The sequence below is a fragment of the Callorhinus ursinus genome, unplaced genomic scaffold (assembly GCF_003265705.2).
Source record: "Callorhinus ursinus isolate GAN/ISIS: 27379988/994484 unplaced genomic scaffold, GSC_fseal_2.0 scaffold12, whole genome shotgun sequence".
NCBI classification, from domain to species: Eukaryota; Metazoa; Chordata; class Mammalia; order Carnivora; family Otariidae; genus Callorhinus; species Callorhinus ursinus.
This window is the reverse complement of record NW_027397074.1, coordinates 37173799-37317977: the sequence shown is the minus strand read 5'-3', so window position 1 is coordinate 37317977 and position 144179 is coordinate 37173799. Positions and strand designations below refer to the sequence as shown.

Sequence of the window (144179 nt, the reverse complement as noted above, 5' to 3'; positions counted from 1 at the left end):
TACATTTTGCTCAATTTTTCATATGAATAGCCTCAAAGAGGGGTTAATTTGATACAGGTATTTTGAATAAACTGGGGTTTTTATATTCCTGCTGTTTTTTGCTGCTTCTGTCCAGACAGGCATCATTATTTCTCCCAGCACCCGTAAGAAAAACTCAGGTATGATCAACGCTTTCTTTTCTTTCTTTCTTTTTTTTAAATATGATTTCCGCAGTTGCCTGCCTTTCTTTCTTTAAAATATAGCCCAGCAGATGAATTCTATCACTGTATCTAGAAAAAAAGAAAATCGTGTTAAGTAAGGAATCAAAAGCAGTGAGGTGTGGAGTAATGGTGTACTCATTTTTAAGTTAGGACTGTCTCTGGGTGGCATCTTTTGAGGACTTTGCTTGTTATACAATTGTTGCTGTTGTTTAAAAATAAGATTCAGAATTTGCTTGCGCCCTATTTATTCCCTGCTTCCGGATTAAAGGAAGGCCGGTAATTCCTTGCTATCCCGGCCTTCAGCCGCTGCGGCTTAAGGGGATGCGCGTCAGTGGCCATCTCTTTAGGTTCGCTGCATTCCCGGTGCGCACAAGTGTTGATTTGCTGTAGCGTGGGGGAGGGGGGAAATCTATTTTCTTTGGTCCCTGGGCGCGTGTTTAATTTAATTTAATTTTCTGCGGAGTCTCCTGGAGGTGAGGAAGCAGCCTTATACATTTAGCTTTGGTTCCTAAGGACTGTCGGGGCTTCCAGAGCTCTAGGGACCGCGAGGAGAGCCTGGGGTGATTGAGAGCCAGGAATAAAGCTCCCGCTCAAAGCTGCCGCTTTTCACTGCTGTTCTAAAGCCATTCTTTCAAGCCCATCTAGGGGGCTTCCTTTAAGCCCACTCCCTAACTTTGCTTCTCAGGCAAGCAAGCACTTCTTGCTGCGCGGGAGGGAACGGCGGAGGCGCCCTCTGCTTCCCAGGCAGGAGCTCTTAGCTGAGGTCTGGACTACCCAGTTTCCCTCATTCTCTTTTTCTATGAATTCGGGGGGAGGTTTTGAACCCGGGAGAATTTTCCCAGCCTTTCTAAACGCTACCTCCTCTTTCCTCCCCGCTCCTTGACGGGCCGGCTGACCTCAGAAAGATCCTCTGAGACCGCCCCCCCCCCGGAAGAGCTCCGATCGGGCGAGCCACATCGTCCACTCGGGGGTTAGAGCGAAGGGTCGGGCCGCAGTCTGGGAATCTCCCCGCGAGCCCCAGCCCCCGCCCGCTGTCCCCAAGGTGCCGCGGGTCGCAGCTGCCCGCGTAGCGTCCTTGCACACAAAGGCGTAGCGGGCGCCTCCGCTGGCTGCACGGACAACGAGCGCCACCATGCGCCCCGCGTTCGCTCTGCAGCGCGCCGAGCGCCTGCCTTGCCCGCCCGACCCCGGCCAGAGCTTCCCAGAGCCTCTGGCCTCGCGCGAACCGACCGTGGGAATCGCGGCGGTGAGACTCCCCGGAGCTCACCTCCCCGCTCTCTAAAGACGCTCGGGTCGGAGTGGGTGGGGAATTGCCTTTCCTTTCCTTGCTCTCCAAATTCTCAGCATCCGCGAGCGCCTGGACCTCGCGGCCTTTCTGTCCCACCCTATCTCGGGGTGGCACGCCCTGCGCTGCGTCCTGCCAGTGCCACCAGGGCCTTCCGCGGCAAGGACGGGCCTAGGTCGTTCTTCTCAAACTTGCTTGGATTTCTCTTCGCGACGACTGCCTGCCCTTCTTCACCTTCAGTGTTCTTTTCTTGGCCAAACTGCTGAATTCACTCGCACCCGCCCCCATCCCTCGCGGCGTTCTACAAAGTGCAGCGTCCTCCTTCCGCGGGAAGTTTTAGTCTTGTCACTTTATTATTGGTTTGCCAAACTCAAATCAAGGAACTTCCGCACCTTTACCCACACTGTTATCATACAGGAAGCAAAACCAAGTCTGATTGGCTGTGAAAAAAAACTGCCCTTTTTGATTTCGGGAATCAAACAACAGTACAGCCATCTCATTGACTACTTAGGAGAACATTAGATAGATAGATAGATAGATAGATAGATAGATAGATAGATAGATAGATAAAGAAATAGCTATAGTTATAGATTTAAAAATAGATCTATTGAGGGGAGAGAGAGAGAGAAAATCATTGTACCTGTTGAACAATACTCAACTTTTCTTTACCGCGTTGCACCCTAAAACCCAGCAACTTCCCTCGGGCTTTCTTCTCCCTCTTTGCCTCTTGACCCTTTGGGCAGCTAGATATTTGGGGAGTGCTAGCAACATTCTCCAGGCCCCATATTTTGGTGATAACTGAAGGAAAGGAAGGACGAAAGCGCCCTTTAAAGGGCTTTACTTGGAGCATGTCCTGCAGCTCTACGAGCGGCCTGAGGAAAGGAGCCGGCTCCTTTCTTAGGCGCCTCTAGGACTTAGACCCTCTTGTCTTGGAAGTTCATTGTACATGTTTGGATCCATGGGTTATACTTTGTATGGTGGAGGTATGCCAAGGATTAAAATTGGCACTAATTGATGGTTATGCACGCACCATCTATATGCATTTAAGGCACCCTGTGATGCTGCTGCACCGTAAACATTTCCTCACCGCTTATATCCACGGAGTTCTCAGAGCAGTACACCTGCGCATGATGTGGCGCCAGCCTCCTAGCGCCTGTGGTTAAATCCACGAACTCAGCTGGCGCGTATCTCCGTAGCGGGTAAGTCAGGGGAATGACCTATCAGGTCTGCAGTGAGGGCCTCGAGTGCCAAGCCCCTGCAGCCGCCGATATAGAAACATTCTGGCCGCCAGAAGCTCTAGGATATACTTGACGCGACCACCTCTGGAGCCGCCACCACCCTCCTCCCTCCAAGTAGCCGATGACTCGAGCGCATGTTCCCACCCCTCTCTCCGGGGTCCGGAAAGCCAGGAAGCGCTGGAATGCCTCGTTCTCTCACCCTATTGTGCCTAGGTGTTGCAAACCACTGGAGGACAGAGCTTTGCGCTTTGATCTCATGTCCCAGTCATTCTTTAGCACAGAGGGGTGAGTTTAAATTAAATTTCTTTCTTTACTGATAAGTTCTAATGGGCCTCAGAAGGTGAATAATTATGCAGTAACATTTCATGGGTTGTTGGAATGGGAATTCCCACTGAGCTGTCACCAGGAACAGAATTTCCCGGTAGGCTCAATGCTAAATGAAGCTTCTCAAGGAAGCTACAAGTGTCTTTCAGATCTCAGTGCAAATGATAGTCCTTCCCTGCTCTCACCTTTCTTGCCCCTGCAAAACAGTTTGTCGTCACATTTTTCCATTTAAATTTACCTGTGGCTTAAAAATACTTAAAAAAAAACCCTCTACTAAAGATCTTATATTTTAAGGTTAGAAAATATTTGCTTTGATTATTAAATATGCGTACCTATTAAGACAAAGTACACACTGATGAAAGCTGGGACCACATTTTCCTAGAAAGAGGGCAGGTGAGCCACCTGGGACCTGTCTCCGAATATCTGAATTTAGTCTTGCCATTTCTTGTCACTTATTTTAGTGAATTAGGCTTTTTTGCTTGAATCCTGAGAAAAAGGGTCAAACTGGGAGCTGCCGCAATCGGTGTTCTGAACCTATCCAGTTTGCAAGTTCAGAAATGGACTTTTCCTTGGGCGGGGGGGTAGATTAAAAGAAAAAACACCTTTGCTACTTTATTCAAAAAATAGTCATCTACCTGTTAGAAAATGTGAAGTTAATTTTTAAGATGTTTGTTTTTAATTCCCCCCAAGATATTGAGAAACAACATCAACTCTATGAATATTTAAATGGATGATGACATTTTGATACTCAAAAGGAAATCAGACTCAAACTAAATCAAAGAAATCTAAATTTGTAATTTAAAAACACAATGGAACTCTTTATTGTTTTGTTTCTTAAAGAAAATCCTTTCTACCCCATTCACATCAGTGTTTCATTGCATAGCATTTTCCTTGTTTACTTTTCTCCCCTTTAAATTTCTTTCTTTAAGTGAATTAAGCTCCCACCAGCTTTAAGATTTCTAAATCAGCACATAGAAATTGGAGCCCGCTTATCAAGTTTTCACTTTTCTTTTGGCAACTAATTTGAAAGGGCCCAAACAATGAGTTGATTTACATTATGTTCATTTCACTCTGTACTCTATGTGAATGTTGAAAAAAAAAAAAAACAACTCAATAATTCACCTAGGGTTATCTTTGCGTCTTTGAGGGAACTGATCCTTCCAGCTTTAAGTTTTAGCCACTCCATTTTAAGCAGTGAAATAGAAGAAAGAAAGTAGATGTTTTCCCCCCCTAGAGTTCAGATGATTGTGTAGTTCAACTGAAAGTAAAGGATTTGTACTGTGCAATTTTGCACCCAATTTAATGTCCCTAATTATGCAGGTACCCTATCATCAGGTTTCCTATCATTTCAGGAAGTTTTGTGCTCATTCTTCTACACTGATCAATGCTTCATTTCTCTCCTACATACCTATCCCTTATTTTGGCTTTTTTTTTTTTTTTCCATAAGCAGTTTCTTTCCCCTTTCAATTTAACAAACAACGGCCTTTGTAAGGGAGGGGGAACCTGGTGGCAGGTGGAAATGTATTTAAAAGATATTCACATTGGTTTAGTAATGTTTTAAAAATATTAAGTTGTAAAAATGCTCTTTAACAGAATTTGTCTATAGATATATAAAGTTTCTATTTAAAAAATAAAGTTTCTATTTAGGGGGAAATAATCATTTTAATAACATTAAGTTATATTTCTTCCAACTTTAATAAGGTTCTTGTAGGTAACAATTCAGTAGCTTTTGTTCTGTGAGGCAAATTAAATTTTGCTCTTTCTTCTAATAAATATTTGGCTTAAAGCTGCAGTAAAGTTTGAGTAAGGTACACGTATATTTTATTTCCTATGCCTTCAATAGTGACATATTTTAGTTCATTATCACAATTGAATGTTGTAATAGTAATGAACAGAGAGCAGTAAAATAACCTTGTAAATATTTTGTCAACAGAACATCATATATTCTTCAGTTGCATATACTTTATAGAAAGCATATAATTTATTTAGTGTATGGTATAATTTTTAAATGTGAACATACTTTGCTTAGTGGTATGTTTACTTGAGTGTTTTACTATGTATATTCACGAAAATCAGAAGCAGTGAGGTGTTCCGCTCTTAAAATTCCACCTGTTGTTTTGCAGAGAAAATTTTAGTTTCATAAGAGGAGTGTAATAGTGTCCCCTGTTGCAAAGAAATGGTATTTATATCAGTGAAGTTGTTTGGGAACTCCTTATTTTATAGTTCAAAAGCAGTGGCATGGTTCTTTTTACTTCATTTTTTAAAGTAAACTTTCCATTTTGAAATAATTTTAGATTTATAGAAAAATTATAAAAATAGTACTGTGAATTCTGGTAGTTTTCCCTATTATCATTTTACCTTACTATGGTATATTTGTCAAACCTAAGAAATCAATATTGGTATATAATTTTTTAAAAATAAAGAATAAAAGTGAACGATGTTGCATGGCATATCAGTCAGTGGCAGACTGTAGTTTAGAAAAATGCTGACCTCTTTTTGGTCAGCTTGCCTATGCAGACACTACATAAGAGTAAGTTACATGGAAACCTATTCCTCAGGGATGTGCCTTAAAAGTATAGTTTTTTAGAATGAAAGTTTTTATTTCTTTCATAGTTAATTAAAATACAAGAAAACATAACAGCTCAGTTTTTCTTATTTATGGAAGCATCAGATTAAATTTTGAATGTTTGACAGTTTCACTTCAAATTATCAAATATTTGTTCTTAGCAATGTTTTATTTGTAGCCTAGACCTATTTTTTATTCTACAATTTAGAATGGTTTATTTACTCATTATTATTGTCCTTAATGTAGTAACTACAAAATACAAGTAATCTAGTGATTCTATTTATTCCCTCCATATTTTTCAAGTTAAATTTTGGGGTTATTTTTGCTAAGGAACTAGTTTGTCAGAGTACAGAAAGCGTTAAAACCTAATTGTTGTCTTTTTCTCTTTTTAAGCACAGATAAATATATCTCCTATAGGAGCAATACATTTGCATGGGTTTTTGTCCTAAGTAAGATTATAAAGAATTTCATTAAAAAAAAAGGAAAGTATTCTTTATTTGGAATGTGTTTTTACTATACCTAGGGTTGCCAGATGAAATACAGGATATACAGTGAGATGTGAATTTTAGATAAACAACAAATAATTTTTTAGTAGTAGTATGCCCCATGCAATATTTGCAACATACTTATACTAAACATGATTTGTTGTTTTTTTGAAATTCAAATTTCAGAATTGGATGTCCTGATTTTTCATTTCTTCATCTTTTCAAATGAAATTTATGTATCCATAAAGACAAAGCTAAAAAAAAAAAAGACAATATAAAAACAAAATAACTTGTGCCTATTCATGGAAATGCTAAGAACATAATGAAATTAGGATTTACTTGTTACCTGCAGGGTGGAATTATAAAATTGATTTTCCTATTACTCTTTTGTGTTTCTTATTTTTCAGCTCATTTGGCTTCATTCTGAGTTATCCTTATACATTTAGACTACTAGTACTATCTTGCGTTCTAAGATACTCTATTTAGCTAGCTTTCAAGAAAGTATTATTATGCTGATGTTTGCTGTTCATTATCTCCACACTTCTTTGTAGTATTAATGCTATAAAAAGGGAGGTATCTTTAAAAAATCCTAATTTCTACTATTTAGATCCTTGTAGTTGAGACCCTATACTGAAGTTTTGCTCATGTAAATTCTATTCCTTAGGTACTTTACACCCATGTCCTGGATTAACTGATTTAGTTAAACTGCACAAACATGGACACCTATTATTTCCAGAAGCCATGTATAAGCCGTAGCAGCAGTACTGCGTATCAAATTCCCTTGCTCGGTATTCCATAAAGTATAACTAAAGAATCAGAAGTTAAAGTTCTCTATCCCGGGAGAGTTTGTTTTTCCTTCTGCGGAAGCATTGCTATAGGAAATAGAGGTAATATCCACAAATTTGTTCATGACATTTTCTCTTAATATAATAGTTTTCTTTCTTGTGGTTCATTTTGCTGTTAATTTTCCTAATCATTTCTTGTCTTTTGATAATTACTGTTTGTGATTATCCCCAGAAATGATAGGTAAAATTCTGTCTAGCTTACATACAGTACAGGCTAGTAAAGGGTGAGGAAGAGAACGAAACTGGCACCTAAGGTTTATCCATCTTGCCTTCACACAGCTCAGAAAGTGAAAACAATATTAACAGCCATGTATACCAATCAGATAAATCATTAAAAACAATATATGTAGTTTTTTATCTATAAACAGGAAATTTATCAAGGACCCAAAGCTGCTGCTTTCACTAGGCAACACATTTAATTACTGTGAGGTTTCAGAGAAACTGGTAAGTGGGAAGTTTAGGAAAACTTATTTTGGATGGTGGCTTAATGATCATTCCTTGGAAAATTAAATTGTTAGTAGGTTCCCACAAACCATTCTACTTTTTTTCTTCTTCATTTTGTTTTATAAAACCAATTCATTTTTTAAAATATGAAATATTTAAAAAAATATTTTTAGAAAGATAATTACCCCTCTGAATTTTAAGAGAGGCATTCACAAACAAGTGCAAATTTGTCAAATCATATTACCTGCATTCTAATCCAAATACTTTCCATTTCAATAAAAGTTTTAAAATTCATTTCTTTGGAGACAATTAGATGCTCACTGAAGATATTCTAGAAAGCACAAGAAATTGTGAAGCAGAGGAAACAAATTACCTTAACCCTACTTCTGAGATGTAACAATTGTCTTTATTTATAATCCTTTTTAATTTTTTCTTGCATATATGTACAAGAGTGTAACTTGCTTTTTTCCCACTAATATTAAAATAAATTTCCCTCACTATTAAAAATTATGTGCAAACATAATTTAATTTTATTTTTAAAATTTTTTTTCTTTTATTTACTTATTTATTTATATTTATTTATTTATTTTTATTATTCTGTTATGTTAATCACCATACATTATATCATTAGTTTTTGATGTAGTGTTCCATGATTCGTTGTTTGCGTATAACACCCAGTGCTCCATGCAGAATGTGCCCTCTTTAATACCCATCACCAGGCTAACCCATCCCCCCACCCCCCTCCCCTCTAAAACCCTCAAACTGAGGGTTTTTAATTTTTTTTAAAATGACTTTATTTATTTATTTGACAGAGAGAGACACAGCAAGAGAGGGAACACAAGCAGGGGGAGTGAGAGAGGGAGAAGCAGGCTTCCCGTGGAGCAGGGAGCCCCATGCGGGGCTCAATCCCAGGACCCTGGGAGCATGACTGAGCCGAAGGCAGACACCAACAACTGAGCCACCTAGACGCCCCGCAAACATAATTTTAAAAGGTTGTAAAATACTGTATGGGCTGCATGTATCAAAATTTTACCTGCTTCCCTAATACTGGGCATTTAGTTGTTTCCAAATGATTGAACATCCTCATGCACATTTTGTTCTAATTTCTGATTATTTCCTTAGGATACTAGAGGAGAAAGGAATTCTTGAGGAATAAGAACATTTTAAAGGCTTTGGATAGAGGGGTGCCTGGCTAGCTCAGTCGGAAAAATGAACAACTCTTGATCTGGAAGTTGTGAGTTCAAGCCCCACCTGAATGTAGCAATTACATACATACATACATAAAAAAATAAAGGCTCTAGATAGATTACCAGATTACTGTCCTGGAAGTATGTAGCAGTTTATACTCCAGGAAACAGGAGTTGAAAGAACCAGCTTTAAACGCACTGAATTCTTAATCTTTGTCCAATTAATAAGGAAGAAATAAATTTCATTATCGCTTTAAGTTGCAAATTTTAGATTCCTAAATTTTTTCCATATGTTTATTTGCTATTTTAATTCCCTTTGTTGTGAATTGTCCTTCTATCATTTTACCCTTTTTTGTTTGAAAGATTTTTATTTATTTGAGAGAGAGCAAGCACAAGTGGGGGAAGAGGCAGAGGGAGAGGGAGAGGGACAAGCAGACTCCCCACTGAGCATGGAGCCCCACCTGGGGCTCAATCCCAGGACCTCGAGGTTGTGCAAAAGTTAGTCGCTCAACCTACTGAGCCACCCATGCACCCCCTATGGTTATACCCTTTTTTGAATGAGAGTCCACTTGATTGCAAAATGAGACAGATGGTCTGGGCCAATGGAGAACATTCTGGGGGAAGAATTGCTGGCTCTGGAAGCAGAAAATCTCTTTAAGACTTCATACCATACAGTTTCCTTAAACTGAGATTTGAAAATTGGTTTCCTTTTATTAGTACTAGAATAACAACAGGAAGTGGCAGAATGGAACCTTATTTATGCTATCATTTTACAGAAGAATTTTGGGGAAACAACCAGTTCTATTTCCTAACTACAAATAGACATTGTTTTGCACTGTCACATGCTACAAAAATATAGATTCAGTTGAACATGTTAGCTTTAACTGGTTGAAAAGTAAAAATAGATTCAGTCAATAAGTTTATAGGATAGGGGCACCTGGGTGGCTCAGTTGCTTAAGTGCCTGACTCTTGATTTCAGCATAGGTCATGATCTCAGAATGGCAAGATGGAGCCCTGCTTCAGCTGGGCTCCATGCCCAGTGGGGAGTCTGCTAGAGATTTTCTCTCCCTCTGCCCCTTCCCCCTGCTTGTGTGCACTCTCTCTCTCTCTCTAAAAAAATAAAATCTTCAAAAAAATAAGTTTATAGGGTAATCAAAAAAATAACTTTAAGATTTTTAGAGTTTATTAACTGAATTGGCCAGATGTTTTGGCTCCTGGATGCATGAAGCCACAGAACTGACCTTTGAAGAGAGTTCATTCATTCATGGTCATCATAGAGAACTCTGATTTGAATGAGCTCTGATAGCTGGACAAAAAGATCTATTTCAAAATTTTAATGTTTTTTTGGACATTGGAGAAATAGTGTCCAAGAATAAAGTCTGTTCTACTCAATTACTAATTAATTCTGTTTTTTAAGTTTCTTACAAAATTCTAAATGAGGTATTGTATTGTATTGTATTGTATTGTATTGTATTGTATTGTAATACATAGGTGACATGTACATTCGCACTTCAAAGAAACGCTTAAATATAACCACTAACGAGTCTTAAACTCTTGAGGCACCTGGCTGGCTCAGTTGGTAGAGCACATGACTCTTGATCTCTGGGATGTGAGTTCGAGGCTTACGTTGGGTGTAGAGATTACTTAGAAATAAAATCTTAAAAAAAATAGTCTTAAACTCTTGAGTTGTTGGATGACGAAAGGAAGAAGAGGGTGAGTAGATTGGACATACATCATATCTAATATAGCTTCAACTTATAGTATAGACAACAGTATTTTATAGTGATATTTTATTTTATTTTTTTAAAGATTTTATTTATTTGAGAGAGAGAATGAGAGGGAGAGAGAGCACACGAGAGGGGGGAGGGTCAGAGGGAGAAGCAGACTCCCTGCTGAGCAGGGAGCCCAATGCGGGACTCGATCCTGGGACTCCAGGATCATGACCTGAGCCGAAGGCAGTCGCTTAACCAACTGAGCCACCCAGGCACCCCTTATAGTGATATTTTAAATGATATATTTGCTTTTGTTCAGAAATTTTAAAAAATCAAATCAAATACTAAATGCCTACTTTGTGTTCTACTAGTACTTTGGGTTAAAAATAAGCCTTGAGGGCGCCTGGGTGGCTCAGATGGTTAAGCGTCTGCCTTCGGCTCAGGTCATGATCCCAGGGTCCTGGGATCGAGTCCCGCGTCGGGCTCCCTGCTCAGCGGGAAGCCTGCTTCTCCCTCTGCCTCTCTCTCTCTCTCTCTCTCTCTCTCTCTCTGTCTTTCATGAATAAATAAATAAATAAAGTCTTTAAAAAAAATAAGCCTTGAGCATGATCATGAATCACAGTCATAATTTGAGAACTTACTTATAATTATAAAACAAAAGTAAAATATTCCTTGAGTTCCTTCTCTGAGGGAAAAATTATGATTTGAAAAAAATAATCACCCCATCATCCTGCCCTTATGACTCTAAAGTTAACTATTTAAAAATTTAACAATATGTAGGCATTGTAGAAAATGCTCAAAGTTTGTTAAAATAACTTAAACCTTGGTGTGTGAGTATATATGTATTTACCAGGAACTAAACCCAATGTATTTGGATCTCAAATTGTTATGTGGGGACAGAGATTAATTTAGTTTGTCCTCCAAATACAGTTACTTAATTATTAAGTAAATTTAAATACTCTGCTGTGTTTAACAAACTAAGAGAGCTCACTGATGATGCTGAATCTATTTAGAAAAGTAATAGCTCTTTCTTTTAACTATATACAGAAATTTCCAAACGCACTAAAAAGAGACCAAAACAATGAGGACAAGAGTGTGTGCCTTTTTAAAACTGGCATGCAACAGAGAAAATAAGTTAACACTTACTGGACTTACTTGTTCTATCCATGCTCAAGCTTATAATTTTTATTCATGAATTCTATATATAAAAAGACTGGGTTTTTTTTGGTCTAGAACAATGTTTTTCAACTTTTTTGGGTTGTTGTTTTTTGGTTAACAAACTCCTTTGAGACTCTGATGCAGGCTATGGATCTTATCTTAAAAAATATGCTCATCTCAACACTTCTCTGATGCCTACAAATGGACCTTACATTTAGAGTTAGAGGTGTACTCTTGAGTCCTTAGTTTGTATGCTCTACTAAAATGTTACACGTTTAGGAGGAATTTCACTTGAGTAAATTCAAGAAAGTGTCTTTTATCTTTGGTTCTGTCATCTAGATTGATAAAAATTAACATGAAGAAAGGAGAAGGGTTGGGGCGCCTGGGTGGCTCTGTTGGTGAAGCATCTGCCTTTGGCTCAGGTCATGGTCCGTGGCCCTGGGATTGAGTCCCGGGTGGGGCTCCCTGCTCAGCAAGGAGCCTGCTTCTCCCTCTTCCTCTGCCCCTCCCCACTGCTCATGCATGTGCGGCTCGCACGCTCTCTCTCTCCCTCTCATGTGCTCTCTCAAATAAATAAAATCTAAAAAAAAAAAAAAGGGTTAACTCTTGCCTATCAGAATGTGGAGTTTCCATTTTACAATGTGAAGATTCCAATTTTACTTAAGGAGCAACTTGAAATACGTAAGAAGTGGGGTGCGGTGTTGTCCCTCACATTTCAGAAGTATATGATCAAAATTTTGTGACGTTTGTACTTCTCATGCTTGTTCTGTATCTGCTGGGGTTGTGATATAATTTAGTAGTGGTTTCGCCAAATGTTTTAATTTTCTCTAAGTTAATGTCCTAAAGCCTGCCAATATGGAAATATATAGAATTTTATAGTTCATCATTAAATTTAAATTTCAAAACCCCAGTTTTAAAACAATTGCGTTTCTTGATGCGGTAATTATTTTAGAGTATTTGGAAAGTCATTTGTATGAATAGTAGTCTGAGTATGGTTAAGCAAACCTAAACCACTTTTGATGACTCTACCTTAGCCATTACTTTACTCAATGCAGAGGTTATTACTTTTTTCAGTTACATTTGTAAATCTGTCTTGGTTTCTGCATGATACAGCTGTCAAGATCTTTTTTTATCTTAACCAAAGAAAGGAATGATGCATTAGCAAGTGGGTTGCAAGTGGAACAAAAGAGTTATGATGAACACCCTGAAAATAAAGATAGCAGGGATGATTCAACAATGAGAGACAATGTATGTAGATACCAGGGTCTAATCTTCCCATATACTCTGTGTGTGTGTGTGTGTGTTTGTGTGTGTGTATGGTGTGTGCAGGGGAAGACTGAAGGGTTGTGGGGAAAATATGCTATTGCTGGAGCAGCTGTATTTCTAACTCTTCCAAATTGTAATTGGGTTGTGTACAAGAATTTTTCAGAGTGTGGGTGAGCAGAAAAAAATCCAGCTTCACATCAGAATGTTAACCAAAGAGGAACCATGTACCTTTGTATTTTTGTAGTGTAAGGAGGAGGCCAATAGCAAGTTGTTTCCTATGTGAATAGCTCAAAAGTACCTTACCATTTCCAATTCCATCTTTGCGGGATAACAGGTTAGCTGAGTGTGTGGAATCCTCATTCTGTCACTTCATTGGTGTTTGACCTTGGAAAGGTTCCTAAATTACTCTGTGCCTCACCTTCCTCACTTAGTAAAATTTGAATAATAATAGAATGTAGCCTATTGTCAGTAAGCTAATACTTACAAGGCTCAACCACAGTGCTCAGTGAATGTGAACTTCTTTTTAGTACTTCTACCTTACTTTATATTATTGATCTATTATTGTTACTACTACTAACAGGAGCATTCCATTTTATAAAGGAAGACATTTACCTTCTCTTTGTTATTTTGGAGGTTTTCTCCTTTCTCTATACTTGGGAATCCTGCTGACCTTGCTGTTATTCTTGATGACTCCACTCTTGCTCCTGCCTTCCTTTGGTGTCCTTGTACAAACCATCTGTGAGAGCCAGGCCTTTTCTTTTTGGCTAATATGTCACTTATTAACCCTTCTCTTCTCAGGGCACTTAGCTCAGGAAGTCAGGGACTAAAGGAATTTATGAAACTAATGTAGGCAAAGGTGTAATTCTGCCTGAACTGGGGCTGTGGAACTAGGAATTTAATTGAAATTTGTACCACTTTTTTAAGTTTTCTGAGGATATGATGGCGGAATGTTTTTCCCTTCCATTCCTTAGCAATCAGCTTTTTTTCCATTTTTTAACATTTGAGTGTTTTCAAATACTTTTTCTTCTTTCTTTGGGTTTTTTTTTTTCTTTCTGACTTTTTTTTTTTCATTTTTGCTTCACAATTGTCCAGAATGTTTTGGTAATTTAACAACTTCAATCCTTTTCTGAGAATCTTTTCTTGACTTTCTACTGGGCAGAAAATATTTTAGCCATGTATTATATTACTGTGATGTAGTAAAGTTGATCAAACAAAATACCTCCATTCAATAACAAACTTTACTTGCCTTATAAAGAATAGCATTCCATCATTTATACCTACAAAAACACAGATCAGTTTACTAGACTATTCTTTCCCTCAGTTTAATAATGTAACAGTAATTGCATTATTTACGCCTAATTGTCTAACTTTTGCTTTTGTGTAATTTCAATAAACTTCTTTAAATAGATCCTCAAGTAGTTAAAAAGAAAAACATTTTATTATGATTAAACTGAACCTTGATAATTGAGTATAAGTCATTAAGAAAACATGCCCAACAAATTCAGTTACATTGGTGATGCTTTTTAGCATATTTCCACAGACATTATAGTCAAAGATACTATGATTTTGTCCAAGAAGTGTGTCTCTTTAAATTTTTTTTTTTTGGCTTGGAATTCTAGTATTTCCGCAATTTTTCCCATGTAAAAAGCATCCAAATCCACAATACTTAGACATGTAAGTAAACACTAAAGGAAAAACAGATCTCATACCTTGGGTTGAATTCAGTGTTCTTCCAGTGGTGTGGACGTACAGAGTATTTTTAGGGTGTGGCTAGTTAATTTTATTAGACCATGTAACTACTGCCCTAACTTTGGTTGGATCCTCACAATGACCCAGTGTACTTCTGTGAGCAATGACTGCGCACTCCATTCAGCTAGCCATCTTCCCAAATTCACTGTAGACAAAAGTCCTTGGGGCTGTGATTGAGACTGTGGGCTCTGGAGTTAGACAAGGGTATGAATCGTAGAGTCCAAGACTCAACAAGTTATACTTTCTTTAAGCTTCAGTTTTCTTCTCTTTAAAGAGAGATAATATTAATAATAAATGCCATTATAAAGTTGATATGAGGACTAATAATTAGTGCTTCTCCCATACCTATGTGAAAAATTTCAAAAAATGTTAGCTCATTAGAAGCAGAAGTTTAAAATGGTTTTAGGAAAATTCAAAAATGCACTGGGCCAGAAGTGTGTGAAAGCTCATATATTTGCAGTATGAAGGATGCTGTTTTTATTTGCTAGCACGTAAAGTTATTTAGTGGAAAGAGAATAAGGTTAAGAAAGTCGAACTTAGTATAAAGTTCCATTTAATAAATCTAGTCTTAGGGTAAGAGGAAATAGCAGCAATAGCAGAATCCAGCAGCAAAAGTAAAGGGAGGAGGATAAACACTTCTAAATCCTGGACTAGCAGTGGGTATAGGTAGCATGTTGTGACAGAAAAGCACAGTACTTGGAGGTAAGGTATGTGAGTTTCTGCTCTCTTATCAACATATGATGATGATGTTGGACTAGATGTTTTCAGGGTTTTCTTCGAGCTGTTAATATAAATCTGAAAAATTTTCTTATATGTGGAATAAATGTTTAAATAGGCTATTTAAATGTTTAAATAGATAGCTTCCCAAAGGTGTCCACATACTCATTCCTGGAACCTGTGAATGTCACAGGAGCTACCTTACATGTCAAAAGGGACTCTGCAGATGTGATTAAGAATCTTGAGATGGGAACATTATCGTGGATTTTCTATGTGAGCCCAACAAAATCACAAAGGACCTTATAAGAGAGGAAGGTCAGAGATAGATGTGACAAAGGAAGCCAGAGATCAGAGAGATGTAGGCCAAAGAACATGGGAAGCTTCTAGAAGTTAGAAAAGAACAAGGGACAGATTTGTCCCCAGAGCCCAGAGACTGATTTTAGACTTTTGACTCCAGAACTATAAGACAGTAAATCCATGTTGTTTTAACAATAAGTTTATGGTAGTTTGTTATAGCAGCAATAGGAAACAAGCAATGGAAAAGCAATACAAGCTTTATCAATGTGGTTTTGCTAAAAGGAGGCAAATTGTGTTACTTGAGATACTATGTAGAGACATCTGGTGAACCATGCTTTTTCTATATGTATATAATTATGGCTTTTAAATGAACTTGTTGGTTTAATTTTTTTAATGTTGAAATAATTTGGTATTTTTTGGTTTTGTTTTATTTTTAAGATTTTATTTATTTGAGAGAGAAAGAGAGAGAGGTATCATGAACAGGGGGGAGGGGCAGAGGGAGAGGGTAAAGCAGACTTCGCTGAGCAGGGAGCTGGATGTGGGGCTCGATCCCAGGACTCCGAGATCATGACCTGAGCCGAAGGCAGACACTTAACTGACTGAGCCACCCAGGCACCCCAGGAATTTGGTACTTGAGTGTACAATTCCAAGTTCCTTTTCCTTGTGGGCCAAATTTCCCATAAGATTTTTATCTATATTACAACACATTCCCTAGTCTTGAGGACTTCCTGGTCTTAGGAAAAGACTGATTTCTGCCAGCCATGATTCATAGCCTAAACTTATTCAGACTGACCTCAATCCAAACCTGGCTAAGCATCCTTGCCCTCTGCTTGTCTTTTACCTTTGGGTTTGGATATAGTTACAAGAGACAAGAATGAAGCACTAGTCTTGAAAGGGGTGGGGGGAGTACCTTTAAATACCTGGCCTAGAAAGTCCTAAATGCAGTGAAGGCAGCTGACCAGAGGTCAGGATCCATCAGAGTCATCCTCTAAATGTTAGTATGTTATAGTAGCCCTCAGACCTCACCACATTTTATACTTTGTACCACCCTTCCTTCCTAGGAGAGAGAGCTAGCTATTTAGTGAGTCTTACAAAAAACTGAAACACTGAAGAGGGTACCATGGAAGAAGGTACCCATGAAATACAAACAATTTAGCAAGGGTAAGGTATGGCACAGATGTTAGTGAGAAGAAAAAACACCATGTCACATCTGTTCTATAACTAACCCAACTGATCCACTTTATATCTTGCCACTCCTTAAAATAAGCTGTAGTGTCTTTTTATGTTAAGTCAACTTAGTATTATGTTAAGTCAAATTAGGTCATAGCTAATAACTTGGTTTTTAGCTTACTCAATATGTTAGTTTAATAGTATACACAGAGTGCTTTGGATATGACCTACTGTATGAAAATATTTCCCATTCGTGTCCACCTATGTGGACATTCATTGTTTTAATCCTGAACTATTATTCCAAAAGGTTTGTGAGGTGGAATCATTGGTTGATTAGAAAGTTCACTCATAAGAACAAGTCAAGGGAAGAGACTGGGAGAGATGAAAGTGAAAGAATGAAGATAGAGGCATTGGGAGACATGGTTTTCAAGCCCTTACTATTTCTTCTACCATTAATAATAATTAACAGATTATTTCAAAATTAAATAAATTAAGCCAACTCATGTACTATAATAAAATTCTAAAATGAATTAAATTAAAATTAAAATTGTCATATGAATGGAAATAAAATTTTTTATGGACTTACACTAGCTTAGGATAGAAGTAAACTATCCAGTGGGTCACCGATGACTAGAAATACTCATAACTAAATGGCATGATGTGGTTGTTAAAGAAAAACAATGTGCAGCCCACCAGGTCATCTTTTCAGTAAATGTGTGTGCCTCATTTTGACAGCTGTCTTCAAAAACTGAATCACCTAGCATTTATTGTATCTAAGGCACTGTAAGAAGATAATGCATCTTGAATTTGCTGATTTGGTACCCTGAATAATGTGGCATTCATTACTCAAAGCCCTTAAATAAATATCAAGTTGTGAACTATAAACCTAAACATATTATTATTTAATAATTAATTTATAAGAACTTTAATGAGTGATTTAAAATTTAAAAATTAGATTTGAATCTGAAGTACCTTTTCATTTCTTTTTTTTAAAAGATAAAATTCTCAATCCCTAATTTAGCTTCTTTTTCAGTTATAGAACACCTGCTTTAAGAAAAAGTATGGGAATTAAATAGAATTATAAAATTGATAATGTATGTGTACATGATGGTTCATTTTTTTTTTTTAAGATTTATTTATTTTGACAGAGAGACAGAGAGAGAGGGAACACAAGCAGGGGGAGTGGGAGAGGGAGAAGCAGGTTTCCCGCTGAGCAGAGAGCCCAATGCGGGGCTCGATCCCAGGACCCTGGGATCATGACCTGAGCCGAAGGCAGTTGCTTAACAACTGAGACACCCAGGCACCCCATGACTGTTCATTTTGAAAAAATTATCACAAGTGTCCCCAAAATCCTGAGCTCTTCAAAGTACAAAATTCCATAGCTGATTGGAATAATTTGGGGGACAAGGTGCTAAACTAGTGTTTTAATTAAAATGATATATTTAAAAACCATTTAAAGAACAGTACAGCAATTTTATACTTTTGAATTGTGTCAGTCCCAAAAGCAGCTGGTCTTTACTTACTTTCCACCTTTATTCGCTGATTACCCCCACAGATTCTTATGAACTGTTGGGGACACCAATTCTCAGTATGGCTGCTTGTTCTGGTGAGAGAAGTGACTTTAAGAGAATGCTGCCTATGGAGCATCCTTTAAAATCTTTTGTAATAAAACGTGAATAAAAATTAGGTGGGGCTATTAATTAGAAAGGAAGGTGTATTATTGATGTCTGTAGGTATGACCATGGGGTTGGTGTTGACAGGTTCAAGGGGAAAGTAGGCATTGCAGATATAAGCATACCTTAGAGATATTGCGAGTTTGGTTCCAGATCACCGCAATAAAGCAAATATCACAATAAAGTGAATCAAATGAATTTTTTGGTTTCCCAGTACATATAAAAGTTATGTTTACACTATACTGTAGTCTATTAAATATGCAATAGCATTATTTCTAAAAAGCCCCACAATGTACATACCTTAATTTAAAAAATACTTTATTCCTAAAAATGCTAGCCATCATCTGAGTTTTCAGCAAGACATAATTTCTTTGCTGGCGGGGGGTACTGCCTGGATTTTGATGGCTGCTGACTGATCAGGCTGTGGTTGCTGAAGTTGGAGTGGCTGTGGCAATTTCTTAAAATAAGACAATAGTGAAGTTTGCTGATTCAATGGACTCTTCCTTTTATGAACGATTTCTCTGTAGCATGTGATGCTGTTTGATAGCATTTTACCTACAGAACTTCTTTCAAGATTGGAGTCAGTCCTGTCAAACCCTGCTGCTTTATCAACTAAGTTTATGTAATATTTTAAAACCTTTCTTGTCATTTCAACAATCTTTACAGCGCCTTCACCAGGAATGGATTCCATCTCAAGAAACCACTTTCTTTTCTTACCCATTTGAAGCAATTCCTCATCCATTCAAATTTTATCATAAGATTGCAGCAATTCAGTCCCATCTTCAGGCTCCACATCTAGTTCTAGTTCTCTTGCTATTTCTACCACATCTGCAGTTACTTCCTCCACTGAAGTCTTGAATCCCTCCACACCATCCATGAAGGCTGGATTCGACTCTTTCTAAACCCCTGTTCATGTTGATATTTTGACCGCTTCCCATGTATCACAAATGTTCTTAATGGAATCTAGAATGGTGAGTCCTTTCCAGAAGATATTCCATTCACTTTGCCCAGATTCATCAGAGGAATCACTATGTATGGCAGCTATAGCCTTATGAAATGTATTTCTTAAATAATAAGACTTGAAAGTTGAAATTACTCCTTGATCCATGGGGCTGCAGAGTAGATGCTGTGTTAACAAACATAAAAAGAACATTTATCTTATTGTACATCTCCATCAGAGCTCTTGGGTGACTAAATGCATTGTCAGTGAGTGGTAATATTTTGAAAGAATTTTTTTCCTGAGCAGTAGGTCTCAACAGTGGGCTTAAAATATTCAGTAAACCATGTTGTAGACAGATGTTCTTGTCATCCAGGCTTTGCTATTCCACTTATGGAGCACAGGCAGAGTAGATTTAGCATAATTCTTATGGGCCATAGGATTTTCAGAATGGCAAATGAGCACTGACTTCAACTTAAAGTCACCCGTTAGCCTCATTAGCGCCTCTAACAAGAGTCAGTCTGTGAAGCCAGCCTATGAAGACAGGCATTGACTTCTCTCTAGCCATGAAAGTCCTACATGGTGTGTTCCGCAATGTAAGACTGTTTCATTTACATTGAAAATCTGTTGTTTAGTAGATACCTTCATTGATTTTAGTATATGTGCTGCCGAAGCGAGCACGATACCTTCATTAATTATCTGAGCTAGATCTTCTGGGTAACTTGCTGCACATTTATAGCAGCACTTGCTGTTTCACCTTGCTTTTTTTTTTTTTTTTTTGAGAGAGAGAAAGAGAGAAGGAGGGAACAGGGGAAGGGCAGAGGGACAGGGAGAGAGAGAATCTCATGGAGCCCGATGCAGGGCTTGATGTCACGACTCTGAGATCATGACCTGAGCCAAAAGCAAGAGTCAGACACTTAACCAACGGGGCCACCCAGACACCCCTCACCTTGCACTTTTATGTTATAGAGATGGCCTCTTTTCTTAAGCCTCATGAACCAACCTCTGCTAGTTTCAAACTTCTTCTGCAGCTTCCTCAGACTTCACAGAATTGAAGAGAATTAGGACCTTGCTCTGGATTAGGCTTTGGTTTAAGGGGATGTTGTAGCTGGTGTGATCCTTTATCCAGAACACAAAATTTCCTCCATAAATCTGTTTCATTTTTTTTGAAGATTTTATTTATTTATTTGAGATAGAGAGAATGAGAGAGAGCACGAGAGGGAAGAGGGTCAGAGGGAGAAACAGACTCCCTGCCGAGCAGGTAGCCCGATGCGGGACTCGATCCCGGGATTCTAGGATCATGACCTGAGCTGAAGGCAGTCGCTTAACCAACTGAGCCACCCAGGCGCCCAATCTGTTTCACTTTTTTATCATCTTTTGTGTGTTCATTGGAGTACAACTTTTAATTTCCTTCAAGAACTTTTCCTTTGCATTTCCAATTTGGCTAACTGGTGCAAGAGGCCTAGCTTTTGGCCTATCTTAGCCTTCGACATGCCTTCTTCATTAAGCTTGATCATTTCCAGCTTTTGGTTTAGAGTGAGACATGGGTGACTCTTCCTTTCACTTGAACACTTATGGCATTGTAGGGTTATTGGCCTAATTTCATTATTGTGTCTCAGGGAATAGGGGGGCTTGAGGAGAGGGAAAGAGATAGGGCAATGGCCAGCAGGTGAGGCAGTTAGAACACACACACATCTATCAATTAAATTCACCATCTTAATGTGTGTAGTTTTTGGTGACCCAAAACAATTACAATAGCAACATCAAAGATCACTGATCACAGATTACCATAACAAATATAATAATAATAATGATGAAAAAGTTTGAAATGTTTTGAGAATTACAAAAATGTGACACAGAGACAGGAAGTGAGCAAATGCTATTAAAAAATGGCACTGATAGACTTGCTAAATGCAGGATTGCCACAAATCTTCAATTTGTAAAAAATGCAGTATCGAGGGGTACCTGGCTAGCTCAGTTGGTAGAGCATATGACTCTTGATCTCAGGGCTGTGAGTTCAAGGCTCACATTGGGTGTGGAGACTACTTTAAAAGTTGAATTGCAATAATGAAGTGCAATAACAAAACTCTATAAAATGAGGTATGCCTGTGTTTGCTAATCTAGGAGGGATTACAGAATTGGAGCCTGAGGTTCTTCTGCTCTGAGGTTTTTAAGCAAAACCATACAGTACTATGCTTTTCCTCCTGCCCTCCCTACTCTGGAAACAGAAACCACCGAGACCTCTACATCCATGTATAATAGCAAAGTAGCCACAACAAAAGACATGAACAGGTATTTCTCTCCAAGAAGACATACAAATGGCCAAGAGACACATGAAAAGATGCTCAACATCACTCAGCATCAGGGAAATACAAATAAAAACCACAATGAGATATCACCTCATACTGGTTAGAATGGCTAAAATTAATAACTCAGGAAACAACAGATGTTGGTGAGGATGTGGAGAAAGGGGAACCCTCTTACACTCTTGGTAGGAATGCAAACTGATGCAGCCACTCTGGAAAACAGTAGGGAGGTTCCTCAAGAAGTTAAAAATAGAGCTACCCTACGACCCAGCATTTGTACTACTAGGTATTTATCCAAAGGCTACAAGCATAATGGTTTGAAGGGGCACATGCACCCCAATGTTTATAGCGGCAATGTCCACAATAGCCAAACTATGGAAAGAGTCCAGATGTCCATGGAGACATGAATGGCTAAAGAATATATATATATATCATATTTATATATATAATGAAATATTACTCAGCCATCAAAAAGAATGAAATCTTGCCATTTGCAACAATGTGGATGGAACTGGAGGGTATTATGCCAAGTAAAATAAGTCAGTCAGAGAAAGATGAATACCATTTGATTTCACTCATATATGGAACTTATGAAACAAAACAGATGAACACAGGGTAAGGGAAAGAAAAATAAGACAAAAACAGAGAGGGAGGCAAATCATAAGAGACTCTTAACTACAGGAAACAAACTGAGAGCTGCTGGAGGGGAGGTGGTTGGGGGGATGGGTTAATTGGGTGATGGACATTAAGGAGAACACTTGATGGAATGAGCACTGGGTGTTGTATGCAACTGATGAATCACTAAATTCTACCTCTGAGACTAATAATACAGTATATGTTAATTAAGTTGAATTAAAATAAATAAAAAAAGTAGCCATAGGCTTTCAGTGTTAATGCTTCTAAACAATAAATCCGTTCTCAACCCCCACTCCTATTTTTATTTTCCATTTAAAAAAAGTGGCATATGCACAAATGGTTTTAGTTTTTTTTCACAATATTTCTGATTATTGGCCGAGTATACTTTATAGAGAAGCTGGCTGTGTCACTGTAAGTGGAAAAAGATACAATTAAAAATAGAGATAATATCACTAGATGAAATTACATATTTAAGTAAGTGGAAAATATGACTCAGTTTACCAATATTATTTACACTGAACTTGTAGATAATATATTACATAAAATAAAGTACATGTAAAATTTAAACAAATTACTTGATTGAATAATAGAAGATGGCTTTTTAAAATTTTCACCAATAATAAAACTAACTCTTTTTTTTTTTTTTAAAGATTTTATTTATTTATTTGAGAGGGAGAGAATGAGAGATAGCACGAGAGCGAAGAGGGTCAGAGGGAGAAGCAGACTCCCCACTGAGCAGGGAGCCCGATGCGGGACTCGATCCCGGGACTCCAGGATCATGACCTGAGCCGAAGGCAGTCGCTTAACCAACTGAGCCACCCAGGCGCCCAATAATAAAACTAACTCTTATTTTAAGTAAGTAAGTGTTCATACACAAATATGCCTGTAATTCTGCAAAACCTAAAGCTTGGAATAATGAAATCTTCCAGATGGATCATGTGAGGCATTTCACTTACTGGTAAATTGGAAGATAACTATGTAATTGTGACAGAAATTTTACATTGTAATCCTCCCTATCCCCCTAATAAAGGGATATAACTGAATTTTGGGAAGCACTGGATATTCATTAAAAGAAATATTAAGAGAGAGATTATGAGAAAGTCCTATGGTCTGAAGAATAGGACTTGCTCAAAGTGCTTTAATATGTGTCACAAAATGCTGGAAGCTCCAAGGTAAAATCATTCAGCTTCAATTACATCTCTCTCTTTACTAAAATCTTTCAATTTAGTTAGTTGGATAATTTTTCTCTCTTGGAATATATTCCCAATTTTATAGCCGAAGTTGACAGGAAAACAGATTCATTTTGTAGGAAACTGCTTTACAAACACATGGGTCAGAACATTTTTACAAAGGAGAGAAGCAGGCATTATCTCACATGAGTTTAGCAAATTTTGTTTCCTTTAAAAAATCTGAAGAGAAGATGTTGTGTACATAGAACATGTCTGTACTTGAATAGCGTGATTCTAGATATTGATACATGTAACAAAAGAGATCAAAGCATGCCAAATAATTACTAAGTACTTTCTTTGCATTACACAAAGATAAAATATGTGCTAACTCCAACAGCATCACTGCACTGACTGTGCATTTACTAATTTAAAATATATATCTCGATTTCTCAGGAGTTCTTGATGAGTTCCCTGTTCCTTTATTTTCCCATTGTGCAGGACCACTATCAGATCTGCATTCTGTATTGTGGAGAGTCTGTGAGCAACCACTAGGCAAGTCCTCCCCTTTCTGGCCTTATTGAGGGCATACTGAACCACCTGGAAGAGAAAAGGACCTGTGATTGCTAGCTTGACTTAGATGCTAATAAACTTACCCAAATCAAATTGGTAAAGGTAATCTAGTAACATTCTTTGTGTATTTGCTTATCCCCAAAAGCAACTGCCCTGCTTTGTGAAATACTCACCATACTCAATAGAAATCTAGAAAAAGTAATTATAGACACATTTAGACTTCTAAATAGAAAAGCTTTTGTGATAATAAAAATGAGGTGGTTGTCTGTATGTAACTAGGTGGTTCCAAACTGAAGAGTCAGAAAGTAGTATTTCCACACCTAAGTAGAATGTCTAATTTACTTACTTCATTTCTTCTCATAGTATTTATTTATTTATTTTGGTAGAATTTAGCTATAAAATTATTCTGGCTAAAGTCTCAGCTATGATGGGTTATAAGGTACAGGAGAAATGAGAGTGGAGGCTGAAAACCAATATTTGTTGAATATATAAAATATTCATCCCAATGATGGATATCTAATTTAAGTCCCTGCAATAACCCCATAAGGTAGGGGATATTTTTTTTTTGTGATGAATAAACTGAGATTCGAAAAGTCCAGGTCACTTGACCAAGGTCATACCGCTAGTAATTGATGAATCCAGGATTACAGCTCAGGTATGTTTGATTCAAAAAATCATGTTTTTTCTTTCATTAACACACTGTCTCCTTAGAAGTCAAGAATGATAATCATTTACAAATAGCAATTGTGTGATGTTTAATCACATAAGCTCTAAGATCAGACACCCTCTATTAAAATTCAGGGAAGTTACTTAACTTTTCTAAGCCTTAGTATGCTAACCTATAAAACGCACATGGCTAATAAAACAAACTAATTCATCAAGTTGTGAGGATTGAGATAATAGCATATAACGGGCACTTGGTAAATTACCAATGTTCATTTAACAAATAAGTGCCTACTGTGTGCAAGAAACCATTAGAGCACAAGGACATAGCAAAATTAAACATCTGAAGGAGCCTGCAGTGTAGGTCTATTGTCAGTCTCTTTTTTCCCTTGTTTTCTTCTCAAACAGAGCTAACTGTCTATAGAAGATGGAGTAACTAGCAGGCTCTGACACTGCAGTGTAGATTACTCTTTTATGCATGCAGATTGCCTTATTAATTTGTTTGGTATCATAAACATAATGATAAATAGGAAAGTTATTTTTCTTGGGCTTTTTCCTTGACTGGAGAAACATTTCAAGAATTGGGCCTTTCTGATAAATCAAGTGAGAAAACATTTCTAGAACATAAGATGCCCTGTGTCCCAAACTCCCTCCCACCTACCCACCAGTCTCTATCTTTTTTTTTTTAAAGGCCAAAACCTTAATTAGAACTTTGTGACCCTATGATTACAATTCTCTCCAGGTCTTTCTTGCCCCAAACTGACCTTGATTTCTTCCACAATACTCCACTCTTTTATTTGATATAATATTCTGAGATGAAATAAGAGAAAGTTACCTTTTCATTCTCATTATCAAGGGCTGAAGTGGCCTCATCCAACAGTAAAATTTTTGGTTTCCGGAGAAGAGCCCTTGCGATAGCTAGTCTTTGTTTCTGGCCTCCAGAAAGCAGTGTTCCTTTGAGTCCAACTTGTGTGTTGTATTTCTATTACAGGAACATGCAATTAAGAAAGCAAGGCTTGGTTATTTAAATTAGCATGGCAACTGTGGGCGAGAACCATCTAAATATTTCAAATTTTGCTACTCTTGAAAATTTGTGTCCCAACAAGTGCTGAAATCTATTCTTGAGCTCTGTTGCAAATAAACGCTAAACCAGCAGTAAACACTACCATCTCATTTACATATCTACACAGATCAACAAACAGCAGACCTTTGCCATTAGGCTTCTACAAAGGGATTGTTTGAATTAAAGCATAAGAAAAAAATTACTGGCGAATATTCCCAGTAAACACAAATCTTTTTGCATTAAATTCTATTACCTTCTATTTTCAGGTCAAAATGATTTAAAGTATATAAAAACAAGGAAATCATTGGGTTTCTTCACTCTGGCTCTCACCAGACTCTAGGGGCACATCTCTCCAGGGACTGGGATCCTGTTCTCCGTCCCGCAGGTATCTTCCTAGCAGTAAATTAGGTTGGTGTCTGTAGACAGTCCGTTCATCTTTTCAGGCCATAATAGTGACATTTAGCACTCCCAATGTTTCCGTGGCCCTCCTACTTACTAGTGACCTTTTCTCCAGTGTTTTCCTCCACAGAAGAATAAAGAAACTGCTGGAGGAGTATCCTGAAGCTGTTGTAGTCTGCTAAATCATGACCAGTCAGTTCAGTTGGTACAAGCAGGCTCCCACTTGCCTTCTAGATTGTCCCATTGACTCTACTTCCCTCCAAGGTTTCACACTGCTTTCTAGTACCCCTTGACAATTGTCTAACAAATATATACTATTGATATCTAGACAAGAATGTGTGGATGGATTGATTCCACTGGGAAAGCAAGTCTAAGTATACAACCTTGTAAAGGTGGATCCTGTAGCAGCATCATAGAGAAGATGCAGCATGTGATTAATATGCTGTTTGTCTTAGTGACTTAGAGAAGCTTGAATTAATTGCCTTTCCCTCCACATCTGACTGCCTTCAAGGGGTACCATTTGGGCGGAGTGGGTATCGAGAGAGCCTGTCACACAGCCTTATGATAAATGTGTCTACTTCACCTCAGAGTTCATTTTTCAATTTAAAATGCACAGTTGTTTGCTTTATATAAAACAATGGTGTCTGAGTTACTAAAGACCAGTAAAAGTGTCTTCTCTGAAGTGAATGCTCTCCAAAAAAAACAGACTTTTATCTCCTCTGTGCTTTTATCTAGGACTGCCAGCACACTGGGCCCCTTCCTTCTAAAATACATTTTATTAAATTTGGAATCACGGGGCAGGATAATCAGATAAAACTATGTCATTCATTTCCACACACCACAAAGTTCCCGTCCAAATTAGAGAATCCAACCCTAAACCAAAAACTGAGAGAGGATTGGGTGGAAATGATAATGGTTTATAGCTCTTCCTGCCAGTCTAGCTTAAATTGTACATGGGTTGTTCTAGTGTAGCTGAAGAAGATAACAATACTAGCTTAGAAATCACTTTGCATTTCTTGGCCTTCTCTGGATTGCAGGAAGATCTTAGCATCAAGAATGAATTGGATGAAGATTAAATTCAGATGTTTTTGTCCATCATTAAGCAGAACAGATTATAAATGTCAATGTACACATTGTCTCAATACCAACCTAAAAACATTTGCAGATACTTAGAGTGAAGGTTTTCATTTTTTAATGAAGAATCACAGGGGCACCTGGGTGGCTCAGTCAGTTAAGCGTCTGCCTTCAGCTTGGGTCATGATCCTGGAGTCTTGGGATCCAGCCCAGCATTGGGCTCCCTGCTCAGTGGACAGCCTGCTTCTCCCTCTGCCCCTCCCCCTGCTCATGCTCATGTGCCCTCTTTCAAATAAATAAATGAATAAAAGCTTTAAAAAAAAGAACTACAGAGTTTCATTTTCCTGTTTAAATATTTTATTTATTTTTATGAGAAAGAGAGAGAGCGCACAAGCAGAGGAAGTAGCAGCAGAAGTCTGCAGTAGCAGAAGTAGAGGGAGAGGGAGAAGCAGGCTCCCCGCTGAGCAGGGAGTCTGACTCAACTCAGGAGGGCTCCATCCCAGTCCCCTGAGATCATGACCTGAGCCAATGCTTAACCAATTGAGCCACCCAGGCGCCCCTCATTCTGCTGTTTAAACTGAAAATCTATATCAATTTTCTGGCAAACACTGGGATGGATGGTGAGTGTCCTGAAATATGCAACCTGTTTATGACATGCTTAAGGAATAATGACTCCTCAATATGAACCTGGGGCTAAAAGCCAATTGGGTTCTGGAGAGAACATCAGAAAATCTAATCCTAAACCAACTGTATTCTAGAGAATCCCTGCAAACCCTGGAGAGAAATTTAGGGTAGTTTCAGTGGTTGAAGTCTTATTCAAGGAGCCATGATGTATCCTGACTGAGAGCTGCATCTATACCTGGTAAATTTCTCAGAGGATCCTCAAGACCAAGGTGGTGTTGCTTCAACTCCCCTCCTAGGCAGGTATTTCTGGATGTCTGCAGGTCATCTCCATGGTATATAGTATAGATGTTACCCTTAGCATTCTCCAAATTGATGCCTTGCTATTCACCCTCTGAGTTTGAGTTGCCAGTCAGGTCCACAATCCCTTACCAGAAACGCTTAGGTCTATATCTGCTTAAGAATTCTTTTTTGGGGGGCGCCTGTATGGCTCACTTAGTTAAGCTTCTGACTCTTGATTTCGGCTCAGGTTATGATCTCAGGGTTGTGAGATCGAGCCCCTTGTTGGGCTCTGTGCTTAAGATTCTCTCTCCTGCTCTGCCCCTCCCTTCCGCTCTCTCTCTCTCAAAAAAAAAAAAAAAAAAAAAAAAACAACCTGTTTGACGTTATTTATTTTGTAATCTCTATACCCAGTGTGGGGCTTGAACTCACAACCCTGAGATCAAGAGTCACATGCTCTACCAACTGAGCCAGCCAAGTGCCCCTTTTTTGTTTGACTTTAGAAGAAAATATACCACAAATTGTATATACTATAATATATATTTAGTATGTGATATATAATAACACCCCCAGAAGTTCTGGGGAAGCAAGTGGTAATCAAACATATGAATATTTGTACAGAAATATTTGATTATTCATTCTAAGTAGGATTAATAAAGACTATATATGGCTTCACAACATTTTGGCCACAAAATAAGTTTGCACCAAACATACAAAATTTGTGTGTAAGGGATGGAGTTTAACAGCTTTTGGAAATTGGAACTGGAGAACAGAAAATGTGGACCTGCATTGCTCTCATCCAGAATGTTGTAAAGCACCAGGGCATGTCCTTTTAATGCCAATCTCTGCCATTACCACAAAGGCCACAGTGCCTCCTGGATGAGCAAACAAGAGGCTGAATTTCAGCAGCAATTTTTTGCTTTAAAATTTGATCACATTATTTCTTTGCCTAAAACTGTCTAGTGGTTTCCTATTTCCAATAAGACAGAGTCCAAACTTCTTAGCCTAATATATCAGAAACTTCACATTTAGTCTCTGGTCATGTTTTGGCCTCTTCTCAATTCCCCAATTTATGCCTTATGCTCAGGATTTTAAATTTATTTCCTTCCAAACACCTGAAACTCTTTCACATGTATATGTTTCCATGTGAGCTTATTCTGTCTTCTAAGTATGGATTTGTCTCCTCTCTGCCTGGGGAACTCCTACTCATTCTTCAAAATCTGGTTTAAAACAACATCTTCTGTGTGATTTTCTCTGAGCTCCTAAAGAATTTGTCATTCCTTTCTTTGTAAGCTCATCACACACTCTGTGTGCTTTTATTCCAGCAGGCTGTCCAGTGTATCATGCACTTTCTTGCTCACTTTTCACAGACATTCCTGAGCCACGTCTTGGTAATTCCACTTTTCCAATATCTTTTAAATCCTTTTCCTTGTTTTATTTCACTTTATAATTACTAATTCAGGCACTCATAACATTGGAAATAGCTCCTAAATCATCTCCCAACTCCCTCTCTTTTCCTCACTACAACAAATGATCATTTACATTGCTGCTAGATGTGATGTCCGATGTCCTATTCCAAAATGATATTTTGGCACCAGATTTCTTTATGGTTCTACATATTTTTTTTTCGGTAATGGTGATATGAAGGTAAACTAAAGTTAAAAACGCTGAGAAACAAGTCATTCTTTCTTTTAGGAAATAACATCATCTTGGTTTCCAAAGTTTATTGAAAAAAGCACACTGAGTCTCTGCAAAATGTAGTTTTGGGTAAATCTGGGAAATAGGACAACAAAAATAATGAAAGATAACAAACAATTTAAAAGTCAAATGTTATGAATATGTGGTAGGTGACAGGAGTGGTGGGGACTCTTCTAAGTAAGGTGGCCATGGAGGGTCTTGGCAAAGATGATATTTCAAGGAGCTCGAAAGTTAAGGAGCTGGCTCTGCAAAGAGCCAGAAGAAGGGCGGTGCTGGCTGAAGAAACATTTACAGCAAGTGTAAATGTCCTGAGGTAGGGAAAAACTTGGTGTGTTCATGAGACAGAAAAGAGGACAGTGTGGCTGGAGGAGAATGAGCATATGGTAAGGAAGGAACTGGAGAGGCAAGCAGGACCAGATCACAGAAAGCTTTGCCAGCCACATAAGAAATTTGAACATTATTCTAAGTGCAAAGGGATGCCATTAGGAAGTTTTAAACAGGAAGGGACAGAATCTAATTTATGTTTTTAAAAGATCCCCCTAGTTAGCGTGAGGAAGAAGAATTACAATGGGGCAGACCGGCAGCAGGAAGATAGACTAAGATGCTACTGGAGTGGTCCAGGGGTGGGGGGATGATGGTGGTGTAGACATGAGTAGAGTGTATATGGATAAAAGGTAAAGAATCAAATCAATCAAATCAATTAATATTCAGCGAATACAGTTTGGTTTTGGAAAAACTAGTCCCAGAAACATCTCAATCTTTGCTTTTTACATATAACTTTATATTAGATGCTAGCAATAAATAAATTGTATAATTCAAGTAGCACATAAAAGCACTTAGGCTTACGTGGCAGCTTTGTAATTCAAGATTTCAGATATTTTTCTTACCTCAGGGAGACCCTCAATAAAAGAATGAATATTTGCTGCATTTGCTACTTCTTTTATTTCATCTAATGGCACAACTCGGCTGTTATCACCATAGGCAATGTTGTCAGCAATGCTACAGTTGAAGAGTACAGGCTCTTGAGAAACAGTTGCTATTTGGGAACGGAGCCATTGTACATTCAATTCCTTTGCATCCACACCATCAAAGAGCTGCCAAAAGCAAAATGGAGAATGGTATGTGAAGATCCAATAACTGTATCATGTTACAGTTCACTATATTCAAACATATACAAATTATAACAAGAAGGGTAGGAATTCAAGCTACCTCACAGTAAAATGCTATCCAAGGATGGATCGTAAATCGTACTGTACAGAAGCAGAGTGTAACTGACTAAAATGCCAACTCCTAAACTTACTTGACATTTCTACGAACAGCCACATAGTCTAGAGACTTGCCTGGAGTAAAGTCTAGAGTAAAGCCTGGTGCTTTGTGCTGAAGTCAGATGGAAAATGAACAACCTCTACTGTAATAGGACCCCACTTTATTAAAGCCCAGAGACAGAAGGTGTAGACTGATATAATAGTCCACATATAGAGGTATGTCACTTTGTACACAACCATGCTTATTCACATGAACATATAACAACATTCAACTGGCATTTGATGAGGATACCTACTAGCTGATGGGGACTCTTCAGCTATCAGGGAAATAGTGGTAAGCAAGACAAAGCTCTTGCCCTCCTGCAGCTTATATTCTAGTGGAGACAGGCAGGCAATAAACACACTAACAAATAAGCAACTCAAAAAAGAAAGTGTTATGAAAACAGGATAATGGGATTGAGAGTGACTGAGGATGTGGGGAGGAAGTGGGAAGCAGGTTGGTGAATGTGTTATTTTCTACAGAGTAATCTAAGAAACCCTACCTAAGGAAGTAGCATTTAGATTGAGACTTGAATGATAAGGAATCAGCAAAGAGGTTAGAGCGAGAAAATTCCAATCAGGGAAACAGCAAGAATGAAGGCCATTAAGTGAGTTTAAAGAACACAAAGAAGCCAGTGAGACAACACACAGTATCTAAGGTGGGGAGTTTGGAGAGAGAGGCAGGAACCAGATCATGAAGGACCATGATTGATGGAATGGACTCTGTTTTATTCTAACTGTGGTAGGAAATCATTGGAAGGTTTAAAGGAGGGATGTGCTATGTTATGTGCAAATAGATGATTGTTACCTAATTTTGGACTAAGTGTTAACTCAGTGTTACCACTGGTAACAGGGAGCCATTCTGGACCATTTTGTTTTGCAAATAGTCATTGAGAATCTGTGATGGGGGGAAAAAAAAACACCCTGTAAACTGCAGGAGAATGAGGATGAATATGACAGTCTTTGACTTTCAGGGGCTTAGGATTTTTTGTGGGGAGGTGGAGGCAGAACAGGATGGCGTGTGTGTGTGTGTATGTGATATGGTGCTGGTTGGGGGGAGAGGATATTGAAAACCTGAATGTAAGGAAGAGTAAGAAAGGTGCCAGGTGAGAAAAAGTCACTGGGATTCTAAGGAGAAAGAGGCTGCATCTTTTCTGAGATCAGGATGCAGGACTTAACGGAGCTGATTTAGGTAAGCCCTAACCATGCTTAAAAGTTTGAGAGTTGGTGGGCGGAGAAGGCCAGTGGGAGTAGTAGGAAGCCTGAATCAGGGCGGCAGAGGACATTGATCTCTGTCTTAAACCAAGAGGATAAAGAAAGAGCCTAGATACAGATATCGGAACCCTCCTCTACAAGAATTCCGTATCTTGTAAGATCAAATTTCTTTTTTTCTTAAAATTTCTCATTTGTAGACTTAATTTTTTTTAAATTTTTAAAAAAATTTGAGTCTAGTTGACACCCAATGTCACATTAGTTTCAGGTGTGCAATATAGTGATTCCACTTCTCTATACATTATGCCGTGCTCACCACAAGTGTAGCTACCATCTGTCACCATTCAAGGCTAGTACAGTATTACCGGCCATATTTCCTACGTTGTGCCCTTTATTCTTGTGACTTATTCATTCCATAACTGGAAGCCTCTATCTCCCACATACCCCGCTTCATCCATTCTACCCATCCCCCTCCTTCCCTCTGGCTACTATCTGTTTGTTCCTCTGTGTTTATAGGTCTAATTCTGCTAGTTTATTTGTTTATTCATTTGTTTTGTTTTTTAGATTTCACATATGAGTGAAATCATATGGTATTTGTCTTTCTCAGTCTGACTTACTTCACTTAACATAATACACTCTAGGTCCATCCATGTTGTCACAAATAGCAAGATCTCATCTTTTTTTATGGCTGAGTTATATTCCATTGCATATATATATATATATATATATATATATATTATCACGTCTTCCTTATCCATTTGTCTATCAATGGACACTTAGTTTGCTTCCATATCTTGGTATTATAAATAATGCTGCAATAAACACAGTGGTGCACATATCTTTTCAAATTAGTGTTTTCATTTTCTTTGGGTAAATATCCAGTAGTGGAATTATTGGATCATATGGTATTTCTATTTATAATTTTTTGGGGGACCTTCATATTCTTTTCCACAGTGGCTATATCAATTTACATCCCTACCAACAGTGCATGAGGGTTCATTTTCCTCCACATTCTTGCCAACATGTTATTTTTTATCTTTTTGATTCTAGTCATTCTGACAGGTATAAGGTGATATCTCATTGTGGTTTTAATTTACATTTCCCTGATGACTAGTGATGTTGACCACCTTTTTAATGTGTTGTTGGCTATCTGTATGTCTTTGGAAAAATATCTCTTCAGGTCCTCTGCCCATTTTTAAATTGGATTTTTTTTTTCTTTTTGGTATCGAGTTGTAGAAGTTCTTTATATATTTTGGACATTAACCCTTTACTGGAGATATTATTTGCAAATATCTTCTCCCATTCAGTAGGCTGCCTTTTTATTTTGTTGTTTTCCTTCACTGTGCAAAAGCTTATTTTGATGTAGTCCCAAGAGTTTATTTTTGCTTTCATTTCCCTTGCCTTAGATGATATATTTACAAAAATGTTGGCTATAGCCAATGTCAGAGAAATTACTGCCTCTGTTCTCTTCTAGGACTGTTGTAGTTTTAGGTCTCACATGCAGGTAATCTACTTTGAGTTGTTTTATGTATGTTAGAAAGTGGTCCAGTTTCATCCTTTTGCATGTAACTGTCCAGTTTTCCTAGCACATTTATTGAAGAGACTGTCTTTTCCCTATTCTATATTCTTTTGTCAAAGGTGTGGCTTTATTTCTGGACTCTGTATTATGTTCCATTGATCTATGCGTCTGTTTTTGTGCCAGTACCATACTGTTTTGATTACTACAACTTTGTAATATAACTTGAGGTCTGGAATTGTGATGCCTCCAGCTTTGCTCTTCTTTTTTTTTTAAAGATTGTTTGGGCTATTTGGGGTCTTTTGTGGTTCCATACAAATTTTAGGATTGTTTTAACAGCTTTGTGGAAAATGCTGTTGGTATTTTGATAGACATTGCATTAAATCCATAGATTGTTTTGGGTAGTACAGACATTTTAACAATATTTGTTCTTCCAATTGATGAGCATGGCATATCTTTCCATTTGTTTGTGTTGTCTTCAATTTAAGATCAAAATTTCTGTCACCATCATGACTGAAGAATCTTTGAGTCTTTGTATTTTGTATTTAGCCTCAAAGCCCTATCCATCATTTTTGTTATTGGTTTGCTTGTCCGCTTAGTTAAGGGAGAGAGTTTTTTTTTTTTTTTTTTTTTTAAAGTACTGCAGTGTTTGCCCTATTCAAACCGGTAAGGATGATTAAGCCCAAGGGAATGTTTAAGAATAGCACCACTAAACCCTAGATAAGCAGTACTTAAAATCAGTCTTACCACTTGTCCTTGCACAGGATCATAAAATCTCTGCAGAAGTTGGATAGAAGTGCTTTTTCCACAGCCACTGCTCCCAACAAATGCTACTGTCTTCCCTTTCTCAATACTGAGGGATAAGCCACAAAGGATGAGAACATCCTGGCGACATGGATAGAAAAAAGAGACCTCTCGAAACTCTATATTCCCTTCACATGTATCCTGCGAAAGAAAGTTGGCAGGGTTTAGAATGATAACTTAAAAAGATTGTAACACATTATAGCACATTGGCTGAGTGTTTCCTGAAAATTATGCGTATTTCCACAACCATTTTATTTTAAACAGTATTCCTCTCTATAGAGCTGTTGACTGCATGATCATTTCTGTCACTTTTGTTTAGATTTTTACATCTGTACTTCTTGTCTCCATCACTGGACTTCACCAACTTCCTAAAAAGCACTTGTTTCCTTTGGTTTCACTACCTAGACATAGTCTAATCTGCAGACTAGCTGTTTGACCAAATGTTCTGAATAATTGTATATATCTTTAAAAATTTAGTTTGTCTTTTATAGACCTTTATTGCTTAATTCGGAATAGCTGGGGTCCTCATAAACTATATGTATAAATGTTATTTTTCTAAGTTGGACCATGTCTTACAGTTAATATATATTATGCTTTGAATTTGGGCTTATCTTTGTTTTCAATTGATCATTATTTGGCAGTGATGCCTAAAAGTTTATTTTTCTCTCTATGCTTCAATCTCTTTTGATAATTTGTAAACCAATACTTAATATATACCAGGGATGTTTACAAAAGTCCAGACCTATCACTAAATTATTAACTTTCCCTTTACATATTTGGTTCTAAGATTTTGGATTCTTTTGAACTTCATGTTTGCTTGCCCTCATTCAATTTCATTTGAAATAGTCTGGTTTAATAGTCATGCTCAGCATATTCTGAACCCAGCATATAGGCAGCAGGCAGGGGTAGGTGGAGGACAAGAGCATCAAAAAATGTTTGATAATGATACTCTGTTGTCAAAAGAAAGAAATGTTAGGATATATGCCAAAATGTTAAGTGCTGTAGTAGCTTATTTTTAGCTTATTCAGTGCTTTCTGCTTTTCCCTGAAATGAATATTATTTATGCAAAAATGTTTAACAAAATCAACCCAGAAACTACAGAATAATGAAGAGTGCATTATTTTTGTGTACGCTCTGTGCCTTTGGAAAAGGCATAGAGAGATTTTACACTACTAGACTTTAATACATTTTAAAATTTATTCTTACTATTTTAAACATTTTTTTACAAGATTACTTATTTTTTTGAAAGAGAAAGAGCGAGCTCGAGCAGGGGGAGGGGCAGAGGGAGAAGGAGACTCCCCACTGAGCAGGGAGACTGACTTGGGGCTCAATTCCAGGACATCAAGATCACGACCTGAGCCAAAGGCAGACACTTAACTGACTGAGCCACCCAGGCAACCCTATTTTAAACATTTTATTATGGAAAATTTCAAACATCTACAAAAGCAGAGAGAGAAAAATGTAATGGACTATCTCCCAGCTGCAATAATTATCAACATTTGCCAGTTTTGCTTTCCCAGATTTTAATTTTTAAAAGCACAGGGAGTGATATTTAGAAGTATTTGTATATTAAATAAATTAATTTTATAGTCTTTATAAGAAACATTTCCATATTCCATGCCATGTAATGTAGTTCTATGAAGACATTTATCTATGAGATACTCAATCCCTTTACTGTAATGTTCTGAGAGAAATGAGTAGCAATGTTATTATACATCTAAATCGTAAGATTAAAGAAAAGTTTTCTATATCCTTTACTTTCTAAAAGACAAATATGAAATCTTATTTTGACTATGATGCATCATTGAGCATTTTATTTTGAGAATTTCAAGATCTTTTTATTTCTGTAACTAAGGGCTGGCATTCCTTTTAATAATTAGGCAGCTTTAGGGATAATATACAATTTTAAGCTATCATACATATAAATCTACTGTTCAAATGGATTCTTTTGAACTTCATGTTTGCTTGCCCTCATTCAATTTCATTTGAAATAGTCTGGTTTAATAGTCATGCTCAGCATATTCTGAACCCAGCATACAGGCAGCAGGCAGGGGTAGGTGGAGGACAAGAGCATCAAAAAATGTTTGATAATGATACTCTGTTGTCAAAAGAAAGAAATGATAATTTTGGGGGATATAATTTTAATTATATGGGGAAACAATTTTAATGTAAAATTTCTTCTAAATATATACCTAATGGCTATTCTTACTTTTAAATTTAAACTGTCTTGATAAGTCTTAAAATTGAATATATATTTAATGTATAAGATACTATTAAGAGGCTTGTTTTGAAATTATACAATCTCACTATTATTTCTCTTTTAATATTCATGGTCTTTTAGAGTTTGTGGTTAAACGTGTGTCTGTGTATTGTGAATTTAATAAATATAGTTCCTTTTTTTCCCTCTTCTTATTGCAGATATATTTTCCCATAAAATATGGTATCGAAACAGCAGGCATTATTCACTTTGTATGAATTATCAGAGAAAAAAATGAATTAACTCTAATGCAAATCTTCATCCAAGACTTCATCCAATACATCCAGCCAAAGCTTCAGCTGTCTAAATAAAATTAAATATATAAATCAATTCTTTGTTCAAGAACATTCTCAAGGCGTCAGGCAAATAAGCTAGAAGTATATTTTTTAAGATAAAATATGTATATGTTTTAGTAGTAGAGGTGAAAATTTGCTTAAGACAAGATCCCCTTTCTCTGTAGCCATAACAGTTATTTTATACAAGTTTTTAATTCTTTATAGCACTATCTTTTGCAAAGTTATCAAATAATACCTTCATTTAAGTCTCTATATAGAAAGCATTCATGTGTATAATTAATAATGTGGACATTTAAAATCATATTTGTGCTTACTGGTTTTTTCCCTTCTTGACTATAGCTGTCTATAGTTGGTTTCTTTTCCAGCAAAGCAAACAGATGTGCAGCCCCAGATTTGGCTCTCGAATATTCAGGTGCCAAAACAAGTGTTTCTCCAATGGCCATAGCTCCATAAGCAATTGCAGTAAAAACTCTATCAAAAGATAAAGCATTTGAATCTTAGGTCCATTTTCAAACAATAGAACTCTAAAAAAGTAAAAAAATAGAACCCTGAAAAAGCAGGCACAGGAATATAAATAAAGAAACACCACTAATGTTGAAGCCCCAACAATGGTATCTTTTTTGTTTGTTTTTAGTAAATTTATTTATTTTAGAAAGAGAGAGAGGGAGACAGAAAGAGAGAGAGAGAGAGAGTGCACAAGTAGGGGGAAGGGCAGAGGGAGAGAGCGAGGGAGAGAAATCTCAAGCAGATTCCCCAGTGAGTACGGAGTCTGACATGGGGCTCGATCCCATGACCCTGACATCATGACCAGAGCCAAAACCAAGAGTCAGACACTTAACCAACACAGGTGCTCCAGTGATATCTCTTTTGTAATTTTCTACCACACAGTGATCATCCCTAGCGTTGTATACCAAAATAACCTTTGGAGCTCAGGTAATCTTAAAAGTTTCTCTTCCAATTAGAGACAAAGATCAAAGGCACTAAACTAGTGAATATAAAACTTCTTAGCCACCTTGATATAAGGCTCACTCGCTTGGAGACTTGACAGAGAATTCAACTGACAATGGGAAGAATGAGTCTCTAGTAGTGAGATCTGAATTTACACAGGAGATATGAAGGGATATTTTTCCTTCTTTTTTTGCATATAATGTAGTTAGAACAGACAGTTGATGCCAGATGATTTGTTATCTGCCTGAAGTGCTACATGCCTTAAAGAGAGCAAAGCGTGGAGATTGTACTTTGTTAAGGTCCTCAAAAAATCTGACTAAAACATACCTTAGCAAGCCTGGAAGAAGAGCTTAGATCTTTTAGGTTTGCTATACAGATTATGATCTGTTTCAAAACATGTTTTAATTATAAAATAGTAAGTATGCAAATGATGTCTGAAAGCATGCAGATATTCACAGATATGTGGCATATCATGTGGCCATGGTCAAATATTTTTCTCTCATTTTCATTTTAGTCATGGAAACATTTTAATAGAATAAAAAAATGTATAATCCATAGCAGAACTGAAAGTATAATTCAGCTAAGACTGTACAAGTTCCAGTGGCAATATTTGTTTATTTATCATTGAACTATAATTGACATACAATATTACATTAGTTTTAGGGGTACAGCATAGTGATTCAACATTTTTTATATATTATAAAATGATCACCACAGTAAGTCTAGTTACATCTGTCACCATATAAAGTTACTGTAATATTATTGACTATATTTCCAGTGTTGTACTTTATATCCTTGTGGCTTACTTATTTTATAACTGGAAGTTTGTATCTCATAGTTCCCTTTACCTATTTTGCCCATCCCCCTACCCCTCTCCCCTGGCAAGTAAAAAGATCACAGAACCCAGTTTCTTATTTGCCGTGCTGGATCACAGCAAGGTAAACATGTTCTGGTCTCCTTGTGAATTTCTCTGGAGATGGAACCTACCAATGGGTGGATGTTGATGCAATCTCTTCAATGACCTAAACCTCAGATCCTGAATCCTGTTGTCTTTTTTTTTTTTTAAAGATTTCATTTATTTATTTGAGAGAGAGAATGAGAGATAGCACGAGAGGGAAGAGGGTCAGAGGGAGAAGCAGACTCCCTGCCGAGCAGCGAGCCTGACGTGGAACTCGATCCCGGGACTCCAGGATCATGACCTGATCCGAAGGCAGCCGCCTAACCAACTGAGCCACCCAGGCGCCCTCTTGTTGTCTTTTCAAAGGTCAAGCACAATATAAAATATAAAAACCACTTTACTTGGATGTCTGACGCTTATTGTAGCCATTAGTTCTGTGATGTCAAGGCATTTTTAGTACTAATGTATATGGAAATTGTTTAAAGCTCAAAATGACATTCAAAATACTCAATATCCAGTTATAAATATCAGAAGTGATTACTGAGTTTAGGTAACACATCAGAGTTTTTTGTTGTTGTTGTTGTTGTTGTTGTTGTTTTAATGCAAGGGAAAAATCTGACTGAATCAGACTTAAGCCTCAGTCTGATCCAAAAGTCAGCAGGTGAGATAGGAAGATCATTGGATTATGAGTCAGGAGACCTGGATTCTAGTCCCACAGGGATAGAGGCTTCTCAGAACAACAGAGAACATCCTTCCTCCTCTGATTTCAGACATGCCAAAATACCTACCTGTCCTAAAATTCCCACAACAAAATTCAGTTTAAGCATTAAGGATAAATATACAGAGGTCAATGTCTTTGTTAGGTCCCTCTTTAAAAAAAAAAAAAGATTTTATTTATTTCAGAGAGAGCGAGAGAGAGCAAGCAGGGAGAGAGGAGAGAGAGAATCCCAAGCCAACTCTGTGCTCAGCATGGAGCCCAACTCAGACCTCGATCCCACGACCCTGAGATCATGACCTGAGCCGAAATCAGGATTTGGATGCTCACCTGACTGAGCCACCCAGATGCCCCTGTTAAAATGTCCTTCTCTTAAAACAGAAGTTTACTGAGAAGGGGAGAAGGGCCTTCCATTTAGAACTTGTATCTGTGAGAGATAAATGACCTGAAGGATGCACATTAGAGGAAGAAAAGTTTCAGTAAAGAAGGGAGAGTATCAACTAAAAGCCCCAATGCTGTCTTTATTGTGTTATGTATTGAAGGGAAGGTAAGTCCAGATGGGGGTTGATGTTAATGAGGATTATACTAAGGAGCCTAATTTTGTGGTGAAGGAACTATCTGGGGGTTGAGTCAGGACATTAATCTTTTATATGTTTTTTCCCAGGTGGGTTCTGTATAAACATAGGCCAATGCTGGTCTGCTACAGAATGTGCCCTAGCTGACTCTGGCCCAATTAGCTAGAATGAACTAAATTGTGATTCAACTTTATTCAAAAGCTATTTATTGCACAACAAACAGTACTTCAACTTTGTGGGTTGGCCAGGGTTGAGGGAGAATATTGAGCAGTAAGAGGTCTTAGAAAGGATTTTCAGGTGCTGGGCTTCTTTTTCCCTAGTTTTATGGGTTCCCCATGGGCTCATGGGGCCATTATCATTGCATCCTCACTACAGTGATTCTTTCAAGCATGTCCAAGCAATGGGGGAAAAATCCCCTTGCCTATCACTGCTGCTAAAATCAAATTGGAATTTTACAAAGATTCTTTGTCTAGGAACAACACAAAACACAGAAACGAATAATCCTAATTTTAACGCAGCTGATCCAAATAGGAATACCCTGGATAGTTTATTGGTTCAAATCTATTTGTCTCCCCTTAATCTTGCTTCCATACCCAGTTTGTAAACCTTTGGTGACTTACTCTAAGAGTAAGTATACTGGGGGGTTAAAGCCTAGGCTCTGAAGCCAGACCACTAAGACTATATCCAAACTCCACTGTTTATTTACTACCTGTGTGAACTTGGGGCATGTTCTGTGCTCCTGTTTCCTTATTGGCAAACAGGAGATAATAGGACTATCTACATTTTACAGCATTGTTGTGAGAATTAAATACATTTATAATATAAAGTGTTTAAGTTGTTATTACTCTCAGAACTGAAAGTTAATGGGACACTTTTTGTTGGCAAATAAGCTCTCATACTTCTATAGAGATACATCAGCCCACCAGGTCAAATCACAACTTCTGAAGCCCACACTCAGGAATTTTTTTCTTTTTGACTAGAAAGCAGAGTATTTTTCCTCACAGAGGTGGCCATTATAATTATACCCATACTCATGCTCTTTTCCCCTAACATCCATGTAACACTCCAAAGATTCTTTTCTTCCCACCCTAAATCCTTTCCTCAACACACGGAAGAGAGAAAATACACAAATTTTATTTGGTACTTTGGGTTTGAGAGAATGTTTTCATATATATGATACCACTTGATCACCTAGGAGATAAGTAAGGCAGGAAGTCTTATCCCTTCTTAACAAACGAGGAGACTCGAGCTCTGAGAAATTAAGCATTTGTCCAGGATCACATGGTTATAAACAGGTAGGGCTGGGACCTGAACCTCCTTGTTCACTGTACTTTCCCTTACATGGTGTTCCTTCCAGTGGAAAGTTGGTTTGAACTATCTCTCCCTGCATGTTGGGGCTTGTTACCACTTTGTTTCCCATTTTAGAATCTTCAGAAGGCCCTCGATAATCCAATCTGCCTTGATTTGTCTCCTTTAGATTCCTTCAGTGGTTGATCCCTCTATCTACTCTCCTTATCTTGTCTTCTTCTCTTCTGGATAATCCCTGAGGAAGAGCTGGGTACAAGTTGGGTGGCTGCCACGGCAGTGAACACTGAAAGAAGACTTTCCTGTTTTCCTTGTTTTGGCTACTTAAGGCTGCTCTACCAATTATAATGACGACACACACAGTTCTTCCATGGCTGCTTGGCCTACCAGAGCAAAGATGGTGGTGGAGGCCTAGCTTGTCTCCTTCCATCCCTTAGTATTTCAAGGCCTCAACCAACTATTAATAATCACTGAAAACCCATTATGCTGATTATTATATGGCCAATAACCACATTTAATATTCAGAGTCCAAAGGATTTCTTGTCAAGAACTTTATTTGGAATTCTGGAGGACTAGGCCATCACATATGAAATGCCTGGTTCTGCTTCTCAGCAAGTTTTCAAAGTTGTGGCTTTTATTATTACTGTACTGAAGGCTGCTGTGCCTGATTCTTTCTTACCTATCTGCTTCCTGCTAATATGTCTAGCAAAGAAGGAAGAAATAAAGATAGAGGGAAGTTCTGAAGTAGAGGTATGGAAAGTTACAAAAACCTCTGCTTGGACACCTACTGGTTTCTGACCTAAATTGTAAAAGGCAAGTCAGCTAGAATCTAACCTAAAGATGCTAATGGAAAATCAGACAGGAGAAAATAAACTTATTTTGTATTTTTCAAAATCTGTACATTTATAGTGTACATCGAAGTTTTGCCAGGGCTAACAGAGGTGGGGAAGGTGGGGAGAGTTTTACTATACATAGGTGTGTGAAAACCTAAATAAGAGATTTTCTAAATGCCTACTCAGTGCTGTAAGCCAGCAGAATGAAAATGTTATCACCTTTTTAAAATGCTTATCTCAGGGAAACTTCTATAGTAACAGAGATGGATGAAGACAGCTTCTACCATTAGAAATGTATGTTGTCTTTTTTTTTTTTTTTTAAGAGGAAAAAGCTAAGGCTGATAGTAGCCTTGCTGATAAACTAACATTATGAGTACATCAAAGGATTCTGCTGTTAAAATTGTGCATTTTCCTTTCCCAAGGCACACTGTCATTTCTGACAGAGACAGCTTACCCATTCCTGTAGCTATAAATCATGAAAGTATGTTCACATTTATTGGATGAATAAAACATCTATTTTTTAAACAATAAATTAAAATATGACTTTACCAATTTTTATATAATTCTAGGAAAGTTTCTGGTAGTGGCCAAAAGAAAACCCTAAGGTTTTAAGCAGGTATGGAAAACAGCCTGGCATTTAGTTCCTATGCTCATATTTCTTAAAGTGTGATCCTCAGATTCTGTGCTTCAGAATAATCTGGATGTTTGTTAAAATGTAGGTTCCTGGCCCTATATCAAATCTACAAATCTCTGGGTTAAGTTTGTGAGGTGAGACCTGGGTATCTGCGCTTTTAACCAGCTCCTTGATTGTTGAGTTGGGAAACCACTGATTAGAGAACAGCACAAAGTTCCTTTTACCTAAGGAGGGTTCTAATAGGAGGAAGTTTTCTTTGTAAACTCCTTCCATTCAATTAGTTGATTAGATAGAAAACTGTCTGTCACCCTAGATTCTGGAAGGCACAGAGTCTACTAGGCCAGGTATAATTGAGTGTGTCCAAAGGACAATTGTAACACATTCATGGTAGTTGGGGGCCACAGTGAGTCTCTAGCTCACCCTAGATTCTGGAAGGCACAGAATCTACTAGGCCAGGTATAACTGAGTGTGTCCAAAGGACAATTGTAACACATTCATGGTAGGTGGGGGCCACAGTGAGTCTCTAGCTCAGATAGCTCCCTATTTCTTTCTTTCCGCAGGGTACTGGGAAATACCAATGTGATACTGTTCATTAACCACTGCCCTTATATTAATAGTCCTACATATGTTCTGATAGCTAAAAATGCTTATGTCTACAGAAATGACCCATTTTAATGAATTTAATGAAAAGAGATTCAGGATATATGGTAGATTAGTAGGCGGAGTTTTTGTATTGGAGCCTTTTGATTCCCCTATATTTTTGGGGTCATAAAATAACATTAAGCAAGTTGCTTGTTCTATTTATGTTAAGAATCAGCCCATCTCTGGGTATTCACATGTTGGAAAACTAAGAAAGAATTAAAAAAAAATTTTACAGAAGATCTATGAACGTTTTCTATAAAATTAGTAATAACAATAATCATAATGACAATAATAATAAAAGAAGCCTGCTTTAACAAAGCCTCTGGCATCTTGAATTGTGACTATGAGAGCAAGTTAGGAAACGTGCATCTTTAATCTTTTTTATTTTTGTTTTTAAGTTTTTATTTAAGTAATCTCTACACCCACATGGGGCTCAAACTCACAATCCTAAGGTCAAGAGTTGCATGCTCTTCCAACTGAGCCAGACAGGCGCCCTGAGTTTTGAGTCTTAATTTTCCCCATCTGTAAACTGGGAATCATATTGCACATAGTAGTTGAGAGGCTTAAGCAGATAATACCTGACAAATCCCTAATATTGAGTAAGGACTCAATCCAGGTTTGCTGTTATAGTGATTATTATATGAAACAGAATGATGTCAATTGCCAGCATGACTGTAATTAGCATGATTTTGAGGAAAAATAGGAGCCAGTCAAGGAAACAGAGGAGGAAGAGCCAATGACAAGGAAGAAAAGCCTAGAGAAGAAAATGTTTGAGGAAGGAGAGTATCAAATGTTGCTGAGAGGTCAAATTAGGTAGATGGGAGAATGAACAGTGGATAACCGTCTGGGTGGGTGAGATGGAGGACAGTGGTGACTCTGATAACAAGTGGCATGGTGGGAACCAAGGCTTGACTGGAATGAATTTAGGAGAGACTGTGGAGATGAGAAGGTGTAGAGAACAAAAATAGGCAACTCTGGAATTTGTTTTGCTGCAAAGGAGAGCAGAGAGCCACTCGAAATAGGTAGAAGGGGACTTAGGATCATGGGAGAGATTTCTTTCTTAAGACAGATGATTATAAAACAAAAAAATAGTGACAGAAAAACTAGTGTGAAGAGAGGATTGCTGGAAACTGCTGGAACTCATCATAAATAGGGACAGTTACTTCTTCCACAGAGATGGCAGGCATGATAGACCATGTGGGTAGCCTGGTGAGTTTGGTGATGGGAAGATGAGGTTCTCTTTTTTTTGAGAGAGAGAGAGAGAGAGAGAGAGAGAGAGAGAGAGTGGGGAGGGGCAATGGGAGAGAGAATCTTAAGCAGGCTCCATGCTCAGCCTGGAGCCCAGTGCAGGGCTTGATCTCAAGACCACGAAATCAACAGTCAGATGCTTAACCGACTGAGCCACTCAGGTGCCCCAAGGTGGTTCTCTCTTGACTGCTTTGTTATACTACCTTCAGGTAAACCTATTAAAAATTAATTTGGTTTACAACAGGGTTTTTTAATGTATTTTTATTTATTTTTAAAATATTAATTTATTTGAGAGAGAGAGAGAGAGAGAGCCCGAGTGGAGTAGGGGGCAGAGGGAGAGAATATCCAAGAAGACTCCCGCTGAGTGGAGAGCCCCATGCGACGCAGGGTTCCATCTCACAAACCATGAGATCAGGACCTGAGCCGAAACCAAGTTGGACACTTAACTGACTGAGCCACCCAGGCGCCCCTACAATGGTTTTTAAATATGAAAATTCTTCTGTGAGAACTGATAAAATCATTAGACATCCTACATTAGTATGAATGTATTTAATTGGCTAGCCTTCAACTAATACTAAAGACCAGTAACCCTGAAGAAATGAGACCCTAGGGATTTAAAGACGGCTACAGAAAGTTCAGAGCAAAATGAGGAAAATATGTTCTGAGTCAAACATTTGGCTTGCAAACTTTTGGAATACAACCAACTTTTAAGCTTGTGATTGCCTGTATCACAGAACCAAGGGAAAAACTTGCTAATTTAGTGCAGGCTGGTGAGCTGAATAAATTACTGTAGGCAATTCTACATTTGGCTTCTTGTTAATCTAAGTAAATTAGTCTGTGTAATCAGAATGAAGCCCAATACTAAATGTCGTACTGTGGTTTATGTATTCATTCAGGCAATACTGCAAACTGTTTTAAAGTGTAGGAAAACACAGAACAAGGAGCCTACAATTTCTGTTGAAATTTCAAATACAGATATTCCATTTTACAAGGAAATCTGCTTCCAGGAAACTGCTAAGGGGACTTATAGTCAGGTAAGATTCAGGAATACTGGATTGGTGAACTGTGGACTATTTTCTTCGGAGTGCTTAGCAAAAAAACTTCCTGGGAACTCAGTTAATATTTGATAAATAAATAAATACATAATCACATGAACAGAAACCAAAATTATTGCAAGTTATTCTGAAATTATTTGGCTTCTAATGACTTAAAAAAAAAGGATTTTATGTGTTTATCTCAGACAAAGAGAAAGAGTCAGCATGAGTGGGGGAGAGGGGCAGAGGGAGAAGGAGAAGCAGACTCCCGGCTGAGCAGGGAGCCCAACATGGGGCTATTTCCGAAGACCCCAGGATCATGACCTGAGCCGAAGGTAGATGCTCAACTGACTGAGCCATCCGGGTGCCTGGGCTTCAAATGACTTTAAGTCATTTCCTCAAATTGAATACATATACTCAAAGTACAACTATGTGCCATCACTGAGGAATTCAAAAGACTGTGCCTGAGTCTTAGGAGGCAAACCCCAAAGGGGAGTTCTCAACATATTTTGCCAAATGACACCATGTTTGGAACAGGTGTAATCTCCCAAGTCAGTATTCCGAAGAGGCTGATCCTTGCTTTGATGTGTGTTTTGGTGGGCTTGTAAAAAAACATAACATTACTTTTGGAGTCAAATATTGTATAGATTTCTCTAGCTCTAAATATTTAGCAGTGACATTTATGATACAGATTAGCAACGTTCTGTCATCTTAGGGAGTCTTAGGAAGTTCAGAATTAACATTCAAAATTAATTTTTCTAATTTCAGAAGTTGAAGTTAGGTGTTCTAGAAAGTAAAGCAACTATGCTCAAACAAATGCCTTGAGAAGAGGCAGCCATTGGAATGCCATGATCAATTCCAAATGTGACTTTTCTAAAGGGAAGTACTCATTTATATGTGTTTCTTCTGGAGCAATTTGCTTAGCAAAGAACACAACCTCACAAATGAACAGTCTTATTTGATAATGCCATCTCCACCCTGGGAGTTCCATGATGTCTTACAAATTCTTGAAGGAATGGATGACAACAAGGCATGTTTTGCCCCTACATTCCCACATTCTAGTAAACTGAAGTAGGGAGAAATTCATCTGTGAGTTTAACTCCGATTACTGATACTATGTCAGTATCAGTTTACCAGGTAGACTGCGCTTAGAGATATTAAATAACAAATTAATATTTAAAAACTTTCTTAGCATGTATTTCCCACATATGTGATTTAAATGATCAATAAAGTATAAAGTAGGCATCTTTCTGGTTAATTTAAGTACATAACCCATTTGCAGGATTTAAATATTTGCACAACTTACACGAACATGCCCTCTGGGGTCACTCGTCCAGCTTGAATTAAATAGGCTCCAAATCGAAACCCCACTGCATAGGCAAAATATACAAAAGCATGGCTGAATGCATAACAGCTTCCAAAGATCTGTGCTTTCTTCAAGGTATTTCTGAAATGCACAAAATTTACTAAGTAATGGGGCATAAGGTATAGCAAGTTCATTTTAATAAATGTAGAGTAATGAATACAGAAGACTAGACATGTTACTTAAGGGATATACAAGTTATATACAAAATATATGAGTTTTTAAAAGTGAGAATTATTATATAGAAAACAGACAATATAATGATTCTATAGTTCTATACTCTATAGTTCATTGTAACAAAGTTGCAATGTCTGTCTATTTTCCAAATGAATGGACAAGGTCTGTGAATGAACAGCTAATGAAAGAGGTAAAGAGATTTGGTTTTGAAGTATTTAGAAATATTTTCTCTCATAACCTTTCACTAGCACAATAAGTAGTGGAAATTAAAGGGTGGTACCAACCACAAGCATGAGTGTAAAAGAGTATAAAGCTATCTCTCTGATAAAGTAATACAAATAGTATCACTAAGTAAATGTGATAAGGAGGACTAGTTTAAAATTAAAAGGAGTGATAACATTTGTCATATATACATTCATTTTAAAATGTGAACTATTTTAGAAATTCAGTATAAAGGACTGAGCAATCTTATTTTCTTTCTTGAATATGTTATTTTCCTCAATTTTGTTTCAGGAAAATAATAAACATGTGCAGTTAGTAGTAGTTCATAGCAATATGGGAGGACTAAAATATTCTACCTGTGCTTGTTTTCAATTGCTTTTTCTAGTCTCCTCTTGGTGAAGTCATATGAACAATTATGATATACCATTATTAGGAAAGATTCCAGAGCAAATGAATTGGTAGGCAAACCACTGTTGTCATCCAGGAAGACTGCCTTTACAGGGACAACTATAGTTAATGAAGTCAGTATGAATCAACCATCACCTGTGCTGCATCTGAAGTGTCTCCTCATATGCTTGCTCAAAGGCTTTTTCTCTTGTTAATGACACTACAGTCCGAATATTTTCCACAGCTTCAGTTGCTATCTTATAAAATAGGACAATAAAATAAAGAAATAAAATTAGTAATGGTTAAACTCTGGTTGTGATTTCCAGTCATTTATACTGGGGGCATATTCAGTGTAGCATTAAGTCAATAAATTTTCCTGACAAGTTTTCTTAGCTTCTTTTTTTCTTTCCCAAAAACAAGATAGGAAAATAACATTTTAGGATAATAGGCTCAAGAAAAATTTATTTTGAAAATATTTAGTCCACTGATCTAAATTCAGTCCCCTTGGAGTCTTCACTGAATTTCTATAAAACTGGTTCCAGGGGCGCCTGGGTGGCTCAATCTGGCTGCCTTCAGCTCAGATCATGATCCTGGGGTCGTGGGGTCAAGCCCCACATCAGGCTCCCTGCTCAGCGGGGAGTCTGCTGCTCCCTCTGCCTCTGACCCTCCTCCCTGCTTGTGCTCTCTCTCTCTGTTTCAAATAAATAAATAAGCAAACAAAAAAAGGATTTAAATTGGTTCCATAGGCAGAGAGATCAAACATTAGCATTATGTTCATATGTAATTATGTGAAGAAATCATGAGATAATTCAAGAAGACAGTAGAGAGAATCAAATAATCGATTCTGGCACAAAAATGCAAATACCAACCAAAAAACCTCAGGAACACTGCAGTAAAGTAATATGGGTAAGGCTATTAAATGCTATATAAGTTACAGCCATTTCTCATTTTGATGTCTGCGAACTTAAAAAGATATTTAATTTAAATATAATTAATGCCTTTCTTTCTTTCTTTCGTTCTTTCTTTCTGTCTCTCTCTCTCTCTTTCTTTCTTTCTGTCTTTCTGTCTTTCTTTCTGTCTCTCTTTCTTTCTTTTTTTCTTTTGGAGACAGAGAGAGAGCATGGGATGGGGCAAAGGGAGAGGGAGAGAGAGAATCCTCAAGCAGATTCCCTGCTGAGTGCAGAGCCTGACTTGGGACTCAATCCCAGGACCCTAAGATCATGACCTGAGCTGAAATCAAGAGTTGGCCACTTAACTGACTGAGCCAGACAGGTGCCCCAATTCTTTTCCAAATTTCTATAATTTTTGAAAAGAAGGAATAATCACATGAGAACCAAAATGGAGGAAACTTTTGGCTTAGAATAACTTGTTGGACATGAGAACACATGTTGACTTCAAAGAGAAACTTCCTGCTTTCCCATTCTAGTTCCATAATGGCAGAGTAGACTGTGGGACAGAGGAAGACCTAGGTGGTGACCTAGTGTTATTTAAAGAATAACTGGGTTATAGGAGAGAACCAGATTTCTGGATGGTGGGCAGGATACTGGGTTTCTGCTCTCAAATTTGACTTTGAGTTGTTCTAAATTCTCATTAATTTCAGAGTAAGTTCAAAGTAACCTCCATTTGTAACACATACTTAGTGTGTTAAACCTCCATTTGTAACACATACTCTAGTATGCAAGAAAAATGGATAAAAATGCTGAAGACTTGAGGGAAAAAATAAGCAAAAAAATCTTTGTGATCATTTTTCACAATGGAGAAAGGACTAATATCATTATAGAATCCTAGAAAATAATCTTCTTGGGATGCCTGGGTGGCTCAGTTGGTTAAGCGACTGCCTTCAACTCAGGTCATGATCCCAGGGTTCTGGGATTGAGCCCCGCATTGGGCTCCCTGCTCACCGGGGAGCCTGCTTCTCCCTCTGCCTGCCGCTCCCCCTGCTTGTGCTCTGTATCTCTCTGGCAAATAAATAAAATCTTAAGGAAAAAAAAAAACACTTCTTTAAAAAAAGAAGAAAGGAAATAGTCTTCTGTAAAAAAGCAAAAAACTAATACAGCTATTTTAAGTCTGAAGAGTAAAACATTTGATGCTTTCTCCAAATCTACATATGCAACTGAAGACGGACCAATATGTTTTATTGGTCCCTATTCTAAGTTTTGGTGTTTGGTAAATAGATTAAAAGCTACTGAGAAAAACTACAGATTATTTGTTTATTAGAGTTATTGATTGTATAGTCTGGGGTTATTCAAATAATCCAAAAAGGAAAAATTGAAGGACACATATACAATTAAAGCTCATGATATAAAAATTAAGATGAGTAAAATATAATTAATTAGGGCCCCAATAATTTGGAGGTTGTGATAATTTACACCACAGGGAGGGCCAAACAACTTTTCACTGTCTCTGAGGCAAAATATGCTAAAATAGTTCAGTCTGTACTGCCCAAGCAGACATTCCAAAGGTCCTTATCTAGTCCAAGGAAGGTGGAAATGTCCAAGGGTCACACAAACCAGATTTCAATGAGTCATGTGCTTGGCATCCCAATTCATGAATATTCATGCTACTTATAATGTTCCAGCTGTTATAGTCACTGTGATATAGACCATAACTGGTATGAAAATCATTTTCAGATTCAGAGGGTGTTCACCCAAGTGATAAAAGTCTTTGAAACTATATAATTAGAGGAATAGCTTAAAGACCTGTGGATGGATGACTTAGAGAAGACTTGGCATTTACATGACGCAGTTTCCTAAAGGCTGCTATGAGAAACAGGCTTTGGACCTCTACTGAGATGAAAGCCAAGAAGGGTAGAAGGCCACCAACAAATAGACAAACAAACAAATACCACAACCAAAAACTGCCTACCATCCAAAGGCTATTCAAGGGTAGGCAGCCTGAGAAAGTAATGTAGTGCTTGCCACTGGGGAGAGAGGATTGGAAAAAGATGGACACTTGACAGAGATATTGTGCAAGGGATTTCTTCTTTGGGTAAGTGGTTGGATCAAATGACATTTCTTTCAATTCTTAGATGTTATGAAACTACAACACTAATGTCCCCTAAACTTCCAATACAATGATTATTTTTATAAATATGATTGTTCCTGAGAAGCATTTTCCCAGTAATTAAAATGTTCATTTCGATCAGTATAAAGATGGTCCTTGTTTCTAAAACTTTATTTTAGGCACTATCAGTAACAGCAAATTGCCTTATATTCAGTATCTTTTATTTCCTCTACATTTTGAGAAATTAAACAACTAAAATTGTTTCAGAAAATTTAATTATTCAACAATCAGAGAATGTGGAATCATGATGTTAGCCGTTTCCCTCATGATATAGTAATATGGCTGGCTTTACTGTGTGTCTTCCAGACACTATTCTAAGTGTCTTGCATATGATAATGCTAAGTGTTTTGTGTAATACTTAGAAAAATCTGCAAGTGGTATTATTATTATTCCTTATTATTATTCTTACAGAGGAAGAACTTGAAGTCCAGAAAGGTTGACATAACTTGCTCATATCACACATTCGTTAGTGATAGAGTCTGAAATCTAATTCAGCCAATTTGACTCTAGAGCCTATACTCTAAATCACAAATCCTATTACTATAGCATATCTATACCCCATCCTAAACTAGTCTGATACATTTCAATACATATACACCACTTTATAGATAACCTAAGAAAGGAAGTTAGCATACTGTAAAAAATGGGAACTCTCATTGTTTTCCTCTTAAAATGTTATGATGGTAACAATCTTTATTTTACCTTCCCAGCATGCTTAAGTTGCTGCTTATCCTTATTGGCAAATCCAGTCATAGCTGTGGTTTCAATCATTCCTGTCAGAGCAAGTACTGGAGCAATACTCAGAATCAAGAGTGTCATCTCCCATCCATATATGAAGGAAATGATAATTGACAGTCCCATGTTAGTTGTATTTTGTGTTAAGACACCAACCCTTGAACCTGTTGCCTATAATAAGACAGATTTTGGGGAAAAAAAGTCAATTAATTTTAAATTTACAAGAATTCCTATTATAGTTTCTTACAAAACAAGGCAGGCTTTCTTTTTTAGGATTTATACTTACATTTTTACTTTGAACCTGTACTTAGAAATTAAATAATATCCATACTTTAAAAACTGTCCTCTACTAAGGAGTCATTATGCTTTGTCTACCTTATTTATTTTTTAAAAGATTATTTATTTGACAGAGAGAGAGAGAGAGAGAGAGCGCACAAGCTGGGGGAGCGGCGGAGGGAGAAGCAAGCTCCCTGCTGAGCAGGTAGCCCAATGCGATATGGGGCTGGATCCCAGGACTCTGGGATCATGACCTTAGTCGAAGGCAGATGCTTAATGGACTGAGCCACCCAGGCGCCCTGCTTTGTCTATCTATGTTGAATGTTGTCCTTTGACATGTCCTTATCATTCTCTGAATATGTCCTTACTTTCTGACACAAAAAGATTCTGCAGGCTCTACCCCTGGAATCTATCATTTCTCTAAGGAGTCCTGGTTCCTTTTGGTGGATAATGTTATTTAGAAGTCCAATATATGGTGTTAGTTCTGCTCATTATTAATAGCATATCAGTGGACAGAACTGGGGAATGTGTATGTGTGTGTGTGTATAGATGCAGGCACAAACTGAAATATATATTTCTCTACTTATATGAATCATGAATTCACATCGATACCTCCAATTACAATCCAGCACCATGAAGTTATTTTCAATTTTCTTCCTTCTTATATTTGTTATGCCCTTCTGCAACAGTGAGAAACTTCATTCCCATTTTCTTTAATTGATTTATGTGATCAAACTCTCTATATGTAACCAATCTGATATCACGGCCCCTGATTCTCCCCTGCATGGATACCCTTCTCCTTCTGCTCTGGCTTGGCCTTCCCACACCAGGCTGCCAGCACACATGGATGAGCAACTCACCATACGTGGGCTCCAACACCCAACATTCCCCTTTCTTCTACACTGATGGAGGGGCTGGCACTCTTAGTCACTATACCGTAGTAGTGAATTGAATGATTGATACTATTCATTAAGGTGTATACTTTTTTTTTAAGGATTTTATTTATTTATTTGACAGAAAGACACAGTGAGAAAGGGAACACAAGCAGGGGGAGTGGGAGAGGGAGAAGCAGACTTCCCGTGGAGCAGGGAGCCCCATGCGGGGCTCAATTCCAGGACCGTGGGATCATGACCCGAGCCGAAGGCAGATGCTTAACGACTGAGCCAGCAAGGCGCCCCATTAAGGTGTATACTTTGGATATCGTATCTTGTATTCCATTTTCTGCATTTTATTTGGTTTCACTGAGCAGAGGTTTAAAGGAGAATTATCAAGATATATTGAAAAGGAGTTGGAAACATCATGGTATAAGGTAACTTAAAAGAAATTCTGAAAAGAATCCCAAATAAGTAGAAATATCTTTATAACTATTTTATGAGAACTATATGTCTTATGAATCAGCTTTCAGTGGGACACATGATAAGTAATAAACTGAAATGTTGAATTCCTTTAGTGCTCAGATGAAAAAACGAGACTCCATTCACCTAGAAAAATAGCTATAATCAACAATATCAATTCACATTTTAAAAGATTTGTTATGATCCTGAAAATATGACCATTGGAAAAGGTTTAGATAATGTTAAAATTTACATCCTTCCAGACAAATACACATACACATTCAGGTCAGGATTATTGTGTGTAGTTAGCTTTGTATCCTGCTTTAATCCCTTTACATTATGCTGCAAGCTTTTAACCTGGGTGATTAAATAGTCTTCAGAAAATATTCAGGGGGTGCCTGGGTGGCTCAGTCGTTAAGCGTCTGTCTTCAGCTCAGGTCATGGTCCCAGTGTCCTGGGATGGAGCCCGATGTTGGTGGGAAGCCTGCTTCTCCCTCTCCCACTCCCCCTGCTTGTGTTCCCTCTCTTGCTGTGTCTCTCTCTGTCAAATAAATAAAATCTTTAAAAAAATATTTAGATTGCTTCCAACTTTTCACTATTAAAAATAAAGATGTAATGAGCATTTCTGTGCAAAATCTTCATGCTCATCTTTTATTTCTTAATGTAAAATACCTAGACTAGAGTTATACATTAAAGGGTATATACTCTTACATTCTTGATAGATATTATCAAATTGCTTCTCTAGAAGATTATATCAGATTTCACTAAAGTACCCTCAAATTAGTATCATCATTAAAATAACAACAATAGGGCACTTGGGTGGGTCAGTCCGTTAAAGGTCTGCCTTTGGCACATGTCATGATCCTGGGGTCCTGGGATCAAATCCTGCATATCGGGCTCCCTGCTCAGCGGGGAGTCTGCTTCTCCCTTTACCCTTCCCCCCCTTCTTGTGATCTCTCTCACACACACTTTCTCTCTCTCAAATAAATAAGTAAAATTAAAAAAAATAACAACAACAAAAAGCCCTGTGTCCCCCAAGGCTCTGCCTTTTTCCTAAAATATTTTTCTGGCTTCAGCTTCAAGATTCATTTGGTAATCTGCTATTTCCTTATTTCTCACTAAAAGAAAATTCCAAAAAAGTAAAAACAAGTAATAAGAGCAAACACCAAACAAACCATTAAATAATGAAAACTAAGACAGACAGGTAAACTATTTTAAGTGTCTTAGGGTATTATACACTAATTCTAAGACCTATGAGGCTGAAATAGGACTGTCATTTGCTACTTAATGCTGACTTACACTCTGACTCTTGAGATTTGAAGGATGATGCTGGAGAAACATGAAATTGTATGTTATGGGATGAATTGTGTCTCTCTCTAACCCCAAATTCATATGTTGTGGTCCTGACTCCTGGTTCCTCAGAATGTCACTATATTTGGAAATGAGGTCTTTAAGGAGGTAATTAAGTTAAAATGAGGTCTCGAGTGTGAGCCCTACTCCAATGTAAGTTATGGAAATTTGAATGCAGACATGTGCTCATGCATGGGAAAGACCATATGAGGACACAGCTAGAATATAGCTGTCTATAAGACAAGCAGAGAGGACCCCCAAATGAAACCAATCCTGCTGACACCTTGATCTTGGGCTTCTAACAATCAGAACTGCGAGGAAATAAATTACTGTTGTATAAGCCACCCAGTCTGTGGTACTTTATAATGGCAGCCCTAGCAAATGAATATACTAACTTGTTCCTCTCCTCCCACCCCCTGCCTTTTGGTGATGGTGGTAGGATAAGAAGAATCTGAATATATTTTTCCTGTTCCAGGAATAATTAACAGAAAATAATAGACATCTGGCCTTGAAAAATACAACAAGAACTAAAGGAAAACAGAAAATAGCCTTAAAGACCTAGAGGACAGTGTACCTCTGGAAAGAATTTAGGACTAGAATCACAGGAATTTTTTTTTAAGATTTTATTTATTTATTTGACAGAGAGAGAGAGAGAGAGAGAGAGAGCACAAGCAGGGGGAGTGGCAGGCAGAGGGAGAAGCAGGCTCCCTACTGAGTAAGGAGCCCAATGTAGAGCTCGATCCCAGGACCCTGGGATCATTACCTGAGCCGAAAGCAGACCCAGATACCCTGGAATCACAGGAAATTTAAACTTCCTTAGATTCTTTGGCAACATGCACAAAGATACAAGTTTTTCTTGTAAATTAAGAGCAGAAAGTCATGACTAAATAATTATTTAGATAACAATTTATGGATTATTACTATGTCTATGGCAATTTGCTAAATGCAGATAATACAACTTTTTTTTAAAAGATTTTATTTATTTTATAGAGAGAGTGGGAGGGGGGTGTGGTGGAACGAGAGGGAGAGAGTATCAAGCAGACTCCCTGCTGAGCGCGGAGCCCAATGCTGGGCTCAGTTTCACAACCCTGAGAGCACAACCTGAGCTGAAACGAAAAGTTGGCTTTTCGTTTGGCTGCTTAACAAACTGTGCCACCTGAGCACCCCGAGAATACAAATTTTATAAGAAAATTATAGTGTACAAAGAGGAATGGCTAGTATAAGAAAATAAATGGAAGAAAACTCAGAATGCAATTGTAGAAATAAAATAAAATTCCATATGATAAGATTTCTGCTTCTGGGATAACAAGAAATGGATTTATCCTGTCATATGAAACAAGGGCAGAGATGGGAAACAAACAAGGTGAGCCCAGTGACTGCTCCAGTTTGGCCCTTGAAAGAGCGTCCAGGCTGGAGTGTAGGGTGAGCAAACTGAGACAGAGCCCAACAGACTCCCTAAATTAAGTAGACAAAACTGAGAATCTGGGCCAGCTAAGGAACCTAGAGTTCACAGGACAGAACACCAGAGAAGGGAGAGGTACACAGAAAGAGAAATCTGGAGATCTGCAGAGGGTCCTCTTTGAATATCAGCTGAGAGTCTTGTGTGAGGGCTGGGAATAGTGCTCAGTCACACCTGCCAGAGGAAAACCTCATGCCCTCATGCCCTCAGAGCATTGGGTAGAGTATATAAGGGTCTTTCCTCAGTAGTAGGTTCTAGTCCTGCCTAACAAACCTTAAAATTAAGACCTAAAGGACTGAGCTGTTTCCAGGTAACTTAACTGAATCCCAGAACAAAACAAGAACATTTATAGAAATACAAAAATATGCAGCACCCAAAAATGTTATATTCTCAATGTGTGACATCTAGTCAAAATTTACTAGATATATAAAAAAGCAAAACAGGACCCATGATGGCATAAAAATCAATTAATTGACACTGATCCAGAACTGACACAAATGTTAGACTTAGTAGATAATGACAATAAAAGTTATTACTAGATAACATATTCAAAAAGTTAAGAGATAAGGAACATATAAAGAAGACCCACATCAAAATTTTACAAATGCAAATTTCAGTGTCCATAAAGTTTTACTGGAGCATAGTCATGCCCTTTCTTTACCTATTGTGAGTGGCTGTCTTAGAATTATAATGATAGTGTTGAGTAGTTGCTAGAGTAACCATATGTGCGACTGTCCTCACTTTGTACTGCTTCTCAGTGTGCTACAAATCTGTGATGCAATTATAATTTGACAGCATGTTTAGTGCCACATGAATTGCTGTACTATGACATTTTATCTTAGTTTTAAAAATTACCATTGTATATCCATCATCTAAAAATAAGAAAGGAAGAGAAAAGTAGACCTTGAATGTCCTACTTTTAAGGCATAGTGGACTGTGGATTACTTTTTCTGATCAGATGCCACAGTGTTGTGTTTATTATGACATTCTATAGTACTACCAAATATACAAAATATGTCAACATTTCCAGACTAAGCATTCATCACAATATTCTTAATTTACAGGAAAGCAACATTCATAAGACTTAGAAAATTTAAAATGGAATATCTCATTTTAGTAGAATTTCTTCATAAAACTAAAAAGTGAAGATGAAGCTGAAACCAAAGTAAGTTTTTGAGTGGCTCATTCATTAGCTAAGCAAAGAAAATCATTTACGAATCGTGAGTTAACTAAATCATGTTTAATTGCGGCAGTGGAAGAAATGTGTTCAGCGAGCATAAACCTGTATCAGACGATTAGCCCCTAGGTGAGAACAGTTGCTCAGAAAGTTGACAACACTGCAGCATCACCAATAGTCAATCAAAAACCAGGTATATTTTTTTGAATAGTTTTCCCTGGCTCTTGATGGATTGACATATGTTACTGATACTGCTCAGTTGTTGGTTTCTGAGGAGACAATGCTGAGTCTGAAGTGACTAAAAAATTTGCTGCTCTAAATGGTTTGTGTCGATCAACTATAGGTGATAATATTTTCTAAGAAGTTAAATGAAAAGGAAGTCAGTATAACCTGAAGTGGAATCTGCTAAGATATATTACAACTAATGGTATAAAAATATTTGTGGAGTAGAAAAAAAGGCTTACTTGGACAAATCTACAAAGTTTGTGAAAATGTAAGATGTGTAGAGACTCGGTTTATTCCCTGTATTACTTATCAACAAGTATTTTGTGGAAAATAATTTATCACACATTATTGGACAATTATGGTCAATGATGAAGTTCATTTGGTCTTATAGACTTAACCATCTTTATTTCTATTTCTGTCAAAATTGGAAGCTGGATATTTTGACTTGTCTTACCACACAACAGTTTGAGGGTTCAGTAGTGATAGTTTCACTGCAATATTCTGAGTTCAGGGCTGAGACTAAAATTTTCCTTTACAAAAAGAATCCCCTTTAACCACTATTGCTCTGGATATTAGCTTTTGCTTAGACTTGATAATGTTTCTTAATGAATTCAACCTAAAATGGTAAGGCAAAACAGCAATTATATGCCACCCTTATACTGTGGTAGAGTCATTTTGATGATGACTAACATTGTTTGAATCACAAGTAATATCAAACTGTTTTATACACTTCCCATGTCAAAAAGTTCAGTCAGGAAATGAGGTCACCCTTGTCCAAGTAATGATATCCTAGCTCTGGCTAGAATCCAATCAATTTATCTGGCTCTTGAAATTAAATGAAATTTTTATGATTTCTTGGGACAATATAATTATAGTTCTGATAAGAAGAATTCTTGGAACCAACATTGTATCTGTCAGTGGTATATATCAAGTGTACATTACGGCATGAATAACACACTTTCTTGTGGACAAAAATGAGGTAACACTTTTGGGTGATGAAAAGGGGTTGCTAGAATATACAGAAATAATACTTTATAGTTTTGTGGAACCTAGTATTCCAAAGAATCTAAAATGGCTTTGTACCCTTAATAACACTATATATTACACAGAAAATAGTCTGTTGACAGATGTATGACAATAAGCCATTACTTTGAGCTCAAATAGTATCAGTTAAATTGGTTGTATTCAATCGAGTATTTCAGGAATCATGTTGTTCTATGAGTTTATTTCACTAACATGTTTTTCTCATGACTCTCAAAGTACCACAGTTTCTAAAAATGGCTAAGGGTGTATATGTTTTTTGGCCATTAGTAAAGGTTTCAAAGTTCAAAGTAGTTTTTAGGTTTCAAAGTAATATTTATTATTATTAGGGAGCTATTTTATGAACATTTACCCTAATACATTTGATAAAATTTAACTGAAATTGCATGATGAAGAAATTGAGATGGAATATGTCATACGTTGAAAAGATAGGAAATATGACCCCGAATTAGTATTTATTAATTCATCTCTAGTGTGTTTTTGTGAAAAAATAAATAGCAGACAAATAGGATTTGTAAATAATTCTTCCTTCAGTAGAAATAGTATTCATTCAAGTTAGATATGAATCTGCCTTTATATTGCAAAGCAAGTGTTTATGTGAATTACATGCCAGTAGACATAGTCTCACTCTTGGAAAACTTCTTTGCTTGTCTTGCTTTTTAAATTCGACAGCTTTAAAATCTCCCATCAGTATTTCAACCATTTAATTTTTAGCTATTACTTTTCAATGAAAATGATCTGACTTGCCCAGAAATTGTTATGAGACCAACATTTACAAATTGCAACAAGAAACTTTCCAGTGATCAAATGGTATTAACCAGATGCTTGTAAGTAATCAGGCTGACAAATATTTTCATTAATTTTTCTCAATGAGAGACAACACCATTTGTTAAAAACAACTAATGAATGTAAGGCGAGTAATGTTGGTCTTTCAGTTCTAATTTGTTTTTTTGGCTGAAGTAAATACTTGATAAAAGAGAAGATGTCATACATGTCTAACATAGCTGCTAGTAGGAATGCCTATTTCACTGGAATTTTAAAAAATTTGAATGATAGGTAGTAAGAGAAAAATATCAGCATGGTAAAGAAAAAAGTAGCAGTACATCAAAAACTTATGATGTATTATATGCTGGCTAACTGAACATAAGAAAAAAGTAGCAAATTTTATGGAATGGAGATTCAACTGGAATTATAGGGATATTTTTCCCTAAGGGAGTGAACCCTGTAATTCCTAAACACAGAAATTGTCATTCAGATAATTCTATTGTGCTATGGAAGATTAATGCTATGCTCATTACTTGACTATTAAGTGAAATTTTATTCATCATTTTTTCCACTTATGCCAGTAAAATGGATCTTCTCAGCCCTATTTTAAAATTTAAATTCTGTCTAATAAATTTAGAACCTTGCCTTCCAAATAATGAAAAGGAGTTCCAGGAAGAAATGAAGATGATGCCACTTTTCCCCTTGAGCTTTTTCTACATCATAAAATTAGTTTTGCAAGACATTATGGCTGCTTGTGAATATTCACAAATGTAACCAACTTGTTCTATTTTGTGGTAAGACAAATCTATCCTTGGAAGGAAAAACTACACTTTCTTCTTTTATTAAAACTTCTAAATTATGTGTATGTTTTCTTTTGGCTATGTTTTCTTGTCTTACTATTCAATTCTTAGCTCTTTAACTCATTCTTGGTATCTTCTTTAGTCCTCTGGTTATCCTCTTATATGTGCTAAATCTTTTTTTCCCCCTTTTTATTATTTTTTATGTGACCATATAGTTGACATACAAGGTTACATTAATTTCAGGTATACAATGTAGTGATTCAATAATATCTTTTTTTCTTGTTGTTAAAAATATCCTGAACTGAAAGACTTCCTTATATCTTTCATTGAGAGCTCCCAGTTAGCCCTGAGACTTACCTGGTCTCCTTAAGGAAGCGGGTCATCTTAGTATAGCTTACAAATATGTACAGATACGTGTATGTGCACACATACACACTGCATACATACATCATTTAAGAATAAAAGCAAAAAAAAAAAAAAAAAAAACAACCCCCAAGAAAGCAATATACATACTCCTTGGATTTGTGCTATATCTATGGCTAATATTGTTGTCAAGGCTCCCGTGCTGTTTTCCTTATCATCAAACCAGGAAATATCCTAGAGAAAAAGGAGAATTAACATGTGGTTATGAAAAAAAAACAAACCAAAACAAAACAAAGAAACATATGGTTATCAAAAAGATTCTTTTCTGACTTGTGATTCTGTTGTAATAAGTCAGAAGGCATTTACCTGCCCCCTCACTCACAGGTATTTAATTCTTATAAATACTATGGATCAAATGACTTTTGTTTCTTATTTCACAAAGATTCATACTTAGATACAAAATGAAGAACGTAAGCCCAATAGCTTGGAACATTACCAATGCTACAATACTGTACAATAATCAACATCAAAAATGGTCACTTTGAACCACCAAGGAAGTTGTAATTTTACTCCACAAGTAATTTGTGAAGAGAAGACTATTAAAAAGTTAATGCACAAAACAATTTAGAAATATTTCCAAACAAAAACAAATACTGCTAAAATGTCTATATTATCCAAAGCAATCTATACATTTAAAGCAATCTCTATCAAAATACCACCAGCATTTTTCATGGACAGGAACAAACAATTCTAAAATTTGTATGGAACCACAAAAGACCCTAAATAGCGAAAGCAACCTTGAAAAATAAAAGCAAAGCTGGAGGCATCACAATTCCAGACTTCAAGCTGTATTACAAGACAATATGGTAGTGGCATCAAGACAATATAGTACTGGCACAGAAAGAGACACATAGATCAGTGGGACAGAAAAGAAAACCCAGAAATGGAACCACAACCATATGGTCAACTAATAATCTTCGACAAAGCAGAAAAGAATATCCAATGGAAAAAATTTTCTTCAAAAAATGGTGTTGGAAAAACTGGACAGAGACATGCAGAAGAATGAAATTGAAACAATTTCTTACTCCATACACAAAAATAAATTCAAAATGGATGAAAGACCTAAATGTGAGACAGGACACCATCAAAATCTTAGAGAAGAACAGAGGCAGCAACCTCTTTGACATTGACTGTAGCAATTTCTTACTAGACACTTCTCTGGAGACAAGGAAAACAAAAGCAAAAATGAATGATTGGGACTTCAGCTTCTGCACAGCGAAGGAAACAATCAACAAAACTAAAAGACAACCTATGGAATGGGAGAAGGTATTTGCAAATGACATATCTGATAAAGGGTTAGTATCCAAAATCTATCATGAATTTATCAAACTCAACACCCCCAAAAGAAATAATGCAGTCAAGAAATGGGCAGAAGACACAAACAGACATTTTTTCCAAAGAAGACAGTACAGATAGCTAACAGACACATGAAAAGATGCTCAACATCACTCATTATCAGGGAAATACAAATAAAAACCACAATAAGATACCACCTCACACCTGTTGGAATGGCTAAAATAACAACAATGGAGACAGCAGATGTTGGCAAGGATGTGGAGAAAGGGGAACCCTCTTACACTGTTGGTGGGAATGCCACTGTGGAAAACATCATGGAGTTTCCTCAAAAAGTTAAAAATAGAATTACCCTATGACCTAGCAATTACACTACTAGGTTTATCCAAAGAACACAAAAGTACTGATTGTAAGGGGCACATGCACCCTGATGTTTATAGCAGCATTATCAACAATAGCAAATTATGGAAAGAGCCCAAATGTCTATCGACAGATGAACTGATAAAGAAGATGTGGTATATATATATACAATGGAATATTACTCAGCCATCAGAGAGAATGAAATATTGCCATTTGCAATGATGGGGATGGAGCTACAGCATATTATACTAAGTGAAGTAAGTCAGAGAAAGATAAATACCATATGATTTCACTCATGGAATTTAAGAAACAAAACATATAAACGTAGGGCATGGGGAAAAAAGAGAGAAGGAAGCAAACTGTAAGAGACTCTTAACTATAGAGAACAAACTGAGGGTTGATGGAGGGTGGGGGATGGGCTAAATGAGTGATGGGTATTGGGGAGGGCACTTGTGATCAGTACTGGCTGTTGTGATTGATCACTAAATTCTACACCTGAAACCAATTTTACCAGGTATGTTAACTAACTAGAATTTAAATAAAAACTTGAAATTAAAAAAAAATTTCCAAACCTTTCTGTCTAAACTGATGAATGATAAAAAGTCTATCTCCTTCTCTTTAAGACCCACATAGGCAAGATGTTCCCTGACACTTCATATTACTTCCTAGATCTTATAAGCACGGGGCATTGTGAGAGGCTAAAGAGGCAAAATGGCCAATGTAAAACCCCTGTGGCCAAGAATCATGTGATCTGAAGGAGATAAGTCAAAAATATAAGCAAAAAAAGGATAATGTTATAGCCAATTTTATTTTCAACAGAAAATAGAGATAGCACATCTTAGCACTTCTCAGCCTGAGGAATTCTGATTTCCTTTTATTAGCTATTGAATGTTTCCTCCCACTCACTCAAACCACTTATATCTCTTGTGGATTAAAATCATGTGGAGCCTGTCTCTGAAAAATGACTTATTTTTAGTAAGTGAAGAGTAAAAGAATTGTTGGCTTATAACTCAGCCAGGGCCCTGACACCCAGGTTACATGTTTCTGCCAACTAAGTAAACAGAAGCATAACAGAATGAGGGCTGTGTATTAATCACACAGTTATGTGAGAAGAAAACTCCCGTGGAGGAATATGGCAACAGTGAGGGTGGGTACAACCTCAGTATGACAGCACTACTCTGGAAGTACAACCTCAGAATGACAGCCCCTGCACTGGAAAGGTGTTCCAAAGAGTTAAGGATCCAAGCTACCCAAAGAGCATCCTATAGAGATCACAATTTGCACTACCAATCATCATTTTGAAAACACAATTCAAGAGCCTAACATACTGTGAACACACATCAGCAATGATAATAATTATAGCATTCTTGAACTGGAAGACATTACCTGTTTTTTTTTTATTGTATACTCAAAAAAAGTAAGATAAACTTTACATTTTCTAATTATTTCTATATTTCAACATGGCATGGAATGCACAAAGAAATTTTAGATAAACTATAAAGTAAAAATCTAGAAAGGATAATTTATTATGGAATATTACATTCTTGATTCTAGAGTAACTTGTATAACACACTAGGCATAGGATATATATGTGACTAGTCTTAGTCATTATCTATGTTCAATCAACAAGATGTCCAAGATTACTTTCCAACAAGTCAGCAATGTGTACTCCAGGGACTGTATTCCAGCGTAGGCAATATATGCTAAAACACTTAGAGTTTCTGGAACATAGCTGGTGTTGAGTAAAAATTAGCTTGCTTTTCCTTTTCCTGATGGTAACATGATTATAAGTAAGACTATCAGGTTTTTTGAGACTAGTAAATCCATTTTTTCCCTATAATTCAATAATTATACTAGAAGTAAAAAAATACAATAACATTATGATGCATACATAGTTGGTACATATTTTCTCAATCATCATAACTGTATGAGGTAGATACTATGACTATCCATATTTTATAAATGAGGAAGCCAAGGTACTGAGGGATTAAATAACTTGCTCAAGGCCACATAGCTGGCAAGTGCTGAGGCCAGGATTTGAACTTAGGCAACCAGATGCCAGAGTTTTTAATCAACTATCATGTTCTACCTCCCATTTAACTGAAGCATTATAGTTGAGTCTCATTACCTGTTTCTCTTGCTTCAGGACTTGTTACCTCAAATCCTTTTGGAGGTAGCTTTTTGAAATCCCTTAGTGATCACCGTTAATTCTATCATCTCATGATTTAGAGACCCCCAAAGAAGCCCTAGCCAATCTAATTTAAAGAGAAATAGGCAAAAATACATATCTGTTCAGAAATCCAGCAGATCTTTAGGTCAATATTTATTGTTAAGAAATTAAATTTAGCTTTGAGCAATGAATTATTTTCAACCATTGAAGTCAGCAACACTGAGAACATTCTTTTCAATTGGAAGGATGTCAAGTAATCAAATAAAATACAGATTTTATACCTGCAAAAAGACCACACCTGATTCCATAAATACCTCTACCTCAAACGAAGTTTCAAAATAGTTATAAAAAACAGTGCAAGTTTCAGGATGCTTTCTAAGCCTTAAAAAGTCTTAGGACAAAAACCAGGTAATAAGAGTTAGGCAAAAGTACACATTAGGAGTCCCTTAATATAGACAAAACTGAAACTGGGAAGGTATTTATAAAGAAAAGGCCCAATTCCCCAATGTGAAAAAGCAAAGATAAGAAGCAAAAAGAATGCTAAAGCATGAAGAGGAAAAACAAACAATGAGCTGAAAGGGACTGAGTTGAATTTATGGGCAAATTTAATAACATCTGCTGAATAGCTCAGAGTTTCTGTGTGTGTCTTTGAATGTGTGTGTTTTTTGAAGGATCATAGTTTCTCGTTTATAAATCGGGGAATTCTTGTGGGCAGAAGCTACTTTATCCAAGAATGTTACTGTCCAGCTATTTACATAGCTAATGGTAGGCAGAGCATTAATGTCTAGTATTAACCTTCACGATATTGGATTAACAGTAACCACTGGTTAAACTGGCTCCTGGGCTTGAGACTCCACCAAAAGCACACTCTGAACCTCTAGAGACAAAGTTCAAAGCAGTGTTTGGAAAAGTTATATATATTCTTTTGTTCAAAACATTCAGACATTCAGGGTACACTGTCAAAAATTCCTGGAAATTGAAAAAAATAAATTTCCTTGAATGTGGAAAAACAAAAATGAGCAGAAACTATCAATAAGTGTGAAATATAGTATTAGTTAATTAAAATCCTACCTAATTCCATCAAATATTTGAGGAAAGGATATGAAGTGTTCATAAATAAAAAACAAAATTAAAGTATAACTTTAACTTGAGTGAGTTGTGCAGGCATTAAATGGTTTTATGATCCCTCAAGTATATTTTTGTTTTTCTGGATTAAGGAGAGTCTTCAATTATCTCTGACAGAATTTTGAGCAGAGAATGTCAGGCCCCAACTGCTTCAGAGCATCAAGCTGCTATGAGAAAACTTGCACTTGCTTTACTGAATTTTGTAGCTTGTAGTTCCCCGAAAGCAAAAAGGCCTAGGATTTTTTTTTCTTTCTCAAAGATTTTATTAAAGGTCTTTACGGATTAAAATCCAGTCTCCAGATCCAGCTGCCAAAGAGACCCTGTTATGCTGTGGGTGCTGGCTGTGGCATAGCAGGCGGCTCTGGCTTCCCACCCTTCTGTTCCGAGATGGGGGTGGTGGGCAGTATCTCAACTTTGGGTTCCACAATGCTCACATGATCCGGCAGGGGCTTCTTAGAAGGCCAAGTACTTTTGTTACTAGGCAGCCCTCTGAGCACTATTGCTAAACATCACAAGATGTAAAAACTGGCTTTGACGACTCAGCTGGAGTGACAGTAATTCTATTTCTGAAAAGCAATGACCTTGGCAGGAAGCTATTTCCTCCTGCACAGGGAGCTTTGGTGACAGAACGTATGGTGAAGGGCTCCGAATGAATATTAGCTTTCAGGGAACCCAATACAGGGAACGCAGCCTCCTGAAAGAATTTTAGAAGTGCCGATCTCAGACATTCCTGCCACTTGCCCCCAAGATTCACTTCTTAAGATTACTACTTGATCTACCTAGTTTTACTTATTTCACAGGTGGCATTGATCATCTGTGTATGGCAGGCCAACCTGCCTCAATTCAGGACTTTTCTGATGAGGACAGAGAGATTGGCTGCTTTCAGAAGCATGGAGTGAAAAAACTTAAGTTATGCACATGGATGAGACCTAGAAGAATTAACTCCTCCTTTTAAAATATGTTCCCTGAGATACTGTAGCTCTTAATTCTTCTCAGGTTTTATATGGCCTTTCAATCTGATCCTAAAACACCACATTATACATTTAAAAAAAGGATTTGTCAAGATAAACACAAGGAGAAAGGAATTCTGTTTTCTATTTTCAAACAATTTTGAACTTGCTCCTATTAGAAAAATATACTGTAAGAACTCTGATGTTAGATGCTGCTTAGAACACAAAGAGCATGGTCTTAAGGGATCAAAGGAAAGATTGTGTCAAGAAATTGACTTGAAAAACTACAAGTTGGAATATTTAAAAATACATTTTAAATAAAATAAAAAATCAACTAAACACTGACCTGATTCAACATGGCTTTAAATGCCAAATGTCTTAATCTCATAGTTAAAATTTCCCCTGCTCTGCCATAAAATAATCCCTGGAAAACAAAAAGAAAATCTGTATTTATTCTTAATTCTCTTTTCTATTTCTTTGTAACATTTAGTCACTACATTTACTTATTTATATTTTATTTATTATATTGTTATTTTTAACTCAGAGAGGATGACATAAAAATAATCATGTTCAAGATTGTTTAATTCATTAAAAGCTTACCTGAATGAAATAACTGACAAAGCAAATAACACCCAAAATGACAAATATCATGGAATATATCTCAGCATCATGCTTTAATGTGGTTTTATCATCATTTTCAAACATCTGAAAAGGAATAGATTTTTTTATCAGGTGATTGGAAGAAAATCTAAAGGAAGGAAAAAACTGCAATGTCTATCAGGAATTTTGAATGGATTTCAACATAAGAATAAGATTATATATACATTTTGGGGGAAAATAAGTGCACCATTATTCTATCCACTATGTTCATTACACATGATAAAAAAATGACTTGCTGTCAAATTTCTCACTTAAGCTATGTAAATATGAGATCAGACAATGAGTCTTCTATCTGCTATTATTATCGCAGTATATTTTCAAAGAAATCACCAGTTTGTTTGAATTACTATTTCTAATAATTGCTAATAACTTAAGTTTCTTAATATTCTTCTATTTATGTACTAAATGTACTAAAGTACATTTAAGTACAATGTACTTAAATGTACTTTCAATGTAATGTGAGACCTTTATACATGTCCCTAGAAATTGTTCCTAAGATTAGTAATTATACATATATTGGCATCTATGTTGACAAAGCGTAGCTGTGCAAATCTGGGAGACTGAAGACTTAACGTGACTGTGTTCTTGAATCCATCAGCTCTCCTGAGTCCCTTGGCACAATCCCAAGCTCTTGTTATTTCCTCTCCTTGAGCTGGCTGGTAATAAAAAACGGCCATTGTTCGGACTAGTTGAAAGAAGAGTAGTTGTATTTGTCTATTTTATTGCTTCAGTGCTTTGGAATGCTGATACAGCACTGGAGTCAAAATTAGAAAACAAAGTAATTTCTTTACTGATTGCCCAGTCAACAAGGCCCAGCCAAGACTTCACAATAGAGGCTGGCTTATCCCCTGAGAACGTTTGTTAACCTTCCTATCATGGATCCTACACTATGGGTGACCCACTGCAAGTCCCAATTTCCCCACTGCTGGGTCAAAGTACAACAGGTCTGTTCTCTCAGACTATATTTTGTTTAAAATTGTTAAAAATATTAGCAAATTAGCCTTACTTACAGTTATGATTTTTGCAAAGATGATGGAAAATACTGGATGAACAGTTCCATTTAGAACAGCAGCCAATGTCCCCAGAACCACAGAAAGCCATTCAGACTTGATTAATTTAAAAATTTTAAACAGAGAAACTTCAGGAAGATTTGTCTATGAATAAAATACTTTGGTTAAAACCCCAGTTTGAGAGCATAATGGAACCTAGAGAAGTTAGCCAATTTTAAACAGATTTGTAATGTAAAATATCAAATATAATAGGTGGCAGAGTAAATGTAGAATATTTCTTAGAAAAATTTCACCACCCACATGACTTGATGTCCTCAACATGTAAATCTTACCCCAAAGCGACTATTTGTGCAATTTATCCTTTTGGTATTTCACTGTTACTGTCATTTAAAAAGTACAGATTAACTCAAATTCTGACAGCTAATACTCTCAGAAGAAATGATAGGCATATTTTCTTTATTCCTAGATGGAATATTATACCCTAGGATAAGACAAAAGGAACTAAGCATAGACCGAAAGTAAAAATTTTACTAGCATTTCAAGCTTGAAAGTTTTCCAGTTTCATGACTTATTTTCAGAAACATTTTTTCTAATATCTTAGTTTAAAGCTTGTTTTAGGGTTCCCATTCACAAGTAAAATTCTGCAATATCTGAGCATATTACTTTAAATCACCAAGTCTCAGTTTCTTCATCTCTCCAAGGGGGATGATATCAGCTCCTATAGTCTCAGATTATTTTTATTAATTTTTTGAATATTTTATTTATTTGAGAGAGAGAGAGAGAACACAAGCAGGGGAGAGCACAAGTGGGGGAGAGGGAGAAGCAGACTCCCCACGGAGTAGGGAGACCAATGTGGGCCTCAATCCCAGGACCCTGGGATCATGACCTGAGATGAAGGCAGCCTCTTAACCAACTGAGCCACCCAGGCACCCATCGGATTATTTTTAGAATTAAGTTTAACTCGGTATTATTATAGAGGAAGGATTATATTGTGCAAAAATCCCAGGTCTTATACAGAGAAAGCAAAATGCAAGTAACTATTTTGGTATCTGTCAGCTCTTTCTGGGATGTGTGGAGGGTGAATGGGGAGATAGCAGTCATGATGATCAGAGGATAAATAATATGATAATGATTTCTCCTTGCTCTTGTAAACATATGTAGTGGATTTATTTCAGAAACCTAAAAAAATCTTGTGAATAACTTTGTTGTGAGTAATTACTTTGACTAGTAGACAGCAAACTACTAGGCATTTCCTATATTAAAACTTCCTCTTGACATTCACTCTTGAAGTAATGACATTTATGAACCTAATAAGAGAATTCTTCAGGAATGACTACAAAATAGTTGTAATTCTTGCTTTAATACTAGTCTGGCAACTGTAATGTAAACCCTATTGTTTGAACAATAGAACTTTTAAAATTCTAAAGTCTTCATAGTCTATTTTCAGGATGGGTAAACCACAGTTATATTGGGTTACTTAATAATTTGACTATTATCTTTCCTTCTGAAGTTTTCTGAAGATCATCATCACAAAAAGTCTTACTTTTCAGTTAGGTGACTGTTCAAAAGAATATACAGAAATTTAAAAAGTTGCATACCAACTCTTTGTCAAGCACTGAGCAGAGATTTTCTGTCAAAGTTTTTATAAAATTACCTCATTTTGTAATGAAACTAAGACTTAGTGTGTCCCAGGATATAACATCAGTAAATTAGAGACAGTAAATATAGGTAGGCTATCTCACTCCTACAAAATAATGTATCCTTTTGTCTTTGGAAAAATATACAATAGCAGGTTAAAGAAATGGGTATTACTTAATGTTATAAAGATAGAAAAGGATAAAGTAAGACAAAAACAAAATGAAAAATTTCAGTAAGATCATAAAAGTTTCTGTGCTCCCTAAATATGTTTCAGGTTATAGCATGTTTTAAGAGAATCTGATATAAAAATATATGAAATTATAGATATTTTGTAAAGAGATACAAAAGGGCTTTAAAAAATTAAAAAACGGGTGCCTGGGTGGCTTAGTCGGTTAAGAGTCTGACTCTTGATTTTGGCATAGGTCATGATCTCAGGTTTGTGAGATCAAGCCCTGCATCTGGCTCTGTGCTCAGGGGAAAGTCTGCTTGAGATTATCTCCTTCCCCTCCCGCTGGCCCTCCTCCTGCTGCTGCTCTCTCTCTCTCTCTCTCTAAAATAAATAAATAAATAAATAAATAAATAAATAAATAAATAAATAAATAAATCTTTAAAAAGTTAAAAAACAAACCCTCCTAAAGAATTTTAAATTTCATATATTTTAGAGCCATAATGAATTATTACTGTTTTCATACAACAAACTATATATTTAAAATGTACAACTTGGTAAGTTTAGATATAACTATACACCCATGAAACCATTAGATAATGAGCATATCCATTACCTCCAAAGTTTTCTACTGCCTTTTGTAATCCCCCTCTCCCACACCTCTCAGCTGCCAATCCTCTTCCCCTACAATCACTGACATGCTTTCTGTCACTACAGATTATTTTGCATTTTCTAAAAATTTATATAAATGAAATCATAAAGTGTGTATTCTTTTTCATCTGCTTCTTTTGTTCAACATAATTACTTTGAGATTTATTCATAATATTGTATAAATTAACATTTCATTCATTTTTACTGCTGAGCAGTTTTCCATTGTATGGATATGCCAAAATTTATATATCCATTCACCTGTTGACATGAATTTGGCTATTACAAATAACACTGCTATGGATATTCAAATTCAAGACTTTTTGTGGACATATGCTTTCATTTCTCTCAGGTAAATACCTAGAGATAGAATGGCTGGACCAGGTAGTAGGTGTATGTTCAACTTTTTAAGAAATTGCCAAACTGCTTCCCAAAATGAGTTTACCATTTCATATTCCCACCAGCAAAATGTGGAGTACTGGTGGCTTGACATCATTGCCAACACTTACTAGAGTCAGTCTTTTTAGATTTCACCATTCTATTAGGTGTGTCATGATATCTCAATTACAAGTTTAATTTGCACTAATGACTAATGACGTTTGGCATCTTTTTGTATGCTTGTTTCCCATATGCACATCTTCTTTGGCAAAATGTCTATTCAAATCTTTTGCCCATTTTTCATTTGGATTGCTGGTATTCTTATTGTGCTTTGGGAGTTCTCTGGATATTTTGGACACAAATCCTTTATCAGATATGTGACTTACATATATTTTCTCCCAGATTATGGCCTATCTTTTCATCTCTTAAAAGTGTTTTACAAATAGCAAAGGTCTTGATTTTGGTCAAGTCTAATTTGTAATTTTTTTCTCTTTTATAAATTGTGCTTTTGGTGTTGTATCTAGGAAATCTTTGCTAAATTCAAAGTCACAAAGATTTTCTGCTAGATTTTCTTATGGAAGTTTTCTAACTTTAGGTTTTATAGCAAGCTCCGTAATCCATTTTGAGTTAATTTTTATCTGTGATCTGAGGTATGGATTGAGGATGATTATTCTGTATATAGTTGTATAGAGGTATAGCATCATTTCTTGAAAAGACTATACATTCACTATTGAATTGCCTTTGGACTTTGATCTAAATATAATTAAACATATATGTGTGGGTCTATTTCTTAACTCTATTCTGCTCTATTGATCTATTTGTTTATTTTTGTGCTAGTGGCACTTTATTTTGATTACTATAGCTGTATACTAAGAATTGAAATTAGGTAGTACAAATCTTCCAACTTTGTTCTTTTTCAAAGTTGTTTTGCTTAATTTTTCCTTTTGATTTTCCATTCAGAAGTAGTTTGTCAAATTTTACAAAAAAGCCTGCTGAAATATTGATTGGTATTGCCTTGAACCTGTAGATCAGCTTGAGGAGAACTGACATCTCAATGATATTGAATCTTCTTATTCATTCTTACTCTTGATATACATGGTATATTCCTCAATTTATTTAGCTCCCCTTTCATTTTTCTTTGTGATATTTTATATATTTCAGTGTGTGGATCTTATAATTTTTTATCAAATTTATCCCCAAGTATTTCATATTTTTGATACTACTGTATATGACATTATTTTTAAAATTTCAATTCCTATTTTTTATTTTTGTATATTGATCATGTATTCTGCAACCTTGCTAAGCTCAATTACCTGTTTTAGTACCTTTTTTGGGGTGCATTCCATAGGATTGTTTACATAAATAATCATGTTATCTTTGAATAAAGACATTTTTATATCTTTCTTTCCTATCTGGATTCTTTTCATTTTCTGGCCTTATTGCATAGGCTGGAACTTGGCACAATGTTGATTAAAAGTGGTGGGAAGTGTACATCTTGCCTTGTTCTTGATCTTAGTCTTTCACCGTTGAGAATGATATTAGCTGTAGATCTTTTGTTGTTGCCCTTTATCAGGTTGAGACAATTTCTTTCAATCCCTAGTTTGCTGAGAGTTATCAGGAATAGACAGTGCATTTTGTCAAATGAATTTTCTGCATTGATTGAGATGATTAGTTTTTTCTTTTAATTTTTTTAATAAGAGGAATTACATCAATTTCTTAATGTTAAACCAAACTTGTACTTCTTAGATAAATCCTACTTGGTGATGATGTATTATTTTTTTTATATAGTGTTCATTAGATTTACCAAAATTTTGTTAAGAATTTTTCCATCTATGTTCATTGTTGGATATTTATCTATAATTTTGTTTCCTTGTAACATCTTTGGTAATTTTGATACCAGAGTAATGTTGGTCTCATAGAATAGGAGCTCCTTTCTCTTCAATTTTCTGTTCGGTAGAATTCACCAGTTAAGCCAAATGGACCTGAAGTTTCCTTTAAGGAAAATGTTTTCACTACAGATTCAATTTCCTTTGAGCAGATGTAGATTATTCAAGCTATTATTCTTTTTTAATTAATTTATTCTTGAGTGGGCTTTGGTAGTTTGTGCCTTTCAAAGAATTTGTCCATTTCATCTGAGTTGTAGGATTTATTTGCTTAAATGTTTTCATAAGATTATCTTATTATTCTTTTAATATCTGTAGAACCTGTAATGATGTCGCCACTCTCATTCTTGATATTGGTAATTTGTGTGTTTTTTCTTAACTTGTTTAGTCAGTCCAGTGGTTTTTCAGTTTATTGATGCTCTCAAAGAACCAGCTTTGGATTTCATTAATTTTTTTTCATTATGACTTTCTTCCTTCTAGTCTCTTAAGGGGTAACTTTATTAATTTGAGGTCTTTCCTTTTTATATAATATAGGTGCTTAGTTGTATAAATTTCTTTCTCAATACTACTTTAAGTCTCATATCATATATTTTTTTAAAATGAGTTATTTTTTTAAAAGTTTTAATTTAAATTCCAGTTGGTTAACATACAGTGTAATATTAGTTTCAGGTGTACAGTATAGTGTTTCAACACTTCCATCCATCACCTGGTGCTCATCATGACACGTGCACTCCTTAATCCCCATCACCTATTTAATCCACCCCCCGATCGCCTCCCTGGTAACCATCAATTTGTTCTCTATAGTTAAGAGTCATTGTTTATTCAAATGTTTTTGCCTTTCCTTTGGGAACATATGAAATACAGTTATAATAACTGTTTACTGTTCCTACTAATTCTACCAAGTGTGTCATTTCTGGGTCTATTTCTATTGATTCAGTTACTCTTCATTTTGGGAACTATTTTCCTGCTTCTTTACTTGTCTGGTGATTTTTGATTAGATGCCAGACACTAAATTTTACTCACTGGGTTTTTTTGAATTCTTTTTTTTTTTTTTTTTAAGGAGACTTGTTGCTGAGTGAGGAACCCAGCGCAGGGCTCTATCCCAGAACCCCAAGATCATGACCTGAGCCAAAGTCAGGCACTTAACCAACTGAGCCACCCAGGCACCCCAAAGATTTTATTTTTTTAAGTAATCTCTACATCAAACATGGGGCTTGAATTACAACCCTAAAAACAGGAGTTGTATGCTCTACCAACTGAGCTAGCCAGGTGCCCCAGGACTTTTGAATTCTTATATATATTATTGAGCTTTGTACTGGAACACATTTAAATTACTTGGAAATAGTTTGATCCTTTTGATGTTTGCTTTTAGGTTTTGTTAGTTGGGTTCAGAGCTGCATTTAGAATGGGGCTATTTCTACCCCTCCCACCCCACCTCCCAGGGTAATATTTTCCTTAATATCCAACTCTACAACCCATGAATTTAGAAACTGCTCACTCTGGCTCATTTAATAAGAATTACTCTTAAACTGGTGGTTACCAGAGGGGAGGGATGGGTTAAATAGGTGATGGGGATTAAGGAGTGCTCTTGTCCTGATGAGTACCAGGTGATGTATGGAAGTGTTAAATCACTATATTGTACACTTGAAACTAATATAACACTGTATGTTAACTAACTGGAACAGTTTTAATAAAACTGTTTTGAGACAGTTTTAAAATAAAAACTTAAAAAAGAATAAGAACTACTCCTGACCCTTTGTGAGCCTTTGTGAAAGGATTATTCCTTTCATTCTTTCTGGTAGATCTTTCCTCTGTCTTTGGAAGTTTTCTCAATAAATGGGCTGATCAGTATTCAGATGAAGACTCAATGGAGAACCTATGGAGATCTCTGGCACTCTGAGCAGTTCTCTCTTCATTCTTTGCTCTGAGGATGCTCCCTAATTTGGCTTCCTGTGTCCTGCATGTGTTTCCCTTCTAGCTCTGAGGCTTAGAAACAACCCAGGCAGTAACATGGGCCAATGATAAAATTCTCCTCATTTGTTTCCCTTTCCTCAGGGATCAGGATCTTGTTCTACCTGATGTCCAATGTTAGAAAACTGTTTCACATGTGTTGTTTCATTTTTAGGTGTTTCAAGCAGAAAGGTAAATCCAGTCCCTGTTAACCTACCTTGGCTGGAAGCAGAAATCTCTAATTTCATCTGGTTTTCACAGCAATTGACACAAATGATCTCTTCCTCTTTTTTTTATTTTTTATTTTTTAGGAAACAAGGGGAAATTACATTTTTTTATTTATTTTTTAAAAGGTTATTTTATTTAAATTCAATTAATTATCATTTAGTATATTATTAGTTTCAGAGTTAGAGTTCAGTGATCCATCAGTTGCATATAACACCCAGTGCTCATTATTATATCATGTGCCCTCCTTGATGCCCATCACCCATTTACCCCTCTCCCAGCCCCCTCCCCTCCAGTAACCCTCAGTTTGTTTCCTAAAGCTGTAACACTTTTCTTCATCAGCTTCTATGATACTACACTTTCTTGGCTTTCCTTTTATTTTCCAGTCATTCTTTAGGCTCCTTTGTTGGCTACTGCTTTTCAACCTGAATTAAAATTTTTCCTATCCTAGCTGCTTCTCCATCTATAATTTATTTCTCATTAGAGAGCTTTAATCAGGTCCATCAGGTCCATTACTTAACCACCATCATCTCTTCCCTGCCCTGTTCTCCTTGATCCCACCCTGGTTCCCAAATACCATTCTCCACACAGCAGCCAAATCAGATAAATCAGTACATGCACTCTTCTGAATAAGATTCTCTTAATGCAACAGTTCTCATCCTGCTTTGTGTCATGAACCCCTTTGGAAGACTGGTGAAGTCTGAGGATTCCTTACCAGAAGGATTTATAACAATGTGCTAAATAACCCATAGGTCTCAAAGAAAACCAATTAATTGAAATATAGTATTCAAAATATTTAACAAAAAATTCAAAGTTGTGGTAGTTATGGTTGTGCTTCATTATTAGCACATTAAATAACAAGATATAATAGTGATAAGTGTGAAGATATTCTAACATATCTATAACAACTATAATGTGATATCAAAATTTCTGTGATTTTTAGGGGTGCCTGGGTGGCTCAGTCGGTTAAGCATCTGACTCTTGATTTTGGCTCAGGTCATGATCTCAGAGTCGTGAGATCAAGCCCAACATCGGCTCTGAGCTCAGTGGGGAGTCTGCTTGAGATTCTCTCTCTCTCTCTCTCTCTGCTATTCCCCCGCTCATGTGCACTCTCTCTCTCTAATAAATGAGTAAATCTTTTAAAAAAATTTCTGTGATTTTCACTGGTGACATCATAGGCACTGGTAATACTAATGTAGTTTGTTGTTCATATTCATAATTAAATTAATTTTTTATCAACAATAGGTGGGAAAAAAAGTTACGATATTTTTTTATATTCAGGATAGTTGCCTTTGAATTCTATCCAGATTTTCCTGTAGGTCATGGACCACTGGTTAAAAACCCCTGATAACTTTCTGTTAGAGTAAGAAAATCTAAAACTGTTATTGTGGTCTACAAGGTACTACAAGATCTGGTCCCTGAGTATCTCACACAACTCTCTGCCCATACCTCTCTTCTTAGTCACTGTGACCCTCAACTCCAGGCCATTATATTAGTTATTCCCTCTATTTAAAATAATACCATCTCTGTCTTGGTTACTGATTTATTACCTCTTGGGTCCAAATCCACCCTTTTGCCTTATAAACATTTTTCCTCTACCAGTTAAGAAGATGTCAAGCCCTGTCTGTTGAGGGTACTGGAAAAACACTGCAGGAGGAGGGAATTTTTCTTCCTGTTCTTTCTGGGGTGGCTTCCTGGGAAGGCTCCTCCAGGATAAGCTTTTCTCTCTGCTGCTCTGCTTGCAGTTTTGTCAGAGTAGGTGCCTGCTCAGTACAGTTTTCTCCTATGTTTGGCCACAAACTGCTTTCTCCAGTTCTTGGCTTGGCCAGGAGAGATGTAACCAGGGGACCCAGACAGCATCAGCCTGTGGTTTAGCCAGGTCACAAATGTCTGCAGAGGGCAACCTCTCCAGCTTCTGGTTCCAACAGTGCCCCATAGCTTCTGCTGGAACCTAATAAGTTCTGGCATCAGGACAGATTTCCAGCAAACTCCACCAGTGAGGTACCTTAGCAACTTCTCTGCCATCCAGTGAACCAAAGCTGTGCCCTCTGAAGTAAGGCATGAATCTGAGCCTTTCTGGGGGAGAAGAATGAAGACTCTTCCTTGGGTCTCTATGTCAACCTCAGTAGTGGTTGCTACTTTTATCTGCTACCTCTGCATTCTTTAGTGTTCTCTTAATTTTCACTAGCCAATTCCTGTTATGCCCAGAGGAACTAGAAAAAGAAGGACAAGTCCATTCTTAGAAAGTTTTCTTGCCCCCAAAATGACCTGTGACATAAATGGTCTTATTTGAGGGCCACTTTCTTAGAGCATCAGAGTGATATTACAGTGAAGTTTGGGAAAGACTGATGCTTTTGTACATTTAGTATTATAGTAATATTTTATCATAAATTCTAAATATTATAAGAATTAAATAAAAATAACTGGAGGACATGTGGATAAAACTTGTTGATAGTTGAACCATACCTCTTTATATTGGATGGATTCCTCAGACTTGTCAGGAAGGTCTGACTTGATGCTATTCGTAGAGCACAGAGGAACTGAGTTGATACTTTTTTCAGTAGACATTGATTCCATCTGTTCATCAGCTTTTTTAATATCCTTAAATGAAGAATTTACATGTTACTATTAGAACACTGTTTCCAAAATTCAAAAGACTTTTATTAAGCATCCCTCTAAAACTGTATCACCTCTGATACTGAAAGTCCTACATTCCTGTACAGCTCTTACTGAAGTTTTCAGGCTTGATAGAGAGCTAATAAGTCCAACTTATACTAAAATGTTAGTGGGTGACAATAGCTTATTGTGCCTTCTTTTTCAAAGACCTGTACAATTAACTGGAGAAAATAATGCCTTAGTTCAAAACAATTATTCCACTAGTAGGGACAGATTTTAGTAAAAAGAGCTCTGTGAGGGACATGACTCAAAGATACTCTTTCTGACTCCTTTTTCCTAGCCTTTTATGGAGCTTATAAATTTATAACATATAGCTAGGCACTTAAATGTGATGCTGGCCCTGGGCCTGAGAGAAATCTCAGGAGACAATAACACTTTCCAGGCCTGCAACTGCGGCCCATTCCAAACTGTTCAGAAAGCAAAATCAGTAGGATCAACTCCTAGAGAATAAGAAATCCTAGAGACAACAACTTAAAAAAAACAAAACAAAACTGTTTAAATCACAGGATAGGATGAAGTTCTAAACCAGACTGCTCTAAGTCTAGTTTTTGCTTTTCTTGCTACTCAGAGAAATGAGACCAAATTTCATGAAATAAAGGAACTATGTATTTTCTGCTCATCACTATGTGGTGTGAGTAAATCTGTGGCTTCCCCATGAAGAGACGGGGAGGGGAGACAGAAAGCCTTAGGTGGATTTAGGTGCAAAGGAGAATATGCATGTGGAAGGCTTTCCAGTGACTGTGATTCTTGGACAAGCTTAACAACTGTTAATCAGGCATCTCAAAGTACAGTAAACTTTAAGCAGCCTTATAGTATCCTAACATCTTTAATCAGACATTATTCTATGCTATCACTTTCTCTTTTTTTCTATAAATTTCTCTACCAAGAAAGAAATCTTTTACTTGGCTTTTTTCAGGAGCTATTTACTTTGTGGCAACTTTAAAATAAAATTTCGACCTCTTCTCATGATAAATTTTTCTAAGAAGGCCGAGAAGGCTGCTAGACAAAATAATGATAACAGGAAGTTTTGGTATGTATCTATACCTGTTTTTATTTAATTTTCATGTGAAAAATCACTAAAGGAATAGGTCTGAAAATAATCACGTATGACTAAAGGAATCGGTTTGAAAATAATCATGTATGTTCAAGATAAATAATTACAGCATTAATCTTCATGGTTTGAACTTCTGTAAAAAGTTTGATTGGATAATGCTAATATTAGTAATATAATAAAATTTAGTATGCCAACAATGATTCTAAGCACTTCACATGAATGACTCATTTAATACTCACAGTAATTCATAAATAAGCTACTATTATTTTCCCCATGTTACAGATTGGAAAGCTGAGGCACAGAGAATTTAAATAACTCGCCTAAGGTCCTAAAATTATTAAGTGGCAGAGTCAGGATTTTCAAGTTAACAGTGTCTCCAGAGCCCATAATCCTAACCACTGCTATACTGTTTCCTGGGATTGATTCTCTTAGCAACATTAACTTCTTAGTACTTATGATCATCATGGATTCTAATAAACTGATTCATCTGGATACTATAGGCATAGTGGCAAATACACATTTCTAGAGTTTCAGAAATGAGTTACTGTCTATGTAGATATCATGAATTGTTATATTTACTATGCAGTACCCAGAATATTGTAGTTGTTCACTGAATATTAAAAATGGTATTGTTTTATCAGAATGAACATTACTTTAGGTAATGAGAGACTACTAATCCATTTTGAATAAGGTATTTTAAGTATTTAATACATTTATACCACAGACACTCCATTTTTATTTTCCTTACATTGTGAAACTCTTTAACCTAAGACCTAATAATAGAGTTTTTTGTTTAGTTATAATGAAAAAAAATGTGGTTTATATACACGTTACTTCAAAGAGATCTGAGTGTTTAAAAAAATCTCAAAATATGGTTAAACTTAACCATAGCTATTTTCTTTTATTATTGTACTTATTTGAAAATATTGAACTTCATAATTTCATAAATTATTAAGTCTACTCTGGAATGAAAATCATGCAAATTCAACTGGCATATAACAGCTAACTTTTATTTTTAATGGAAAATACAGCCTAATGTGAAATAAAATTGGAAATGGCAGTTTTTGAATCAATATAAGATTATATTTTCAAACTTTTTTTTATTATCACTGCTTTATAGCAGATGTTTAAAAATAATTCATTCTAGCATTGTGGAGAAAGCTAGGGTTTTAAATGTGAAGTTTCAAGTTTGATGAGGAGATGGAGGGTCATAACTTTCTAAATTTCCTAATTTGTGAAATATTATTTATTAAGTTTTAAATTTTAATTCCAGTATGGTTAACATATAGTGTTATATTAGTTCACATGTACAGTATAGTGATTCAACAATTCTATACATTACTCAGTGCTGGTCATGATAAGTGTACTCTTTAATCCCCATCACCTATTTAGTTTACCCTCCCCTCCCCCCATCCACCTCCCCTCTGGTAATCATCAGTTTGTTCTCTATAGTTAAAGAGTCTCTTTCTTGGTTTCTCTCTCTCTTTTTTTTTCCTTTTACTTATTTGTTTTGTTTCTTAAATTCCACACATGAATGAAATGGTATTTGTCTTTCTCTGATTGACCTACTTCACTGAGCATTATATTCTCTAGCTCCATCCATGTTGTTGCCAATGGCAAGATTTCATTACTATTTATGGCTGAATAATATTCCATTGTATATATACACCACATCTTCTTTATCCATTTATCAATCAGTGAACACTTGGGTTGCTTCCATAATTTGGCTATTGGTTTTTTTTTTTTCATGATTTGGCTATTGTAAATAAAGCTGCAATAAACATAGGGGGTGGATGTTTCCCTTTGAATTAGTGTTTTTGCATTTTTAGGGTAAATATCAAGTAGTGCAATTACTGGGTCAGAGCGTAGTTCTATTTTTAACTTTTTGAGGACCCTCCATACAGTTTTTCACAATGGCTTCACCAGTGTGCATTTCCACCAATAGTGCATGAGGGTTCCTTTTTCTCCACATCTTCACCAACACTTGTTGTTTCTTGTGTTTTTTGTTTTGGCCATTCTGACAGGTGTGAGATGATATCTTATTGTAGTTTTGATTTGCATTTCCCTATGATGAGTAGTGTTGAGCAGCTTTTCATGTTGGCCATCTGAATGTCTTCTTTGGATAAATGTCTATTTATGTCTTCTGCCCATTTTTTAACTAGATTTGTTTTTTTGGTGTTGAGTTGTATAAATCCTTTATATATGAAATAATAATATTGACATCAAAAATATAATCAGAAAGTTGAAAAAGTAAAATAAACTGCAAAGGGGTGAGATTTGTTGTCTGTACATGACCCCTTGCAAAGTAGACTGCCTTCCAGGTCAAGAGAAGAAGACTTCTTCTTCTTCTTGGAGGAGGAAGTTAGCTACAGCCTAATTCCTATAATTTACATTAATGTGTTCTAACGAAAAAACTATGTGAGATCACCTGGCATGCAGAAATGTGGATCCTAAAAAAAGGAATTTGCCAGAGTGCCTCCAGCATTATCATGACTCCTTCTGAATGGGTACCATAAGCTTTCTGATCTACCTGAGAGGATGTGGTTTATATACACATACATTTGTGTGTACATCCCTTCATTCAGCAGGCATTTACTGAATGTCCATTGTGTGTCAGGCACTGTGTTAGGTGATTCTGACACAATAAAGTAAGTCAGAGTAAAAAAAAAAACAAAAACTCTTCTGCCTGGTTTCTAAGAACTTCCATGATTTGGCTTTCTAATACAACTGTTTTTGATTGTTCTCCCAACATTCATCTTTACTCATGGAAGGAAGGCTGGTCTTTCTGTTTGTTGCACACCAAGTTCCTTCTTACCTCCGTGGTGCTGTTCCAGCTATGCAGACTTCTCTTCCTCTTCTAACTCCCACCTTCCAGTCTTGAGACCTCTTCATGAAACCTTCCATGGGTAATCTAACTCCCCTTCTCCCCACCAACTTTGGTTATTTCTACATTTTGTAACATCCGTATGAAAGAGTCTGCATTTTGCCTCTGTAGCTAAGTTTTCAGTATTTAAGTAGGGATTATGTGTTAAATTTGTGTTCTAATAAAAAGATGACAGTATATAGAGTTAGACTGTTCTGGATCTGCCATGTACAAGCTTTGAAGCCTATTTGCAGTGTGCCTGGCAACTATTAGGTACTATGAACCCATTAATTCTTTAATTTTCATTATATTATCTAGCACAATGCTGAGGATATTAGTCACATTGAATTTCTTCATTGAGGAATTATAAATAAACCTTGGTTGCTTTGTGAAAACTAAGATTATGATTCAGGACTTCTGTGGAATGATCTCTGAAAAGTTAAAAAAAACCCTGCTAACATAGCATTATGTCACATAAACATACCTGTGACATTGCAAGTGAATAATATAGACCTTGCTTTGCTATTAGTTCAGCATGTGTTCCTTTTTCCACCACCATCCCATCTTTCATAGTCACAATGAGATCTGCACTTCGAATAGTGGAAAGCCGGTGTGCTATGACAATTGTAGTCCGACCTTTGCTTGCCTACAAAACAGTAAGTATAGAAAATAAACATGAAATTAATACAAATAACAAACTCTGCAATATTCAAGAAAGCTTATTGTAGTATTATTTTATTGCTTTTAAAGATTCATTTGAGAGAGAGAGAGAGAGAGAGAGACAGAGTATACATGCAAGTAAGAGGGAGGGGTAGGGTGAGAATCTCAAGCAGATTCCCCATGGAGCTCAGAGCCTGACACAGGGCTTGATCTCACAACCCTGAGATCATGACCTGAGCCAAAATCAAGAATCAGATGCTCAACCAACTAAGTCACCCATATGCCCCTGTAGTATTATTTTAAATATCAAGGAAACTTATCTGTGAATATAGAAATTTGGACTTTAATAGATTAGGAAGGCCAAAAAATTAGCATAAAAAGAAAATCAGAAAGTTAATTAGATTCTAATTTGGTGGATTTGAAAAATGATAGTATCCTGAACTAGACAGGAAACTAAAGATCATTTAATCTGAGCTATGTAATAGTTGCCTGGCTATTAGTAACTAAAAGTAATTAATTCAGTAACTTAAACTCACTTTTTCTTCATCTCTAAAATGGGGATATTACTAAACTAGTGGGGTATGAAATTCAAGGTAATATATGTCTTCACCTCTTTTAACAAGTATCTTACAGATGTGGAAAAGTACACATAAATGTATAGATCAACGCATTTTGACAAACCAAATACATCCAGATGCATAGTATCCAGATTAAAAAAAGGTCATTGCCAGCACTCTGAAACTCTTCAGGCTCTCTTCAATCATTGTTACTGCTCATCCACACCAATGGTAATCACTATCTTGACTTTAAATAGCATAGATTAGTTTTGATTTGCTGTTGTCGGTAATCACTATCCTGACTTTAAACAGCATAGATTAGTTTTGATTTTCTGTTGTATTTTATATAAGTGGAACCATGCAATATATACCCTTCTGTGTTTGTGAATTTTTGTTTAACATTATGTTTTTTGATATTCATCCATTTGTTGTATATAGTTATAGATCATTCATTCTTATTACTGAACAAAATTCCATTTGTATATACCACAATTTATTTATCCATACTATTGTCAATTGGCATTTGGATAGTTCCAGGGTTTTTCCTGTTATGAATAGATTCCTATACATTTTTATTGGATGAACATATGTAGAGAATTCTTCTAGTTATATACTGAGAAGAACTGCCCAGCTTTTTTAGGTTCTGCCAAACAGCTCTTTAAAGTGGCTGTCCTAATTTATAAACTCCCAAAAGTGCAGGAGAGTTATGGCTACTCTATATTCTAACACTTGGTACTTTCTGTCTTTGCCTGGTAGGTGGGTACTATCATATTGTGGCTTTATTTGCATTTCCCTGATGACTGATAAAGTTGAACAACTTTTCATATGGTTGGTGACAGTTTGGATATTCTCTGTTGTGAATTGTCAGGTTTTGCTTGGTTTTCTGTTGGAACTGTCTTATTCTAGTTAATTTTCAGGACTTGTTTATATATTCTATATATGAGGACTTAGTCACATACTATTACAATGATTTCCCCCCCTAAAATGGTTGTCTTTCCACTCTCTTAATGTCTTTCTGAATAGAATTAAAAAAATTTTAGTGAAGTGCAATTTATCAACTTTTTGCATAATTTATGTATTTTGTGTCCTATTTTAAGAAATCTTTATCTACTCTAATGTCACATAGATGTTTTCCTATCTTTTACCTTACTATGTTTATCATTTTGTCTTTCATATTTAGATCTATAATTTATCTGGAATTGACTTCTGTGTGTGGTGCAAAGTAGGAATCAATGTACATTTTCCCATTTGGTTAAACAAATGTCCTAACAGCATTTCTGAAAGGACCATTCTTACTTTATTGCACTGCAGAGTTGTCTTTGTCATTAAATCAGGTGACCATTACTTTGTGTCTGTTTTTGTATTCTGTATACTGTTCTACTATTCAGTTTGTCTGTTATTGCACCAATGCTATACTGTCTTAACTACTACAAATTTAAAACAGGTCTTGATATCTGTTAATCTGAGTCTTCCAGCTTTATTGCTCCTCTACAAGACTGTCTTGACTATTCTTGAAATAATGTATTTTCTATAAATGCCTAGCACAATAATGGATACTTTTGGCATACTAAAGGCACACTAAAAATTTTCTGGTGCTCAAGAACTGATAGCTAATATTATTACTATTAGTAGTACTGCTATATTACTGCTATTTACTTTTATAGTTCTTATTTTTATTTTTATCAATTACAGAAAAGGAAATTAGGAGTTCAGAAAATATAAGAAGCTTCCTTAAGGCTCAGCCAGTCACTGGAAGGACTGGTACTAGAATCTGGTATGGTGTTCTCTAGTCTCTGAAAAGGGTCGCTCCATGCAGATGTACTTAATAAAGCAGATTAAGTATTTCTTTCAAATTCTATTCCAAATCTATAAGAGAAGAAAACTTTTCAGAAAACTTATTAAGATTAAATAATAATGTGGAAACAGATTAATAACAAAATATTATATGGAATTTTATGTATCATGTTATAACTATGTTAAAAAATTTATCCATAGAAGATTATACCTATATGAAAATATACCAACATACTCATAGTGCCTGTATTTAATTAGGCCTATGGATTGTATTCTTCTTTTCTCAATTTTCTTAATTATTTAACATAAATGTGTTTCATTTTTGTTTAAAAGCAAGAAAGCTAAATCAATAAAAATAAAAGCAAGAAAGCTAAAATAATTTGGGTAAGTTCTATTTCTAATAACTTTGTTCCTATGAGTAACATATATATGTATACCAGAAACAAACAGATGTAATTATGAAGAACTGAAAATAGTTACACTGTTATGTCTTTTTTTTTTACCATTATTTTTACAGTACCTTCTTTAAAATAAAAAAAGAAAGGTATATTTTGAAGCATTTGGTTTATGTTATGATGACCATCTGGAGAATTATCCAGACTAGGACACTCTTGAGTTGGACAAAAGTGGCAAACTGGAACTTTCTCAGGACAATCTGGAGATATGGTCATATAACTAAAATTAAAACCTTTGGGATTCATGGTCTAGGGTCAGAAAAGTTACCGTGAGCCCAGAAATGGACCCTCAACTCTATGGTCAACCAATCGTTGACAAAGCAGGAAAGAATATCCAATGGAAAAAAGACAGTCTCTTCAATAAATGGTGCTGGGAAAATTGGACAGCCACATGCAGAAGAATGAAACTGATATTCTCTTACACCATATACAAAGATAAACTCAAAATGGATGAAAGATCTAAATGTGAGACAGGAATACATCAAAATCCTAGAGGAGAACACAGGCAGCAACATCTTAGACCTTGGACAAAGCAACTTTTTGCAAGGCACGTCTCTAAAGGCAAGGGAAACAAAAGCAAAAATGAGCTATTGGGACTTCATCAAGATAAAAAGCCTCTGCACAGCAAAGGAAACAATCAATAAAACTAAAAGGCAACCTACAGAATGGGAGAAGATATTTGCAAATGACATTACAGATAAAGGGCTGGTATCCAAGATCTATAAAGAACTTCTCAAACTCAACACCCAAAAAACAAATAATCCAGTCAAGAAATAGGCAGAAGACATGAACAGACACTTCTCCAAAGAAGACATACAAATGGCCAACAGACACATGAAAAAATGCTCCACATCACTTGCCATGAAGGAAATACAAATCATAACCACAGTGAGATACCACCTTACACCAGTCAAAATGGCTAAAATTAACAAGACAGGGAACAAAAAATGTTGATGAGAATGTGGAGAAAAAGGAACCCTGTTGGTGGGAATGCAAGCTGGTGCAGCCACTCTGGAAAACAGTATGGAGGTTCCTCAGGACATTAAAAATAGAGCTACCCTACGACCCAGCAATTGCACTACTGGATATTTACCCCAAAGATACAGATGTAGGGAAAGGAAGGGGCACCTGCACCCCAATGTTCATAGCAGCCATGTCCACAATAGCCAAACTGTGGAAGGAGCCAAGATGTCCTTCAACAGATGAATGGATAAAGAAGATGTGGTTCATATACACAATGGAATATTGCTCAGCAATCAGAAAGGATGAATATCTACCATTTTCATCAACATGGATGGAACTGGAGGGTATTATGCTAAGTGAAATAAGTCAATCAGAGAAACAGAATTATCATATGGTTTCACTAATATGTGGAACATAAGGAATAGTGCAGAGGACAATAGGGGAAGGGAGGGAAAACTGAATGGGAAAAAATCAGAGAGACAAACCATATGAGACTCTTAACTGTGGGAAACAAATTGAGGGTTGTGGAAAGAGAGGTGGGTGGGTGGATGGGGTAACTGGATGATGGTAATTAAAGAGGGCACATGATATGATGAGCACTGGGTGATATATTCAACTCATGAATTATTGAACATTATATCAAAAACTAATGATGTACTATATCTTGGCTAATTGAATTTAAGTTAAAAAAAATTCCAGTGAAATCATATATATCATTCAAGTTCCAAATGGCAATAGAGAGGTGGTTAACTACTTAAGTTGGGTATTCTACCTGGACTTTAATTTTTAAAATTACTTAGGGAACTAGGATTGGGGATGGAGATAACTACAAATCATCAAGGCTAGGCTTCTGCATTAAGCAGATATTGTTACTAATTTTGGTTCTTGAAATATAGTCATCTGTGAACACACATACACATATAAAAATATATTTATGTCAGGAGTACATACACACATATATACATATTCAATATAGGTATATACATGCCTGATGTGTGTGTATGTGTGTATGTGCATGTATGCATGTTTTGTACTCAACCATGCCAACTAAGAATGTTATAATTTGGGTTAGTAAGGAGGAATGACACCTAAAGCTCAGAACTGAGGACAGGTCACTATATCACAGTCAAAATTTCCTCCTAGTCATGGTGGCAGTAGAGACCAATTTCATGGGTATATGAACTATGCAGTTGCTCAAGGCCCTGTGCTTGGAAGGATCCCACTCTTGGTTTATGCTCTGCTGTTGTCATCTCATAATTCTTAATAATTTTTGATTAATAAATAAATAAAATCTTAAAAAAATAATTTTTGATTAAGAGGCCCCACATTGTCATTTCTCACCGGGCTTCATAAACTATGTAGCTGGCCCTATACACTGGTAAAAGTAAAAAGGTTTCTATGTAGGTGGACCTTAGCTGGTTTGTGTCAAGCATAGATATTACGAGTCCTTAAAACAGGTAGATTAAAAAAGGAAAAAAAAGGGTAGTTTAACATCTATCCAAGGTAGGGTCTCTCCCTGTCATGACTTCAATAACATTATAATAATGAGACTCTATAGTTATTATTCAAAGCATCTAAATGTGTATTATATTTAACCTACATCTCCTATCACATAGACTAGATAATACAGATAGTTGTTTCTACCTCCAGCAGCCCTTTTTCATTCTTCTTTTCTAAAAATATGAGATAATGAGATATGACTAGCACCTATGACTAGGGGCGGGGAGAGGGAGAGAGAGAAGCTTAAGCAGGCTCCACTCTCAGCATGGAGCCTGATGTGGGGCTCTATCGCATGACCCTGAGATCATGGCCTGAGCCAAAATCAAGAGTCAGACACTTAACTGACTGAGCCACCCAGGTACCCCCATAAATAACTGATTTTAAATTATTAATCAAATATCTTCAAGCTGCAGACCCTCGAGTCTTTACTGAGAGCAATTCTAAAGCCCTTGACAGAGCTAATAAGGGGGGCAAAAAAAGAATTACAACATAAAGTAAAAAATGTATAACAGAAATTATATAAAAATATTACAGGGGAACAGAAGTAATTAACTATTTAGATGAATACAGAAAGATTGCCAAATAGATGACTTTTGAGTAGGGTCTTAATGAATGGACAGATATTTGCCAAGTGGGAAAAAGAGAGGAGGGGCAATTATGATAGAGGCTACAGCAAGACCAGGTAGTTGGGCCTAAAAGAACATGGATTTCTGAAAAATACTGAGGTTCACATATAGCAGAGGTGTGTGAAGAATGGAACATGGGGCTAGGAATAGAATATTTGGGGCTAGTTCATATAAAGCAATGTTAAGTAGTGTTTCTTCTGTAGGGACTACAACTTATTGGAGGTTTCAGAATGAGGGAATTGTTTATATAAATGATATTTGTCCTTTATAAACTACCCAACACTCTGTATCTACATATGGATACAGGACTTTCAAGGTCTTTCTCAACCCTTAGACTCTATTTTTTCCCCTAGAGGTCAATCTTACCATGTTTTTGAGATTTAAGAGATTATAAATGATCAAGGTAAAAATGATTGATGCTGTAATGAATAAATATAGGCATGATATTTTGAATTATTTTTGCTGCTTTTTTTGGTCTTTTTACTCCTTAAGACAACTGAATATAAATATGTTAAATATTAAATACATATATTGAATTATATATGTGTGTGTATAATTTTAATTTCAGGTGACTCACATTGATTTTATCTTTTTTTTAAAAAAGATTTACTTATTTATTTATTTAATTTGAGAGAGAGCAAGAGAGACAGAGAGAGAGAGAGAGAGAGCACAGAGGGAGAGGGAGAAGCTGACTCCCTGCTGAGCAGAGAGCCCAATGCAGGGTTCTATCTCAGGACCCTGAGATTGTCACCTGAGCTGAAGGCAGACGCTTAACCGACTGGCCCACCCAGGGTCCTAGTTTTGTTATCTTTAAAAAAGAAGTAGGGAGACCATAAAATTAATTATTAATTACTGATGGCAAAAATAATTCTTACTTTTGAAAACATATTTTAAAGAGTGTTAAGAGTGTAAAAGGTTCTATAACATTCCTCTATTTGGTTTTGCTCACGCAGTCCTGTCAGCTGTCTGGGAAGGTAGGTTTCTGAGAGACAGGAAAATTGAGGCTCACAGAAATTAAGTAATGGATGCTAGTTCATATAGTGGGTAGGTGGCAATGCTGCAACACAACTCAGGTCCTTTGAATGCTCTAAGTTCACAAACTCTGCTGCATCTCTGTGACATGATGTGTTCCTGTTAATGTGACTAAAGCCCTTTGCATTGACTGCTTCCCATACCCTGCAAATTTTCTTTTCCTGTATCTTGTACCAGCACTAAAGACAGGCCTTCATTTGGCAAGTGTATATCTTTGTAACAGTTCTATACATGAACAAAGTATACCTATTTAAACTCCCTCTGTTGAAACGTGGATAATGATAAGAATTACTGATCTTTAAGAGTGATCTTACAATACTCGACATACATGCCAAAAGAGCTATTTTTGATTCTATAACATATACTTCATTTAAACAATATTTATAAATATACCCTCTGATAGTTTATTATGTATAATTTAAAAGATGGGTAGTTTATAAATTTTATAAAAAATAAAAAAGTGAATATTTTGGAAAAAGATAATACCAAAGCAGTGCCTCAAAAAATGAAGAGTCAATTGTATTTTTAAAAAAAGACAGACTTTTGTTTTGAACCCAAGATGGACTATCAAGAATAAGATTTAAAATAAATAAATAAATGAATAAATAAATAAATAGAAGAAAAAATAAAAATAGACAATACATGGGGTGCCTGGCTGGCTCAGTCACTACAGCATGTGACCCTTGATCTTGGGGTCATGAGTTCGAGTCCCACATTGGGCGTAGAAATTACTTAATAAAATATTTTTAATAGTAGATGGGCTGCTGAAGCGAGCACAATACAAATTTTTTTAAATAAAAAAATAAAATAGATAATACCTTCACATAGTTCAAAAATCAAAACAATAAATAAAAAAGTAGACATTGAGAATTCTGCTTCCATGCATGTCTTGCCTCACCTGGTTTTCTTTCTTTTTTTTTTGAAACAGACAGGGTTTTATTAGTGTCAGGTATACAATATAGTGATTCAGTAATTCCATACATTACCCAGTGCTCATCACTGACAAGTGCACTCCTTAATCCCCATCCCCTATTTCACCTGGTTTTCTAATTTCCCCTCCCATAGGTCACTGCTTTTAACAGTTATAATGTTCATTTTTGAAAATACACCAAATGCAATTATGTATGCCCATCCTTTCTAACACAGAGGTTAACACACTATATACATTATTAGGCACCTAAAAAAACAAAACAAAATTAATAATATATAGTGGAGACTTTTTCTTATCACTACGTAGAGAGTTTCCTGGTATAACATGGTGAAGAAACTACTCAAAGCTAGAAAAGAGCTCTTTGAAAGGATTAGAGGACACCATACCCAGCACTCATAGAGGACAGGAAATAATGCCTGTTCTAAACAGCATGACCCTAAAACTTCAAAATGCGTAGAGGTATTGAGTAGAGTACAAAGAGTCATGCCTCAGCAGTAAAGAATAATTTGCTCTAGACCTAACATGGCTCTAATCTAGCCTAACAAAAATTAAAAGCAAAGCCAAAAAAAAAAATAAAAAGGTCAAACTGTTCTTAACTTAAAATTCCATCTCTCAACAAATGTTAAAAAAAAAAAACAACCCAGCACCCAATAATGAAAAATTCACTATTTTTGACATCCATTAAAAAAATGACCAGGCAAGCAAAACAGCAAGAAAATACAACCAATAATGAGGAGAAAAATCAATTAATCAAACTGCCCCAGAACTAATACAGATGTAAGAATTAGTACACAAGGACATTAAAACAATCATGGTAGCTCTATCCCATATGTCCAAAAAATTAAGTAGAGACATCTAAACTATAAAAATGACCATAATCATTTTCTAGGTATGAAAAATACAATATCTATGAAAAAAACGTAGATGGGAATGATGAATTAAATATTGCAGAAGAAAAGGCACGTGAACTCAAAGACAGCGATTGAAACTATCTAAAATTAAACACAAAGAGAAAAGAGAATAAAAAATATATTAAGAAAATATCAGTGAGGTGGGAGACAAAATCAACCAGCCTAAGGTATGTGTAATTGGTATCCCTGAGGTGGGATAAAAATATTTGCAGAAACAATGGTAAAATGTTTCTACATTTGATGAAAGCTATGATCCCACAGATCCAAGAAGCTCAACACAGGAAACATGAAGGAAACTACTCCAAGGCATATCAAAATCAAATTATTTAGTAGTAGAGATAAAGAAGAAAATCCTAAAAGCAGCCATAGGGGGAAAAAAAAGACACATTACATAGAAAGGAGCAGAGATAAAAATGACAGTAGATTTCTCATCAGAAAAAAATGCATGCATGCAAAAAAAACACAAAAACTCTATCAAGCCTGAAAACTTCAGCAAGAGCTGCACAGGAATACAGACTTTCAGTATCAGAGGCAATGCAGTTTTAGAGGGATGCTTAATAAAAGTCTTTTGAATTTTGAAAACAGTATTCTAATAGTAACATGTAAATTCTTCATTTAAGGATATTAAAAAAGCTGATGAACAGATGGAATCAATGTCTATTGAAAAAAGTATCAACTCAGTTCCTCTGTGCTCTATGAATAGCATCAAGTCAGACCTTCCTCACAAGTCTGAGGAATCCATCCAATATAAAGAGGTAACAGTTTAACTATCAACAAGTTTTATCCACATGTTCTCCAATTAATTTTTATTTAATTCTTGTAATATTTAGAATTTACGATAAAATATTACTATAACACTAAATGTACAATGCATGTCTATCCCAAACTTTACTGTAATATATCACTGTGATACCCTAAGAAAGTGGCCCTCAAATAAGACCATTTATGTCACAGGTCATTTTGGGGGAAAGAAAACTCTTAAGAATGGGCTTGTTCTTCTTTTTCTAGTTCCTTTAGGTGTAACAGGAATTGAGATCAAGAGTCGCATGCCAGGTGTCTGGCAAACTACAGATTTAATGCAATCACTATCAAAATACCAACAGGATTTTTCACAGAACTAGAACCAATAATGCTAAATTTGTAAGGAGCCACAAAGTATTTTAACTATACTGGAATTAAAATTAAAAAATAAAACAGATAAAGAGCAAAGGATATAACCAGAGTAAAGAGGTTTATTTCATAATGATAAAGGGGTCAATTCATTAAAAGAACATGACAGTCTTGAATGTTTACGCACATAATAGGGTTCCAAAATACATGGCACCAAAATGAATACAAATGTAAGAACAAATCCACAATAATAATTAAATAATTCAATACCCCTCTTTCAGTAATTTATAGAAGTAGAAAGAGAATTTGTAAGGATAAGGAAGACTTGAATAATACTATCAACCAACTTAATATAACTGATGTTTATAGAACGTTCTACCCAACAGCAAAATGCACATTACTTCCAAGTCAACATAAAATATTTAGCAAGATAGATCATATTCTGTGCCACAAAACAAGTCTTAATAAAATTAAAAGGATTCAAGTCATAGAAAGTATGTTCTCTGACCACACTGGAATTATATTAGAAATTAATACAGAAAGATCTCTGGAAAATCCCCAAGTACTTGGAAACCAAATAATAATTCTCAAGTAAATGACCTCAAATTCAGCCTAAGAAAACAACAACAAAAGAGCAAGTTAAGCTCAAAATAAGCAGAAGACAGGAAATAATAAAGATCCAAGTAGAAACCAATCAAAAAAAAAAAGAGGAAAATAAGCCATAAAGAGACAAATACATCAATATAACAGAACAGAGAGTCCAGAAAAAGACCTACACATATATGGAAAATTCAATTTTTCACAAAGGTGCAAAGGCAATTCAGTGGAGAAAAGACAGTCTTTTCAGCAAATGGTGCTGGAACAACTGGAAGTCTATATGCAAACAAAACCAACAACAATAAAACAAACTTCAAACCATATCTGGCACCGTGGACAGAAATTAACACAAAATTGATCCCAAACCTAAATGTAAGAACTAAAACTAAAATACTTCTAGAAAAAAATGTAGGGAATAATCTTTGTGATCTTGGATTTGGCAAAAGTTTCTTAAATAGAACACTAAAAGCTTGATTTATAAAAGAAAAAATTATAAATTAAACTTCCCAAATTAAAAAGTTCTGTTCTTTGGATGACGCTCTTAAGTGAACAGAAAGACAAATCTCAGATGGGAAGAAATATTTTCCAATCTTTTTTCTGATAAAAATACTTGTATCCAGAAATACAAAGAATATATAAAGAACTCTCAGAACTCCGTGATAAGAAAACAAATGACCCAGGGTGCCTGGGTGGCTCAGTTGGTTAAGCGACTGCCTTCGGCTCAGGTCATGATCCTGGAGTCCCGGGATCGGGTCCCGCATCGGGCTCCCTGCTCGGCAGGGAGTCTGCTTCTCCCTCTGACCCTCTCCCCTCTCATGTGCTCTCTCTATCTCATTCTCTCTCTCAAATAAATAAATAAAATCTTTAAAAAAAAAGAAAACAAATGACCCAGTTAAAAAATGGGCACAACATCTGAACAGACACATTAACAAAGAAGAGATACTGATGGTCAAGATAAAATATAAAAATAATAGCACATAAAAATGTTCAACATCACTAGTCATCAGGATAATGCAAATTAAAATAATAATGAAATACCACTACACATTTATTCTGATGGCTAACATTAAAATGCATGGTTATCCCAAGTGTTGGCACGGATGTGGAGTAGCTGTAATTCTCATATATTATAGGAATGTAAAAGGAAAATAATTTGGTAGTTCATTTATTTAAACATACTCTTACCATAAGGCCTACCCCTTTAAATCCTAGATATTTACCCAAGAGAAATAAAAGTGCATGTCCACAGACTTAAATATGAATGTTCAGAGCGACCTTATATGTAATATCCAAAAACTGCAAACAAACTAAATAACTTTAACGGGCATCAATACCAATGAGCTCAAACAGTGGCACATCCATACAATGAAATACTATTCACCAGTAAAGAGGAACTCTTGATACATTTCACAACATCAACAGGTCTGAAAACAATTATGCTGAGTGCTAGAAGTCAGGCAGGACAGAATACATGATGTATGATTCCGTTTACACAAAGTTTCAAAAAATACATAGTAATCTATACTGGCAGTAAACAAATTAGTGGTTGACAAGAGTGGGGCTGGGTGGGGAGAGGGAGGATTGGGAGGGAGTGTTTACAAAAAGCACTTAAAAATTTGGGGGGTGATTAGTTCATTATGTTGACTGTGGTGGTTTCACAGGGGTACATGTATGCCCAAACTTTCCTAATTGTATACTCTCGTATGCGCAGTTTAAGTCAATTAAATCTCAAAAAAAGCTGTTAAAAAAACAATGTCAAACAAAAGCAGCATCTGTATTTATAGCACCCAAGTTGGCCATTCTTGAAGTTCTCAAAGAATCCTGAATGGGATTGAGGCATTTTATTGAATGTTATGCAAATGTAATGATAAAGTGGATTGAGGAGCAACTAACTGTATTGTAGGTAGGAAGATTTATTTTTCTTAATTGCTGCAAGGTCTGATAATATACACATAATTATGTTGTTAATTGGCACAAGCATATGTGAGTTTCTCTAGATTATATTTATGTGTAACATAGTACGCCAAAAAGAGGTCAAAACACTAAAATGCTTAGTGCTTCCTTTATTTTTCATATTGCCAAATATATAGATGTTTTATTAAAATAATAAGTGAAAGATAATTGGGAAGAGAGTTTTTATTGTTTGCTTTTTGTTTTCCTCAGTTTCCTATTTACTTGTATGTGGTAATTCTAAGGCTTGCTACACAGAAACATCCTAATGAATGGTACAATAAAATTGGTAAAAATGTGATTTTTTGGCTTTATTTTAATTAATTAATTAATTAATTAAAGATTTTATTCATTCACCCAACAGAGAGAGAGACAGCGAGAGAGGGAACACAAGCAGGCGGAGTGGGAGAGGGAGAAGCAGGCTTCCTGCTGAGCAGGGAGCCCGATGTGGGGCTCGAGCCCAGGACCCTGGGATCATGACCCAAGCTGAAGGCAGACACCCAATGACTGAGCCACCCAGGCGCCCCTGCTTTAGTTTTTTTTTAAATAAACTTTATTTTAGAATAGTTCTAGACTTAGGGAAAATTTGCAAAGATACTAGAGTATTCATGTACCCTGCACACAGTATCCCCCCGTGTCAAAATCTGACATTTCTATAGTGTATTTGTTACAACAAATGAACCAGTAGCAATACATTATTAACTAAACTCCATACTTTATTCAGATTTCCTTAATTTTTACTTATTATTCTTTTTTTGCTCCCTGATCTCCTTCTCAATACATTACATTTAGCCATCATGTCTCCTCAGGCTCCTCTTGGCTGTGACAATTTCTCAGATATTCCTTATTTTTTATGAACTTGATAGTTCTGAGGAATACCAGTCAGATACTCTGTAGAATGTCCCTCAATCTGGATTTGTCTGATGTGCCTAGTTTTTAGAGGTAAGACATTCAGCCTACACTGATCGCGCTTTTCTCATTCAAACTTCAAGTTTAATTGTATTCTGGGTCTTGGAGACCCTGAGACTGGCCTACAGCACCCTAAAGGGGAATGAACATAAGAAGGGGGTTGTTGAGTAGGCATGCGTTAGGACTACCTGTGCAAAGGTGAAAACACTCAGACGCCCAGGCTCCTGGCCCATATCTCTCTCATTTATTCAATTACATTCCCTTGAGGTGACAAATGTTATTTTCTAAAAGCAACCAGATCTCAAACCTTATTGATGAGGCTATAAGATGTTACCAATTAGCTTAATAATTTCACAATACTATTAAACACTTCTCAAAGCAAATTGATATGTATGAAATTTACTTAAAAAATATAAAAAGGGCACATATAACACAGATACTCTAAGGAGAATCCAGAGAAAAGGAAATTGTAAAATCAATTAGGAGACTGCAGTTAGAAAAGATTTGAGAATGGTGTGCAGCACCATGACATAATCAGAATTACGAAGTTTCCTGATGCAGATTGTATTATTCTAGACCTTCTTTTCTTCATGGGAGGCTCACTTCACAGGCATTTTTGTAGACCTCTCTTCTAATATTTCTTCGCTTCTTAGCCATTACATATGGAACAAACTTACTTATTTTGCAAAAGTTCATGCTGTTGTCTGACATCTGGAAACTGACAGTAAGGGATGACATTTCTCTAGTTGTGCCTTAGTGAGCATTGACGTTCCTGCAAACTGGAAGGTCCTGCATTTACCCATCTGTACCACTTTTACTCTGCCAGGTTCATGGTCTAAACTAAATATTTGATTCAGGTATATATTATATTACAGTTTATTATAGCATGAATTAGTGTCTGAGTCTTTCAAATCACAAAAATGCCTAATACTTTAAAAGGGAAAAAACTAGGGGTCTCTGGCTGGCTCAGTCAGCAGAGCGTCTGATTCTTGATCTTGGGGTTGTTTGAGTCCCACATTGGGAGTAGAGGTCATTTAAAAAAATTACAAAATAAAAAGGGAAAAAACTATGCTCTAAAAAACCTATAAAATGGGCTTCCAATTATCTTACACACGCAGGGTACTAAAAAGTGCACTACAAAAATATAGCTCCACTACATCACCAAAAATGTGATCTAAAACTGATGTACTAGCCGTAGGAAACAACCCTAATTGACTAATTGTTTCAGACTTAAAACATAGGAGAAATTTTGGAAGTCAAGACCTCCTAGAAAACTGGTTAAAGAAATTTGAGCTGATGCTTTGTTTTTTAACAAGAAGTACTGTAAAAATAAAGGAGATAGTGGAATCCATTCCACTGATTTTTCAGATGTCTCAGAGAAGATGTGGTAGATTTTCAATGTCTTTGTTGCTATTCTTCTAGAGAGTACCAATTTGAAAGAATTTCCTAGTATCTTCTCCTCCTTCATAGTTTAAACAAAGCTAAAAGCCAGACAATTAGGTATTTAACAAAAAAAGGTCAACAGGAAGGTAGGTCTCTATTTAACACTGTGCTGGCATTTGTTTTTTTAGATTACTTTGCAATTCCATGCACAACAATAAATCACCAGGTAATTAGCTTGCACTTTGAAATAGAGGGTGTTTTAAAACAACCCTCATGGAAATGCTAGGACAGAGATAAGGGCCAGAGGAGGCTAGCTAGCTTTTCACCAGTGGTGATCATGTGCCTTGAATAAAGGTGGGCAAAAGGAAAAGAAAGAACAATGTAAAGCTGTGAGCATTTCAGAGGGCCTGAATTTGACTGGTGGGTCAATTAACAGGGGTAATATACTCTCTGAAGAAGCCTGTAAACACAGAGTTCTCATGTCCCACAGCAAGCAAGGGGTGGGAAACCTACGGAAGGCACGTTCCCACTGACTGCCCCCTTCGCAGGTTGGCTCAGGTTAAGTTGGGGCGCTCTGTTGACATATACTCCCTAATGCAATACAGTCTTATGGTCTTCAAATTCTTTTTTTTAAGCTGCAAAATCCTTTTATCAAATAAAAGCACATGTGGAAGCTTAATAGATTTAAATTAACCATACAGATTAATGGTTAGTTGCCATTTGAATTTTTGGGATGGTGGTGCACAGCTCTACCTGCTCATCCACCCCATCTCTCTACCTTCTTCCACTCCTCAAGAGGCTCCTGGAGGCGCACCTGGGTGTCTCAAGTCAGTTAAATGTTTGACTTCAGCTCAGGTCATGATCTCAGGGTCCTTGGATCAAGCCCCATGTCGGGCTCCCTACTCAGTGGGGAGTCTGCTTCTCCCTCTGCCCCTCCCCCTGCTCATGCGCGCAGGCTCTCTCTAATAAATAAATAAAATCTTAAAAAAAAAAGAGGCTCCTGGAAAACCCTAGTACCCTAGTTCTCCAAGAATATAGTCCAAAAAAAACTCTCGTTACTGTTTTACAAATTTCCATCTCTTTGAGCTACTGAATTTCAATTGACCATCTGCTATAAGAAGGTCTTTATGGTAGTTTTATGGAAACACAGGATTTTTGGTGTCTTAACTACCTTTTTATGATGTTGAAAGCCAACTGGCTTGCCATTCTTCTGAGTCAACACTGGTTCCATAGCTGAACAATATAGAATTACTGTCAGGTCACTTCACCTGTCCAAAAATGCTTTCTCTTTTGTAAAATGGAGTGGCAAATAGCAAAATATCAGCCCCTTAGAAGCCATATTTAATAAGTGACTCACCTCCTACTCAACCTCTTCTTTTCAGTTTGCAGGAATCTACTCATGTGAATACACACACACACACACTTAGGTTAAGACTATTTAGAGAGTAAAACACATTCAAAATCTAAACTCTTTGATGAGATGAGGCCACATGTACTACCTAATTAGGAATATGGAATAGTATTCCAAAGTACAATGTTTTCTTTTTATAACCTGAAATATCTCCATTCTCCCTTCCAAATAAGTTAACAAATCAGTTAATAATTGATAATAATAAAATTATTCATAGCCATTTAATACCTTTCTCCTTTATTAAGCAAATATCTGTGGAGAAATTACAACAAGAAGTAAATGGTGGGCAAGAAGAGAAAATGCTACAATAATTAGCTCATCTTTTTCCCCAAAGGGAATTATATCTTATTTAGCCCAGAATACTGACCTATAAATAATATATTAGAGATATCTTATTTGGTAGCAATTAGAAAAATTAATATCTTATATAGAAGGTTTTCTTGTGGGGGAAGAAGAGACTTTGGAATAATTTAAATTTACAGAAATCATCAAGATACTTACTTGTATCATGGAAAAATGTTTTGCTATATTGTTAAGGCTTTTTATTGTATTTTTTTAAGACTCTGAAATGTCCTGCTAAGTAATAACGATTTAAACCCATTTGTGAAAGAAAAACCCATGAACTATATATACAATAGGATCAAAATAAGCAGCTTAAGGGGACAAAAGTGAGTCTATTATAAGCTGACATGGGAGCCTCAATTTGGGGTATGGTTTTTTTCTTTCCCAAGGAGGCAATGTGGTTTTAGAAAAAGCCTAGTATTTTGTTTTTCTGTTTTTTTTAAACTCTGGTAAAATATACATAACACGAAATTTACCATTCTAACCATTTTTAAGGATTGGGTCCTCCTGGATCAGAGAGGCCAATTCCTTCTGTGTCACTATTCTTTTATATTCAGGCTTAGATTGTTATTTTTTTTAGTGGTCAAATATACATAACATGAAATTTTAACCAGTTTCAACCATTTTAAAGTGTACAATTTAGTAGCATTAAGTACATTCATATTGTTGTGCAACCATCACCACTATCTAACTCCAGATCTTTTCCTTCTGGAACTCTATATCCCTTTAAACCATAACTTCCCATCCCCCCCTTCCCTTAGCCCCTGGTAACCTCCATTTTACTTTCTATCTATGAACATGACTATTCTAGGTATCTAATGTAAATGCAATTACACAATATTTGCCCTTTCGCATCTGCCTTTCAGTTAGCATAGTATCTTCTAGGGTCATCCATGTTGTAGCATGTGTCAGAATTTCCTTCCTTTTTAAGATTGAGTACTATTCCATTGTATATACATATATTTTGTTTATCCATTCACCTGTCAATGAGCATTTGGGTTGTTTCTACCTTTTGGCTATTGTGAATGATGCTGCTGTGAATACTAGTATACAAATATCTGTTGAATTCCTTTTTTTAATTTTCTTGGGTATATACCCAGAAGTGGAATTGCTGGATCATATGGTAATTCTATCTTTAATAAGAGGCTAATTTTGAAGAGTGATCTGGATTAAGATTTTGTTTAAGTCCCTAGTAGATGTATAATCTTGGGTCAATATAGCATGGTGGTTATATGAATGAGCTAAAGAAACATGTCTGGGTCCACGTTTTGGCTTCACTGTTGCCTAGCTGTTATTCAACCTCTCTGTGCTTCAGTGTGCAAATCTGTAAAATAGGAAAATAAGTGGGTTCTTATAAGGATTAGCTACTACCACCCATTTGTTCCTTTATTATACCCAAAATAATGACTCATGAATGGCCTCAGGGGGTCTATAAACCCCTCAATATATATTATATGTAAATCTTTGTGTACAAGTGCAATTTGTAGATTTCTCTGAGGAGTTACAGTGGTTTATTTTTCCCCTTTTTAGTCAGATTCTCAATGGGGACCTGATCTATCAAAGGGGGAGAAGCACTACCCTAAAATAAATTAGTAGTCTATAATTTAACACCAAGTCTAATAAATGTGAGCTTGATTTGGCAGGCTTATAAAATGTTCCATGATGCTTTTAGAATGAGATAGTCTCTATCCACCTTTGTTCTTCTGGCTAAATTCCAGCCAAGGAAATCCCCTTGCAGAAATTCCCTTTCTGTTCTCAACTATTATAATGTTGCTACAAATGGTTTAAAAAAAAAAAAAAAGAAAGAAAGAAGGAAGAAAAAAATGAATAAACCCCTAATTCTACATATAAAAAGCAAGATACTTAATTGACAAAGATGCACCAAAATGTGTAATAATTAACCTATCTTTAACTTTGGATAGCCACTTCTTTGGGCTTAATTTAATAAAGTAGCCCACAGCTTAACACAGTATACCAATTTTCTTATTGCTCAGTTCTCCAAGTAATATAAATATGTTAAGGGGCCTCTGAGGAAGATCAACAGAATGCATCACAGTGAGAAAGAACAGTAATGATAAAGAAAAGCCCATGAGGGCTGCAACAAAGCAGCTCTGTCTCTTCAAAGAATAAAACTGTAATGGAAACCCTTCCCTCATAATTAGCAAAGGGTCTGTTTAAAGGTTCTCCATTGATGTGGTGTAGCTGACCCTCCCTTAGTAATAATTATTCTTAGATTTGCATACCACTTTTCACATTTCAAAGAGCTTTCACAGGCTTTATCCAAAAGTCAGTGTGGGCTTCCTCTGCTTCCCCAGGGGCCTAAAGGTGTTGACTGCCATCCCTCCTCTACTGGGACTGAAAGGAAGCCTGCTGCATTGACATGCTGGGTCCAAACCAGTAGCAGAGTGGAACCACATAGACTGTAGCATAAATCTTTATCCACTGACCCTAGGTCCTCCTCATGAACAAGATAAGTGAAGCAAAACTACTTTGCAACAAGCCTAACTTGAGAAATCCAGAAAATAGAACCTCAGGCCTTGAAACATTTGAAACAATCTGACTTGCAAGTGATAAGAGTAACTAATAGATAATTCAATAAAGTAGTGGGCACTCTGGTTGCCAGTATCCATTTCTGGTTGCACAAAGTTAGTATTTAAAAAGAAAAAGCCTATAATTTTCTTAGGCAGAAAACCACATTTTCAAACAAGCTCACAGTAATATGTGTCATTAGGCCTTCTGAAGGGTCTAAAGGCCATGATTTAAAAAAGGGGTTGGGGGCACCTGGGCGGCTCAGTTGGTTGAGTTTATTCTTAATTTCAGCCTCAGGTTATGATCTCAGGGTTTTGAGACTGAGCCCTGTGTTGGGCTCCATGCTCAGCAGGGAGTATGCTTGAGATTCTCTCTCTCCCTCTCCCACTGCTCACTCTCTCTCTCAAATAAATAAATAAATCTAGAAAAAAAATGTAGCATTGCCCATTGAAAAAAGTATTCAATGGTTTTTCATATCACTGCCACCAACTACTCTCCCAAATGCAACATAATTTGGTAAAGGACCATCCCTGCATTGTGGTCCTGAAGGGTGTCAGTAGTATGCAGTAAGCAGGAGGTCAGTGTGAGGTTAGAGGGCCCAGGGCTCTTAGAGGAGGATGGTTCAAGGGCAGGACAAACCAGACTGCTTCTCCACTGGAGGTGAAATTAAGTTAAAAAGTCTTTGGGGGTGCTCTAAAGAGGAAAAGTGGTCACAGAAGAGAACGCACAGGTGTGTACAGAAGAGGCTGGGAGTGAATGTGGTTATAGCTGTGATGGTGGTAGTGGTGTGGGGTTATTATGGGGAAGTGTAAAGTGCAGACCTATTGGAAAAAAGGCATATATGGGATGATTGCTTGGATATCAGCCTGCTATATGTTTTTAGCACTAACTATAGCATCTTCTTCTCTCATCCAGATAATTTCCATCATGTGTAAGTTTTTACAAGGGTGAACACTCTGCATCAATACCTTAAAGACAGCTCTGAACTCAGTAAATAATCTACTGCAGAGCCATACTTTCTTGTGTTAAAAACAGTGTTGAACCAGGAATATGGAAATAAGAAATGATTTGCTCACTTACTTTCTCCAGTGCAGCTTGAACAACTGATTCACTTTCTGTATCTAGGGCAGATGTAGCCTCATCTAAGATCAGGATCTTTGGGTTTCGAACTAAAGCTCGAGCAATAGCGATTCTCTGTTTCTGTCCTCCACTCATTTGTGCTCCTTTTTCTCCTACCAAGGTATTAAATTTCTAATGAAAAAATAGGAAAGAGCACAGAAAGAGAAGGCAGCATGATGAAATCATTTGAACAGGAAATGACAATCACAGTTGTGTTTTAATACCCAGCTTAATCACTACTTCAGCCTGGCTGCTTTTGACCTTTAATTTTTTTCTTTGTAAAAACAAACAACTATTTGAAAAAAAGAGTCTAGTAAAAAGAGAAATTTAGCCAGGACTAAGAAAAATTTGACTAGGACTAACAGAAATGAGAACGGGGACTCCTGGGTGGCTCAGTCAGTTAAGGGTCTGCCTTGGGCTCAGGTCATGATCCCAGGGTCCAGGATCCCAGGGTCCAGGATCCCAGGATGGAGTTCCACATCAGGCTCCCTGCTCAGCGGGAAGTCTGTTTCTCCCTCTGCCGTTCCCCCTGCTTGTGCTCTCTCTCTGACAAATAAATAAATAAAATCTTAAAAAAAAAAGGAAATGAGAACATATGATCATCAAGGATTTTTAGGTAGATTAACAATAATTTGAACCAATTTTCAAAGTTTTTAAAGACAGTTTTAGAATGCACTGATATCTTTAAAAGAACCACAGTAATACAACTACATTCTTAACTATTATTTGAAAGGTTTACTAGCAATTTAATATATTACCTACAATTTCCTTCCTGGATATTTTGAAAAAAAGTATGAGAAGATTAATCCAAAAACAAACTTCTCAAAATATTTTTCCATCTTGGAACACTTTTTAGACCTTTTTATTTATTTATTTATTTATTTATTATTTTATTTTTTATATTTTGGGATATACATCTTTAACAGAGTAGATATCGTTAGATATCTGAGGTTGGAGGTAATTTCTAGAACTAATGAAACATAGTAATACTGTATTGGAATAGGTCTATGACCTAAAGCTCGTTTCTTCAAGGATATAAATTTAAATATTCTTTCTAAAACTTTGATTATTCTAGAGTCTGACCTTCACATTTTTAAAAAACATAAACCTTATTGAGAAATAATTTATACACAAGAAAATGCACACATTTTAAGGGAATGGTTCTATGAGTTTTGACAAATGAGTACAGCCATGTTATCACAACCCCAGTAAAGATTCAGAATATTTCCATCACCCTAGAAAGTTCCCTCATGAATCCTTCCAGTCCAAATCCACACAATGATTTGATTTTTATCATTATAAATTAATTTCATTAGTTCTAGAACTTCAAATAAACAGAATCATACAGTGCATGCCTTCTTTTGACTCATTTTTTAAGAGCAGTTTTAGGTTCATGGTACAATTGAGAAGAGGGTATAGAGATTTCCCATATACCTTTGCCACACACATGCAACATCCCCCATTCCACAGGATGTTCCCCCATCCAACATCCTCCACGAGAGTGGTACATTTGTTACAACTGATGAACCTATATCGACACATCATAATCACCCAAATCCATTGATTACCTTAGGATTCACTCTTGGTGGTGTACATTTTATGAGTTTGGACAAATGTATAATGACATGTATCCAATTGTTATAGTATCATACAGAGTATTTTCACTACCCTAAAAATCCGCTGTGCTCTGCCTATTCTTCCCCACCTCCACCTCAAACTCTGACAACCACTCATCTTTTATTACTGTTTCCATAGTTTTGCCTTTTCAAGAATGTCATATAGTTTAAATCATACAGTATGTAGCTTTTTCAGACTGGTTTCTTCCACTTAGTAATATGTATTTAAGATTTTTCCATGTTTTCATAGCTTGATTCTTTTCAGCACTGAATAACATCCCATTGTCTGGACATACCACTGTTTATTCATCCATTCACCTACTGAAGGACATCTTGTTGCTTCCAAGTTTTGACGATACAAATAAAGCTGCGATAAACATCTGTGTGTAGGTTTTTGTGTGAACCTAAGTTTTCAACTCCTTTGGGTGAATACCAAGGAGCATGATTAGTAGATAATATGGTAAGAATATGTTTAGTTTTATAAGAAACCAACAAACAACTTCCCAAATGCCCATACCATTTTGTATTCACACCAGCAATGAATGTTGCTCCACATCCTCGTCAGTATATGGTGTCGTCAGTGTTTTGGATTTTGGCTATTCTAAAGGGCATGTAGTAGCATCTCATTGTTTTATTTTGTGTTTTCCTGATGACATATGATGTGGAACATCTTTTCACACACTTATTTGCCATCAGCATATCTCCTTTGGTGAAGTGTCTGTAAAGATCTTTGGCCTGTTTTTAAACCAGGTTGTTTTCTTGTTGCTGAATTTTAAGATGTGTTTATATATTTTTGGATAAGAGTTCTTTATTGGATATGTGTTTTGCAAATGTTTTCACCCAGTCTGTGGCTTATCTTCTCATGCTTTTCACACTGTCTTCTGCAGAGCAGTTTTAATTTTAATGAAGTTCAGCTTATCAAGGACTTCTTTCATAGTTTGTGCCTTTGAGGTATTGAAAAAATCTTGCAATACCCAAGTCATCTCAGTTTTCTACTACATTTTCTCTAGGAGTTTTATGATTTTGCATTTCATATTTAGGTCTATGATTCATTTTGAGTTAATTTTTGTGAAAAGTATAAGGTCTGTATCTAGATTTTTTTTACATGTGGATGTCCAGTTGTTCCATTTGTTCACTGAAATGAGCAATAACACATATTATATGTGATCTGTTGTATTGCCTTTGCTCTTTTGTCATAGACTAGATGATTACATTTATGTGAGTCTGTTTCTAAACTCTATATTCTGTTCCACTGATCTATTTGCCTATTCTTTCACCAATACCACACTGTCTTGATGACTGTAGATTTATAGTGAGTTTTAAAGTTAGAGGGTGTAGTCCTTTAACTTTGTTCTTCTTCAATATTGTGTTGTCTATTGTGGGCCTTTTACCTCTCCATATAGACATTAAAATTGGTTTGTTGATATCTACAAAATAACTTGCTAGGATTTTGATTGGAATTGCACTGAATCTATAGATCAAGTTGGGAAGAACTGACATCTAGCAATATTGAGTCTTTCTCTCCACACACATGGACTATCTCTCTATTTAAAAAATTCTTTTTTGATTTCATTCATCAGAGTCTTGTAGTTTTCTTTATATAGTTCTTGTACAAACTTTGTTAGATTTATACCTAAGTAATTCTTTATTTTGGATGCTAATATAAATAGTATTGTGCTTTTAATGTCAGATTCCACTTATTCATTGCTGATATATAGGAAAATGACTGACTTTTGTATATTAACATTGTATCATGCAGCTTTGCTATAATTGCAGTGTGTACTTTTTTGGTCTGTCTTACATAGCATATTTTTGAGATTCATCCATATTGTGTGCATGAGCAACTTACTCCTATTCATTTCTAAGCAGTGCTTCACACAATGTGAATCTACCTTGGGTTACCAAATTTAACAAAAACAAATAAAAACAAAAAACCATGGGACTCAGTTAATTTTGATTTTCAGTTAACAGTGAATACTTTTTAAGCATAAGTATATCTCATACAATATTTAGGGTATACTTATGCTAAAATTATTCATTGTTTATCTGAAATTCAAAATGTACTGAAAATCTTGTATTTCATCTAACAATCATATATCAATCACAATTTGTTTATCTATTCAGCTGCTGATGAACATCTGCACTGTTTCCAACTTTTGAATAGTATGAATAAAGCTGCTATGAACATTCATGTACATAATGTTCTTGAGGTCATATTTTCATTTCTTTTGGAAAAATTTGTGGGAATAGAATGCTGAGTTATAAGTGTATGTTTAACATTAGAATAAAGTGGCAAATTTCTTTCTAAAATAACTGTACCAATTCACTTTATTCAGAATGAATAAGAGATTTAATTGCTGGGGCGCCTGGGTGGCTCAGTCATTAAGCATCTGCCTTTGGCTCAGGTCATGATCCTCAGGGTCCTGGGATTGAGCCCCGCATTGGGCTCCCTCCTCCACAGGGAGCCTGCTTCTCCTTCTCCCATTCCCCCTGCTTGTGTTCCCTCTCTCAATGTGTCTCTCTCTGTCAAATAAATAAAATATTTAAAAAAAGAGAGATTTAATTGCTTTACATCCTCATCAAAAGTTATTATTGTTATTCTTTTTAGTTTTGGACATTCTAGCAAGTGTGGAATGGTATCTCACTTTGGTTTTACTTTGGATTTCCCTGTTGACTAATAATGTTGAATATTTTTCATGTGTATATTGTCTATTTCTTTTTGTGGGTGTGTGAAATATCTGTTCAAGTTTGTATACTTTTTTGTTTTATAATTGTGTTATAAGAGTTCTATATATATCCTGGGTGCGTGTCCTTTGTCAGATGTGTGTATTGTGAATATTTTCTTTCACTCTGTCTTGTCTTTTTATCTTCTAAATAGTGTATTTTAAAAGGTTTTAATTTCAATAAAGTTCAATTTGTCATTTTTTAAATAGTAAATACTTTTCCGTCTAAGAAATCCTTGGCTACTTCAAAGTCATAAAGGTTTTTCACCTTTTTATTTTTGAAGTTTGATATTTTGTTTTTCTTTTTTTTTAAAGATTAATTTAGTTTTAGAGAGAGAGAGTGTGAGCACAAGTGGGAGGAGGGGCAGAGGGAAAGAATCTCAAGCGGATTCCTTGCTGAGTGGAGAGCCTGACTTGGGGCTCAATCACATGACCCTGAGATCATGACCTAAGCTGAAATCAAGAGTTGGACGCTCAACTGATTGAGCCATCCAGGTGCCCCTTAATAGTTTAAGTTTTTACATTTGATCTAAGATCCATGGCAAATTAATATGTGTGTATGGGGTGAGGTAAGGGCCACATTTCATCTGTTTTTCTCATACGGATATCCAATTTTTCCAGCACCATTTGTTGAAAAGATTTTCTTTTCCCCCACCAAATTAATACTGGCCTTGTCAAAAATCATTTGACTAGATATGCGTGGGTCTATTTCTGGCCTCTATTTTATTCTACTGATCTACATGTCCATTGTTGTGCCATTTCCACTGCCTTAATTACTGTCTTAAAATTAGATATTTTATATCTTCCAGCTTTGTTGGTTTTTTTTTCATAATTTTTTGCCTGTTTTTGGTCCTTTAAATTTTCAAATAAATTTTGGAATCAGCAGGTCAATTTCTAGACACACAAAAAAAGACTACTGGGATTTTGACTGGTATAGCATCAAATTTATCAATTTTGGGAGAACACATATCTTTAAAAATACTGCATCTCTAAATCAATGAATAAGTTACATTCTATTTATTTAGATCTTTAGTTTCTCTCAGAAACATTTCATATTTTTCATATAGAAGATTTACACCTTACGTTAAATTTGTTCTACTTTAACATTTTTTGATGCTATTGTGAATGTCACTTTTAATTTTATTTTCATTTGTTTTTTTTTAAGATTTTATTTAACTATTTGACAGAGAGATACAGCGAGAGAGTGAACACAAGCAGGGGGAGTGGGAGAAGGAGAAGCAGGCTCCCTGCTGAGCAGGGACCCCAATGTGGGGCTCAATCCCAGGACCCTGGGATCATGACCTGAGCCGAAGGCAGGCGCTTAACGACTGAGCCACCCAGGCGTCCCTATTTTCATTTGTAACCGTTGCCACTATTTAGAAATCTAGTCAACTTTTTTTATAGTTATAGGTCTTACTAAGATTATCTACTTCTTTTTCAGTGAGTTTTGGCAGTTTGTGTCTTTCAATAAATTGACCCTCAACTAAGTTGTCAAATTCATAGGCATAGCTTTGCTCATACTATTCCTGTAATCTTTTAATCTCTTTGAGATCAATAGTGATGTACTATCTTTCATTCCTGATACTGGTAATTTTTCTTCTCTTTTTTGATTACCAGCCTTGCTGATTTTACTGATTTCATTAGTCTTTTCAAGCAAACAGCTTTTGATTTTAATGATTCTTTCTAATGTTTTTCTGTTTTTGCTTTCACTGATATTTGCTCTAATCTTATTTCCCTTCTGCATGCTTTGGGGTCAACTTGCTCTTCTTACTCCAGTTTCTCATATTGGAAGCTTCATTTACAGATTTTGGATCTTTTTTTCTTTCTAAAAGAAGAATTTAATGCTGTAAATTTCTCTTAAAGCAGTTCTTTAACTGTATTCTACAAGTACTGATACATAGCAGTTTCATTTTTATTTAGTTTAAAATAGTCATTAATTTTCCTTGAAACTTCCTCTTTCAGGCATAAATTATCTACAAGTGAGTTATTTAATTTTCAAATATTTGTGGATTTTCCAGTCTATGGCCGTACCACCCTGAACGCGCCCAATCTCATCAAATATTTGCAGATTTTCCAGATATATTTCCGTTACCGATTTCTACATCTTAATTCTATTATTGTCTGAGAACATTTTTTGTATGTTTTCTTTGAACTTGCAAAGTTTTTTTTTTTTTAATGGCCCAGAATATTATCTATCTGAGTGAATGTTCCATGTGTACTTGAAAAGAATGTATTCCGCTGTTATTGGGTGGAGTGTTCTATAAATGTCTGTTAGATCTAGTTGTTTGATAGCATTGTTCAGGACATCTATAGCCTTACTAATTTTCTGCCTACTTGTTCTATCAAGTACTGAAGGCTTCAATAAAATTGTGGGTTTGTCTATTTCTCCTTTTAGGTGTAGCAGTTTTTGCTTCATGCATTTTGAAGCTTTTCTTAAGTGCATAAACATTTAGATTATGATTTCTTGCTTATGGGTCATAGTTTCCTGTTTCTTTGTATATCTGATTATTGCAGAATATATACTTAATTCTGTGCATGTTGGAGAAACTCTGAATTCTGTTTTCTTCTGAAAACAAAGTTGATTTTTGTTCTAGTAAGCAATTCGAATCCTGACTGATCATTTTGAACTTGTGTAATCCTGGTTTTATGCTTTGTTGAGGTGAATCTGTAGAATAATCTCTAAACTTGGCAGGACCCAACATATAAGTTCTATCTCCTCTGGGGATCTTGTCATGGCTTGGTTTTAGAATTTGTTAGGGCAGGTCTAGAGTCAGCATACTCTAAGGTATGGTCTTTACTCCTAAGGTGTGGCCTTTTTTTGGTGTCTCAGCTATATGCCTGCTGTATTAAAAAGGTGTTAATGTTATCTCTCCACTCTGACTGGGCTGTGCTTTCACCATCCCCAGCACACTCCTTGACTTGTAGTATCTCTGTTCTATTCCCAGCTTTGTAGCAGCTGCTCTCTGGTAATCCTTGGGAAGTTTTATTCTCAGATAAGGATTCCCAAGGGGTGCCTACAGGGACTTCTACCCCAATACCTTAACTCCACAGCTCTTTCATTGCCTCTCCAGTTGCTTAAGCTGCCCTGAAATTTTATCTCTGCCTTTCAGTTTAGTCTAGTGCCATGTTCTGTCTGGTTCTAGTTCACAGAGATGGGGTCAGAGATTTGTTCCTATCCAGAATGCTGCAAATCAGGGACTTTCCTCATGAGTTTCATTTCTCTCAGGGATCACAGTTTTGTGTTACCTCTTGTCCAATGCTTGGAAACAATTATCCTATGCCTAATATATTTTAACCAGTTTTATGGTTGTTTATGGGAAAAGGCTAGGAAATATCAGTTAATCTTAATACACTAATTTAAAAATAAATAATTAAAAATTTTTAAAAAAAATTTTTAAAAAATTTAAAAATTTAAAAAAATCTAAAAATATCATAGAAGTAATGGAATTTATTTTTAAACACCAATTTCCCCAATTTTTCTGTTGAGGACTTCTGGAAATTGTATTTATTACTGTGCTTATTATTATTTCTCTGGTCAACCATGGCTGTGGAATTTAGTTTCCATCATGATAAGTCAGTATCTTTAATTTGTTCTTTGGATTATATCTTTAAGATTTACATTAAATTTATAGCAAGGGATATCTTTGTGTAAATACTGGCCTTTTACTAAAGGCAAGTAGTAACTTCTGGGTATGATTTAAGAGGTCCCAGAAAACTTCCTAATTTCAAGTGGGAAACTGAAGATCCTTGGTGTTTGAGGAAAGGAAGTCATTGAAAGTGCCAAAAGGTCAAAGAAAGGGAGTCTGTTTTCCCAAACTACAAGGCAAAAAATGACCTCAAGCCTGTTAATTAATGAGTTTGCTATTCCAATTATGACCCTAATTAATGGGGATAAAAGGTAATTACTGACATAACAAAAATTTTTATTAAAAGAAACAAAAGACAAAATTATTATGACCCATGGAGTATGGTTCGTAAAATATATTCACTGAAATAAACTTTTTTGTTACCATTGCCTTTTGGTATAGTAGAATTTTATTCTGTATTTTATTTTTTAAAGATTTATTTATTTATTTTAGTGAGAGAGAGAGAGAGACAGAGAGGGAGATATGTGCACGTGGTGGGGAGGGGCAGAGGGAGAGGGAGAGAAAGAATCTCAAGCAGACTCCTTGCTGAGCATAGAGTTCACCGCAGGGCTCAATCTCATGACCCTGAGATCCTGACCTGAGCTGAAACCAAGAGTTGGACGCTTAACTGACTGCACCACCCAGGTGCCCCTTATTCTGCATTTTAATTTCAAATCTCATCCTTTTGTAATTCACAGGGTGCTCCCCACAACAGTTTCAGGTGATATTGATGAATGAATACTTTGGGAAATGTAAATCAATGGTTTTTATAGCTACCAATTCTAAATATCCATTAAAATCTGACATGTCCTAATATCAAGAGTTTTAGTTTATTATATCTCTTTCCAAATATGATTTTACATTTCTTGTCCAATATTGGCTTCATGTGCTTCTAAAAATGGGTCCTAGTTTTCCTTTTGCCTTATCACAGAACCTATCTCAACACTGTCTGTGACATTCCCACTTTTAGCCACAAGATGGCCTTACAAATCAACATTCTGCAGACAGCAATTCTCAGCTTGGACCGATGATCTTGTCTCATATTTCTTTGTTATATTTTAATATATCCTTCATTTATTTTTCTTTTCCAGTTGCAGTGAGAACCAGTAAGAACTAAATATGATTTTTAAAAACTGACCTTTCAGTGATGCATTTCTTCTTTTGGTTGCTGCCATGCTTTCTCATTTATAGACATTTCATCTAGGACAATCCAACAATTATTCACACTCCCCCTACTCTGTAGAAATTATTGTTTTGTTATCTTATTTTGGAATATTGCACTGCTTTAGTTCTAAGCTAAGACCACAGGCTACATAGTGTACTTACATTGGGAAATGCCATTATAAAATCATAAGCATTTGCTTCCTTTGCTGCTTTCTCAATCTCTTCATCAGTCACTCCATCTCGTCCATATTTAATATTGTTATTAATGGTGGTCTCAAACAAAACAGGCTCTTGGCTGACCACTCCAATATGTTCTCGATAATGGTGCACATTTAAAGTTTTGATGTCATTCCCATCCACCATGATCTGCCAAACCAAAGAAATGAATCATGTTGTGATGCCTTACACTGCATTGGGTTTAGTCATTTTTTACTAGTTCAAACCCTAAGCTGAGAAGCAGGGTATTTCAGAGATCAAAGACTTATTTTGATAAAATATTTATAGTATGTATATTGTCAACAGACTTTTTCTGATAGATGGGAATCGATAAAACGTCAAAAACCTGGCTTAGAATCTGTCTTGTCAAACCACCTTAATATCTTAACTCTTAAGAAAAACAAATTAGTTACTATGTAGATACATGCTATAGGAGCCACAAATGTTATCATGTCAACGCATGTAACAAACTTCAGTTTTGTTATTTTAAGACTGATGTGACATTTGCATATTTTTCTAGGAAATATACTTTTTTTTTCTTTTAAGTTTTATTTCCCACGTGGGTCTCAAATTCACAACCCTGAGATCAAGAGTCACATGCTCTTCCAACTGAGCCAGCCAGGTGACCTTAGGAAATACCCTTTCTTCTCTTCAACACCCCATTTCACTGCAAAAGGCAAACATGTCTTCTATTCTTTTGTATAAATAATGGTAAATGAACACACTCTTCTTCACAGATAGTGCCATTACCCATTACTCCAAATATTCCAGTGGCAGAGCCAACGTTTGATAATTATAACTCAGAGAGCCTGTCTTTCTCACCAACTTTGGTATTCTCTCTGGGCATGGGTATTCTATGAAATTGCTTTATGTACAGCATGCTTATCCAATTATTTATTTAATATTAGCATGAACAAATGAGTCTAGTATACTCCAAATGAAGACTTAGGAAGTCAAATTTAAATGAAACCAGGCTCTAGCAGAGTAGATTTTCTTTTAAATAGTTGAAAAATCTGAATAGAAGCATTAAAAATCATGCTTCTGTGACTTCATAGTCTTATTCTCTATGCTATTTACAAGGTAACAAAGTCAAGTGCAACATTATGGATGACAGAAAAAAATGAGAGAGCATATTTTCTACAGATATTCTTCTGGGAAGTTTTGAGAAACTGATAGTCTTGTAAATTCTGGGTACTACAAATTATGTTATTTTTCTCCACAGCTTTCATCACCTTCTATCATACTATATGGTTTACTTGTTTTATTTGTCGGTCTCTACTTATTACAGTGTAAATTTGATGAGGGCAGAGGTTTTTATGCTTTGCTCATCAATGTTCCCCAGGACATAGAACAGTGCCTAGCACACAGTAGGTGTTCAATAAATATTTGGTGAATGAATGAATATGCAGGAAAGAAAATGATTTGGCTTTTCTCAGCTCCACTGTTAAAAATGAAAAATTGATATATCTGTAAGCTCCTTGTTATAGGTCGTATTTCCTAATTTCATCATGTGGGCTATGAATGATTTTATCTAGGTACACTTACAAAGCCGTTATCAGGATCATATAACCTTTGTAGAAGCTGGACTGTAGTACTCTTTCCACTGCCGCTGGGGCCAACCAAGGCTACTGTCTCTCCAGACTGAATTTTGAGATTCAGATCTTTCAGAATCTATTGGGATGTAGGGAGAAAAATTCTATAAAAGTAGGTAAGTGAGAATATAATTCACATATTTTCAGAAATTTAATGTATAATTATAAACAGAAATGAACTCTGTAACACTTAAAAACAAATTTAGATCTTGTTTTGTTTCATGTACATGTATAATAAAAATTGACATAATTTTGGAAAATGAAATTAAAAAATCTCTTACCATCTCTCTATATAAAGAGGAGATCTAGATTAAGAGTACTCATAGAATATTAACTAGCCACAGCAAACTGTTCACATTTTGAATTTATATCAATTTAATGACTACCAAGTTAGTGAAAGCTTTTATCTTCTAATTTGCAACAACTGAATGAAATCTTGCCAGGTATTTTCATGAGGTATTTAAGGAAATTCTTTCTTAAAAAATATATTTAACATTATCGCAGAATATATTGCAAAGTAAAGCAACCAGCAAGACTCCCTAGGTGCTCCCATGAATGGGATTCCACCATTAGAAACCCTCTTCTTCTGGTAGATCTTATGTGGACATTTCAACTTCGGGTAGCACTTTAAAATTATTCTCAATAACTGAGGGTTGCTACCAGCTTTAAGTGTCCTACAGACCTGCAATGTGAGAGAAGCCTGACAAATAATTATCCTACCAAAATGACAATAGCAATCAACCTTCACTTATCTTTGCTTGCATTTATATGTACAGAGCCAGAAAACATGGGAATCTCTCCTTGGACTCTCTCACTTTAATCTCCCCATTTGTAAAGAAACAGACCCTTTAAATAAGCTAAACTTTTTATAAAACTTTCAAAGGGTCAAGCAGAGAAGAATTCTGTCAAGGAGGTGAGAAACTGGGGACTCCTGATGGGAGTACCTCCTCTCCCATCTGCACTTCTACTCTGGAGTTGGTTTCTGTACTTTCCTTGGAAGAATCTGTGTTTGTTTGTTTTTTAAAGATTTTATTTATTTATTTGTCAGGGAGATAGAGAAAGAAAGAACACAAGCAGGAGGAACAGCAGGCAGAGGGAGAAGCAGGCTCTCCACTGAGCAAGGAGGCTGAAAGGGAACTCAATCCCAGAACCCTGGGATCATGACCTGAGCTGAAGGCAGCTGCTTAACCGACTGAGCCACCCAGGCGTCCCAAGAATCTGTGTTTTGTTTATTTAAACCATATAGTATGATAGACGGTGATGAAAGCTGTGGAGAAAAATAACATAATTTGTAGTACCCAGAATTTACAAGATTATCAGTTTCTCAAAACTTCCCAGAAGAATATCTGTAGACTTTTTCTTTGTTTAAAATTATTCATTCTTTAGCTTAATAAAAGGGCCATATTTCAAAAGTTCACTTAAAAATAGTTGTTTAAAACCCAGAGAGCATTTTACCATGCAATATAATGGCAAATTGGTACTTAAGTGTTCAAGAACCAACCCAAATGTAGTTGCAAATGTTGTGTTTATGTTAAGAAAAATGGTAGAAGACAACACTATTCCAGTAATAGTGATTAAATAACAAAAATTTAAAAAATAAAGAGCTTTGAAAAGAGAATTTCAACCAACGACTTAGAGAAAAATAAGGAAGTAGGAGTAGATAGATCTTTTCTGGATGCAAATTATGCAGGGGGCATGTGGGCACTTTAAACTGTATTAAAGGTTGATGTCATTAGTAATTTTTATCAATTTTACTTAAAATCATAGTCTCCTTTTTCTTTTCTTTTTTTTTTTAAAGGTTTTATTTATGAGAGAAAGAGAGCACGAGTGAGCAGAGGGAGGAGTAGAGGGAGAGGGACAAGCAGATCCAGCATGGAGCCCCACACGGGGCTCCATCTCAGAATCCTAAGATCATGACCTGAGCCAAAACCAAGAGTTGTATACTTAAAGGACTGAGTCACCCAGGCGCCCCATGGTCTCCTTTTTCTATGAAATAGGTGTTTTATTAGTAATACTCTTTGCAATTTTTAGCTGTAATTACATTTTTTTTGGATAAATACACAAATAAAATGAAAAGAAAAAGAAAAGACATAAATATTTTCACAAGAATGTGTCAAAGACTAAATGATGGAGGGTGGAAAAATTCTGTGCTGCATATGTGCCTGCGCACGCACATGAGTGTGTATATGTATCTAAAAGTGAGGAAGAAAGTACTTGAGACACAAATGCTGGTGCAGTAAAGCTCTTAGGAAAGGGAGAAGGGAAAGGCACATGTGCATAATTTCTCCAGGTTAGAGGCTAGAAGGTTAAAATGAGTTATCTCTGTTGAGTGGGATAATATCCAGGGACCAGCAATAGGTAATGCCATCAATCCAAGACATTTTGTTGTGCTCCCAAATGCAGAGTAAAGGAATTTCAGGGTATTGAAAATGTTTTAGTCAGCTGAATGCAGAAAAGAGGCTGCAAAATGTAACTAGCTCTTCCAGAGTTTTTGGTCCATTACTGATCTTTCTTTCCCTCCTACTCTTCCCCCCTCCCCGCTTTCTCTTTCCCTCCCTTCCTTCTTCTCTTTCTTTTTTCTTTATTCTCTCTCTTTCTCTCCTGAAGTTTCAAAGAAGAGTAGTAAAATCTTGGTCAAAATGATCCTAAAATAATCTCTTAAGAAGAGATCTTAGCCAGTATAATATCAGAAAACTGCACAATTCTATAATTCAATTAAGCTACCTTGACAGATGGTCTTGATGGATAACTGAAAGAAACATTTTTAAATTCCACAGTTCCTTCTATGCATTCTGGTTTATATCCTTTTGTTGAGAAGTTATCTATTGCAGGTTTCTTGGAAAAACAAAGAGAATGTTACAAATCTTCAATGGACTAAGTTGACACTCTACATCCTACAAATAGTTTAAAGATGGTTTTCTTTCACAGTGTTTTCTTTTCTGTTTCAGAAGTATATTGAGTTAGACATGAAGGTTTCCATAAGACACAATGTCTTTGTAGAAGAGTTAAAACAATCTCTTTCCATAGCCAATTGTCCAACATGGATTTTGCCCATCTTTTTGTTTTAGTGAAGTAAGTGTGTCAATTTTTTGGTTTCTTTCTTGCAGTAATGGTAGTTTTCTTTCAGAGCAGTTTGAAGTCTTACCTTATCAATAACCTGGAAAATACTAAAGGCAGCTCCTCTGGCTATAGTGAAGGTTTCAAAGTTAGGGGCTGCTGTTCCAATGCAGTAACTACTATGGATTACACTAAAAAAAACCTATAGGAACAAGAAAATAATATTTACCCTCCTCAATTATGTAAGAGAGACAATAGAATGAAATGTATACATGGTTGAGATCAGAGAGATATTAGAGAAGTTAGGTGGGAAGGAATGGAAGCTGCTGTCTAAACATAAAGGAAACAAAAGTTAATTCAAGTATGATGGCTTTTTCTTAATGTGGAACAACTTTCAATCAGACGTCTTCAAGAAGACATCTTCTTATCACCTGGGAAGTCTGAGTAGGAAAATATGCTTACTGAGGAGTGCTTACTGGTTGAGTGAGGAGGTGAGTTGCACTTCCTCCTGGCTGGTCAATCCCTCAAACTTTACAGAAAAGGGTGTCATAGATTTCACTAGCATAGAGACACTGTACTATTTCCGTCCAAACATCTCTGAATTCGTGTATTATTGGACAACTTTCATTTTCAGACAGACACATGTTTGCAACAAGTGAAATAAGGAAAGAACCCCATAAGCCAGGTGCATTTTCCCTATCTCACAAATGAGGAAGCTAAGGTTTAACAAGTCATTTGCCCAAAGTCACACATTAATTGAGAAGTAAGGATGTGCCCCAAATTTCTCATGCTCAAGTTTCATTTTTATAAAAGTTTTAATGATGAAAGTCTCAAATCCAAAAGATAACTTTAGTTGACAGAAAAGAAATCTACATAGAATGGGAAGGCCAAATAAGAACTGAAGTATATAGACCAGATCAATTCAGTTCAGCAAGACAAATTGTTCTTAATCCCGAACTGAACTGTTTATTGTTGAAACTTGGGAGGATAACTGAATAAATTAAAATTTAACGCAAAACCCCTAACAGTTTAAAAAAAATCTCTAAATTGTGATGTTGGACAGAGCTGTAGATAGTGTGACTTTAACATTACCATACGCTGAAAGGACAAAGGAAGGGCAGGAGAGTTTAATCTACAGAATGTTTCCAGAGGGAAGACATTCAACAAGGTGAATGTAGAGTGCCATCTTACCTCAGCAAGTTTGAAAGGGAAAAGTCTCACTAGAGACTGGCCTTTTTGATTGCTGGATTAAGAAAACTCTGTATCCCAGTGGAGACTTCATTTATGGTTCTTCTAAAAGCATGGTGCTTTTAAAGATACACTGGATGAATAAATCCTGCCAATTCATAACTATGATTTAAAGGTATATACAAATCATTTGGAGGAAACAAGTATTTGTTAAAAAATTCATTTTGGATATTCATTGTCATTGACAAATTTTTACTAAATTCTAGGTAAGAAGAGACTCTATAGGCCAGTTACCTTTGCTTTCAAACAAGACTTACAGCAAGAACAGTTCCGATGGTATAACCAGGTTCTCCACTAAGAATCAAGGAGGTTCCATACCAAAGAGCAAGTCCATAGGTTCCATTCATAAAAAAGTACACTGCACCAAGCGAGAGTTTAGAAGCTATTGCCTTTCTTATGCCAATATCTTTTGCGTATTTTAGATTCTGTGTATACCTTAAAAAGACAAAATGCAATGTCACAGACTTTGGGAAAAATAAAACCAAGCAAATATTGTCATAATTAAAGGAACAGACCTTTGAATTTCTTTTTCCTGGGCCCCAAAGGCTACAACTGTTCGGACTGAAGACAAGACTTCTTCTGCCACAGCCCCAGCTTTGGAATAGGCATTTAATTCCTTAGTGGTCAATGAGATGATTATCTGTAATAAACCATGACCACAGTTAAACAAAAAAATGACCCTGAGGCAGTAACAACGTGCAGAGAATTTAATTCAGGTAGAATCTAGAACAGCAGAATTTTATTATTAAAAAGGTACTTAAGATCATTTGATGTAACTTTCTCAGTTTGCAAATGAGGAAAGTAATGGCCAGAGATATTAACTGACTTTTTAAAGTCTCACAGCAGTGGCAGAGCTTAGTCTGATGTAATCTTCAATCTAAATCTCTACTCTGCCTTCTACAAGTAGCACGTCACTGTTCCCTTCCTATATGTTTAAAACCTTAGAAAATGGGTACTTACATTAATAAAATTGGGAAAGACTTGATTTGGAGATGTGTGTTAGGGACACAGTCCTTTTTGGGTGCACTTTAGAAACTGGTAAGCCTAATTTGACTTGATATGTTATTATGTAAAAAGCAAGTCTTCCAGAGGCTATGGGTCACAGAAGCAGGAAGAGGAAGATGATCCTGCATAGGTCTGGAGTGTGACCCCTGAAGCTATTACTGTATAATGTAAGCTACATAGTACATGCTATATCTCTAACAGTAAGAGGTGAGATTTAAGAGACAGAGAGGAAGCAGAATATCATGCTTGTTGATATTAGGCAGGCTTACCTGATTTTTCAAAATTTTAAAATCAGAATGTGCCTTTTTCTCTATTATACATCTCACTTTCTACTCCTTTAATAGTAAAGGATTTCATTTAGTTTAGCACAATGGTTCAATGAAATGGAACAGGAGGAAAATTGTCCTCTGAGCTGTGAGTCTTTATTACCTACTCCCATAACAAATTTCATTTTCAAAACACATTCCACATAATTGGAGATGATTTTATATAAGACACGCTTGGATAGTTGTTAATGTCAGGAGGTAGCATAAACTGAGTAATACTCATTATTTTCCGAATTCACATATGTATCACTGGAGAGGAAGCAGCACCTAGCAAAAAGCCTTGTGGATAGCAAATGTTTAATCAATGAATCAAAGTAAGCTAGAAACCACCCACCCTGGCTTCTTTCGTTATTTGGATAACTTTGACCTTTATTTGCTTCTTCTTTACAACCAGTTAATATAATAGCAGAACTTAGATTTCCCACGGTTGTTCCTTTTAAACTTCTTATCCATTTTACTTTCCTGTGCAGTTAAGTTTAAGTTCTGATCTCAGTAACACATAGTGGGCAATCTTCCTATTGAGGAGGTCCTTATTTCAAATATGCTGGGGATGAAGATTTTTACAAGGGTTATAAGGTCAATACTAGAAGTCTCATTAAATAAAGATTTCTTGTATAAACATTGAAGCCTGTTAAGAAATTATTCAGCCATAGAATATTTTTATTGCTGCAAATTCTCTTTTGGTTGAACTTGTATAATGTTAGCAAATAAACTCAGTGAATTTTATGGCTTTGATTTCCATAAAGAATAATTAGCTTTGCAAAATTAAAAACCTCATCCATCCCTAAGAATGCACTGTGTCTCCAATCTAGGAGATGGATATATACATTTCTAGAATAGCCAGACTTAATTTGGAGAGAGATATTAGGGATATATTGGTTGTTTTTGTACTTAACAAAGAGCATTGGTTTCAAATCCAGATTATAAATAGATTAATATCTTGTGGTATATTCACAATAGTGCTAGAAATATAATTTAAAATGAAAATACATAATTTGTTTAAAAAATTGAAACAGATTTCTAAAGTACCTAAAAGTAGACATTAGAAGACATTTGCAATGTAATTCAAGACTCTTATAAAAAATATAAACTTGAAATGGCTGACATGGAAAAGTGTTTACAGTTTTAGGATTTGCTTATTCTGGTCTAGTGAAATGAATTGCACACATTTATCTGGAAATTTAGAACACATAAGGCTCTTCTCTATCCATGCTATCATTTGAAGTTGCACTAGGCTACTAAATGAAGAGGAATTTTTTTAATGTTAGTAAGATATTAAAATTAACCTCATTGTGACCAAATAACTTGAAGACAAAAAAGTGATTAATAGTGAATAAAATCAAAAGTATTGGTGATGTTTAATATCCCTTTCCATTTTTAAACATAGGATATGAATAAAATTCCTTTTTTGACAAACTTAGTAAAAAACCTAGTTCACACTCCTGTTTTCAGTCAACACTGCATTAGCCATCTTGCCTACCCGAGAAAATATGGCTGCTGAGGCAATTATAAGAGGTGATGTGGAGAGAGTCACCAGGGTGAGTTTCCAGCCCTTGACCAAACCAATTGTCAGGCCAATAGAAAAAGTAGATATGTTTTGAAACAACAGAGCAATCTTCTCTCCAATACCATCGCTGATTTTGTTGATGTCACTGAAACAAGTAAATAAATGCAGTTAAGTCACTGATACAGCATATATGAAAACAAAGTCGATATACTACACATCCATCCTCTTACTCAGTCATGCGAGTGTTAAGTTCACCAATGTCACAACCATCAAACCATCTGATGTCCTGTGCCAAAACTGAATGGAAAAACTGTTTTCGAATTCTTTTGGTCTGTCGTGCTGCTGTCATAACCCAAAAGGAAATCTGCATGTAGCCAAAAACCAAGGCAGTAAATCCTATTCCAATATAATACAGAGTCAACCTGAAAAAAGATTATTGGAAATGTTAGTGAGACTCAAGTGCAGTTTTTCCCTTTGTTATAAAAAATGCAATCTATCATAATATTTGATTGAGAGAATTTGTGCTAGAACCTATAAAATAACTAAAAATAAACCTCCATGAGAAGTAAAGTACATTGAACATAAAAATCTACGTTTCCATAGTCTAGAGTATGTCTCTCTTACATTACTAGTAAAAACTACTATTTTAAAACATTTGCTATTTATATCTTCTTTCAATAATTTTTAATACTTTCACCTGAAAAGTGACATTGAAGTAATTAAGATAGCTGTACATGGAACAGGTGGATGAAGAAATGATAGTAGTCAAAAGCACTGTAAAAAATATTTTATTTTATTTTTTATTTTTTAAAGATTTTATTTATTTATTTGACAGAAAGAGACACAGCAAGAGAGGGAACACAAGCAGGGGGAGTGGGAGAGGGAGAAGCAGGCTTCCTGCAGAGCAGGGAGCCCGATGTGGGGCTTGATTCCAGGACCCTGGGATCATGACCTGAGCCGAAGGCAGACGCTTAACAATTGAGCCACCCAAGCGCCCCTGTACAAAATATTTAAAAAATATATATATTATTAAATACAAAATTCAACTTCAGGAATTTGTCCTAAGGAAACATGTAAAAAGATTAATCTAGCTGGATGGCCATGGTAGTTAACAACAATAAAGAAAAGCTGAAAACAATCTAACAGGAGACCAGATAAATGGAATCATTAAAGAAATGTACTGGGTACCCACTATGAGTGGGGTTTTAGAGATACAGTCATGAGCAAGATAATAAGGCCCTCCCTATTCATGAAGAGTTTACATTGTGGTGGGAGGAGACAGACAATACACATAGAAAAAGAATTTCATGTTGTTCTATGAGGGAACTAAACAGGGTGATAAGTCACAGAATAACCAGTGAGTAAAGGTGGGTTGGGAGAGCTAGGGCAGACAGAGTGGTTAGGAAAAACCTTTTTGAGGAAGTAATATTAGAACTGGGTTCCAAAGGGTAAAATGGAGCCAACTCATAAAAAGAGCAAGAAAAGTGTATTCTAGGGAGAGAGAAAAATAATAAGGTCTGAGGCAGGAAAAAGCTTAGCATGTTCCAGGAACAAAAGAACTCCAAAGTGGTATGAAATGATTAGGTCAGAGAATTTAGCAAATATTGTAGGGCAGCCATGGTGCATTGCACAGGCTTTAAGAAAAAAGGTAGACCATTGGAAAATCTAAGCACTGCATGACCTTATCAGTTCAACTTTTAAAAAGATCACTCTGGCTCCTCTATGGAGAATGAATGGAAGCAGGCAGTTTAGTTAGGAGGCTATTGCAATGGCCAGTGTGAGAAGGCTAGGGACTTGGATGAAGATGGTGGCAGCTGATGTATAAAGAAATGGACAGATTCTAGTTATATTTTGGAAATACAGCAAACTGAAATTGCCAATATACTGACTGTGAGGAATTCAGGAAGGGGAGAAATTAAGATTTTGTTTTGAGCAACTGGGTGAATGGTACGCCGTGTACAGCTGTAGGCAACTGGGAATGGAATAGATTTGTAGGAGATTGTTTTGATTTAGATACATTGAGACCAAGATGCCTATTGAACATCAAAGTGGGGATCAAGTAAGAAGCTGAAAATGAGAGTCTGAAATAGTTGGGGCAGGGTCTAGGCTAGAGATGTAAATTTGAAAGTCATCAGCTTACAGGTGGTAATTAAAACAAAGGACTGACTGAGACTACCCACAGAGAGAGAGAATTAAGTGTAGATAAAAAAGACAGAGGACCAAAGAATGAGCTCCGACAGACATGGTAGAGTTTGGGATGAAGAGAAAGCGCCTGCAAAAGCAAGCTGAGGAGTGGCCAACATGGTAGGTAGAAAGCCAGGAAAGTGAAGTATCAAGGAAAACACAGAGGAACATACAATTGCTCCCCATTATTCCCAGATTCAGTGTTGGCAAATCTGCTTGCTCATTAAAGCTTATTTTTAACCCCCAAATCAATACTCAGATGTTTTCTTTGTTACTCATGGACATGTACAGAGTGTAAAAAATCTGAGTTGCCCAACAAAGATGTTCCCAGCTGAGGTTGAACAAGGCAACACTCTGCCTTCTTGTTTCAGCTCTCACATCATAAATAAGTGTCATTTTTGTGGTCTATGTAGTGCCACCTTTTCCTGACTTTTGTGTTTTTGTCTAATTTTTGATGATTCCACTGTTTAAAATGACTCTTAGGCAGCATACTTAAGTGCTGTCTAGTATTCCTAAGTGTAAGAAAGCTGTGATGTATCCTATGGAGAAACTGTGTGTGTTAGATAGGTGTCATTTGGGCATAAGTTACAGTGCTATTGACTATGAGTTCAATGTTAATAAATCAACAATATATATTAAATAAGTTGTCTTTAAATGGAAATACACATAAAATGAGGATATGTGTTGAATGATGAAAATGTTGTGACCAGAGGCTCACAGGAACCTAACCCTGTATTTACCCTAGTAACAATGGTTTAATGTTTGCTAATTCAGTATTCATGACAACTTAAATAAAACTATTACAAATAGTAAGAGCTGACTGTTTCCTAATGTTTACAATATTCTAAGAGGAAAATGGGTTATAAAAGCAAATCAAAAGAAGAAATGCAAGATCTGAATACTGAACTACAAAACACTGTTGGGAGAAATTAAAGAAGATCTAAATAAATAGAGAGGTAATCCATGTTCATGGATTGGAAGACTCAATGTTGTTAAGATGAAAATATCCTCAAATTGATGTATAGATTCAATACAATCCCTATTAAAAATCCCAGTAGACTTTTTGGCAGAAATTGGCAAGATGATCCTAAAACATACATAGAAATGAACAGAACTCAGAAGAGTCAAGATAATTTTTACAAAGAACAAAGTTGGAGGACTTATAATTCTTATTTTATTTATTTATTTATTTTCTAAAACTGCACTAATCAAGACAGTATAATACTAGCATAAGAATAGATATATCAATAAATGCAACAACACTGAGAGAACAGAAACTAATCCTTATATTTGGACAAATGATTTTTAGCAAAGGTGCCAAGGCAAAGGAGAAAGGAGAATAGATAATTTTTTCAAGGAATAGTTCCAGGACAAATGGATATAGCCATATGCAAAAAAGATAGAACCTTATCTTGTAACAGTCACAAAAATAAACTCAAAATGGACGATAGACCTAAGTGTAAAAGCTAAAATGTTCAAAGTCCCAGAAGAAAATGTAGGAGAAAATATTCATGATCTTGGTTTAGGCAAAGAATTCTTACATCCAAAGGCACAATCCGTAAAAGAAAAACTTGATAAACCGTACATCATCATCAAAACTGAAAACTATTGTGCTTCAAAAGAAACCTTTAATAAAATGAAAAGACTAGCTACAGACTAGAAGAAAGTATTTGCCAATCACACATATGACAAAGAACTTTTATCTAGAATTTATAAAATAGAATTCTCATAATTCTGTAATAAGACAAATGACACAATTAAAAAATAGGCAAAATATTTGAACATTTAACCAAAGAAAATATAATGAATGCCTAAAAAGTAATGAAAAAAATGCTCATTATTAGTCACTGGAGAAATGCAAGTTAAAGTCACAATATGATACCACTCCACACCTACTACTATGATTATAATAAAAAAGACAGACAATAAACAAATGTTGACAAGGATATGGAGAAATTGGAACCCTTACACATTGGTGAAAAAGCAAAATGGTGTAGCCACTGTGGAAAACACTTTGGCAGTTTCTTAAAAAGACAAACATAACTTACCATATGACCCAGCAATTCCACTCCTAGGTATCTACCCAAGAGAAATAAAAACGTATGTATACACAAAGACTTCTACATTGACATTCATAGAAGCATTATTTTTAAATAGCCAAAAACCAGAAACAATCCAAATATCCAACAACTAGTGAACAGATAAACACTACAGGTGTACCCCTGCAATGGATTACTACTAAGCAATAAAAAGGAATGAACTACTGACACGTTACAACATGGATGAAACTCAAAAACATTATGCTAATAAATAAAAGAAGCCAGATACCATACATATTATATGTTTCCATACACATGCAAAGTCCAGGCCATGGAAATTTTTAGAGATAGAAAACAGATAAGTGGTTGCCTCAGGGCTGGGTGTGGGAATGGGAATTGACTACAAAGGAGGGATCTCTGTAGGGTAATGGAAGTGGGCTAAAAAAGGATTGTGGTGATGGTTGCACAACTCTGTCAGTTTACTAAAAATCACTGAATTGTACAGTTAAAACTGTTGAGTTTTATGATAAGTAAATTATGCCTCAATAAAGCTGTTAAAATCATATGAACAGTATAATTCCAATTATATTAAAATTATAAATGCATACTCATACATTTAAGAAAGTAATATAAACCAAAACTAATGTTTATTATCTATTAGTGGCAGGATATTATAAGTGATTTAATTTTCTTTGTGCATTTTTATCTTTTTCCACTGTGTACAATGAAAATATTAAGCATATAATCAGAAAAAGTAAACTTTTTACAGAAAAAATAATTTTTACAGAAGCCTTGATACACTTTTTAAAAGACTATTCCTTAAAAAGAAAGAAAACAACACATTCAATTTATCTCAAATGGAAGATACTATACTTATTAACTCCTCATTTATCCAGTAATCAGACTTCCAAACTACCTGGGATCCAGGAGAAGAAACTACAGTAGTCCCAGAGCCAAGGTATTTTATTTTGTTTGCATCAGGAAATGAAACTACCTTCATAGTCTAAGTCTTCTGATTCAAAACTGCATGAAAATTAAGGTTGATTTTATGGCTTCATTTATTGAGCATTTATTTTGTGTTAAATATTATGTCAGGCCCTTGACATATCTAAGTATCACTGAATCTTCAGGAAGTATTAACATCTCATTTTACAGATGAAGAAACCAAAGCTTACAGAAGTTACTTAACAGCTTGTATAGTTAAAAAGTGGCAGAGCCCAAGATCTGAATCCCGAATGCATGATCTGAATCCTGAACTTAAAATCTGAATAACTTTAGCAATATTTCTGAGGAAAAAGGGTTCTCAAATAGATTTGGGAAACCCTGTATAAACCCTAGCATCATTCCTCCTTGGAAACTGATAATATACATGAACATATCAAAAAATCAAAAAGTAAAGAAACTTTAATTTTGTTCAACTCTTTTGTTCAACTCAACTGTCTCAGACCAATTAACTATGAACATCCACCTCCTTTTACCATGTATCACCTATTAACAGTCCCATTGTACACAATCTGGGAATTATTCTAGGCCACTACTTGATGCCACTAATTGCTATCAGCCATTATCCGGTTTTATCTTCTTCCTAAATAAGAGAACCTCCATTTTATTTGAGGTGGCAATACGCCCAGCTAAAATGGATGTGGTCATAGGACTAGTACAAAAACAGAGGGTGCCCAGTCCCTAATGGCTTTTGAGCCATATTTCATACTTAGACTATTTACTTTCAGATATTTATATGTGAGAGAAATAATTTCTATCATGGTTAAAGAACTATTATAAAGGATTTTACATTAAATGCAATTGAGCTAAATCTAACGCAACCGTGGATATAGTTCACCCCTTCATTTTCAAGTAGATTATGAAAGATATATCAGAAGCAGCAAAAGGGAGGGTACAAGTTGCTCAGAAGTTCATATGGAATTAATCAATTAACTCTTGAGGGAAGAGGAGGCATCATATTTACCAGCAATAATCTTGGGACTATTTGGTCATTATGATTTGGATTCAATAAGAAAATATTCAATTATTTTCAGAATATTTGGTAAATAAAACAAGGATACAGGTTGAACATTAAAATATTAAACTTACATAAAGCTATGAGTCATTGTCTTTGGAAAATAACATAGGTGGAGTAAAACTCTTTGATTCCTGATGATTATAGCTGAAAGAGGTATTACCTTATCCTCATCAAAAAAGAGGATATAAAGCAATGATTCCCAGAAATGTGTTCATCAAAACATTAGTTTCATAGGATGTTACCAGGTGTGTGGGGAAAAAATTGGGTCTTATAGTCAAATAGGTTTTAATAACTTGGAGTAAATGGAATTTTACTATACTTACCTGTCCTGTATGTACCCAAGAGGAGGAAAACCAGTTTGACCATGGAACCTTTTTGTTTTCATGTATCCCAAATATTCCAAAACAGAACACCAGTTTGAGAAACAATAGCATAACAAATACTACAGTATAAATGTTAATAATTTTTTGGTAAATTTTGCAACCTTCTAATAATTGTAAACAGACATATCTTTTCATTTTATTCTCTTTTTTAATCTGTTCTTTAAATGGATGATCCTATTTTTAAAAGTTCCAAATTTCTTTGTAAGAAACTCAAACTTCATGATTATACACCAGAACCCCGGTATGACATTGTAGGAACAGAATTCAGTAGAAGGCAATACACTGGATTTCAATCAGGAGTTTTCAAAAGAACCAATATAAAGAAATTTTCTGTAAAATTTGCTAAAAACCAGAACTGTCTCTCAAAGAAAGTTGAGGCTGCAGCAAAGTACAACTGGAGAGGGTGCCATTTACACTGCATAGAACAGTACTGTACAATAAAATTTTCTGTGATGAAGCAAATGTTCCATATCTGTGATATACAAGGTGGCACCAGTCAAATGTGGCTACTGAACACTTAAAATATGACTGAGAATGAGGAACTAAATACTTAGGTTTTATTCAGTTTTAATTAATTCAAATTTAAATAACCATATGTAGTTGTGGCTAACATACTGGACAGTGCAGGTGAAGAATTATAGCCCAGAGAGGAATGTGATCGGTGTCCCTTGGGTTGTGCAACATGCAGGCTTCACTTTTGGGAGAAAAATGAGGGATCACTTAGGTCTGTAGCAAAAACTCTCATAATTTTAGTGAGATGCTACGAAAGTCCAGTGAATATAATCAGTAAAGCAGCATCTAACAAACTTAACACATGACAAAGGAAGCGATACTGTTTCATACATAAACTACAAAAACTGAATGTTTTTATAAATTATTTACTTCAGATTTTACAATTTTTAGTTTGAATACATTACCATAATAGTCTGAAAATTAGTCTTCAAAATTAATCAATAAAACTTTACGTTTTAATTTTTAAAATTATTATTTTTACTATTTGCTACACATGACTTTTTGGTTTTTAAAGTTTATAGAAGTAGCATTTTTCTGTAAGGTTTATAAGGAAAATAATTTGAAAATAAGGAAAAACAAATCCTTTAGCCTTTAGGATATGTACCTTCAGTTCTAGAAGGCAAAATTGGCCTAAAAATGCAAATCCCAAAATGAATTTTTTATTGATGAAAATTCTGTCAAATACAACTTAAAGCATATGAACCTACATTACCTTTCAAATCAAAGAAAAAATTATGTATAGTTATATTTCATATATCTAATGAAAGAAAAGGTCTCACTTGCTTTAATCACTTATATGTGATGTTAATGATCAAACCTCAGTTTTCTCCTTGTAAGTATTGGATAACGCAGTATACAATAAACATGATATTAACATTTTATTTGTACTTACTTAATCATATCTTCCTTCAGTTTCTCTTGAGACTGAGTACAATTCTGGTAATTTGCTGTAAAACAGTGTTTTAAATTATGAAAACAATTAATTTATAATTGACCACACTGTTTCATACATAGCCCTCCAAACCAAATATAATGCATTCTCAAGAAAATGGACTTAATATCTTAGATTTATAATAATCTTAACTTTCTATTCTTTAAACTAAAATTTGAAATCATTATCTCTGGTCTCAAAAAGAACTCTTGCAATGTGAAAAATTATAAGGAAATATTAACCATGTAGCTCATACCTGAAAAAAATTCATTAGGACAGCTCTGATTTCAGATAATAGTTGTGTAAGTAATAGTAATAGAACTCACCTTTCCTGCTGAGATTATGCATTTAGAATTCAGTTTGAGGTACCCCAGGGAATAATTTAGAAAGTCCAAGAAAAGCAAGAACACATGTGAGAGTTATAGAAGTAACAGTCATAGCAAAAATTTAAGTGAAGCTCATTGAAATATGTTGGGTATAACAGCAACATAATAAAACAGTATTTAAAATAATCTTTGGTTTATAAGTTTTATATGTAAACTTTTCTATATATCTTCTAGTAAAAAATATACCACACATTATTATATCAAGGTCGTGATTTCACAAACAGCACAAAACAATGGTCAATATCCACTATCATAATTTTCTTTCTTAAACCTCTATAATTAGCTTTTTTTCCTAGATTTTTTATATATTTATTTTAGATAGAGAACATGAGAATGAGCAGAGTGAGAGAGAGACTCTCAAGCAGACTCCATGCTCAGTGTAGAGCCTGATACGGGGCTTGATCTCACAACCCTGAGATCATGACCTGAGCCAAAATCGAGAGTTGGGTGCTTAACTGACTGAGCTACCCAGGTACTCAAAACCTCTATAATAAACATTTGAAATGAATTCCAGACATCTTGTCTATTCTTTTAGATAACCACAACATCACATATGATAACATCTATGATCTTTATTTATATGCAAACAATAATTTTTCCCTATTCCATTTATGGAATTATGATAGGAAAAAAATTTTAAAGCAGTTTATTCCATACATTAGAATTAAGACAGAAGTACTAAACTCTAGTGGAAAGTTTTAAAGAGATTAACTAAGCTAATGAAGAGAATAAATATTGTTTCTAAAAATGAGCCCTAAAAATCACATAAAAATGGCATATTCTCATTTTGGAGATTATATTAACAGAGGTAGTATGCACAAAAGTTCAGTGCTGGCACAAAAATGGGCCCCCGATCAGTGAGCTATTATTCATATTTTCATTTGTAGGAGCAAATAATCCTCCTCTACATTCCTCCAGAAAATCAATGCTAAGTTGAAGGTATATTATTTAATGTCCTCACTTCTCTTTAATAATATGTCATGATATACCAATAATATCAATGTATTTATCTAAACCTTTAACAAACCTCTTTACATATTCATCACATTTGATAGACGACATAATGAAATTCAAAAAACCTGGAGAAGCCTTAAACAAAATCAAAAATTAAAATTCAAAGCAATATCATTTGCTATGTACTGCCCATCCTATCTAAAGCTGGTAAGAGAATCAATTATAGAGTAGCTCTAACAAAAGGAATATTCCCAAGCCTATTGATTTAGGTTGCTAGGGTTTTTTTCCCCTCCTTCTTTCACTCATTAATTTGGAGAGAGGGACACAGTTGGCAGTCAATAAATATTTACTCAGTGAATTCGTGGTTCCATTTGTTTAATAAACAGAATAGCATCCTTAATTTACTTTCTATCATTAAAATATTAAAAATTAATAACTGTAGACAGGAGATCATCACATGAAAGGATGTAGAGGTGGACGTGATGGTTTTATTCTGCTCAAACAAGACTTGAAAGATTAGCTTTCAGGTGGAAAACAAGAGGATATAAATTAGTATTTAAAGTTAAATAGGACACAGAGTGGGTACAGTATAAAAAGCCAGGCTTATGTCTAAAAGACAGTCCAGGTTTTTTAAAAAAAAATTTATCAAATTCAATTTAACATATAGTGTATTATTATTTTCAGGGGTAGAATTTAGAGATTCATCAGTTGCATATAACACCCAGTGCTCATTACATCAAGGGCCCTCCTTTAATGCCCATCACATAGTTACCCCCCCCATCTCCCCTCCAGCAACCCTCAGTTTCTTTCCTATAGTTAAGAGTCTCTATGGGTTGTCTCCCTTTCTGTTTTTGTCTTATTTTATTTTTCCTTCCCTTCCCCTATGTTCATCTGTTTTGTTTCTTAAATTCCACATGAGTGAAATCAGATGTTATTTGTCTTTCTCTGACTGACTTATTTCACTTGGCATAATACCCTCTAGTTCCACCTATGTCATTGCAAATGGCAAGACTTCATTCTTTTTGATGGCTCAGTAATATTCCAGTGTGTGTGTGTGTGTGTGTGTGTGTGTGTGTGTGTGTGTGTGTATAAATTACTGCTATAAACACTGGGGTGTATGTACTCCTTCAAATCAGCATTTTTGTATCCTTTAGATAAATACCTAGTAGTGCAATTGCTGGGCCGTAGGGTAGCTCTATTTTTAACTTTTTGAGGAACCTCCATACTGCCCCAGATTGCATTCCCACCAACAGTGTAAGAGGGCTCCAATTTCCTCCCCATTCTCACCAACATCTGTTGTTTCCTGAGTTGTTCATTTTAGCCATTCTGACCGGTGTGAGGTGGTATCTCATTAAGGTTTTGACTTGTATTTCCCTGATGCTGAGTGATGTTGAGCATTTTTTCATGTGTCTGTTGGCCATTTGCATGTCTTTGGAGAAATGTCTATTCATGTCTTCTGCCCATTTCTTGACTGGATTTTTTGTTTTTTTGGGGGGTTGAGTTTGATAAGTTCTTTATAGATTTTAGATAATAGCCCTTTATCTGATATGTATGTCACTTTTGAGTATACTCTCCCATTCCGTAGGTTGCCTTTTAGTTTTGTTGATTGTTTCCTTTGCTGTGCAAAAGCTTTTCATCCTAATGAAGTCCCAATAGTTCATTTTTGCTTTTGTTTTCCTTGCTTCTGGAGACATGTCTAGCAAGATGTTGATGTGGCTGAGGTCAAAGTGGTTGCTGCCTGTATTCTCCTCTAGGATTTTGATGGATTCCTGTCTCACATTTAGGTCTTTCATCCATTTTATTTTCATGTATGGTTAAGAAAGTGGTCCAGTTTCATTCTTCTGCATGTGGCTGTCCAATTTTCCCAACACCATTTGTTGAAGAGACTGTTTTTTTTTTCCATTGGACATTCTTTCCTACTTTGTCGAAGATTAGTTGACCATAGAGTTGAGGGTCCATTTCTGGGTTCTCTATCTGTAACACTGATCTATGCATCTGTTTTTGTGCCAGTGCCATACTGTCTTGATGATAACAGCTTTGTAATATAGCTTGAAGTCTGCAATTGTGATGCCTCCAGGTTTGGTTTTCTTTTATAACATTCTTCTGGCTATTTGGGGTCTTTCCTGGTTCCATACAAATTTTAGGATTGTTTGTTCCAGGTCTGTGAAAAATGCTGGTGGTATTTTGATAGGGATTGCACTGAATGTGTAAATTACTTCGGGTAGCATAGATGTTTGAATAATATTTGTTCTTCCAATCCATGAGCATGGAATATTTTTCCATTTCTTTGTGTCTTCCTCAATTTCTTTCATAAATGTTCTATAGCTTTTAGAGTACAGATCTTTTACCTCTTTGGTTAGGTTTATTCCTAGGTATCTTATGGTTTTCGGTGCAATTGTAAACAGGATCAATTTCTTGATTTCTCTTTCTGCTGCTTCATTGTTAGTGTATAGAAATGCAACAGACTGCTGTGCATTGATTTTATATCCTGTGACTTTGCTGAATTCCTTTATCAGTTCTGGGAATTTTTTGGTGGAGTCTTTCAGGTTTTCTACATAGAGTATCATGTCATCTGCGAAGAATGAAAGTTTGACTTCTTTGCCGATTTGGATGATTTTTATTTTTTTTTTTGTCTGACTGCTGAGGCTAGGACTTCCAGTACTATGTTGAACAACAGTGGTAAGAGTGGACCATCCCAAGACAGTCCAGGTTTTAATAACACATTTATCTCAGATACAATAGCTATAAGGATGCTTTCTACTGTGTAATTTGGAGAAAAACATATAAAATCAGGGAATTACTAATATTTATAATATCCATTGGATAAAAAAGACTATGGATACTCAGTATGTCAGTGCATAGAATTGCTGGATTTACATCTAAAGAATGCTACCTTTAAGGACATGACCCTGAAATAGGATATTACAAAGGTAATGATATATGAAGGACATCTATAATTATGGGAAAACAGAATTCCTTTTTTTCCCCATACCCATTAGATTTCCCTCCTAATCTTTTTTCAGGATTTTTACCATAATTTTCTGCATGTTCATTTTGGCTTCCCCGCTGCATTATGTTCTATAATGCCATGCATGTCCATACACGATTAATGAAACTCTAAGCAGCTGAGATTTTGTCATTCTTGGCTTCTCCTTTTTAAAGGGTGAACTATAGATTAGGGCCCTGGAATGGCCCGAGCCTTTGGTTAAATCATGATATAATCACCACTTCTGATGAAAATTATTTAATTTCCTAGAGAGAGAAGTTGAGGTACACTCAGTCTCAGATGATTTTTATATACCATGAGCAGTTCACTCCTGAGTCTCTAGCCTGCTGGTCCACCCTGCAGATTTTGGACATGTCAGCTTCCATAATGGCATGAACCAATTCCTTAAGATAAATTTCTTTCTCTCTGACTCTATCTCTATATTTACACACACACACACACACACACACACACACACACACACACACACACACACTCACATCTTATTGATTCTGTTTCTTTGACAAATGCTAATACACATTTTGGTTCTTTAGTCCCTGGATATATAGAAGAATAAATTACTTATATACATATTATGTAGATACTGTGTGATAATACAAAAATCTGTATTATGAGGTGTTTTATTTAATGCTTTTGCATCCCCAGAAATAGAAAAGTAAATACTGAACTCACTTGTATTGGTTTTGCCTAGACATCCACCAATAAGGTCATCACTCATTTCTCCTAAAATCAGTGACATTAGAGGAAGACAGGCTCCATTTACTAGTGACGCCAGTAATCCCAAGATCATGAGTATGATGTCCAGTCCATCCGCAAAGCGGAACTGAAGAAAAAAAACATGGTGGCATTATAGCTATAAAAAACAAAACCAAAATGAACCTACAGTTTTTGCCATTAAGTAAATGTTATTTTATAAATTAAGAAACTAAACAAATGTATAAAATCATGGAAAAGTATTTGTAAATAAAGTAAAAAAAATCCCCAATCTTAAAGATTTACAATGTATTTTGAAGAAGTGTTGAAAAATATAAAGCAGCAAAATCAGTACAAATTATACATCTGTGACAACATCTGTGACACAGGTCAGATCAGATGTGGGTATGAATCAGAAACTTCCTTCCATTTGGTTGATTCTGGAATAAATTAATATATTTTAAAACATTGCATTGACAGTATCTTGACTTATGGACAGCTGAACTTCAAACTCTCAATTCCTTAGCCTTATCAGCATCATAGCAATGATACAACTAAGTGAAGTGAATAGTAACCATGTGGTAAAAATTAGTTCATCAATGTAATAAATTATATTTTTCATATTATTTTAAATTCCTTGGATGTTTTCTACCCAGGACAAATTCTATTCTTTAAATAGGGGTCTATAATAATTTGTAAGGCTGTTTAGAATAAGAAAGAAATAACTGAAAGCCAAATACTGATTGCTTTATATTCTATTCTATAGCAGATCCCAACAATGCTATTCCAAAACAAAAACATGAACAAAACTTGAAAATGTGGATTATTTATCTTACTGAGAAGTCAAGACAAAATATATAATGGTACTGAAATGAAATTAGATTTGTATAACAGCAAGAGGAACTTAGTACATATTTTATGAGTGGAGACTGAAAAAATTTAATGTTTTTTCATTTATTCATGTGATTGCTCATAAATATTTATGAAGTAACTACCAGAGTGTTGTACTTGGTACTACAGATGATAAGAGGGTATCTGATTCTCCACCTTCCCCCAGAATAGTATGTTATCTCCTTGATAAAGTTTGTCATGTTCTGCTATGTCCCATGTTTTTTAGAAATTGACTTCTGAAAAAGCAGTTACTGTTTCATGTGAATTTCTAATGACACTGACAGCCAGGCTGACACAGAGATTAGAGTAGGTAGAGGAGTTGTTTTGGAAACACATTCCTGAAAATGTTCCTTGAACATAATCCTAAAGAAATGTGCTCATACACTTTTTTATGTATAGATTTTACAAAACATTTAAATAATTATTTTTTATTTCAAAAGAATTTATACACTTTAAAAATAACAAAGCAACTTATATCAATGTACCTCATTAGAAAATACTGAAATATAAGCATCAAATAGTAAAAGTCACTCACAATTTTCCACCACTTAGAAATAGCCTCTGATAACATTTATGCAGCACATACACATATACACTTTTTTTTGTTTTTTTGCAAAATTGGGATCATTGTATAAATACTGTGTTTCTTTTCTTATCCCTATTACGGGAATGTTGGATTGATTATATTTTTTCTTATTGGAGATAATATTTTGATTAATTACTTTTTAAATTTCCCTTTACCCCCCAGTAGATGTAAACTATCAATCATTTTATGCACTACTGACAATTTCCTAAAATTTTCGGATTCACATACTTTCTAACTGATTTCACTTACTATCTCAATAGGTCCAACAATTTGTTTTCCTACTTTGGGTAGTTCTTGTGGTTTTCTGGAAAATAAATGTTGAAGATGGAAAGGTTACAATGTGAATATAATCTGCAAAATTTTCCAGTTAAAATTGTTCTGAAATATCAAATTGCACTCTTGATAGCAAATCTGCATCAACAATGAAATTTTTAAAAACACACTTACTGATACACAGTACAAAGATTTTTATTATAATCAATGGGAAAGTTAGCCTACATTAATTAGGCTAACAAATGAAGGCATGCCTCTGAAGTAGAATTTTTTAAATTGTGGTAAAACACATATAACATAGAATTCACCATCTTAACTAATTTTAAGTGTATAATTCATTAGTATTAAGTACATTCATATTGTGCTACCATCACCACCATCCATCCACAGAACTTTTCATCTTGAAAAACTGGCTCTGTACCTATTAAACAGTAATCCTCCTTCTTCTCTCTTGCTTTCAGCTTCAGGCAACTATCATTCTATTTTTCTATCCCTGTGAATCTGCCTACCTTAGTTGCCTCATGTAAGTGGAACCATATAGTATTTTGTTCTTTTCTGTTGGGTATATTTCCCTTAGCATAGGATCTTCAATGTTCAGCTCTGCTGCAGGGCATGTCAGACGTTTTCTCCTTTTTAAGACTGATTATTATTCCACTGTATGTATATACCACGTTTTGTTCATCCATCCATCCATTCATCAGTCAATGAACACTTCAGAGTGTTTCCACTTTTTGGCTACTGTGAATAATGCTGCTATTAATATGGGTATACAAATATCTTTTCAAGTCCCTGCTTTCAATTACTTTGGGTATATAACCAAGAGTGGAATTGTCAGATCACATGTGAATTTCGATTGACACTGACAGCCTTGATAAATTCATTTTTAATTTTTTGAGGAACCATCATACTGTTTCCCATAGTAGCTGCACCATTTCACATTCCTATCAACCATACACATGGTTTCTCTACATCCTCACGATCACTTGCTATTTTCTATTTTATTTTAATAGCATGCACCTTAATGGGTATAAGGTGGTGGATTAGAATTTTTAAGCTTTTGTAACAAATTGCTCAAGAGCAACTGTAAGCTTTAAATGAAAGAAGTCCTAGGATGTATACATTAAGTATACTGTGAATTTTGTCCCCCACTGAAAATTTCATTTCTTAGCTAAAATTTCAAGAAAGTCCAGATGAAAACTGTAAATTGTATTCATTGATTTCAGGGAAATCTGTCAATTAAATACACACACACATACACACACACAAAAGATTCTTTTTTGTTTGTATTTGGTTATCCTTATATCTTATGGGTGTACATTTTTAAAAAAAAATTATTTAAATTAATTTAGTTAACATATAGTGTATTATTAGTTTCAAGGGTAGAATTCAGTGATTCATCAGTTGCATATAACACCCAGTGCTCATTACATCAAGGGGCCTCCCTTAATGCCCATCACATTAGTTACCCCACCCCTCCACCTCCCCTCCAGCAACCCTCAGTTTCTTTCCTATAGTTAAGAGTCTCTATGGGTTGTCTCCCTTTCTGTTTTTGTCTTATTTTATTTTTCCTTCCCTTCCCCCTATGTTCATCTGTTTTGTTTCTTAAATTCCACATGAGTGAAATCAGATGTTATTTGTCTTTCTCTGACTGACTTATTTCACTTGGCAGAATACCCTCTAGTTCCATCTACATCATTGCAAATGGCAAGATTTCATTCTTTTGATGGCTGAGTAATATTCCAGTACACACACACACACACACACACACACACACGATTGGAGGTCATCAGATTAAGTTTTCTAAAAAAGACATCACAGAAAGATGAACTTCTGACTCTTCTCTCCAGCTTTATAACATATTGTTCTGTCAGGTTTGATAAATAACAAGTCACTTAATTTTATTCCCTCTAAGGTTAATAATTTACTTAAGTACTGGGCCAATCTGCTCTGAGATGTTCCATAGATGACAAGTGCTTTAAGATTGTATAGCCCTTACATTATCCCAAATACTGATTTTAAAGTTTTTTATTTTATTTTTTAAGTAATCTCTACACCTGTTGTTGCACTTGAACTCATGACCCCTGAGATCAAGAGTCACATGCTCCTCTGACTGACCCAGCCATGTGTCCCCCAAAAGCTGATTTTAAACAGTAAGATTCAGTATGCTCTCTTTTGATAAATTTTGTTTCAGGGAAACATTTCTGTCATTGACCTTCATGAAAAGCCTTTGAAGGAGGGTTCACATAGTCTTTTGAAGTCTCTCTTCTATCAGAGTTGAGAGTAGAGAAGAGTACATGGGCAGATACAGTGGGAATTCCCTTTCTGGCTATTTGCAGCCCTGCATTAATGAAACAGGCGATCCAAAGGGCTCTTTTGAATTTTACAGCTTATATATCAACATGTAACACAATTATTATGGTAAAAGCGAAACTAAAATAGACTTTAAGTCATTTCAATTTTAAATCTATAAATTAATGGATTATAGGTATAGGAAATTTTTTTAACACAAACATATACATATACACACAGACATCCATTTAGTGAGAAAATAATCAGAATCCAGTATTTTCTTTCATTAACTGTACCACATGGATTAAGTTTCCATAGAGAATTGAATTGAAAATATTCAGGTATTTCTCCTCTTATATTGGTAAGGTACAAGAAATTCAGAAGAGAGATCTGAAGAACTAAAAGTACTAAATCAATAAATCCTGGTTATTACACTTTCTAAAGTTACTATTAAGCCAGTTGTAACAGTGGTTAAGAGGAGGTCCATAAAAATGAAAATAGTACTGTTATTTTTGGAAAAAAATTATAAACATTTTTGTTACAGCTTTGAAAAGGATAAGGTATATTTGAAGTTGCAAAACATTTTTTGTAGAATTTAGGCAAAGCTTACCCATTTCTCTGATAATTTTCTTGCATCTCTTCATCTCTTTCAGAATTTGCCATCATATTTACAATTCAATTCTTCTGAAATATTAAGAAAGATATCATGACTGTGTAAAATGTCATCATTTAGTTGATAGAAAGCATTCTTTACATCCCTAAGAGCTTCTGAAAAAGTATGCCACTGAGTTTAATCTTGTCTTCATACTCTGCACCCCAAATGAAGTTTCTGGTTAGGAAGCTCATTTTTTTTCAGATGTTATCATTGAATTTATAATTTTGTTGCTTCATTCTGGGCTTAGTTTTGGAGCTAATAAAAATTCTAGAAATGAAATAAAAGGAAAGCCAGATTCTATGGACAATGCATGTTTTTTCAGGACACCAGATTTTATTCCTATTCTGCCACTGATTTGATTGTAACTGATGAAACTTTTAAACTTCTCATGCTTAGTTTTCTCTATAAAAAGTTGATGCAATAGTTTCTGCTAGTCAGCAGTTTGAGCGAGTAGGGCTTTCTAATTTACCAAGTATAAGCAAGTTAGAGCTTCTATCATGTATAAATAGCTGTCAAAAAATTAGAATATTTTGAAAACCCATTGATCATTAAAATTATATTAAGAATAATTTATTCTTCCTTTGGATGACACTTCAGAATTCTAGCCTGTCTTAAGATTGCAATTATGTACATAAATTTTCATTTCATTGCAAATGTAAAGATATTTTGACTTAATCTCATTTGTTAGGCAATATAACATATTACTGATATTGAGATGATTATAAGTATATGGATTTAAACTCTAGTGTGTAATTACTGATTAATGAAATACTACCCAAGTATTCAAAAAAAAAAAAAAACCCAAACAGTACACTTTTAAATAGTAAGCTTCTCCATGAAGGAATGAATCTCAATGGATCAGTTTTTAGTGGCTGAGAAATAAAGCATGATATGAATACATTGGCATATTATTTATTTTTCAGAAATCAGTGGTCATAACTTTATATATATAAGAAATCTTTACAATTGCTATACTGACTTTACATTATCTCCAGTTATTTGGCATATGTGTAAGGAAAGTAATAAAATAGACTCTACTGATCATTTGCATTTTATAGAAATTAACAACTATGGAATAAAACTCACAAATTCATAAAAAGAAATCAAAACAATTATGGCTTACCTCAGTCAGTGCATGGTATGTTCATCTACACCAAAATCATGTGTGGTTTCTCTCCTCAACAAATAACTAACTGTACTTTCACGCTGTGCTTTACCAAGCTTATTTTCTGACCATGCTGTAATATCAGATTACAACAATGGTGAATTTCCAGGTAAAGCACACTATGTTCTTCATGCCGTACTGCACATGGGAAACAAAAGTTAGCTTTAAAAAAATTCACTGATCCAAAGAAACACTTTTTAAAGACCTGGTAGTGTCTCTGATTTTCTTTTGGGCTTTTCTCATATCTATATCATGTTCACTGACACATTCTGTCTTATATTACAATTCTTAGTTACCCTATTTGATTGTATTTCTTTATCTATTCCTTCATAAATTCACTGAAAAAGGTACTGTGCTTGTATTAGGTATCAGCTGTTAGTTTACAAAAATAGAAAGACATGGTCCCTTCTCCTGAGAAACTCACACAAATCCTTCCCCCCTACCCTTTTCCTCTATGCTATAGCCTTGCTATTCAGTGTGGTCCCAAGACCAGCAGCATCAGCAACACCTGGGTCTTTACTAGACATGCAGAATTATTTTTTTTAATTGTAGCAGAATATACATAAAATAAAATTTAACATTTTAACTATGTTTAAATTACCATTCAGTGGCATTAAGTACATACATAATGTTGTGCAAGCATCATCAATACAAAACTTTTTCATCATGCCAATTGAAACTCTGTACCCATTAAACAATAACTTCCCATTCCTTCCTCTCCCCAGTCCCTGATGAATACCATTCTACTTTCCGTCTCTATGAAATTGTCTATTCTAGATATTTCAGAGAAGTAGAATGGTAATATTTGTCCTTTGTGTCAGGCATATTTCACTCACCATGTTTTCAAGATTCATCCATGATTTGGCATGTATCAAATTTCATTCCTTTTTAAGGCTAATAGTATTTCATCAATTATATATACCACATTTTGTTTATCCATTCATCTGTTGATGGACATTTGGACTGTTTCCACCTATTGGTGACTGTGAATAGTGCTACTCTTAACATTGGTATATAAGTATCAGAGTCCTTCTCTAATTCTTTTGTAATTGAAGTGGAAATTGTGAATCATATAGCAATTCTATGTTTATCTTTTCAAGGAACTGCCATATTGTTTGTCGCAGTGGCTATACCATTTTACATTCCCACCAGCAATGCACAAGAGTTCCAATTTCTCCATATCCTCACCAATACTTTTATTTTCTGGTTTATTGATAACAGTAATCCTGATAGGTGTGAAGTGGCATCTCACATGGTTTTGATTTGTATTTCCCTAATGACTACTGATATTGAGCAACTTCTAATATGTCATTGGCCATTTTTATGTCTTCTGTGCAGAAATGTCTAAGTCAGCTGCCCATTAAAATTTTTTTTCTTTTGTAATTAAACTGTAGTTCTTTATGTATTCTGGATATTAAACCACTATCAGATATAGGATGTTAAAATACTCTCTCTCATCCTGTGGGTTGTCTTTTTAGCCTTGTGATTGTATCCTTTGATGCACAAAGTTTTTTATTTTGATTAAATCAAATTTATCTATTTTTTCTTTTGTTGCCTGAGCTTTTGATGTCATAGTCAAGAAATTATTGTCAAATCCAATGTCATAAAGCTTTCCCCATTTTCTTCTAAAAGTTTGATAGTTTTAGCACTTACATTTCCATTTTCCATATGGTGTAAAATGAAGGGTCTAACTTCATTCTTTCATATGTAGATATCCAGTTTTGCCAGGACCAGTTTCATTTTGTTGAAAACACTATCTTTTTGTTCATTTTGTCAGTTTCACTTGTTGAAAATGCTATCTTTTCCATATTGAATGATCTTGACATCCTTGTTGAATATCATTTTATCATATATGTGAGGGTCTATTTCTGGGCTCTATATTCTATTCCATTGGCCTGTATGTCTTCATGCTAGTACTACATTGGTTTGATTACTACAGCTTGGTAATATGTTTTGAAATCAGGAAGTGTGAGTCTTCCAAATTTGTTCTTCTTTTTCAAGATTGTTTCTGCTGTTTTCAAGATTGTCTTTGCTATTTGCTATTTTGCTATTGTTTTGCTATTTGCTATCTTTTTCAAGATTGTTTTGTTATTTGCTATTAAAACTACATAGGAATTTTAGGATGGGTTTTCCTATTTATGCAAAAAACATTATTGGGATTTTGATAAGGATTGTATTGAATCTGTAGATCACTTTCAGTAATACTGTCATCTTAAAAATATTAAGTCTGCCGGTCTATGAACATAGGATGCCTTTCCATTTATTTGTGTCTTCTTTCATTTCTTTCAGCAATGTTTTGTAGTTTTCAGTGTATGCATCTTTCACCTCCTTGACTAAGTTTATTCCTAAGTATTTTATTCCTCATGATGCTATTGTAATGGGATGGTTTTCTTAATTTTCTTTCCTGATCATTGTTAGTGTGTACAAAAGTAATTAATTTTTTTTAGATTCCATATATAAGTGAGATCATATGATACTTGTCTTTCTCTGTCTGACTTATTTCACCTAGCATAGTGCCCTCAAGATTCATCACAAATGGCAGGATTTCCTTTTTTATGGGAGTAATATTTCAGTGTGTGTGTGTGTGTGTGTGTGTGTGTGTGTGTGTTTGTGTACACACCACATTTTCTTTATTCAGTCATCTGTTGATGGACCCTTAGAAGTTGTTTCCATGTCTCCGCTATTATAAATAATGCTGTAATGAACATGAGGGTGCAGATATGTCTTCAAGATAGTGGTTTGATTTCTTTCAGATATACACCCAGAAATGTAATTGCTGGATCATATGGTAGTTCTATATTTACTATTTTGAGAAACCTCCATATTGTTTTCCACAGTGGCTGTACTGAATCATGCTTTTTTAAAATCCATTCCAGAAATGCAGAATTTTGGGTCCCGCCCTAAAACTACTGAATAAAATCTGCATTTTAACAAGATTCTCCAGGTGGTTTGTATGCGCATCAGATTTTGAGAAGCACAATTCTACAGCATTTGATACAAAGTCTTGGCAATAGAAGGCATTAATTCTCTAGAGGAAGTTTTATTTTTTGCTAAAACTAAGGATATAAAAATAAAGTTCAAAATACAGTGTAATGGCAACATATTGTTCTTATTTACTGTCCATAGCATGGTTTTAAAGTGTGAACAAAGGACCTCTGATATTGGAATCTCATGGAGTGCATTTAAAAAAATAAGATAGTGTTAAGTTTTAGTCATAGAATTTAAACAGGGCAATATCATAACGATTAATATGGTGATTAAACTGTCTAGTCAGGGAAAACCTCTTATAGAAGGTAACATTTAAGGTGAATTACAAGAAGGGGGTTGCCATACAGAGATCAAGAAGATTATCTCAGACAGAGGGAGTACGATTAAATGGTAGAAAGAAAAAGTGCATGGAGGCAAAGGGACACAAGATGAAAAAAAGTCAAAGGACAGTGAGGAAGTCATCATTATATATAAAAATACAGGTTGGCCATGATGGCTGCCCTTTTGTTTTTCCATATCATACAATGTTTCAAAAGGAAGATAAGATTAGTTTGAAACATGTCAAGTGTGTGATACTGGTGAGATAATCAGGTAGTAATATCTAAAAATTAGTAGGTAATGTGGGAAAAGAACTCAGAACATCTTATTTAGCCAAAGCAGAACCTGTCAGTCAGCCAATCCTTAGTGATTAATAACTATGTAGAGGTTATCATAGCAAGTATTACAGAGGATACAAAGAAATATAAAATTAGAAAGAATTATTTTGTTTACAAGGGCTCCTGCTTTTTTTTTTTAAGTAGACTCCATGCCCAGTTTGGGGCTTGAATTCACCACCTGAGATCAAAAGTCAGATACTCCACTGACTGAGCCAGCCAGGCACTCCAGGGCTCTTGCTTTAAAAAAAAAAAAAATCTAATTTCATATGGCAAAGTGGAAAGTCATATGACAAAATATCACTGTGGGAAGAAATTTTCTGAGTGGCACTTAACTGAGCCTGCTGGGTAAGAATAACTTGATGTATAGCTAAAAGACTGGTTGGATGGAAAGCACAGGAGTTTTGATTAGATAAAACAAGAATTTTACAGAAGCTCCAAAAGGAACAAACGAGTAGTGGAAAGATTATTGTTGTGTATGGACAAATTTCACAAAATTTTTTGTTTCCATTTTCTCCATAAAGCTGTTCTTTCTGAAATGGAGGAGTGTTCCTGCAATATTTACACTTTGACTTACTTCAATTCCTCAAATGCTGTTCCCTTCTCCCATCCACATGTGGAGCTGGATTATGGAATTAAGAATTACATATAAGAGCTCTAAAAATATATACACCTAAAGTGATGGTTAATTTTATGTATCAATTTGGCTAGGCAGTGGCATCCAGTTGTTTGATTAAATACCCATCTAACCTAGAAATAAATCTAACCAAAGAGGCAAGGAATCTATACTCAGAAAGCTATAGAATACTCATAAAAGAAATTGAGGAAGACACAAAGAAATGGAAAAATATTCCATGCTCACAGATTGGAAGAACAAATATTGTGAAAATGTCTATGCTACCTAGAGCAATC

The 144179-nt window shown here is 35.6% G+C and overlaps 1 protein-coding gene across 6 annotated transcripts; it reads right to left on the bottom strand.

The window, feature by feature from the left end:
- Positions 1-23083: 23083 nt before the first annotated feature.
- On the bottom strand, positions 23084-141353 carry ABCB5 (ATP binding cassette subfamily B member 5). Of its 6 annotated transcripts, none has more exons than XM_025873293.2 (28): positions 141280-141353; positions 138417-138490; positions 135494-135548; positions 133747-133897; positions 128689-128743; positions 120888-121079; positions 120631-120802; positions 118335-118459; positions 118077-118254; positions 116660-116773; positions 116239-116349; positions 113468-113593; positions 111869-112072; positions 102539-102709; positions 82283-82444; positions 77672-77806; positions 68318-68461; positions 67248-67352; positions 66994-67071; positions 60840-60923; positions 51867-52070; positions 48258-48358; positions 47259-47399; positions 37435-37591; positions 34511-34708; positions 30619-30825; positions 25433-25579; positions 23084-23961 (listed from the first exon to the last, which is right to left on the bottom strand). In XM_025873293.2, the coding sequence occupies exons 2-28, from the start codon at positions 138470-138472 to the stop codon at positions 23764-23766; spliced, it is 3771 nt and encodes a 1256-aa protein (XP_025729078.1). In that variant the 5' UTR covers positions 138473-138490; positions 141280-141353; the 3' UTR covers positions 23084-23763. The 6 variants fall into 6 exon arrangements, with proteins under 6 accessions (XP_025729078.1, XP_073754675.1, XP_073754677.1 ...); XM_073898574.1 differs by lacking the exon at positions 120888-121079 and adding an exon at positions 114680-114781; XM_073898576.1 differs by lacking the exons at positions 34511-34708; positions 120888-121079 and adding an exon at positions 114680-114781.
- Positions 141354-144179: the final 2826 nt, after the last annotated feature.

What these genes read in the sequence shown, in the direction of transcription:
- ABCB5 (XM_025873293.2), bottom strand. Translation starts at nt 138,472, where the DNA reads ATGATGGCAAATTCTGAAAGAGATGAAGAGATGCAAGAAAATTATCAG. An exon ending in AACTTAAGCATGCTGGGAAG is followed by an intron (nt 48,359 to 51,866) that starts GTAAAATAAAGA and finishes CTATTTTATAAG; the next exon opens with ATAGCAACTGAAGCTGTGGA. An exon ending in ACCCCAGAGGGCATGTTCGT is followed by an intron (nt 37,592 to 47,258) that starts GTAAGTTGTGCA and finishes ATCTTTTGATAG; the next exon opens with AGTTTTTACTGCAATTGCTT.